This window comes from Pyrus communis, chromosome 15 (assembly GCF_041283825.1).
Source record: "Pyrus communis isolate YQ-2024b chromosome 15, ASM4128382v1, whole genome shotgun sequence".
NCBI classification, from domain to species: domain Eukaryota; kingdom Viridiplantae; phylum Streptophyta; class Magnoliopsida; order Rosales; family Rosaceae; genus Pyrus; species Pyrus communis.
Genome location: NC_142579.1, coordinates 41,984,031 through 42,121,251, shown reverse-complemented (window position 1 = coordinate 42,121,251; position 137,221 = coordinate 41,984,031). Strand labels below are relative to the sequence as shown.

At 37.4% G+C, this 137,221-nt stretch overlaps 20 protein-coding genes and 2 pseudogenes across 30 annotated transcripts; 13 read left to right on the top strand and 9 right to left on the bottom strand.

Moving 5' to 3' along the window:
- Positions 1–3,768: 3,768 nt before the first annotated feature.
- LOC137742273 (putative GTP-binding protein OBGC2) lies at positions 3,769–8,226 on the bottom strand. Its single transcript, XM_068482101.2, has 10 exons — positions 7,981–8,226; positions 7,381–7,865; positions 7,151–7,242; positions 6,929–7,012; positions 6,719–6,796; positions 5,569–5,769; positions 5,386–5,493; positions 5,186–5,260; positions 4,809–5,029; positions 3,769–4,483 (listed from the first exon to the last, which is right to left on the bottom strand). Exons 1-10 carry the CDS (start codon positions 8,064–8,066, stop codon positions 4,405–4,407), a joined length of 1,509 nt encoding a protein of 502 aa, XP_068338202.1. The 5' UTR covers positions 8,067–8,226; the 3' UTR covers positions 3,769–4,404.
- A 315-nt stretch (positions 8,227–8,541) lies between these two features.
- Positions 8,542–11,292, bottom strand: LOC137746042 (uncharacterized). 4 transcript variants are annotated; one of them, XM_068486096.2, is made up of 7 exons: positions 10,955–11,292; positions 10,617–10,761; positions 9,935–10,082; positions 9,787–9,865; positions 9,574–9,685; positions 9,322–9,413; positions 8,542–9,000 (listed from the first exon to the last, which is right to left on the bottom strand). In XM_068486096.2, the coding sequence occupies exons 1-7, from the start codon at positions 10,985–10,987 to the stop codon at positions 8,956–8,958; spliced, it is 654 nt and encodes a 217-aa protein (XP_068342197.1). In that variant the 5' UTR covers positions 10,988–11,292; the 3' UTR covers positions 8,542–8,955. The 4 variants fall into 4 exon arrangements, with proteins under 4 accessions (XP_068342197.1, XP_068342211.1, XP_068342220.1 ...); XM_068486110.2 differs by having other exon boundaries at positions 10,617–10,758; positions 10,955–11,232; XM_068486119.2 differs by having other exon boundaries at positions 9,787–9,862; positions 10,617–10,758; positions 10,955–11,232.
- A 1,680-nt stretch (positions 11,293–12,972) lies between these two features.
- LOC137748247 (uncharacterized) lies at positions 12,973–14,136 on the bottom strand. Its single transcript, XM_068488371.2, has one exon. It carries the CDS (start codon positions 13,967–13,969, stop codon positions 13,124–13,126), a length of 846 nt encoding a protein of 281 aa, XP_068344472.1. The 5' UTR covers positions 13,970–14,136; the 3' UTR covers positions 12,973–13,123.
- A 1,375-nt stretch (positions 14,137–15,511) lies between these two features.
- On the top strand, positions 15,512–16,716 carry LOC137743869 (thioredoxin H1). The gene is made up of 2 exons (XM_068483804.2): positions 15,512–15,677; positions 16,203–16,716. The coding sequence occupies exons 1-2, from the start codon at positions 15,594–15,596 to the stop codon at positions 16,482–16,484; spliced, it is 366 nt and encodes a 121-aa protein (XP_068339905.1). The 5' UTR covers positions 15,512–15,593; the 3' UTR covers positions 16,485–16,716.
- Positions 16,717–18,321: 1,605 nt separating this feature from the next.
- LOC137732431 (thioredoxin H1-like) lies at positions 18,322–19,794 on the top strand (annotated as a pseudogene). Its single transcript, XR_015956913.1, has 2 exons — positions 18,322–18,512; positions 19,332–19,794. The product of XR_015956913.1 is annotated as a thioredoxin H1-like (transcript).
- Positions 19,793–24,964, bottom strand: LOC137732420 (beta-galactosidase 5). The gene is made up of 18 exons (XM_068471733.2): positions 24,618–24,964; positions 24,240–24,335; positions 24,040–24,152; positions 23,751–23,817; positions 23,427–23,519; positions 23,167–23,310; positions 22,961–23,049; positions 22,774–22,879; positions 22,596–22,683; positions 22,372–22,490; positions 22,112–22,273; positions 21,836–22,014; positions 21,649–21,752; positions 21,455–21,564; positions 21,228–21,338; positions 21,015–21,128; positions 20,393–20,932; positions 19,793–20,306 (listed from the first exon to the last, which is right to left on the bottom strand). The coding sequence occupies exons 1-18, from the start codon at positions 24,792–24,794 to the stop codon at positions 20,142–20,144; spliced, it is 2,577 nt and encodes an 858-aa protein (XP_068327834.1). The 5' UTR covers positions 24,795–24,964; the 3' UTR covers positions 19,793–20,141.
- An 8,878-nt stretch (positions 24,965–33,842) lies between these two features.
- Positions 33,843–39,621, top strand: LOC137745034 (uncharacterized; annotated as a pseudogene).
- A 607-nt stretch (positions 39,622–40,228) lies between these two features.
- LOC137713614 (pentatricopeptide repeat-containing protein At1g19720) lies at positions 40,229–43,660 on the top strand. Its single transcript, XM_068452938.2, has one exon. The coding sequence runs from the start codon at positions 40,380–40,382 to the stop codon at positions 43,047–43,049; it is 2,670 nt and encodes an 889-aa protein (XP_068309039.1). The 5' UTR covers positions 40,229–40,379; the 3' UTR covers positions 43,050–43,660.
- An 11,301-nt stretch (positions 43,661–54,961) lies between these two features.
- LOC137740410 (cytokinin dehydrogenase 5) lies at positions 54,962–61,014 on the top strand. Its single transcript, XM_068480289.2, has 5 exons — positions 54,962–56,393; positions 57,206–57,333; positions 57,725–58,000; positions 59,149–59,411; positions 60,564–61,014. Exons 1-5 carry the CDS (start codon positions 55,802–55,804, stop codon positions 60,919–60,921), a joined length of 1,617 nt encoding a protein of 538 aa, XP_068336390.1. The 5' UTR covers positions 54,962–55,801; the 3' UTR covers positions 60,922–61,014.
- A 448-nt stretch (positions 61,015–61,462) lies between these two features.
- Positions 61,463–64,256, bottom strand: LOC137740417 (uncharacterized). Of its 2 annotated transcripts, none has more exons than XM_088685949.1 (9): positions 63,951–64,256; positions 63,768–63,835; positions 63,576–63,672; positions 63,358–63,486; positions 63,037–63,145; positions 62,791–62,935; positions 62,559–62,601; positions 61,993–62,166; positions 61,463–61,867 (listed from the first exon to the last, which is right to left on the bottom strand). In XM_088685949.1, the coding sequence occupies exons 1-9, from the start codon at positions 64,167–64,169 to the stop codon at positions 61,862–61,864; spliced, it is 990 nt and encodes a 329-aa protein (XP_088542075.1). In that variant the 5' UTR covers positions 64,170–64,256; the 3' UTR covers positions 61,463–61,861. The 2 variants fall into 2 exon arrangements, with proteins under 2 accessions (XP_088542075.1, XP_068336395.1); XM_068480294.2 differs by having other exon boundaries at positions 61,463–61,784; positions 63,951–64,253.
- A 1,107-nt stretch (positions 64,257–65,363) lies between these two features.
- Positions 65,364–67,763, bottom strand: LOC137747444 (putative ubiquitin-conjugating enzyme E2 18). Its single transcript, XM_068487556.2, has 6 exons — positions 67,594–67,763; positions 67,407–67,510; positions 67,203–67,305; positions 66,919–66,982; positions 65,641–65,729; positions 65,364–65,552 (listed from the first exon to the last, which is right to left on the bottom strand). The coding sequence occupies exons 1-6, from the start codon at positions 67,621–67,623 to the stop codon at positions 65,457–65,459; spliced, it is 486 nt and encodes a 161-aa protein (XP_068343657.1). The 5' UTR covers positions 67,624–67,763; the 3' UTR covers positions 65,364–65,456.
- Positions 67,764–70,201: 2,438 nt separating this feature from the next.
- LOC137737634 (BEL1-like homeodomain protein 3) lies at positions 70,202–73,976 on the top strand. Of its 2 annotated transcripts, XM_068477178.2 has the most exons (5): positions 70,202–70,920; positions 71,253–72,250; positions 72,356–72,732; positions 72,836–72,896; positions 73,171–73,976. In XM_068477178.2, exons 2-5 carry the CDS (start codon positions 71,396–71,398, stop codon positions 73,633–73,635), a joined length of 1,758 nt encoding a protein of 585 aa, XP_068333279.1. In that variant the 5' UTR covers positions 70,202–70,920; positions 71,253–71,395; the 3' UTR covers positions 73,636–73,976. The 2 variants fall into 2 exon arrangements, with proteins under 2 accessions (XP_068333279.1, XP_088542463.1); XM_088686337.1 differs by lacking the exon at positions 70,202–70,920 and having other exon boundaries at positions 71,134–72,250.
- A 1,511-nt stretch (positions 73,977–75,487) lies between these two features.
- LOC137737645 (BEL1-like homeodomain protein 11) lies at positions 75,488–78,293 on the top strand. 2 transcript variants are annotated; one of them, XM_088685527.1, is made up of 5 exons: positions 75,488–75,739; positions 76,353–77,146; positions 77,318–77,697; positions 77,777–77,837; positions 77,927–78,293. In XM_088685527.1, the coding sequence occupies exons 2-5, from the start codon at positions 76,424–76,426 to the stop codon at positions 78,080–78,082; spliced, it is 1,320 nt and encodes a 439-aa protein (XP_088541653.1). In that variant the 5' UTR covers positions 75,488–75,739; positions 76,353–76,423; the 3' UTR covers positions 78,083–78,293. The 2 variants fall into 2 exon arrangements, with proteins under 2 accessions (XP_088541653.1, XP_068333290.1); XM_068477189.2 differs by having other exon boundaries at positions 75,567–75,794.
- LOC137737655 (uncharacterized) lies at positions 78,259–81,331 on the bottom strand. Of its 2 annotated transcripts, none has more exons than XM_068477200.2 (10): positions 80,706–81,331; positions 80,427–80,585; positions 80,237–80,314; positions 79,794–79,889; positions 79,503–79,595; positions 79,278–79,421; positions 79,031–79,138; positions 78,859–78,910; positions 78,691–78,756; positions 78,259–78,619 (listed from the first exon to the last, which is right to left on the bottom strand). In XM_068477200.2, exons 1-9 carry the CDS (start codon positions 81,060–81,062, stop codon positions 78,725–78,727), a joined length of 1,119 nt encoding a protein of 372 aa, XP_068333301.1. In that variant the 5' UTR covers positions 81,063–81,331; the 3' UTR covers positions 78,259–78,619; positions 78,691–78,724. The 2 variants fall into 2 exon arrangements, with proteins under 2 accessions (XP_068333301.1, XP_088541654.1); XM_088685528.1 differs by having other exon boundaries at positions 78,859–78,955; positions 80,706–81,284.
- A 125-nt stretch (positions 81,332–81,456) lies between these two features.
- On the top strand, positions 81,457–86,190 carry LOC137741741 (GTP-binding protein, HflX). 2 transcript variants are annotated; one of them, XR_015956584.1, is made up of 13 exons: positions 81,457–81,950; positions 82,183–82,325; positions 82,458–82,574; positions 83,295–83,409; positions 83,577–83,714; positions 83,923–84,018; positions 84,116–84,229; positions 84,642–84,710; positions 84,876–84,946; positions 85,028–85,237; positions 85,471–85,599; positions 85,688–85,777; positions 85,870–86,190. XR_015956584.1 is itself a non-coding variant. In XM_068481465.2 (13 exons), exons 1-13 carry the CDS (start codon positions 81,561–81,563, stop codon positions 85,960–85,962), a joined length of 1,659 nt encoding a protein of 552 aa, XP_068337566.1. In that variant the 5' UTR covers positions 81,457–81,560; the 3' UTR covers positions 85,963–86,190. The 2 variants fall into 2 exon arrangements, 1 of the variants encoding a protein (XP_068337566.1); XM_068481465.2 differs by having other exon boundaries at positions 85,028–85,121.
- Positions 86,191–86,952: 762 nt separating this feature from the next.
- On the top strand, positions 86,953–88,984 carry LOC137710914 (Peroxidase superfamily protein). Its single transcript, XM_068450078.2, has 4 exons — positions 86,953–87,394; positions 87,478–87,669; positions 87,804–87,969; positions 88,412–88,984. The coding sequence occupies exons 1-4, from the start codon at positions 87,083–87,085 to the stop codon at positions 88,822–88,824; spliced, it is 1,083 nt and encodes a 360-aa protein (XP_068306179.1). The 5' UTR covers positions 86,953–87,082; the 3' UTR covers positions 88,825–88,984.
- Positions 88,985–90,421: 1,437 nt separating this feature from the next.
- LOC137744470 (uncharacterized) lies at positions 90,422–93,569 on the top strand. Its single transcript, XM_068484278.2, has 7 exons — positions 90,422–90,930; positions 91,060–91,202; positions 91,935–92,206; positions 92,325–92,479; positions 92,593–92,855; positions 92,936–92,998; positions 93,133–93,569. The coding sequence occupies exons 1-7, from the start codon at positions 90,648–90,650 to the stop codon at positions 93,388–93,390; spliced, it is 1,437 nt and encodes a 478-aa protein (XP_068340379.1). The 5' UTR covers positions 90,422–90,647; the 3' UTR covers positions 93,391–93,569.
- Positions 93,570–94,311: 742 nt separating this feature from the next.
- Positions 94,312–95,509, top strand: LOC137742537 (protein TIC 20-I, chloroplastic). Its single transcript, XM_068482436.2, has 2 exons — positions 94,312–94,488; positions 94,663–95,509. Exons 1-2 carry the CDS (start codon positions 94,359–94,361, stop codon positions 95,298–95,300), a joined length of 768 nt encoding a protein of 255 aa, XP_068338537.1. The 5' UTR covers positions 94,312–94,358; the 3' UTR covers positions 95,301–95,509.
- A 6,128-nt stretch (positions 95,510–101,637) lies between these two features.
- LOC137732559 (bZIP transcription factor 44) lies at positions 101,638–103,171 on the bottom strand. The gene has a single exon (XM_068471878.2). It carries the CDS (start codon positions 102,508–102,510, stop codon positions 102,037–102,039), a length of 474 nt encoding a protein of 157 aa, XP_068327979.1. The 5' UTR covers positions 102,511–103,171; the 3' UTR covers positions 101,638–102,036.
- Positions 103,172–111,251: 8,080 nt separating this feature from the next.
- LOC137742291 (mitogen-activated protein kinase homolog NTF3) lies at positions 111,252–113,831 on the bottom strand. Its single transcript, XM_068482124.2, has 3 exons — positions 113,287–113,831; positions 112,773–113,200; positions 111,252–112,200 (listed from the first exon to the last, which is right to left on the bottom strand). The coding sequence occupies exons 2-3, from the start codon at positions 113,193–113,195 to the stop codon at positions 111,505–111,507; spliced, it is 1,119 nt and encodes a 372-aa protein (XP_068338225.1). The 5' UTR covers positions 113,196–113,200; positions 113,287–113,831; the 3' UTR covers positions 111,252–111,504.
- A 1,376-nt stretch (positions 113,832–115,207) lies between these two features.
- Positions 115,208–118,947, top strand: LOC137737352 (AP-4 complex subunit mu). 2 transcript variants are annotated; one of them, XM_068476807.2, is made up of 13 exons: positions 115,208–115,377; positions 115,482–115,576; positions 115,687–115,890; positions 115,967–116,083; positions 116,186–116,308; positions 116,420–116,546; positions 116,709–116,806; positions 116,922–117,026; positions 117,107–117,201; positions 117,759–117,846; positions 117,982–118,042; positions 118,169–118,242; positions 118,707–118,947. In XM_068476807.2, the coding sequence occupies exons 1-13, from the start codon at positions 115,320–115,322 to the stop codon at positions 118,803–118,805; spliced, it is 1,344 nt and encodes a 447-aa protein (XP_068332908.1). In that variant the 5' UTR covers positions 115,208–115,319; the 3' UTR covers positions 118,806–118,947. The 2 variants fall into 2 exon arrangements, with proteins under 2 accessions (XP_068332908.1, XP_068332912.1); XM_068476811.2 differs by lacking the exon at positions 115,687–115,890 and having other exon boundaries at positions 115,213–115,377.
- A 3,219-nt stretch (positions 118,948–122,166) lies between these two features.
- LOC137719670 (alcohol acyltransferase 9) lies at positions 122,167–125,135 on the top strand. Its single transcript, XM_068458713.2, has 2 exons — positions 122,167–122,682; positions 123,959–125,135. The coding sequence occupies exons 1-2, from the start codon at positions 122,251–122,253 to the stop codon at positions 124,886–124,888; spliced, it is 1,362 nt and encodes a 453-aa protein (XP_068314814.1). The 5' UTR covers positions 122,167–122,250; the 3' UTR covers positions 124,889–125,135.
- The last annotated feature ends 12,086 nt before the right edge of the window (positions 125,136–137,221 follow it).

Below are 137,221 nucleotides of genomic sequence, written 5' to 3'. Positions count from 1 at the left end.
GGCAAATGCAGCAAGCCCTAATTACAAAGAAAATTCACGTCTGATCTCTAACTCAGAGACGAATCGTAATGGATGAACAATAGTAAGATGAAAAATTCTTATACTGTACAGAAAAGTGACTGAGAATAAAAGAAAGTCTTTTGAGGTTTATGGAGGTATTTTCCTCCTCTCTTTTTTTTTCTCTCTCTAGGAGGTGTTTGGACGATGGTAGTTTTTTTAAAGGGTTGTTCGTATATCAAGTTATAAAATTATTTTGGATATAAAAGTTATAAAATTATAACCAAGAGTAATAGAAATGTACAAATGGTCTAAAGATAGACTAGATATCTCAAAAGTACTCGAGAAATTTGCAGAAACATGAGTTATAGTAATCACTTGTATTGGTGTTTCAAAGCAATATTAGTGTAGCAAAACCATTTGTATTGACGTTTGACTCATAATGAAAGTCTTGAGATACTTGAAGAATTTACTAACAAAGACACAAGTCAGATTTCTTTTTGGTTCTCTCTTTTCCTTTATTTATAAACCAGAGAAGAAGAATATCTGTTTTTCACCTTTCTATATTTTGGCAAAGGAACGGTGTTTTGGGTTTACAAGGTAGTGAGGGATTTGGATGTATAGTGATTTAGTCATGAAGGCGGTGCGGAACGGTTCGAGAAAAGAACTTACGTTAATTAGTTCCCAAAACCAGGGCTTGCCAATTAGCAATTTAGTATGCAAACGCTTAGACACACCTCAGAGAAGATTCATGTCGGATCTTTAACTCAAAAGACGAATTGTAATAGATGAATAATAGTCAGAAGGAAAATTTTAAGTTGTACAGAAACAAACTGAGTATGTCTTATTGAAATTTACTGACACGTTAGATGCTGAAACTTACTAACATGTAAGATAAGTGAGAAACTTGCTGATAGTTAAAAATTTGGATAAGAAAGTGTTTGGGATTTATGAAGTTTTTTCTTATCTATAGAGGTATTTGGATGATGTGTTATTTTTTAAAGGTTATAAAAATTGTTTCGGATATTAAATTTATACAATTATAACCCAAGAATAACAGAAAGGAATAAAAAGTGTAGATACAACAAGATTGATTAATAAGTTTTAGTATATCAGAACCATTTCTTGTGATAGTAGAGAGTCAAATTATATAACTAAGAAATACTTAAAGAATTTACTGATGCAGACACAACTTGAATTTTCATTTTTGTATTCTCTTTTTCTTTATTGATAAACAGATAAGAACTCTATTTTTTTTTTCTTCAATATTTTGCTAAAAAGAAAAGTGTTTTGGGTTTACTTGGAGATAAGACCATCTCCAACACATGAAATAAAACTTAAAATATAAGCTTTAAAATCCCCTCGAACTATCTTCAACCATTGGACTAAAATAAGCCCCGGGAAGAAAATATATCTCTAGGCTAGATTCCCCCAGGATTTAAATCTGACTTAAATTATTCTAGACCCACCAAACAGTCATATTTCAAACTTTTTTTTTTTGTTTTCTACATATAATCTAACGGATGTAATCAAATGAAATCAAATCTAATGGTAAAAAAAAGATTTGACGGCCCAAAATTAAATCTAACGTCTAAAATAATTTAAGAAAATTATTTAAATCAAATTTAACTTAAAACTTTATAAATACCTATATACTTGTATGATTTTTAATTACTTATCGGAATTTAAATATTAAAATGTTCATAAAAATAAATTAGGATAATCTACATAAATTTTATTTTCAAAAAAGTACCAAAAAAGAAAAAATAAATTAAAATCATTATTTAATAATCTCGGACTAAATTTTAAGTCATAAGGGTTGGAGAAAAAAAAAAACAATTTCTAGGTTATAATTTAAAATTTTCTAATTTAAATTTTTAAACTTTATCCTCAAGAGTTGGAGATAGTTTAAAAGAGATAGTTGGATGAACGTTGATTTACGAACGAAGGAACTGTTGGATTTAAGAAGCTACGTTAGTTCCCAAACCAGGGCTTGACAATTAGCATAGCATGCAAACCGCTTGATACGTGCTGCGTTTTGCTAAATCCCCATGACAGCAGAACAGATTCAATGGATGGATCAAATGAGTTTATGATCTGTGGGTCCCCTGCTGCGAGATTTCCGAAAAGGATAGGAAGCCCAGAGAGTGCAATGGATCGTACCAGCATATTGAATCACATTCATAGGGACTGATTCTCATTTCCGCAGTTCCATGTTCACACCGTGTCATTGTTGTTGTCCCGCAGTAAATCAAGACAACATGACATACACACGTATTCGCTTGTGGTTATCCAATATTTTCAAAACCTTGAAATTGTAAAATTAGAAAAATAAATAAATGATAAATTTTATTTGTCATAGGACTCTACGTAGAGTATATTGAAATCACTAATTAAACAACTTAAATCAGATTATCAAAAAATAATAGGAAAATAATAAAGAATAAACTCTGTCAGGATTCTACATACTGAACGTACACTAACATATCTGTCATTAACAAACCTTTAAAATCACAACAATTAAAATACAACTTAAATCAGATTACAAAAAATAATAGGAAAATAACAAAGAATAAACTCTGTCAGAATTCTAAGTACTGAACGTACACTGATATATCTGTCTTTAACAAGACCTTTAAAATTACAACAATTAAAATACACGTAACTAACAACTATCTCGAATCATTACATACACGCATGTTCATGTTATTGTCATGCAGTAAACTTCTGCATATACACATACTTTCTACTAATCTAATCATTTTAAATAACTTAAAATCACGAAAATTGAAATCGAAGTAAAAAAAAAAAAAAAACATATCAATTATAGGATAAACAAAAAACCAAATAATACATTGTATAAATCATAGAATTCTTCTTATGAATCATACATTAGCATCCGCTTTTAATAATTCTCAAAAGATAATTGTCACGACTCACATATAACATACATATAAACCTTCAAACATCACATGTTCTAGCACAAAAATACATATAAAATGTATGCATTTATCACCCTCTCATATCTCAATCATTACTCTTCATTTGGTATTACTAAAAGAAATTGAACCCTAATCTAACTCCTTTATCTATTTCAAATTTCGTCACTCTCACCACTTGTACTAATACACAAAACACTGGATTGAAGAATCAAAGGAAAAAAAGATTGCAATCGTGCCCTCATTATCGTGTGTTAATACATCTTCCGCATACATACACACTCAACTTCTTATGCTCAATGCAAACGTTTACTTTGATGCCTTTTCCTGCAAAAACCGATGGGAACATAGTGAAACTTTTGTTTAGCCTGTTGCCATTGTTACTACATATAACTAGGCAGGGGTTGCGGTGAATACACGAAATAATTTGTACAGCAAAAACTTAATATTTTATAGCTCAATCCTCCCGACCAAAAAAAATAAAAAATAAAAACACAACAACGTGGTACTCCATTTGATCGACCAAATCATAGTATAAGCAAGATTTTTTTTTTCACATGATCACAATTGAAAACAAATTTCATCTCTTTTTTGAAGGCTTAACCTACTAAAATAAGTAACTGGCCTCCATAAAAACTTGAATTACATCCAGAAACTTAAAATAACTTTCATCAGCATTATTATGATAACTTTCGTCAGTATTATTATAGTCTCATGATTATATTATTATTGCAGATTTGCAGTCTTACGACAACACACTCTTTCTTGTACTTATCTAAACATTTTTTAAATCATAAAAGTTGAAGGAATTTAAAGAAAATACGAAAAAAAATTAATAACAGAATGAATTTCAAAATATCACATCACTTTGAACAAACATACATCTAGTTGCATCAACTTTCCAAATACTGTCAGAACCCATTTGTCATGGCTCATATTACAGAAAGAAACAACACTGAGCATCAGGTTTTTAACAACTCTCAAAACTCACATATCATGACTAGTATAGAGATACAGACAAAATGATATCAATTCGTCATTCTTTGAGATCTCAATCATGAATCTTCATTTGTATTGAAAGAAACTAGACCCTAATATAGTTTTTTTTTTAGTCTGACTTCCGTCCTCTCTCACTACTTGAAACAAATCGAAGAACATTATCTCATTTAGGGAAGAACATTATCTCGTTTAGGGATTTAGGCATAAACGCAAAGCGAAAAAAAAAATAGATGTGTATTACACGAACTAATCAATGCACCTTCAGTACAGATCCTCTTGAAACTCATGGTCTCACTCTCACCGCTCGATTACAATGCTTTGTTTCAACCTCGACACTTGCACAGACCGGCTCCTTACCGCCTTCGGCATTTTGTTTAGGCTGCTGCTGTTGTTAATACACGGAACTAAGCATGATTAGTTTATGGAGTAACAGTGTCTCTCATTAAGAAGAGACTCTCACACTCAATTCCTATGCTTCGTTTATGCCTCGGCACTTTCGCAGACCTGCCCTTATCGCCTTCAACATTTCGTTTACTCTGATGCCTTTCCTGCAAAAACCAATGGCAAGACAGTGAAACTTTTGTTTACGCTGCCGCTGTTACTGCATAAACTAAGCAGGGACTGTTGTTACTACATAGAACTAGGCAGGGGTAGCTCCAATTAACTATAACGAGCTTTATAGATTTATGCAAAATAATCTGTCAAGCAATAACTTGATACTTCATGGCTCAACCCTCCCAACAAAAAAAGAAAGAATTCTACCAGATCGACGAAACCAGTGGAGAAAAAGTTAACACTAAAGAAACAGCAAAGAAGTTTATGCATAGAATTCAAGATAATAGAAAGAATGAAAAGAAATAGTGATGAACTTACAATACACTAACTCCTACAATAGCAAGGGGTCGTGGATAGTCCTCAATATCTTTATCCTTTCTGTCTTTGGTCGGAGCTTTTGATGAACTTACATCGGCATTCTCACCTTCAGGGACCGGCCGTTTAACTGCACCTGCAGTGCTCGTTTCTGGCTCAGAGGATGCTGTATCACAACCAAGCCTCATTATTTCTTCCGTCAAAGATGGAAGCCTGTCCTTTGCCTGAAATGAATATATATCTTAACATTAATAAAAAATGAAATTTAGGAGGATATGACAGTATCTTACAGAACCATGGTATTAGTGACAAACAAAGGATAGTGATCAGAATCAGGAAGCATTTTCACGCCAGAAAAGGAAATAAAAAGAGACACAAACCTGGGGAAGGTCAATTTTATTCAACACCACTATATATGGTCGTTCAAGGTAATCAGGATTATACATTCGCAATTCCTGAAAATTATAAAACTGGTAGTTAGCATCAGCTCAAACAACAGTCAGCTAGAACGACAGTGAGGTATCTGTTATGCACACTAACTTGTCAATCAAATACAGCACATGGATAAGGGGGCACATACTTCCTTGACAGTTCTGTAGTCATTCACAGGATCCTCAGCTGCTGCATCAACAACATGGACCAATAGCCGAGTCCGCCTCAGATGCCTCAAGAAATTGCGACCAAGACCCTAAGGGAGGATAGAGTTTGAATTAAGAGAGTTGGAGCTTTAGAATAAGTGAAGAAACATGATATCAAGCATTACCTTCCCAAGATGAGCACCTTCAATAAGACCAGGCAAATCTGCCAAAGTTGCTTCAGAAGAATACATCCCTGGCCCTAAACTTGGGTCACCATCAAGGCGTCCAAGGTTTGGCATTAAGGTTGTGAAAGGATAATCAGCAATATCAGGTCTTGCAAGTGTAGTGGCGGCCAAAAGGGTTGATTTTCCAGCATTTGGAAGGCCCTGCAACAAAAGCAGGAAACATTAGGAGTCTAAAGACCATACTAGCACCTTATATAAGTAGTCTTACTCCGTTTCTTTCTCGTTGAACCATGTAACACCAAAATTATAATCAAGAAAAAATTAAAACCTAACAAGGGATATTTGTTACATTTAGCCATTAACAACATCTACTGAAGGAGTCAGCAAGGTTTTCTCTTTGATTCTATTCAAAATTAATTTAATCAAAATATTTATTACTCGTTTTCTTGTGCATATAACTAAAAAGTTTTGAGATGTAACTTGCAAAAGTCTCTATTTAGATTTCCCTTCTCTCCAAAATTTGCTAACCAGTGTAAGGAACTGCTGAAGAAGCATTACCATAATACCAATAGTTAGGCATCAGCTAAACTGTGTCAAATTTTTTACAGTACAGCAAATCAAAACTGGAAACCAAATCCAATAAAGTACAATCTGGTCTGACAGATTTTGTGCTTAACATGGTGAGGTGGTGTTTCATTTTCGGAAAGCTAGGTACCAAGAATATCAGGTACCACCAGTTCCATTAACACCATGGCAATATGATAATTGAACTTCTAAGAGCAGAAGTTCAACCAGAAAAGCAACCCAATAGAGAAAAATACTTAAAAAATATAGAGCATGGGAAATCAATACTTACAACCAACCCATCAGCTCAACTGTGTCAAATTTTTCAGTAAATCAAAACTGAAACTAAATCCGATAAAGTACAATCTGGTCTGACAGATTTTGTGCTCAACATGGTGAGATGGTGTTTCTTTTTCGGCAAGCAAGGTAACAAGAACATCAGGTACCACCAGTTCCATTAACACCACGGCGATATGATAATTGAATATGATAAATGAACTTCTAAGAGCAGAACTTTGACCAGAAAAAGCAACCCCATAGAGAGAGATACTTTAAAAAATATAGAGCATGGGAAATCAATACTTACAACCAAACCAACGTCAGCAACAACTCGTAAGATCAACTCCAAACTAACCTCCTCTCCTGGTTGACCAACAGCTAAAACCTGAAACAATTCAAAAATTACTTACAAGCTGTTTTAAACGAAACACATATGACTGATTATTTTCGTTATTGGAAAATTTGTATTTTTCTACTCCATAGAAAAGTATACACTACAGTATTAGCACAATTTTACCTTATCACTATCATCTCTCATCACATTTGTGGTCAAAGCCATCACCTTTTTCTTGCTACGCTCCGGCGTTTCTACCAAGCTAATCTGCCACAAAAGTGGAAAAAATTAAAATGTGAACTGCAGATTAGCACTGACATAATCTGCTGCACAACAGCCTTGACAAGTTAGATGATACGAAATTTTGGGGCTATCACTCAATCTGTAAGAAGCAGGTTGTCTCACCCCTCCTTGTCCGCCCCTCGCTACAAGAATTTTGTCCCCTGGCCGTGCTAGATCAGCCAACAAGGTTCCTCGCTTACGCTTCACTACCGTACCTATAGCACAAATACATAAATTATAATAAGCATCCTACCACATTATCATCAGCGGTTACGCCATTGAGGGAAAAACTCCCAATTCATCACATCCACTGCAATAAATCATAACAAAAGAACACAAAACAATCTACAAACCCGGCGGCACAGGAATACGCAGAGCCGGAGCAGAAAGTCCATCGTGCAACTGGGATGTCAAGACCCCCATTGCAGCCACATTTCCACCGCGTTTTGCATTGAACCGGCTTTTCGCGTGAAATTCCAACAACGAATCTTTACCCTCATCAGCATAAATCACAACATCACCTCCATGGCCACCCACAGGAAGAACAAGGGCCCCACCAAAATCCCTTTTCAGCAAGCTCTTCCTCCTCAGCTTCTCCTTCTCATGCTTCCCCTGCGGCGGCTTGCTGGGAGGTCTCTGGTTCGGCATGGCGAGGACCGCGCCGTGGCCTCCGTCGCCGGAACGAACGGTGATGATCACCTGATCAAAGTACTTGTGAGGTTCCTTGATTAAAGTATTGGGTTTTTGAGCAGAAGATAACTCCTTGGCTCTGGTGCTAATTCGGCAGCTTACTGATAAGAATCTGACATTTTTGGACTTGTTCGAGTCCTGCTCACACCTACATGTAAAACACCATCGAAATTACTGTCTGCTTAGTTGCTGCATTTAAGCGTTTAGTACCGGGGGAGAAGATTTTACAGATTTGTCGGGAAACCCTAATGTTCAGAGGTTACCTTTGGGGGAAAACGGTGCCGTAGAAGGAGGATTTGTGGCGGAAGAGGTAGGAAGTTGACGGTGGCGGGGAGATGAGAGACGCCATATCCGAATGGAGAAGCAGCTCGAGTGAGGGAGGGAGCGAGGGAGACAAACGGTCCAACGGACGAAGCCGAGGGCTGGCGGGACTTATAGTTTCTAACCCCAGTCCATTACTGCTTTATGGTATTTCAAAGCCCAAATAAATGGCGCGACTATTCTTTTGCAACTTTTTAACTTTTAAGCCCAAATAGATGCATTCCACTTTCAATTGGTTATGAGTTTCCCAATTTTCGACACGTGTTTGTTACTCTATAGTACGATTTAGTGACTTTTTCTTTTACTTATATATAAGAGATCTGAGATTAAAATCTTTTGACGTTTTCTACACGTATTAAATTTTCATTTAGCATTGTGGTCTGAAGACATTTTCTTCACTTATAAGATCTTAAATTTGAATTCCTAAAATGACGAGTTCGATAATAATGATATATATCATCATCGCTAACGGAAAAATGTGACAAATTTGACGAAGAAAGCAATCGAAATAAGAACATTAATTCATGTGGCTTTAGGGTTAAACCTCGAATCAATTTGAACCCAATAATCAAACAACTTCACTCGAGGAAGAGCTAACTGGATTTTACAAGTGCTCTACTCAAAATCTGACATTGTAATTTACAGATAGATTACACAAGTTTGCAAGTCTTAAAATAAGCACCATAACATATGCAAGCCTTGCATTAATGCCTAAGCGAAAACCAATTGGCACATACCCCATCCGAGTTTTCTACGTTCATCCCCTTCGATTACTACTTTCTATACATGAAATAATGTATGACACCAAACCCACATGTGCCGACGTGGTCGGAAGCAAACTAGGCAAACTGTAGTATATGAGAATTCAACAACCGCCAATCATCCCCATCCGGTGCTGCTCCAAAAGTTTCATCCATTTAGCTTCTAAGAAAATCATTCAGAGAAAATGGGGGGTTCCCATTCTGCAAAACCAAGTAGTAAGAGAGTGAGTAACGCAATCTTGCAACGCGCTACACATTTCACTTATCCTAGCAACTAATTAGTTGTTCATCCTTAGTATGTGCATATTGCTTTAACACGGATGTTTTTAGACCTCTGCAATCCCAACAAGAATATAGCACTTGGATATAGACCAAATAATCTAGTCAGTTTTTAAAATTTTGGGATAAGCATGAAATTCTGCAAACCTAATGAAATTCCGATAGTGAAAATCGGGATTGAATTTACCCAAATTCAGCCTCGAGAACTGACACAAAAATAAAAATTAACTAACTGCATGTTACCTTGGCATTATCTTCACTCATGCATTGTCTAACTACAGTGGTCTGTTGTATTAGCCTTTCCATTGCAGAATAATTGGGCAGGTTCGAATGCTCTGAGCCATGCAACACAATGAAACAAGACATTAATGACTGTTTCAAAGACATTTATAATCAAAGAAAATAAGTATATGAGATAGGCACGGTACAGTTATCTCTGCAAAGGATCGAAACATATATGATACACAGAAGTAAGGAGAAATTTGGGAAACAAACCAAGAACTGCTCGATTCAAACTATCTGCAACTTGCTGCCGATACTCAAAGCTAAGCAAATGAAACATAGGAGACTTCTCCGGTTCTTTATAAGCAAGCAGAGCCATGAAGTCCTGAAGCAATACCAAACTTTGAGTTTCATACCAACAGGAATAAACATACACAAAACATAAGCATATACTTATAAAGGAATATTTAGGAGTTTGAAGCATACTTCAAGCTTTGTGACGTATTTTTCCACCTTCCCAAAGGGGGTCAACTTGTTCTGGGCAAATTCCAAAGCTTCTGTGCTGCTAAAGAAATAAAGAATTAAAATAGCACGACAGGCACAACTAACAAGGTGTCATTGTAATTTTGCTCACCATTTTTTAGCGCAAACAAGTTCAACAAAGTGCAGGCTCAGAAGGTCAAAATGCAAGTCTTTGTTTTTCTCCACTAAGTCAGGTGCCAACTCTTCCGTCAGTTCAATCGCCTTAAGAGCTTCCCCTTCCACTGCACATTGAAAAATCCCTGAAGACAACAAAACATACATTTGGCATCGTCACTGATCAACCACTCCAATATTATCCCCAATAGCAATACAACAGCTTTCAATATGAAGGGTCCCTTTGGAAAAAAATCTTGGTTCTCCGGATTCCCGGGTGGTTTGGGTGTTTTAACCTTTAGATCTTGATTTTTGTATTTTCAAACAAAGATCTTACGAATAAAACACCCGGAGCACCGGATAAGCCAGAGTACCTTAGAAAGTCCCTCCATTTGGAGCTGCTTCTGTAAGAATCACTCCTGCTCATAGTACTTTTGCTGTACTTTCATGTATTATAAACACGTTCAAACTTCTATGCTTCTTAAAGAAGCTTCTCTAGAAAACGCTTTTGTAACCCAAAATCACTTTTTAAGTTCTTCTAACAACAATAATCAAAAGCGCTTTTAGTTGGTAGTACATGCTTTTGGAATCCTAAAAACCAATCCCCAACAGCCCGAACCATTCGATACAATGTGTTCAATCATTATATGATAGTAAAGTCGACATCATTGCAAACCTACTATTTCTTTTCTCCATATCCTCAACGCAGTCGGCAGGCTGCTTCGTCCCCGTCGAAGCAACAAACGACTCCACAGTTTCTTTATAGCAGTTATGCACAAGGTATGACAAAACAATATTGTGGATATCATTGTCATTGATAGCCTGCTAATAAAACATCAAATTAAAATCAACGAAATGCAGCAAGCCCTAATTACAAAATCAACGAGTCAATGGCTAAAATCAATGAAATTGAGCACTAATTAGATAATTATTGTACAATCCCAGGGATTTGAAGTGAAATAAGGTTGTGGAAATTGCAGTAATTGGAGAAAATAAGAACAGAAAACTGGAAACTTACAACATGATTGAAGTGACGAGGATCGACGTCCATGATTCGCCGCGTTCTGAAATCCTACAGTGCGGAATGAGGCTGAGGAACTGAGGCGGGTGCGGCTGAGGAACAGAGACGGTCCGACACAACGAACGATTGTACGTATCGGCTGGCGAATCCGAGTCAGTTCGAATCACTGGAGATAGTGATCCGATCTCTATCTGTAGTATTCACCGTGTCGTTAGGTTCTTGTACAGGTGCCTTTACGTGTCTTCTTTAAAATGTGGGGAAAACTTGTGTCGATCAGCCAATAATTGATGCCACGTCGTCGTTTAATTGCACTCACAAATAGAGAGAATGGTTCTAATTAAGCAAGAGGAATGCTATTCAGTATTCATACCATGTTTTTATACTTTATTTTCAGCTACATTAGGTGGTATTTGATGTGGATATCCATAACATTTGAATTAATCAGATTTTAAAATTTAATACATTATTTAATAAACTAATAATTAAGAAAAACTAATTAATTAAATGATGATTATAGTACACGATGAGTTTTTCTCCTTCCTCTCCTTGGGTTTTGCAAATTTTTCAAATGATGTGGTTGTCCACATCAGATGCCACCTAAGGTGGTATAGAAATGTGATATAAAAACTTGGTATGAATAACATTACTCACTAAGTAATAAAAAAGAGTAATGTTTGAGAGACTAAAGTTGTAGATTAAATTTTGAAAACTAAAGAACATAGAAGTTGATGATTGATTTGTTACTTAAGTGTTACCCAATCGAAAAATATCATTATTATGAACTATAAAAAGTATAAACAATATTTTTATCATCAATAACATGTGATTTATTTTATTGTGGGTTCAGAACTCTATACTTAAATGTTAAGGTGAGTGCTCTTAATAAATACAAGCATAAGCATTTGTCCATATTAAATGGTCTAATATAAGTCTACACAATAACAACAAAATCTTGTACCACTAAGAATTCAACTATATGAATACTAAAACACCATTACGCTCGATTTTGGGCAATTTTCTCTTAGCTCCAAGTAATCAAAAAATATCAATACTATGAACTATAAAGTATAAACAATATTTCCATCATCAATAACATGTGATTTGTTTTGTTGGTAATAGCTTTTTTTATTTTTTATTGTGGGATCGGAACTCGATACCTAAGCAAAAAAATGAGTATTGTTGGTCGACCGAGATACTAGCATTATGCATTTTCTCTTCAACAACAAAAATATTTTACTCCCCTCTAAGTGGGTTAGCTGTGTGAATCTTTAAACGTCATTACGCTCGATTTTGCGCAAAGTATTATATTAACTTTAAGTACTCCATGTTTTTTTCTTAAAAGCCACTTTTCAAGTTTTCTGAGGTCTCTCTCTACTCATTTTGCATTGAGTCATCTATCCCATAATCGTATTTTCTAATCAAAATATATGTAGATGTTCAGTTCACATATTGAAACCAAACTTAGCCGATTTTCTCTCACCTTTAACCGATTTTTTCTATCTGTAAATAAGAGTCGAGGCCCTCCTGATCGTCGACAAAGTTCGTTGTATGCAAAAGGTGGGATAACAGTTGGTTTCATCGTTAATGCTTCGTATCCGACAATGACCGGGCAAAACCCTCCTCTTCCCCCCACCTCCGACCCCGGGCCCGACCAAATGTGACCTCTTTACGCACAGCGCAGCAGGGCAAACGTGCTGTTGTGCCAAGAGGTTTCTCGGAATATGGTTTGCTTGGAGATGCTGTGAGTTGAACTCCGCTGTTCGTTGCAAGGACGACAGCCACTGCTGCCCCCATGATCACCCCATCTGTGATGCAGAAAGGGCGCTCTGCCTCGAGGTTTGTATGAATCTTTCCCCGTAAAACATGGGAAAATGATTTCCTCACAATCATTACCATCATTGCTTAATTTTTCTGATTATTAATACGTGATTGTCAAATTGGGCACTCGTCAAATTAGGCACTCGTTTGATAACCATTTCGTTTTAGAATTTCAAATTTGTCAACTGAGAAATGAATTTGGAGATCAACACATATGGATCCCATATAAAGTTATGCCGTATTTGCAAATTGAACTTCTAAATTAAGAATATATCTAAAAAATCTACAAAATGGGAAAATGCAACAGTGGTATATTCCGATACCTCAATCCGAATTTCCGTTCAATTTTCACACCGACGGGAAGACGTCTTTGACGGCGGAGGCTGCCGTCAAGTAATTAAGTGTGTTCCTCAGCGTCTCCTTCTCTCTCTTCAACCGCGCCGCCGTGTCCTCCAATTCCAGCAACGCCTGCTGCTCTCTCGGCGCCCCTTCAAAAGTGCTCCCAACAAAAAACGAAAATAGCGTCGGAAATAGGTTCCGCCGCAGGTCCTGCACATCCTTCTCCGGCTTCCCGCCCAACCGATTCGACAACCGAATCACATCCTTCATATGCGACTCGACCTCGTTCGCCAGCGCTTCCAGGTCGTCCTCGCCGTCGCTCGACGGCCGGTCTTCAAGCCACTTGACCTCCGCCACCAGGTAGGGTTTGGTACGGACTAGGTCGGTGATGCGAAACCGCTCCTGGCCCTTGCAGATGAGGAAGAACCGGTCGTCGACAAGGCGCTCGTGCTTGACGACCTCGCCGATGCAGCCGACGTCGGCGGTACCGGAGACGGTGTCGCTGTAAATTACGCCGAAGCGGAGATCGGACTGGAGGAGGGAGTGCATCATCATGCGGTAGCGGAACTCGAATATCTGGAGGGGGAGGATGGCGCCCGGGAAGAGGACGAGGGGCAAGGGGAAAATGGGGAGCTCGACGACGTCCCCTGATTTGGGCTGATTGGTGGGGTGGCGCTCAGAGAATGAGGATGCTGTGCATTGGAGGGATCCGGGTAGTTGGCGGCGGCGGTGGAGGCGGGGGGAGAGGATATTAGGGTTAGGGTTTAAGCGGGAGGGGAGGGGATTGGGGTTGAAGGTGGGTTTATGGGGGAGGGAGGAGGAGGAAGAGGAGGGGATGAGCTGAGGGAGAGCCATTGGAGCGGCGTTGGGATGAGGAGGAGAGGGAAAGCGAGTTAGAATGCCATGTTGGTGGAGGGAAGAGAGCGAGAGTAAGAGTGACCAGTTCTTTCTGTTTTTCTGTTTCTCTCCCTCTAAATTTTGAGAAAATGTGGCAAAATCTGGTGGTTTTAAGGAGGCGAGAGGAGATGTGGATAATATGGAGATAGAAAGGGCAAAATGTCAGTCAACTTAGCAAATACCCATTTGGTCTATTTGGTAAGAAGGAAATACATGTAACAAGTTTATAGTTATGATTCGTTATCCTTTTTAAATGATTGAAAAGGTTTTTGTAGAAAATAATATTGAATTTTAAAAGCATTCTGTATTTTTGTAGGAAATACTTTAAATGTTATTTTAAGATCACTTGCATTTTACAAAAAATTAGATTAAAAAACATATTCATAAAAAACACTTTAAATCATTTTAAAAATATTTCAAATGAGTCTTATATTCTTTTCGTCACATAATAATGTTATTAAAGTAAAACATCTTGGTGATAATAAACTCATGTAATGTAATTTGTTCTTATCGTTTGGTAGGTGGCAAAGGATTTGGAAATATGGGGAGTGTTTGGATGTGGTTTTAGATTTTCCCACGTGGAAGTTGGGCTGATGATTTCTGTGGTTTGGGTTGGTCTATCATTTTCATTCAACGCAAAAAAATCTTCAAAAACCATTTTTATTTGTCTTCATTTTCATCCAATAGTGTGGATATTGTTAGGATAATGATTTTGCCAACTCTCATTTTCCAATCTTCTTTTGTTGTTGTTTCTTAATTCTTTATTAATTTCTTCTCTCACCGGTTTAAAAAAAAAAATACAAAAAGAACTAAAAAGAAGAAAATGAAGGGCATTAACTCTATTAATATTCAAAATAAACAAAATGCCGCTGTTGTTTAATTCTATTTATTTATGTTGAAGTTTATCGACGTTTAAGAATTTAATTTACAAAATATAATTATAAATTTAGTTTTTCTAACCGTTATCTATCAACATGGTTGGCTTGGGCCCATTGCCTAAATGGCAAAAACGACGTTTTTCTAACAATTATCTATCAACATGGTTGGCTTGGGCCCATTGCCTAAATGGCAAAAACGACGTATTTCGTGAAAGGTAGAAGAAAAGAAGATCACTAGTTTGAAATGTGAATTTGAAGATAATAAATTAGTAAAGTATTTTTTTCAACAAACAATAAAATAATCACTAACACTAAATTCATCTAAATTAGAAAGAGAAGAGATTCAGAGCTACAAATTACTTGCTGTTAATGAAAAAAGATTGAGAAATGCCTCGTTTAAATCACTCAAGGCGGCGAGCCCCATCTACAACCGCGTGGAGGAGATTCCTATTTGGGCCTGTGTCCAGGTTCATTTGGACCACATAATACATTACGTCACTGCGTATGCGTACAGAGACCACCACGTACGCTGTTCCCATTATGGCATTTCCGCAATTAAATCGAAAAATTAACCCTTTTGCTTAAGATCGGCAGCCTCTATATATATGCGGAGCCCCCACACCATATTCCCAAATATCGCAAAGAAAATCGTGCTCTGAAAATCCAAGATTTATTGAAAGAAAGCGAAGAAGAAGAAGAAGAAAATGGCGGAAGAAAAAGTGATCGCCTGCCACTCTGTCGCCGCCTGGACCGAGCACCTCGAGAAGAGCAATGTCGACAAGAAACTGGTTTTTTTCTTTCTTCTCACAGACTTCATTTTTTTTTCAATTTGCATTCTTTCTTGAATAAGTTAAATTAAAATTTTAATTTTGTGTTGTATTTTGCGATCAGATTTTTTGTATTTTCTTGTTGGCCGTATTGAATTTTTGGGTAGAATTTTAGGGCAATTTTTTTGAAGAAAATGCTAGCTTTTGTCCCTGAACTTTTGTCTGATTGGAGATTTAATCTGAATTTCATATGGCTTGTATATTGCTTAACCAATTTGATATGTAAATTTGGTGCGTGCTGTAAAAGCTGGGGGTTGGTTTGGTCGATTTTGGGTCCCGTATTGACCTGTTTGCAGGAAAATATATGATAAAAACTTCTCGTCTTGTCGCCAAGTTTTTAGCCATGTTGGGTTCGAATGTATGCAATTATTTTCTCAGCTTTTCATGATTGATTGCTTTAAGCGACCGCGTATGAGGTTGATTTCATGTTTTCTGTATACAATGTTTAGCGAATTAAGATCACTAATTTGGGCTATGTTTCAATAGATTGTGGTCGACTTCACGGCTACATGGTGTGGACCTTGCCGGTTCATTGCACCCATCTTCGCGGAGTTGGCTAGGAAGAACCCGGAAGTGACATTCCTAAAGGTGGACGTGGATGAGCTGAAGACTGTTACCGAGGAGTGGGGCGTGGAGGCAATGCCGACCTTCTTGTTCCTCAAGGAAGGCAAGGTTGTTGACAAGGTTGTGGGTGCTAAGAAAGAAGAGTTACAGCTCAAAGTTGTGAAGCATGCCGCTCCAGCTGATGTCGCAACTGCTTCTGCTTAGCTTTTCGCACTCACTTTCGAGAATATGAACCTCCTACTGTGTTTTACTAGTTGTTTATAACTTTTATGGGTTCCTGAAGACATGAATGTTTTATATATATATATATATATATATGATTACATGTACCCATATGATGCCTTGAATCTACTATCTACGAATAAGAATTTCAATGATAAGATGTTATGATATATTTCAGGGTAAATTGCACAGAACTACCTTAACTATTGGATCATTAACAGTTTCATACCTCGTCTTTAAAAAGTTTCAATGTCATACCATATCTTCGAATTTGTTGCAATCTCATACCTTTTGTCTGTCAATTCCTCTGTTAATTGTTGACGAGACACACTTTCTATTAAAAAACTAATAAAATATTATTAAAAACTAAAAAAAATCATTTAGTATTTTTTAAATATTAAAATAATAATTAATTAAAGAAAAGTTATTTATTTATTTTTTTTAAAAACCCCAAGTTCGTCTTCCCACCCCCTGCAACCTAGAAAGAAAGAAGAAGAAGAAAACAAAAAAAAACTCGTCTTCATCTTCCCAGACCCCCTCTTCCCTGCAACCCACCCCTTTCTTCCTCCTCCTTTCTTCCCATTCCCTCCTCCTCTGCATCCACTACTTGCAACCCTGAAGAAGAAAAAAATAATAAAATTTAAAAAAAAAAAAAAAAAACCATCTTCATCTTCCTCGACCTCCCTTTCCTTGCAACCCAGATCCCGTCTTCCGCCGATTCCACGGGTGGAGAAATTGGGCACAGAGAAAATGGGAGGAATGGGTGTGGATTTAAAGAGTGGGGTGGGGTAGAGGAGGGAAGAGGGTGGGTGCGGAGGAGGAGGGAAGGGGAAGACAGGAGGGGGAAGAAAGAGGTGGGTTGTAGGGAATGGGGGATCAGGGAAGATGAAGATGGATTTTTTTTTTTTCCCTTTTTCTTTCTGGGTTGCAAGGGGGGGGGGGAGGGGAAGACAAACTTGGGTTTTTTTTTTCCAAATAACTTTTTTAAAATTAATTATTATTTTAATATTTAAAAAATATTAAATGATTTTTTTTTTAGTTTTTAATAATATTTTATTATTTCTTAAATAGAAAGTGTGTCACGTCAACATTTAACAGAGGAATTGACAAACAACTGACAGAAGGTATGACATTGCAACAAATTCGAAGATACGGTATGACATTAAAATTTTTTAAATACGAGGTATGAAACTGTTAATGATCCAATAGTTTAGGTAGTTTTGTGGAATTTACCCTATATTTCATGCCAATTGGAATTGAGTTCTCGCGATACGTGAAATATTAAGTAATGTTGTATATCTTTATTCTTTTGATATTAGTTTTTAATGATATTTGAAGTAAAAATAGCAAATTCTTTATTCAAAATATCAATTTACAAAGAGTCGAGGTCAGAGAACCTTAGGGTCCCATTTTGAAGGCTCACCTAAGGCCCCCAAATTCTCAAGACTGGTCATGTCTTACCATTTATTCATACCATCTCTCTTATGAAAATAAGATCCACATGGTGTACTCTATTCTTATTAAAGCGTTGACACAAATAGTGTAAAACTACCTTCAAGGAAATATTTGTTGGGCTTTAATCAATTTATGGAGGTGAGCCCCCATCTACAACCGCGAGGAATGTATCCCATTTGGGCCTCGTCCAGATTCATTCGGCCAGACCTGCCCTCACTACGTGACAAAATACATTACGTCACTGCGGATGGTATGCGCGCGCGCACACCGTTACCAGCACAAACGTTATTCAAACATAATGGCATTACTGCAATTAAATCAATTATTAAGCCCTTTTAGTTAAGATCGGCATCCCGCCATATATATATATATACACACGCGGAGGCCCGATCTCGTTCCCAAATCATCGCAAAATAAAAATGGAGCTCGGAACGACTTTAGATTTATGGAAAGAAAGCGGAGAAGAAGAAAATGGCGGAGGGAAAAGTGATCGCCTGCCACTCAGTCGCCGCCTGGACCGAGCACCTCGAGAAGAGCCACGTCGACAAGAAACTGGTATTTTTTTTCTTCTCACGCACTTCAATTTTTTCCCTTTTGCATTTTTTGTCGAATAAAGTTTAATTTTAGTATTCTGCTGTTTTGTGATGTATTATTGAATGATTGTAATTTGTGATCAAATTTTTTTACTTTCTTGTTCGCCGTATTGGATTTGTGGCTAGAATTTTAGTGCAAAATTTTAAAAGAGAAAATTGTAGCTTTGGGGCCTAAACTTTGGTCTAATTGAAGATTTGGTCCTTGGATGATAGAGGTGGCAAATCAATTTATTGGATTGTTAACGGGCACCGATAAGAATCATTAACAACCCAATGGGTTGATTCGCCACTTCTACAGTTCTATTGGATGGTACTGGTCCTTAAAGTTTAGTCTAACCAAAGCACCATTGCTCCAATTCGACTAAAGATGATGGACCAATTCTCCTATTTTCTCTTTTCCAATTCATGCACAAGAATCATGAATGGGGTGTATGGCAGATTACCGTTGGAATTTTGTTACGTATGGCTTGTACATTGCTTAGCCGATTAGATATGTAAATTTGGTGCCTTTTGTAATAGCTGGTGGTTGATGTGGTCGATTTTGTGTCCTGGATTGCCCTGTTTGCAAGGAAATATATGATGCAAACTTCTCGTATTGTCGACGAGTTTTAACCATGTTGGGTTCGAATGTATACGATTATTTTCTCAGTGATTCCTCTGTGGAGAATGAAAATGTCGTCTTTTCGTGATTGATTGCTTTAAGCGACCGTGGTTGATTTCATGTAATCTTTATTTAATGTTTAGCGAAGTAAGTTCACTAATTTGGTCTATATTTCAATAGATCGTGGTCGACTTCACAGCTCCATGGTGTGGACCTTGCCGGTTCATTGCACCCATATTCGCGGAGTTGGCTAGGAAGAGCCCGGAAGTGACATTCCTAAAGGTGGGACGTGGATGAGCTGAAGACTGTTACGGAGGAGTGGGGCGTGGAGGCAATGCCGACCTTCTTGTTCCTCAAGGAAGGCAAGATAGTTGACAAGGTTGTGGGTGCTAAGAAAGAAGAGTTACAGCTCAAAGTTGTGAAGCATGCCGCTCCAGCTGATGTCGCAACTGCTTCTGCCTAACTTTCGCACTCTCTTTCGAGAATATGAACCTCCTACTGTGCTTTACTAGTTGTTTATAACTTTTATGGGTTTCTGAAGACATGAATGTTTTATATATATGACCGCTTGTACCCATATGATGCCTCTTGGCTGCTATCTATGAATGCTTTTATTTCAATTGAATTGAGATTTCGCGACGAATTGGAAACTTTCGTATTTGCATTGACATAATTTCGAATTCTTGTTAAGTGTCGGGATTGCCCATATACTGGGGAATGGGGGAGCCATAAACCAAACTAAAGGCAAAAGCACTTGCCTGTACCTAACAAACTACTTAAAGGCAAAAGCACTTGTCTGTACCTAACAAACTACTTAAAGGCAAAAGCACTTGCCCGTACTTGAACAACAACCTACTTAAGGCAAAAGCAAAAGCACTTCGCCTGTACTAGCAAACTACTGTGCCCTATCAACTTGTGAAACCAAACACTTTAATGCCTTTATCTGTCTTGATTCTTTTGCTTCATAGCTTGCATGGTGTTCATATTCTGTTATCTGTGTTTTGAAGTTTTTCTCCTCGAATTGGGTTGATTGGTTGTAATTTCCGTCGAACAAACAGCTTCAACTGATAGCCGTTTGAGTACATTCGGACATGGATCTGTCTTGAAAATGCTATTGGTTACAGCAACCGAGCAACTCTCGCGGCTGATACAATTCTGCAAGATATGTTAAGTTGTTAACAGATTATGTGGAAGGACAAGAAAATATAAGAACAGGAAAGATTATGGAGAGGGGGTAATGCCTTCTCCACCACGGCGTGTGAGTTTGTCGCGTGACACGTTCCTTGCTGGAAACTCCCACAAGTTCCAGTAGGAGTTCCGAAACTTGCAAACTTAATGCTCGAGATAGACTGCCCCGGTGCACACTGCAGATGAACCTGTGCTTGGTGAAGCGTTTTAGAATTTTCATTGCCCTCAACATCAAAATTTTCGACATTTGGGTGGTTCTCATGTAAGTCACCACAAACACCGGTCACTGATCTTTTCACAAGGGTAATCTTCGATGGATCTCCGCCTAGTTCCTCAAACACTACCACCAAATTTTGCGTCGGCTTTAACCATGAACGAGGAACATGATACCATTGTTGAGTTGGTTGGCCACAGCCAAGTTGACATTCCGTGGGACGGAATGTCCCAATGTAACTGCACGAACTGCAGTCACCTTTGGCATAAGCCATCCAGTATCTACCGATGCTCTGCCCATTGATCCATACTTGTCCCTTTCCCATGCTACTCATGTCCAACGCCAATGGCTCATTTCCTCCGGGTGCATTGAAATAAGCCTGCACAATCCAAGACAACGTTTAATTTAGCCTCCAAAGCTTACTGCCTGACTAGTTTTCATCACTATCTCGAAATCCTTACCTTGTACCATTTCAACATCTGCTTGGCTTGGGTAGCTAGTGACCCCCGGATCCAATCAACTGATGAGGCTCCGTTTGGAGAGACTAAATTCATTTCTTCTCCCTTAAGGCCGACCTGTTTGAAAGATTTTACTATGAGATTCAAACCTCAGCGAAAAGTAGAGAGGGTGAGAGTAACAAGTAACAGAGATGTATTTTTGGGAGGTTGTCTGACCTTGTAGAACCACTTCTGCGACGTTAAGTCTTTCTTTCCGTGGCCAAGACCATCCAGAAAAACCGGACCTTGGATTCCTGTTTTCCATGACTCATAATGCAACCCAACATTCTTCAACACCGAAACAAAAAGTTTATCAGTAACCAAGTTCATTAACGGGCATCATCGTTGAGTTTACGTGCACAATTTTACATTCGGAGTCAATGAGCTATGAGTAAGACACTAACTGGTAATCCAACAGCTATGCTGAGCAGTGCAATTCTGTTTATTCCAGCACGGAGGTTGACTGGTTCAGCAAATGTGAATTGCCTCTGCTCCCTAGTTCCAAACGCCGAACCTATAAAAAATTATGATAATGTTTTTGTTCTAGTCAAGAGTAAATTCCTGCTCGCTGTCAGAAAACAAAAATTTCACAGCATACCTGAATACTGTCCGTTGACGAAGACATGGAGGGCATGACCAGCTGACTGCACAGTAAGAGTAGGCTTTTTTCCTCCGCCGAGGTCTGATGAACTGATGTCAACACTGAATAGCATGCAAACCGAGATGTCAAGTATGACGTAGATTAAGAAACAATTTTTGAAAGAAAGGATTGTAAGGCTGCTCACTTCGTCATGTACCACAGATAGTCACTAGTATCTCTAGTAACATTTATCTGCTCTAGAAGTCCAACAGCCGGTATGCTTGACCCATCGTTTAGAGAAGAGATATCTTCATCGTAAGTCTGCCATGAAAACAACGGACTGTTCGTCGGGATCATCTGCACGTGTGACGTTTGAACTCCCACCTTGATGAAAAGCCAGTTGTATCAATAACTTGAGATACAGAGATACAAATTTATGGATAAAAGGACTTGCAATACAAGCGCCAACATCTTTACTTACCTTTGCGGTGTTGAATACTTCATTCCTGCAATCAGGAAGGATGCTAACAGACCAAGGAGGCAAATCATAGTGCAAGTTATTGAAATTCACTCTTGCTCCTGTTGAATGGAAGTTTGAGAGAAACGCTGCGCATCTTTTTGGTCCTGAATTGAATACATAAGCCTGGAAGATAACCGAGACATGAACAGATTTTTCCGTAAGGTTGATAATGTAGTAGAGATCGTCCAATTGAAGAAATATGTGCATTCAAGAAGCCAAACCTGATGATAGGCTCCTAGTGAAGTGACGGTAGGCTCTGAAGAGAGTAAAGAATGTTCACATAGCTTGATAGCCTTGTGAAGCTCCTTCAGATGACCATATTTAGGTTCTCGGATCAAACCTAAAAACAGTTGAGGGGTGATGTAAGAGCTCAAGACAGAAATCGAAATTCACTGTATTTTGAATTTTCATCGAAAATGTTTAGACTTTCATGCTAAATTTGTACCATATTCATCAATGGGAGCATCATAGTCGTAACTGGTTGTAATGAAGGGGCCTCCAGCTGTTCGTCCGAAGTTTGTTCCTCCATGATACTGTCATAAACCACAAATGGCGAAACTCAAATTTTGAGCCGGCACATATTAGTCTTTTAAAACTTGGAACTGACGGACAAGGAAACTAACCATGTAGTAATTCACATATGAGCCACCCTTCTGTATGAATCGACCAACTGCGAATGCTAAATCTTGGACAGGTCGATGGTGAATTGTGCCACCAAATTCTGTAAACCTAATAACATTTTGTTGCATTGAATTAGAAGAATGAACATGAATACATCCAAATTCCGACCATGGGTTAAGATCGACTTACCAGCCGCTCCAAGCTTCCGTCCACATGGCAGGCTTGTAAGGTTTGTTGGGAGTGAATCCATCACAGTAAAAACCGTTGCATGCATTTATCTGTAACCAAGACATAATCAGTACAATAACATTGAGCGAGGACTATAGGTATCAGGGTTATCCAATCCAATCCAATCCTAGCACACCAAGAAAACCAAAGAGAACAAGATGGCTAACCATAGGGTCTGGGGCATCGTCTTCCTTGCACATTACCCATGGGACTCCGGTATCCAATCCAACCGCCATTTGAGCAGCCCAGTTAATGTAGTTATGGCCAGCAGCTCCCAATGCCTTGCTCTCCGGTCCATACTCATTCTCAATCTGCACCACACAAAGTTCAAACATTGAATCGAACAAGTTCATCAATGAATTCAAACATTTCGATAAAATGTACTCGAATTCCAGCAGATCAAATTGACCAAAACTGAATACATTACCTGGGAAAGGATGATAGGACCACCTTGTGATGCAAATAGCTTCTCATCTTTCATCATCTGGACAATCTTCTGGGTGAACCCTTGCATTGCCATCTTCAACCAAAAAGCAAAACAAAGAATGAAGTTTCAAAGTTTTTTCATTTTACAAAGCAATATTCTAAACTACTGTAGAATCTACAAGAAGGGGACGACGAGCACATTGCTTTAACCAACTGACCTAACCCGCGTCTACTAGATCCATGAGCTCTACAGTTAACCCTCTAATTTCATCACATTCCAACAAAATCTAGAGCTTTCAGTAGAAATTTTCAGGAAGAAAAATACCTTAAATGGCCCATTATCTGTCCTGAAACTGATGCCGGGTACATATTTCAGCCAAACAGGAAATCCTCTGCACAAAATGGAGTCAAACTTTAAGCACCCAAGTTTCAGATAACAAAATAAATGAATAAATAAATAAATATCAGAAAAACTAAAATAAATAAATACTTCTGAAATTTGAAGCATTTACTCCTCACTGTATCAGACAGAACGCAGATATAAGTATAACTATAGCAAAAAAAATATAACAAAATAAATAAATAAATAAATAATGAATGGGAAAGTACGGTACCCAAAATTCCACTCTGCACAAACATAAGGCCCAATGCGCAGATGAAGAAGGAGCCCTGCTTTCTCTACTGTCTTTATGAACCCTACTAGATCGTATCTCCCCTCAAAATAATACTGAGATACAAAAAAAATAAAAATTCAAGAAACTTAAATAATTTTGAGTGAAAAATTAACAGGACTAGTAGTAAAATTAAATAGTACATTGCCAGGAGAAGGTTCATGTCCGTTCCAGAAAACGTAGGTGTCGATAACATCCAAGCCTCCATCTTTTGCCTTCTGTATGAGGCCTTCCCACATCTGCAGCAAAACCCAATTCATGATTTGTCAAACATGCACAAAAAATATCACAAAAATCACGTTTTTATGATTTTGGGATGGTGAAACAACGGCAAGTGATTTCCGCATACGATATTTTTTGTCCATGCACAGTACTATATTCTTGAATTTTAATGAAATATTAAAAGAGAATCGAGCGAAAAATAAACAGTAGCGTGCATAATGAGAAAAAAAAAACATGCGGAAATCATTTTTCAGACAAAAAAATGAGAGAGAGAGAGAGAGAGAGAGAGAGAGAGATACTTCAGGGGTGCTTCTGGGATAATGAATGGATCCAGAAATGAGTAATCTTCTCTGGCCATCGATGAGAATGGCCTTCTTGTCGTAGGTGACGGTGGTGCAGTGGATGAGCTCAGAACCCAAGAACAATGCCATCGACATGAACAAGACTAAGAGCTTGGAAACCGAGTGAGTTCCCATCTCTGAGAAGTGAGAATGTTGGAGGGAAATCTAGAAAATGTGTATATGTGTGTGTGGAAACTGGAAAGGTGAGAGAGAAGGTCTGAGTTTAAATTCTGAATTCTGGTCCATAAAACTCTGCAGTGACAGGATGACATTGACAGCAACACTGAGGTTTTGGTTTCGATTGTACTTAAATAAGCTGTGTGATTGTTACTTTTAACCACATTGTTAAATATTTGGTGGGTTCAGCTGGGAGGTGGAAAGTTTAGTTTAATTAAGCAATTATTGAGTTTTAGCTTTTGGATTGTTAGGTAATTGGGATTAATATATTTTTTTATATTTTGTTTGGAAAAATGATACTAATATATTATCGATAGCGTACTAACACTTTGTACTGGTTAAATTTGATTTAGATGTATGAGTGCGACGTGGGTGTTTTTTTTATTGGGAGCTTAATTCTTTTCAATTGCTTTGATGGCGAACAATATATTTGCTTGAAATAATAACCACCGATGATCTGAACTTTGTTCGTCTAATCCATTAGTGATCTTACCAGTTATCCTTTACTTCGTGATTGTATAACGTTCCTTTATCAATGGCACTTTATATCAATCTTTGCTGAAAAAGATGAACGACTTCCATTTCATAGTCGGACTAATTAATTAATTAGTTACTAGAAATGATTTTATTTTGAATATGACAAAACACAAACATATATTATTAGTCTTTAAATCTCAGTAGTTGAGGTGGATTAGGCTCATGATGAAGCCACATACTTTTAAAATCATGTAAAAACAAAATCTCATGCTTTCTTTCCCATGCCCATATAATGCATTGTAACATTTGATTCAAAAAAATGTGGTGCCCCTCTATAATCTCTTTTTAATTTTCGATCATCAAATTGAATGAATTGTAAAAAGATAAAAATGTGTGGGTAGATACCACCGCCTTATGAACAGTCTTGTCTGTGCAGTTGTTTGCTTTGCTAGCACCTACCCTGCCCTACCAAAGCCACATCTCATCAATTATTTAACATATTATGTATGCTTGTGACTCCATGAGTAAGCAAAAGCCTTGTCTTCTATTCTATATGTCCCATGGGTTTACTTACTGCACCATGTGATCTATCTTTGTTTTCTTCTATATTTAATATGACATTATACAATACACTTCTCCTTCTACATTTTAAAACCCAAACCCAAACCTTTTTAAATCCAACTATGGTGGGTTGGTTGGATGGTCATGAACTCAAAAACAACTTATATAAAACGAGTTTTTTGTTACTGTTGTTTCTTAATTTAATAATTAATGTTTTACAAAAAGAAACTTAAACACAATAATGCAATAAAAATGGCTCATGTAAGTCTTTGCTCGTGAGCTAGAGAAGTCATGGCGTTTCACTAAACAAATCATGCGTCCTTTCTATTTCTTATTACGTAAAATTAAATTAATTATAACACACAAATATATACATCCAATGACACTCAAAATCCACCGATTACCAACTATAGCTCGCGCACGTGCATATATGCACCGTCGCATTTGAGATTCTAATAATACTGTTTAGGTTGATATAAACTCTGCACCATCTTACTTTCTACCTGTCTCCCACAGATATTAAAGGAGTATGATTCTCTCTTCTTTTTTTCCTTCTCTTTCTTTCTCCTCATATTTGAACGGTCATGGTTAAGCCACGTCAACATCTTATATTAATTTTTTATAATAAGAAAGGGAAAAAAAAAAGAAAAAAAAAAAGAATGTGAGAGGAGAGGATGAAAGGGGATGAAAAGAAGAGGGGAGATAATCCTAGTCCGATATTAAAAGGGACCTGGCTTCTCTGCCCTTCCAGTTCCCATACACTGTCATCTTCTCCTATTTGTGCGGTCACGGTTAAGACACGTCAACATTTTATATCACTATTGTTTTTTGTCTTATTATTTTTATAAAAAAATTAATATAAAATATTAACGTGATTTAACCGTGATCGCATAAAATATGAAAAGATAGAAGTGTACGAGAAGCAGGAGGATAGAGAAGCCGGATCCTATTAAAAGGGGAAAGAAAGGAGGTTGGATGAAGAAGAAGAAGACTGAGACAGCGGGCGGGGGCCACCAGTGCTGATCGAATTTTACGAATTCTTTCCTTCTTTCTGCGACACTGGTCCACGCCTTTGACTCCTCACTCGCTTTTTTAAACCCTACCATCATTTTATTTTTATTTATTTATTTTTTGTAATTTTAGGCAAACCTACTTAACTTCGGTTTCACTCTTTTGGGTTTCATTTAATATGGTCGTGATTATTGTTGGAATTTGGAAATTCCTAAATAAAAAAAAAATGTATAAAATGCTTTTCATATTTTAAATAGTAAAAACAATGATTCTCTCTTAGTTAGGTTATGAAAGGTGTAGAAAAATGTATGTAGGCTAAAAAATATATTTGTTATTGATACGTGAATGTGGAAAAATGGAAGAGAATGTTTTTTTCTCATTATGTTTCTCTACAAGATTACAAGGATATATATACATGATACAAATGTGTAGGTAGGACAAGGTAGCCGTCCTAGTGTGTAGGTAGGACAAGGTAGGACGGCTGTAGAGGACAAGGTAGCCGTCCTAGTGTGTAGGTAGGACAAGGTAGGACGGCTGTAGGACGGCTTGACGGCTGTAGGACGGCTAGTGTGTAGGTAGGACAAGGTAGGACGGCTGTAGGACGGCTTGACGGCTGTAGGACGGCTTATTCTTCCAATAATAATATTATATACAATTACACAAGGACTCCAACCATATTCCTTATTTGTCTAACACTCCCCCTCAAGTTGGAGAGTAGATGTCAAGAACTCCCAACTTGCGTAACATACCCGAAAACTTTTCTTTCCCAAGAGGTTTGGTAAACAAGTCTGCCAACTGTTGTGCCGTACCCACATGCTTGGTCTCTATTGTGCCATCTACAATCTTATCTCGTATAAAGTGACAATCCATCTCAATGTGACGAGTTCGTTCATGAAAAACAGGATTGGCAGCTATATGTAACGCTGCTTGATTATCACAAAATAAAATGGAAGGACCATCCAAAGGAATGTTCAAATCCTTCAACAAAAAACGAAGCCAAACTATCTCGCAACAAGCACCTGTCATGGCCCTATATTCCGCCTCTGCTGAAGAGAGCGAAACGGTTTTCTGTCGTTTCGTCCGCCAAGAAATCAAAGAACCGCCCAAGAATACACAATACCCAGTAGTCGAACGGCGAGTGATAGGGCAACCTGCCCAATCAGAATCACAAAACGCAGTTAACTTGGTCTGGTTGTCAGAACGAAATAATAAACCTTGACCTGGAGTAGCCTTCAAATAACGAACAATACGAAGCGCAGCATCCATATGAGATATTCTTGGCTCGTGCATAAAACGGCTTAGAACATGCACAGAATAGGTGATATCCGGCCGAGTGATAGTGAGATATATTAACCGACCTACTAATCGTCGATACTTTTCAGGATCCTTGAGAAGTTCTCCTTTATCAGATAATTTTGTGTCATCCATAGGAAAAGCAATGGGTCGTGCTCCCAAAAAACCATAGTCCTTGAGAATCTCTAATGCATACTTGCGTTGAGAAATATAAATCCCTTGTTTGGAACGAGAAACCTCAATACCCAAAAAATATTTTAAATCACCAAGGTCTTTTATCCGAAAATGATCATGGAGAAAAGACTTCAGAGAATTAATGGCACTAGCATCATTGCCTGTAATCACAATATCATCCACATAAATGAGCAAAGCTGTGAAAGAAATACCAGACTTTTTAGTGAACAATGAATAGTCAGCTTTGGATTGTTGAAAACCGGCAGAAATGATGGCACTAGTGAATTTGGCAAACCATTGGCGAGAAGCCTGCTTAAGACCATAAAGTGACTTGTGAAGGCGACACTCAAGATTCTCCCCCTGTCGCCGAAGACCAGGAGGATGAGACATATAGATTTCTTCATGTAAGTCACCATGTAAGAAAGCATTATTAACATCAAGCTGATGAAGAGACCAAGACTGACTAGCAGCAAGAGCAAGAAGACAACGCACCGTAATCATCTTAACAGTGTGAGAAAAAGTGTCATGATAATCAATACCTTCAGCCTGAGTGAAGCCTTTAGCAACCAAACGAGCTTTGTAGCGGTCAATAGAGCCGTCGGAATTGTGCTTGAATTTGTACACCCACTTACAACCAATGAGAATTTTGCCAGGGGGCAAGGAAGTTAAAGTCCAAGTACCATTAGCATGTAAAGCTTGAAGCTCCTCAGTCATAGCACGTTGCCAATTGGGGTCAGTGGCAGCCTCGGCAAAGGAGGAAGGCTCCACAGTCCGACTGACAAAGTTAATGTAAGAAAAATGCCTGGGAGAGTAACGGTGATAAGAGAGAAAATTACAAAATGGATATCGCGTACCTTGTGTAGAACCGGGTTGCGAAGTCGAAGATGGGTGGGATGACAGAATCACCTGCGAGCAAACTTAGTCTTTTAAATAGGATGGAGGTTTATGGGCACGGGAAGAGGTGCGGGGAAGGGGAGGATTGGTAGGGATGTCCGTGGGTAAAAGGGTGAAAGGTAAGGAAGTAGCGCGGGGGGGGGGGGGGAATGAGGGGATGCCGAGAGGGCAGGGGCATGGGGAGGAACGGGTAATGGGGCAGCAAGGGAATATGTGGGAGGCGTGGAAGGGGAGGAAGGTGGAGGAGGGTGAGGCGTCGGGGCAGGAAGGGGTGGGTTATATGTAAAGTCCAGAGAGGGTGGGATGGGTAGGGTAGGCGAAGAGGATGGGATAGGAAGGTGAGAAACGGCATAAGGGAAAGTAGTTTCGTGAAAGATGACGTCTCGACTAGTGAAAATGCGGTGATTGTCGAGATCGTAAAGGGTATAGGCCTTTTGTCCATGAGGATAACCGAGAAAAATGCAACGATGAGCCCGAGGGGAAAATTTGGTGGTGGGAGTGACAGAGGTGGCATATGCCAGACAACCAAAGACGCAGAAGTGGTCATAAGATGGGGTTTTCGAAAAGAGAACCTCAAATGGGGATTTATGATGGAGAAGACGGGTAGGGAGACGATTGATGAGATAAGTAGCGGTAAGAACACATTCCCCCCAAAACTTGATAGGAAGATGGGATTGAAAACGAAGGGCGCGAGCGGTTTCAAGAAGATGACGATGTTTTCTTTCAACAACGCCATTTTGTTGGGGGGTATAAACACAAGAAGTTTGTAAAAGCACCCCATGATCAGAGAAAAAACTACGAAGAGATAAAAATTCACCACCATTGTCAGTACGAATACATTGGATGGTAGTGCGGAATTGGGTAGTGACATAAGCAAAAAAATCCTTAATTAATTGTTGAGTGTCGGATTTATGTTTCATGAGGAAGACCCACGTAAAGCGAGAAAAATCATCCACAATGGTTAAGAAATAATGAGCACCAGAAAGAGAAGATTGACGATTCGGGCCCCAAATATCACAATGAATTAAAGCAAAAGGGACAGTTGAGGAAATTGAACTCAAAAGAAAAGGTTGACGAGTTTGTTTTGCCAACGGACAAACATCACAAATATGACTAGAATCAAAAGTACAATTAAGAGAGCTAGATGCTAAAGCTTGCAAACGAGTGGAGGAGGGGTGACCAAGACGCCTATGCCAGAAGGAGGAGGGGATGGTAATGATGTTGCAGAGAGGTTGACGGGTGGGGAGAGAAGAGGTAAGGGCCACAAGGTAATACAGATCGCCACGTCGCTTACCCACACCAATCATCGCCTTCGAAACCAAGTCCTGCAAAACACACCAAGAAGGAAAGAAGGTTATGGAACACGATAATCCATCTGTAAGTTTACCAACCGATAAAAGGTCTACTCGGAAATTAGGGACACATAAAACATCCTTCAAAGTAACTGATGAATTTAAAGGAAGAGTGCCGGTAAAAGTAATGGGAGCGGAAGCACCACTAGGCAAAGAAACAGGCGGCAAATGTGAAGGAGAACGATTAACCAAACATGAAGCGGAAGAAGTAATATGATCCGTAGCACCACTGTCAAGAATCCATTGACCATGACGAGAGGTGACAGGTAACAAACCTTGGGCAAAATCAGTAGTGAGCACGGCATTGGCCTGATGAGGGGTGGTGGTGTCACGTAGAGCAGCTAGAACACGGGAGTGCTGCGCGGCAGAGAGGTCAGGCATGGCAAGTTGCAACTTCTTGGATACAAGGACAAGATTCGGGTGGTCGGAATGATGAAGGGAAAAAACACCATCGAAAGAAGAAGAGTCAGCCATGGGAACGGCAGAGAAAGCTGCCGAAAAAAAAAATTAGGGCTAGGGTTATAAACCTGCTCTGTATACCATGTAGAAAAAGGTATGTAGACTAAAAAATATATTTGTTATTGATACGTGAATGTGGAATAATGGAAGAGAATGTTTTTTTCTCATTATGTTTCTCTACAAGATTACAAGGATATATATACATGATACAAATGTGTAGGTAGGACAAGGTAGCCGTCCTAGTGTGTAGGTAGGACAAGGTAGGACGGCTGTAGAGGACAAGGTAGCCGTCCTAGTGTGTAGGTAGGACAAGGTAGGACGGCTGTAGGACGGCTTATTCTTCCAATAATAATATTATATACAATTACACAAGGACTCCAACCATATTCCTTATTTGTCTAACAAAAGGCATGTGGTGAATGTATATTTTTACTTGAATTACAAGTATTTTTTTTTTAAATTATTATTATTAAGGAAATGGGAGTTTGAAATTATGACAATAACTTAGAGAAGAGGAAGTTCAAAGCCGAACATATGGATGGAAACCCAACATTCTATAGGATATTGAACTATATACATTGAATTACAATCATGAAATGTAAACATTTAGAGAAAATATTAAGGAGATTCTCTCAAAGTGAAATTCTCTATGGACTCTTTGTCACCTCACTTTTTAACGTCAATTCTCATACCAATATTTGTGCAAAAACATGAGTTGAGAAGGATCCATGAACTTTTAAGAGTCTATTTAGCATTTTCAAACATTTATGAAAATGATGTGTGAACGGTGTGGACTATACTATTTGATACAAGCGATACTAAAGAGAGCATACATACACAAAACCTATAATGTGTGAATAAACATTTATAATTAACCACTTGAGTTATAAATCTTTATCTTCTATGTGGTAATCCATACTTTAGTCAACACGTTAATATAACCTTTTTGGCATGCGATTGTGATTTAAGTTTGATGATTAATGATTTTAAACCCAATTATTAAGCACGGTGTTGAGACCTTCTAATCAAACTAAACCATCATCATCATCATCATTTCATATCTTAAATAAAAAAAGTAGCACTTTGAAATTAACGTAGAACCAGCTGTCTACTCTAAGTCCAAAAAAGGACGAAAGAGCAGAAAATCAATGATTTATTAAAAAAAAGAAGAAGAATAATGATAGAAATTAACTTAGAGAGTGGTGGGTCGCAATTTTTTTCATTGGAAATTAATGTTTTTTAAGAAACGTGTAACGGGGCACCATTGACGGCCGTTTGTTTCCGGCCTGCACGTGAGTTGGTCCTGCGCGCTAGATCTCCGTTCCGTTTACGTCGGTGCGAATCGTTCAGCTGTACAAACAGGATCAAATCCCACTTCCATCGGCAGTCTAATTATTTTTCCCTTACACATTTCTTTTTTTATTTAGTTCTCTTTTTTCAATATAGTTTAGTTAAAAAAAATTAAAAGGACTTTAATCTAAGAAAACACAGAGTGATCATGTCAGAGTCACGATCACATAATGTTACTAATACTATATAAGTGATATCTCATAATTTTTTTTTATATAAATAGATATTATAGCATGAGCGAATCGGTAAAATCATGTCACATTACTTTTACGGAATACTCCTACCAATTTTCTCACTAAAAAGGTTACTATGGAAAGCCTGGGCCTCTGCGCACAAACTTTTTCCTGGGTTGTAATTTTGTGACAATTGAAAAAATAAAAAAGAGATCGCTGCTAGAGCACCTCTCACAAAACATGAAAGGTCGTGTATTTTGGTCATATTTAGAATCGTGTTAGTGGTATTTGGCGTGAGAACTACCATAGTTAGGCAATTGTATCAAAATTTCTCTACTCACGCATATCTTTTCATGAGAGTGCCCACTGAAAGAATAGAAAAGAGATCCTTAGTTTCCCGCAAAAGAATGAGACATCATGTATTTTAGTTCCCCTCGACTCATACTGAAAGAATGGGAAAGGAACCATTGGGCTACAATCGCCTCTCATGTTGAGGCTTGAAGCCCGAATTGGATATGGGCCGGAATAAATTATGATGGACTCCAAAATCAAGAATTAGGCCGGATTCATATACTTGTTCATTCGGGCTCAAATTTCTATGTCTGTTCAGTCATATGGGCCGGCCCATATTTCAATAATTTGATCTCAAGGATATAAATGTAATTACAACACCCTACCCACCACCTTTGACCTTCCCCGTCGCTTTCGCCCGCCGTGCTGTGGGTAGAGGACTCCGTCGTCGTTGTGGCAGTGTCTCATCTCTCATGCAGTGCCTTTTCCACCCTCCCCGTCGAACCCGATCCGATATCTACCACTTTCTGCTCTCTTTTTTTTTTTTTTTCCTTCTCAGAAGGACAAAAGTTGACCAGACGAATTGTCCCGGGTCAAAAACAGAAACGAACGTGATGAAGAAGAGGATTCTGGGTATCTTCCTGTACCAGAAATCATAATCACCAGAAAAGAAGAACATTTCTGTCTGAATTCTGACGAAATAACTAATGATTGAGAAATGTCCCATCACGTTCACATAGTACGTGTCCCATCGACCACGTACGATGCGCCATGCATACAATGCTTTCCATATATTCCAAGAAATCGGAATAAAGCACTCTTTTGCGTCACGGCGTAATCCTTTCCTCCAATGCTCAGTGAGAAATTTACGTATGTTTTTTTCTTGACACGTTTTGTAATATGTAGACATAAGGTATTGTCTTGATTCATTTACCCACGCACGCTTTGTTTTTGTATAAATACGTAGCTCAGCCATATCATTCTTCAGAGTGCAGCATTCAAGTATTCAACTGCATCCATACACTCACAAGCTCTCACCTTCTCAATCTCCTTCATTTGATCACTAATCCAAAATGGTAAGTCGGTAACCATTTATTTTGAAAATATTTTACGTGTAGGAAGTTTGGTTTTTATCAAAAACGAACGCGTATTGATAGATGTGTCGATAACATGTAGGTAAGTTTTGTTGGGGTCAATAATATTGATGACATATTGGCAATCCGTTCCACAACTGGACTAATTTGTTTTGTGTGATTTATTGTATTTTGATTAGAACTTAAATTGCTGTTGTTTATGTATAACTGACTGGTTAGAGATGGACGTTAATTGTGGCAGAGTACTGAGGGATCTGACAAGAAATCCATATCAGTTGGGCCGTGGGGAGGTCACAACGGGCTCATTTGGGATGACAGAGTTCGCTCAACTGTGAAGCAGCTGGTGATAGCTCATGGAGCTGCCATTGACTCTATCCAGATTGAATATGATGAGAGAGGAAGCTCAGTTTGGTCAGACAAGCATGGTGGAAATGGAGGCTGGAAAACTGACAAGGTTAGTTAATTAGTCCACATTTCTCCCACCCCGCAATTCCACTCGGTATGACATGCCCTAGTCAGACAGCCCCTAACAAATTTATTCTCCTGCTGCAGGTGAAGCTTGCTTCTCCAGAAGAATTTTTAACTTCAATCGAGGGATATTACGGTAAGATAAGCGAATGGGGACCGATCACAGTTCGATCTCTCACTTTCAAGAGCAACAAAAGAACTTATGGACCGTTTGGGGTCGAACAAGGAACCTATTTTTCACTCCAGGAGACAGCTTCGAATATTAAGATTGTTGGGTTCCATGGCATGTCTGGCCGGTATCTTGATTCAATAGGCGCTTACGTAAAGCCTATTGATCAGAATGAACAAAACCAACACGCGAAAACTCTGCTTCGGACACCGTTCAATTATCCGACTATTGGTACTGATCAGTGTTAGACCAAGTCATAGTCCGTGTGTGGTTTCAAGAGTTTGTGATCAAGTCAAACTGTTATCCCACAAGAGTTAGTTTAGGTTAAGACTCTTTCAGATATTCCTTTCCGTGTAAATCCAAGTTTGATCTTTCTGTTGTATCTTTGATTTTCAAATCTCCTTGTAAATAGGGATTTCAGTTTCCTGATGTAATCTGGAATGCATTATAAATACATGCAACCAATCACTGATTGGCAATGCAATTGAAGTGAGACTGTGAGTGTTTGTAAGTTTTACATGGTATACGAGCCCTAGCAGTCTAACGACACAGATCAGTTTTTTTTTTCTTCCATGGCCGATTCTAGCAACGGTGCTGCAACCCAAACCTCCAACCTCACAAATTCCACTATGAACCCCTTCTCGTCTTTGACCACAGTTGTGAATATTAAGCTCGATCGTACCAATTACCCTCTATGGTTGGCTCAGATCTTACCTGTTCTCAAAAGTCGGGACCTGTTGGGTTATGTTGATGGGACGGTTGTTTGCCCTCCCAAACAACTTTCTGGCAGTACAACTACCAATCCTGAGTACACAACATGGGTGCAGTACGATCAAATGATACTCAGCTGGATTAATGGTTCGCTCACGCCGTCTGTGCTCTCGGTCGTGGCCAGCAAGAGGACCTGTCGTGCTACCTGGGAGGCTCTTGAGCAACGGTATGCCTCTACATCCCAGAATCGCATTTTGTTTCTGCGGAATGAACTACTACAAACAAAAAAAGGTGATTTGTCGATTGCTGATTATCTTGATAAGATGAATGCTATTTCTGATAACCTTGCCCTAGCTGGCAAACCTGTGGATGATGATGAACTTGTCCAGATTATCTTGAACAATCTTGGGCCTGCTTATGAGATGACCGTGAACGCTGCTCAGGCACGTGATACTCCCATCACGTATCCTACGCTTGAGGCGCTCTTATTGACAACTGAGAGGAGGATGAATGAGCAAGCTGCTCCACTCTTGGAGGCTGCTCCTGTTAATGCCTTTGTCACTGCCCGAGGTCGTGGTGGAAGATTTCGTGGCAATGGACGAGGAATGGCTCTGGCTGGACGCGGTGGTGCTGCTGGAAACCAGCGCGGTGCCAATCCCCGCAACAATTATTTTCCTAACAGTATGCGCCCTAACTTTGCGTGCAATGGTGAAAAATTCAATAGTGCAGGAGAACGGATTATCTGCCAGATTTGTGGAAAACAAGGGCATCCTGCCCTAGATTGTTACCAACGAATGAATGATGCGTATGAAGGAAGGATCCCAGCCAAGAAACTCACTGCCATGGCCACCTCTTCAATCCCTGTTAACCGCCAAAACAATAATCAGTGGCTGCTTGATACTGGAGCCAATGCCCATGTCACTCCAGATCTTCAGAATTTGGCTAATCCAAAAGAGTATAACGGTAATGAGCATGTGGGTGGCGTAGGTACTGATTCTGGAATTTCTATTTCTCATCTTGGTTCAAATACTTTACAAACTAAATCTTGCTCATTTGAATTGAAAAATATCTTAAGATGTCCCACTGCCTCCACACATATTATTTCTGCTCACAGATTTACCCTAGACAATCATTGCTATATACTTATTTTCCCTCATTTTTTCCTTGTCAAGGACCTCAAGACCCGGAAGACGCTTTTCCACGGGAGATGTGAGAATGGCTTATACCCATTTTCAGGTGGCGGTGGACAGTTTAATTATCCTATTTCAGTGTGTGTAGGCATTCGAGTCTCGGCTCAGAAATGGCATTCACGCCTTGGGCATCCTGCCTCGTCTATTGTCCAATTTTTAATTTCAAATAAGAAAGTACCAATTCTTGGTGCTTCCAGTGTCAAGTTTTGTCAGTCATGTCCCTTAGGCAAGAGTACTAAATTACCTTTCAGTAGCTCCGAGTCTGTTTCCCAGTTCCCTTTACAACTTTTGCATTCAGATGTTTGGTGTTCTCCTGTTAATTCAGTTGAAGGTTTTCGCTATTATGTGTTATTTGTGGATGATTATTCTCGCTATTCTTGGATTTTTCCAATGAAAACTAAATCTGAGGTATTTGACATTTTTGTGAAGTTTAAAGCCCAGGTTGAAAATATGTTTAATAGTTCTATTAAAGCTCTTCAATGTGATGAAGGTGGTGAGTATAAAAGTCATGTATTTCAAACATATCTTGCCACTCATGGCATTTCCCAAAGATTTTCGTGTCCAAAACATCCTGAACAAAATGGTATTGCCGAAAGAAAACATCGTCACATTGTTGAGACCAGTATTGTCATGCTTTCTCATGCACATATTCCAAATAAATATTGGGTCGATGCTTGTTTAACAGCTACTTATCTAATTAATAGGTTGCCAACTCGTGCCTTGTCTCACAAATCTCCCTATGAACGATTGTATGCCAAAATTCCCAAATATGAAACTCTTAAAGTGTTTGGTTGTCAATGTTATCCCTGGTTAGTGCCTTACGCACAAAATAAACTCCAACAAAAGTCAAAACCATGTGTGTTTTTAGGTTACTCACTGAATCATCAAGGGTACAAATGCTTAGACTTGTCCACAAGACGAATATATTTGTCTGGCCGGTATCTTGATTCAATAGGCGCTTACGTAAAGCCTATTGATCAGAATGAACAAAACCAACACGCGAAAACTCTGCTTCGGACACCGTTCAATTATCCGACTATTGGTACTGATCAGAACCTTGCTGGCTACTCACTAATCCAAAACTGTAATGTGCTTTTTGCTATAACGCCAAAGGATGACTCCACTACTAAACCAGCTGCAGTACCAGTACCCAAAAAGCTCTCAGGGCAGTTTCTGATTCCGAAACAAGTGATGATGTAGGAACCAAACATAAGCTGGTAAGGAAAATTTCACCTTTTTCGTTAGGCTGTTGCCTTTTCGGGTTCAATTTGAAAATATGCCATCTTAACAAGTAGTTGTTTATTTCAGACGACGAATATTGAGAAGTTTCCCTCAAAAGTTGAAGGGGTGGTAGCGTATGGCCCCTTCGGAGGGACGGGTGGTGCTGCATTTGATGATAGAATTTATTCGGGGATTAGACAAATCAAGTTATCAAGAAACATCGGTGTTGTATACATAAAGGTTCAGTATGACCACAATGGTGAAGCTGTTTGGGGAGGCAGACATGGCGGGACTGGAGGATTTAAAAGTGACAAGGAGAAGAATTAGTACTTAATTAAGCTAGTCTTACAAATTGAGTACAATTTACTTTACACAATATATTATGCTGATGCTGATCCTATTTGCGTTGTACATGTATCTGCAGATAGTTTTTGATTACCCGAACGAGATCTTGACGCATATAACAGGAACATTTGCACCTACAAAGGTCATGGGGACTAGTGTTATCAAGTCCCTCACTTTCCACACCACGAAGAAGCAGCATGGGCCGTATGGAGAAGAACAAGGAGCCTGTTTCACAACCAAGCTTAAAGAAGGGAAAATCGTCGGAATTCATGGGAGGAGTGGTCTGTTCTTAGATGCTCTTGGGGTCCATGCCATAGAAGGAAAGGTCCATATTGTAGAGACAAAGACACCAACTCTCACAAATACTCCTAATATTCCCGACGGTCACACGGACCACAAAAATAAGACACCGTCACAAATACTCCTAATACTTTCACTGCAATGATCCCAAAGGAGCATGCAGGGGCAATTACTGAGATAGATAATCCTCACTGGACAAATAAACTACTAATGACAAACAGAGGAAAAGTCGACGAGCTGGTTAAGTTTAATCCGATTCCGTTAGTTGACAATTCGATATTGAGCATGTACTAACTATATTAGTAATTCTGTGTATGGCCAGGTTGCTTATGGGGTGATAAAAGACCAGCTCCGTGTGGACCGGGACCTTTGGGCGGAGATGGAGGTAGAGCATGGGATGATGGAGTGTTTTCCGGGATTAGTCAGATTCATTTGACAAGAGAAGCAGAAGGCATTTGCTCAGTGCAGATTGAGTATGATCGAAATGGTCAATTCATTTGGTCTGCTAAGCATGGAGGCAATGGAGGAACTTCCCCACATAGAGTACGAATGCTTTATCAACATCTTCATCAATTTGATTGGTTTTTTTTTTTTCTTTTTTTTTTTTCGCGATATCATAAACAACTATAATCTTAGAATCTACAGAAACGAGATTTGAACTTTGGTGCAAGTGGGCGAACATACTGACTGACTGGCTTTCTACTTATCGTTTGCATTTGTATATTTTGCAGATAAAATTGGAGTACCCTCATGAAGTGATCACCTGCATATCTGGATATTATGGTTGCATAAGCAAAGGTCAGGGACCTAAAATCATAAAGTCGCTGACTTTTTTCACGAGCAGAGGCAAGTATGGTCCGTTTGGAGAACAAGTTGGGACATTCTTCACTTCGACCGCGACGGAGGGCAAGGTGGTGGGATTCCATGGGAGGAGCGGCCTGTATTTGGACGCCATCGGAGTTCACATGCAGCATTGGCTTGGAAGTGATCAGAAAACAAGCCACAAGCCATCCCTCTTCAAGAAGTACTGATCAGATGTCTCAAGCAATAATTGGAGTTCATAGAGCAGGGAAAATAAAACAGTTTTTGACTCGTGGTAACATTTGCTTATGTGGTTTAGTAGGTCTTGATTTTTATTTTATTTTATTGTTATATTTAAGTGAGTCCAACTTTGAACTATTTTAGTCGACTTATGGTTGTGTTATTTGGTGGGATTCTGGACTCATCTCCCATCCTCTTAATTAAAAATAAGAATGTGATCAATACATGGTGATTATTTTGTTGTTATTGACATGTAATATACTCAATTTTTATTATCTAATTAATTGATGTGGTATATTGTTTTTTAAGTTGCTCTTTCCTATTTTTCTATATTTTGATTTTGTACGCATTGACACCGTTGCAAATGAAGAAAACTTGAATCAGAGCCCATAACGATTTTATTAATTTAATCTATTAAAAAAAAAAAAGAATTTCGTTGATGAGATATCACGTCATCAATTACTTTTTAAATAAAATTGTGTTGACAAATAATATCGGTAGTTATATGTTGATAATATCAACGACATGTCCATAGCTGATGGCCTTATACATAGAGTGAATTTTTGTTCACCATTATTTAATGTGGTATATACTCATCATTTTATTTATCACCGTTAGATGAGTTTGAATTTTGAAATTTGTGCTTATCCACGATACGAATCTCGAAATTCAAATTCATTTAACGATGATAAATATGATAGTAAGCATACACCACACTAAATTATGGTAAGCAAAAATGCTCCCCTTATACATAAACTTGTTGGACAAGGTATGTTTCCACGTGGCGCAATGACAATATTGTAGAAGGGGAAGTATCCATTGCAATTTGCACTGCGCGCGGGATCCACTTCCAACGGACACAACAACTCTGCAATCTTCTATCCACGCTTTTCACCTCATCTTCCAGACATGAACTGAAACAAATAGCGCCCGAAAAAACCAAGTGCTTCAAGTTTCGAGCTTTCAGCAATGGAGAATTTTACAATCCCCTGCAAATCAAGCTCTCCAATACCCATGGTACCCTCCAAATTCAGCAACCCATCTAAATTCTTGCCACGACAAACCAAACCCACAATGTCCTTTTCCAGAAAAACCCTCCCGAAATTCACAGACTCTCACTTGAATTACCTCCGCAAGAATGGCGAGTTCACGGAGGCCGTCACCGTTCTTGACTCCATTGCCAAAAGTGGGTCGAAGGTAACTTCCACTACTTACATGAATTTACTTCAATCCTGCATTGACACCAATTCTATTCAACTGGGTCGGAAGATCCATGAGCGTATTGATGTAGTTGAGGAATTGAACCCGTTTGTTGAGACGAAGTTGGTGAGCATGTATGCGAAATGCGGGTTTTTGGATGATGCGCGCAAGGTGTTCTACGCAATGCGTGAGAGAAATTTGTACTCTTGGTCGGCCATGATCGGTGCGTGTCTTAGAGATCAGAGGTGGAAAGAGGTGGTGGAGCTTTTTTACTCGATGATGAGAGATGGGGTTTTGCCGGATTACTTTCTGTTCCCTAAGATATTGCAGGCTTGTGGGAATTGTAGCAATTTCGAGGCCACGAAATTGATACACTCCATTGTGGTTCGGTGTAATTTGGCTAGTTCTATTCATGTGAACAATTCGATACTGGCGGTGTACGCAAAGTGTGGAAAATTAAAGAGGGCAAGGAGGTTCTTTGACAACATGGATGAGAGGGATGGGGTGAGTTGGAATGCAGTTATATCTGGTTACTGTCACAAGGGTGAGACTGAAGAGGCTCGGAGACTGTTTGATGCGATGAGCAAGGAAGGGATTGAACCAGGGTTGGTAACTTGGAATACATTGATTGCTAGTCATAACCAGTTAGGGCATTGTGATGTCGCAATGGAACTGATGAGGAGGATGGAGAGCTGTGGCATAACTCCTGATGTATATACTTGGACTTCTTTGATTTCGGGATTTGCTCAAAACGACAGGAAAAATCAGTCTTTGGATTTGTTCAAGAAGATGCTTCTGGCAGGGGTACAACCAAATGGGATTACAATCACTAGTGCAATCTCAGCATGCACATCTTTAAAATTACTCAACAAAGGGTTGGAAATCTATTCTATTGCTATAAAGATGGGTTTCATTGATGACGTACTGGTTGGAAATGCACTTGTTGATATGTTTTCAAAATGTGGGGAACTGGAAGCTGCTCAGAAGGTCTTTGTTATGATCCCAGAGAAAGATGTCTATACCTGGAACTCAATGATAGGAGGATATTGCCAAGCTAGATACTGTGGTAAGGCCTATGAACTGCTCATGAAGATGCAGGAATCAGATGTGCATCCCAATGCTGTGACCTGGAATGTGATGATCACAGGATACATGCAGAATGGAGATGCGGATCAAGCAATGGACCTCTTCCAAAGGATGGAAAAAGATGGGAAAGTTAAACGAAATACGGCATCATGGAACTCTCTTGTCTCTGGCTACCTGCAACTTGGGGAGAAAAACAAGGCACTTGGGGTATTCAGGCAGATGCAGGCCTACTGTGTTAATCCTAATTCTGTTACTATATTGAGTGTCCTGCCTGCTTGTGCAAATCTAGTTGCCACGAAAAAGGTGAAAGAGATCCACGGTAGTGTATTACGTAGAAATTTGGAGTCCGAAGTCCCTGTTGCAAATTCCCTGATAGACACCTATGCCAAATCGGGAAATATAGCATATTCAAGAATCATATTTGCTAGAATGCCATCCAAAGATATCATCACTTGGAACTCGGCAATTTCTAGTTGTGTCTTACATGGTCTTTCAGACATTGCACTTGACCTTTTTGATCAGCTGAAGAAGTCGGGGTTTAAACCAAATAGAGGTACCTTTACAAGTATCATATATGCATACAGTCTTGCTGGAATGATAGATGAGGGAAGACAAGCTTTTTACAGCATCAGTGAAAACTACCAAATCATAGCAGGTCTAGAACATTATTCAGCCATGGTAGATCTTTTTGGGCGTTCTGGAAGGCTTCAAGAAGCAATGCAGTTTATTGAAGATATGCCCATAGAACCAGACTCCTCTATTTGGGCTGCCTTATTTACCGCATGTAGGATTCATGGGAATCTTGCCTTGGCAGTTCGTGCAGGGGAGCATTTAATCGACTTGGAACCAGGAAATATTTTGGTTCAACAGTTACTTCTACAGTCATATTCTTTATGTGGTAAGTCTGAGGACACTTCAAAATTGAAAAAGTTTGGTAGAGATGCTGCAATAAAGAAATTTATTGGGCAGTGCTGGATTGAGGTAAAGAACTCGGTGCATACGTATGTTGCAGGTGATAGGTTGGAACTATGCTCAAACTTTCTAAATTCATGGTTACAAAACATAGAAGAAAAAGCAAAGAGACATGATTTTGGTAATGAGCTTTGTGTTGAGGAAGAAGAGGGGGGTATCAGCTGGGTCCATAGCGAAAACCTGGCATTTGCTTTTGCCCTCATTGGCTCCCCAAGTGTACCTAAGAGTATTAGGATGGTGAAGAATCTGAGAATGTGTGGAGACTGCCACAGGATGGCGAAGTATATATCTATGGCTTTCGGGTGTGAGATATATTTGAGCGACTCAAAGTCCTTTCACCATTTTAGTAATGGCCGTTGTTCATGTGGTGACTATTGGTAGAGGATCCTCGGGGAAAAGCATGAAAGGGGAAAGTTGAAAGATCAATTTCAGTGAACAGGGCGTCTTCGAGGTACAACTCCAGTCACAAGCTAACATTATTTTGCCGTTATTGACAAAGCTGAAGAGGGGGTGGTTGATCTTTATGGGATTTGTAACCATGAGGACAGCAGCGCTAGAGTCACATTCAACTCCAATACATTTTCTCTTAGCGAAGCATAGGCTTCGATGTACCTCCGTAACTCTTCCTCAATAACAGATCCAAAGCCATGGCTCAGAGAGAAGCGCCTTCGGCTCCCTTCCATTTCCATTGCGCAGAACTCCACCTGCTCCGGCGTGGCCTTGCTATCCTCTGCAACCACCATATATTTAAGCTTAAACCAACATTTAGGAGGGGGAAGCCAACGAAGGACTTCGATCTGCCTAGAGGATTTAGAAGACAATGGCTTGGGTGGGACCTGATTTCAACGCATTCCAAATCCCTCTTCATTTGTTAATAATAAGAAGAAAAGTCGCTAAACGTCCTCATTGCATGTAACAGCTCGTTCATTCTTAAAAACCAATCACAGTGTGATGCGTGTCCATAAATTTATGCTCGTATATTGCCCTCGAAAGCAGGGTATGGGCCCTTGTTACCCTCCTATTTCAAGCCCAAATTGCTCATTGACAGGTTTGGATCTGTTGTGTTGTGCTACTGGCCCAATTTCTCATGAAGTCCCTTACAAACTACGTAAGGAACAAACTTGGAGCTTGGAATCAAATTAGGTTCTCTCTCCTTCTTGGGTCAATATTGGAGCTTGGAATCGGTTTTGATATACAAAACCCTCCCAATGTTATGGCATATATGCATTGTTATTCTGCGATGGTTTATCGAATCCAAACCTTTGCTTATGAGTGAAGAGTTTTAGGTTCAAATCTCGTCAATTATGAGTGAAAAATCTTAGATGCGAATCTCATGAATGGTGAGCTCGATGTTAATTTGTTTCCCTTACTTCCTTAGGATATGTATGTCAATGGATTAAAAAAAAAAAAGGAAAACTAATGAAAATAGCTTGAAAACTTTGAATTTTAACGATAAGGACAAAATAAAGGGTAAAGTGAATAGTACCAGGATTGATTTTTTAGTGTAAAAATGTGGTTTTTGGTTAAAGTGAACAGTACCGTAGACTTTCCGTTAAAACTTCCTTAAAAAAAACAGAAAAGATGAAGAACATGGGCTCTTATTAGGGCCACCTACAACAGCCCGAATTATCGGGCAGGCTAAGGAAAGCAAAGTGATGGGTTTTTGAACCATAGGCCAGTTGTCTTAATGGGCCAACTTCTCATAAAGTCCGTACAACATGAAGAGGTGCAAACGGTTGAACCCGGTCCAGACGTTCAGATTTCCCAGGTTTGTTATTAGTCACAATCGCGTTGTTGGTGTTTGAAAAAATATGATAGGATTTAGCCTAACATTTCAAGAAAAAGTAGTGTTGCTGTTGAGAAATTCACGTAAAGTTATTTAGAGAATGATATATTAGTGAAAGTTTCCTACATGATGTGGCCGTAAATAGGGGCGAAGCTATAAATAAAGTTCATGGATGGCACAATTAATCAATGGTGGGTGCATCTTCTCGTGGAATTCAAAAAAAGAGTGCGAGTATCATCAATTTTCTTTTCAATTTTAAATGAGGTATTTTATCGAGCATTTGGCCAACCTATACTCATTGTGTGCTTAGTATACATTCCCATCCTTTGTGCCATTTTAGTTGTTTCTTTAGGGTCAATATTGCTATACTTAACAAATAGATAAATTGTATATGCATAGGGCTGGAAGGTCAAATTTATTAAACACGTGAGAGGAGGGAATTCTTTTTCGTGTGTTGTCAGAATCAACTCTACAACTAAACAATTTTGTGTTATATCCGCCTCCTGATAGTTTTGGATAAGAAATGAATGATAGAGTTGACGGTGATGGTGAGTTGCTTCTTATAAGTCGTAGTTCGATTGACGTCTTATCGAGCGACAAAAGACAGCTACTATTTAACTAGGTTCCTAGTTCCTGCTCAGAGCAACTTTTTCCAACCAAGATTCGCCCCTTTGCTGTAAATTACCCAACTCAAAGCGATACACGGTTGTAAAGACAAACTTTAATCAGAACCCGTGCATGCATGTATATAATGTCAAACTGCATCACCGGCCAACGACTAAGACAATGCAATTGTGAGACTCTCACTAATACAAGTACAAAGAAACGAATTTAAGTATCACCAAATGCTTTTGATTAGCCATTTATAATTCATTAAACATTTCTATATAAGTAAGTACTTGAAGTAATTATTTTTCAAAATATATTTTTGTTTTTTTTCTTTAGCAAGTTTTTTTCTTTGTCAACCCATTTTTACTTCTCACACAACTCTCTCAATTTCAGACTGTTGGATTTAATGAATTGAAGAAGATCAAAAGACATAATTTAACAAGGGATATGAAATAGGTAAAAATGGGTGTGGGATTGCAGCATCCAAAATGTATATATGAGTACACTATTCAACTGGCTTGAACAATAAACTTCCCTTTTAAGTTTTAAACAAAGCCATTAGCTTCTAGCACCCAAAGAAACAAATAATTTTAATTAATTAATTATTTAGACACGCGGGGTTGATATACTTAGGGGTGGAAAAAATTCCCAAAAGTCCCGAACCGAACCGAAAAAATCCCGATCCCAAACCAAAAATTTCTCAAACCGAAATTCCCGAAATTTTCGGGATGCTATCCCAAACCGATCCTAAAATTTCGGTATGGGATTCGGGATTGGCTTCTCGATATTTCGGGAATCCCATAACGAACCAAAAATATATAATATTAATTATTATATATATATATTATTCTTTTATAATTGATGTTAGTAGTTTCTAATTCATGCTCTGCAACCTGGAATGCCCTACACCTTGCATATTTTTCATGTTTTGTTTGATATTCATGTGGATTTTATTATTGTTGCTGTCATGGCTGATGATTTTAGAAGGCTTGATTCATTTGTCTCTCAACATATTGCAAAAAAGGTTTAATTAATTTGAATTTTGACTATGATAAAAATAGTCAGGCATGCCAGTGTTCAATTAAATGGTAGTGTGAATGAAATGAAATTCCTAGTTCATGAATGTGTTATTGAATTATATATTTGAAGAACAATTCATAATTTCATATTTCAATTTGGGATTCTCGATTTGTCCCAAAATCCCGAAAATATTTCGGGATTCCCGAAATTTGGGATTCTCGAAAACTTGGTTTGGGATTGGTCTTCAAATTCCCGTCCCGAAAAATTTTGGTTTGGAATTCGAGATACTAGTTTCGGTATGGTATCCCATACCGAACCACCCCTAGATATACTTGTTAATACAGGCGAGTCTCACATAAAATGGTAACGTTCATATGATTATGTATCAGCGAGTATGCTAACTTTGTGTGTCTAATGGACCTTATTTTTACTGTAATTAACTTCCAACATGAAAACTCCAAGCGAGAGACCTCCCCAGAAATTTAGTGATTCTAAATTTTTGCAACAAGAGAAGACGCAGCCTGTTAATTTGCAGCAATGTTCATGTTCATTATTTCAGTGAGAGGCTGCGACCTTCAGTCATGATACTGAAAGCTTGATATATATATTTTTTTTTTCGTGACCTTCGACATTAAATTTATTAGGGTAAAGTACAAAAAATACTTTAACTATTGGGGTCACGACAGTTTCATACCTTATCTTTTAAAATTGACAATGTCATACCGCATCTTACGAATTTGTGACAATGTCATACCTCCGTCAATTTTTCTGTTAGTTTTTCTGTTAAATACTGACGTGGCAAGAGACGGGGACCACTTTCTATTAAAAAAATTAATAAAATAGTATTAAAAACTAAAAAAAATATTTAATATTTTTTAAATATTAAAATAATAAATAAAAGTAAAATTAAAAAAAAAGAGGGTAAAGTACAAAAAACTACCTCAACTATTGGGGTCACGACAGTTTCATACTTCATCTTTTAAAATTGACAATGTCATACCGCATCTTATGAATTTGTGACAATGTTATACCTCAACCAAATTTTCTGTTAATTTTTCTGTTAAGTGCTGACGTGACTTAATTTGAGACCTACTTTCTATTAAAAAATTATTAAAAACTAAAAAATAATTTTTTAATATTTTTTAAATATTAAAATAATAAAAAAATAAGAAGGAAAAAAAAAAAAACCCCTCATTTCTTCCCTCCCCTCCCCCCCCTCCTCCCTCCTCCCTCCTCCCTCCTCCCTCCTCTCCCCATCTTCATCTTCTTCCCCCACCTACAAATCCCAACAAAAAAAAAAAAACCCCCAGATCCCGTCGGTGGGAAGATGGGTGCGCAGAGAAGATGGAGGATGTGAAGAATGGATGAAAGTGGTGGATTTGGAGTTTGATGGGTTTTCAAATTTTTTTTTTCCTTCTTTTTTTCCTCCTCTTCTTCTTCCTCCTTCTTCTTCTTCTTCCGCAGGAGAGTTGATGGTTTAAAAAAAAAAAAAAAAAAAAAAAATTCCTTCCTCCTTTTTTTCCTCTTCTTCTTCCTCCTTCTCCTTCTTCTTCTTCTGCAGGGGGTGTTGATGGGTTTTCAATTTTTTTTTCATTTTTTCTTCCTCTTCTTCTTCTTCCTCCTCCTTTTCTTCCTCTTCTTCTTCCTCCTCATTCTCCTTCTCCCTTCTTCTTCTTCCGCGCCAACAGGGGGGAATTTTATTTTTTTTTCCTTCCTCCTTTTTTTCCTCTTCTTCTTCTTCCTCCTCCTCCTCCTCCTTCTCCTTCTTGTTCTTCCGCAGGGGGGTTGTTGGGTTTTCAAAATTTTTTTATTTTTTTATTTTTTTGGGTTTGCTGGTAGGGGGAAGAAAATGAAGATGGGGAGAAGAGAGATGAGGGGGGGGGGAGAGGGAGGGGAGGGACAAACTGATGGTTTTTTTTTTTTTTTTTTCTCTCTGCTTTTTATTATTATTTTAATATTTAAAAAATATTAAATAATTATCTTTTAGTTTTTAATTATTTCTTAATAGAAAGTATGTTTTGAATCAAACCGCGTCAGTACTTAACAGAAAAATTGATAGAGCTGTGACATTGTCACAAATTCGTAAGATGCGGTATGACATTGTCAATTTTAAAAGATGAGGTATGAAACTGTTATGATCCCAATAGTTGAGGTAGTTTTTTGTACTTTACCCTTTTTTTTTTTTTAATTTTACTTTTATTTATTATTTTAATATTTTAAAAATATTAAATATTTTTTTTAGTTTTTAATAATTTTTTAATAGAAAGTGGTCCCTGTCTCTTACCACGTCAACATTTAACAGAAAAACTAACAGAAAAATTGACGGAGGTATGACATTGTCACAAATTAATAAGATGCGGTATGAAATTGTCAATTTTAAAAGATGAGGTATGAAACTGTCGTGATCCGAATAGTTGAGGTAGTTTTTTGTACTTTACCCAAATTATTAATAAATGAAAGTAGTATGGCTATGTCGACGTCACAATTTGCATAAATGTGCTTAATTGCATTCCCCCATGCAAAAGCTAAGCTACAAGATTAAAATCTAGCACAGAATCTTGGTGTCCATCATTCGATCGGGGATTATAGTAGCAGATTGCCAGATCCAATTTAATTATTAATTTGCTATCTGACATCATATTTGTTCTGGAATTTCCCACAGCAAGTTGCCCATGCATCGATCTCCAATTCTCCGTAAATCCATTTCTTCCTCTTTGGCATCATCCTATATTTTTCTTTATATTTATTGGCAAATTTACTAATTATGCCATGTAGAATCCAATACCTAACCCTAATTATTCACTTAGGTCTACTAAATTAAGTGACACTTCATCTTTCATATTAGCTATAAGCTCATGCACACAACCACTCAAATTAGTACTGCATTACCACATTTTACATCTATCTTTCACATGTAGCTCACTCTTAGATTCTGACATTAATTGCATATATATACCTTATTTCTTTCAGCTATTTGGATGCACAAATTTGACACAAAATTCTTTAACACATGTGGATCTTACTATTGAATGTGAGTTTTGCCTATATTAGAGATTATTTTAGCAAGTGTCAATTTTGTGTGTTCAAATACTATAACACGTACGTTCTAATTTCTTACACATTTTTCATGTGCATTGAGTTACATGCACGACTTTCATTTCATGCGTAAATTTTGGGGTATTATTCGTGATGTTTGATGCCATGCATGCATTGATTCGAAAACCATTTACTTCATTTCAATATATTAATGTGTTTAGTGTAGTTGCATCTAATAAATATATATATATATATATATATATATATATATAATCAAAAGGCAAAAAGGGTGCATCATTCATAAATTTAATTAGGATTTCAAAATAAAACAATTTAATCTAAAAAAAATCCAAACCAACAGAATAATATTACCCACTGTAAGGGGTATTTTTACCCCTTTATTTCTTTAATTTAAAAAAATATATATATTTCAAACAAAAATTACAAATAAAAAATAACATGTACAAGAGTAAATTGCCACATGCTCACATATGCGACAAGAGGCTACTGTATATTATAGGCATATACTATTATGCATAAAAGCCAATAATCCATATGCATGCATGATATCCCTGTTCGATATGCGACTTTAAGCTCCCTATAGCTAGTATTGTATTACACAAAGGTGACCCACGTAATGAGCAATCAGCTGCGATGGACGCTTAACAATATCTTACCAGTATTTGTTTACATTTTGTGCCCTCCTCAGTCATCACTGATGTGAAATGTTAATTATTATGTTATCACTACTGTTCAATTCAGATGCTCATTCATGAATCTGGATCCTCTTTATGAGCATCTAAAGATTCGTTAATTATGTTCATTCATCGTATATTGTACGGTCAAAAATTATTTTAAATATTTTTATTTAAAATTAAACATAAACAATACTTGATAAAAACTGACTGCGCGATGTACGATGAACGAATACAATTTATAAATCTTCAAGATCCTCACCAAAATGAACCAGAAAGGATCATGTTGGCTCATTCATGTCTTTAAACCCATTCCTTGCATGATTCTAGGAGAAATTACAAATATTTAATTTAATTTAATTTAATACTATAGGGTTTTAAAAAGGACTAATTAAACTAGTTTGCATGCACTGCATGGTGCTTGGCAGCTTGCTCCCGTTCTATAATATAGTAAAGAGAAATTCGGGGACCAATAATGATAATGAAAACAATGGGGAATGAGCTGTTCTTCATGTAATTAAAATCATCAAGACCCAAGGAAAGCAAAACTTTTCTCACTTCTGGCATGCATCTTTACACTGTCTAATTCACTTTTTAATTTAAACCCCAGCTAACTAATTAGCTATTGATATTCTTCACGGCAAGTCATAATTAGGGTTTCAATGCGCAATATAATCTGTGATTTAGCTCCCCTTTAATTACAATTTTTTGAAGTAAAAAGAAGAAAAAAGTTTAAGAATCTAAGCTAGGGAACAATTGGTGTCGGGAAGGAAAAGAGGCTGCTATGTTATACACTAACACAAAAGTGATTGTGTTTGCTTTCATGAGCAGCTTTGCCTGTAAAGTGACACTTGTGCAGGACCTTTGTAGACCCATTGCTTTGCACTTTGAGGAAGAAAAAACCACACATTTTGTTGTAAAAGTTGAGTTTAAACTCAAAAGCAAAGACAGCATGAACGAATCATAAAGCAGATCGACAAAACGACTTTCTCCTTCTTTTACAGACGCACAGAAGATATAAGAAGAAGAGAGAGAGAGAGAGCCCCCAATTCCACTTATTTGCCAAACTTTTATTGAAAAGAGCAATTACAGCTTAAAAACGACCTCATATCGATTATTTTATTAATTATATCATTATCACTTTTGTTGGTGCTTAAAATCGCACTAATTAATCTTTCTCATAATTTAATCCCAACTAATCATATTGAAGGAGTGAGGAGGGGAATGACCAAATTGGTAAACCAAATGTCATTGCCGTACTTAATCTCATGGAGGATTTTAGATTTCTTTTTCCTTTTCGTAAAGTGCGATTAAGTGTTAACTAAAAAATAAAATGGATTTTTTACACAATAATGTTTAAGAATGTTAACTACATTGAAATATTCGAGACTGATAAAGAAACTGAGGAAGGAGTAAAAGAGAGAAAAATGAACTAGAGAGTTTAGAGAGAGAAATATGAGACTTGTATTCAAGTTATACAATGATTATACAACTTTGTTTTTATAACAGAAATCCTAGTAACTCTAACCAAATACTAACAAACCTACTAACTAATTGATGACTTGTACAATCATTTTAACTAATCATCTAATTAATTGTGTGAAACCCTTAATAAAGAAAAGAGTATAAGTTCATATTTTATCTATTTTTATTTAGAATGTTAATAAAATCACAATGCGAGCAGCTGAATTTAGTATTTGATGCATGATCGTTGAGAGTTAGAGAAAAAAGATTATGTGCATGCTTTGGATCATAAGAAAATGAGAGGATGGTTATCAATTTGTGCACGTTGCATGTTTATCCATTATTTCGAAGGAACTTTATCGAAAAGCTTTCGGTACTGTTAACTTTAACAAAAAATCACATTTTTACACTAAAAAGTTAATCATAATACTATTCACTTTAACCTTTATTTTGTCATTTTTGTTAAATTTCAAAATTTTCAAATCATTTTTATTAATTTTCCTTTATTTCAATTATAATCTTAACCGACCGTAGTTGTGCATGATAGAAAAATGCATGTATACAAAGTAGACAAAAACGAATTTTTGTTTTGTGGTTTTCAGTTGCTTGATAATTTATGTTCCTTATAAAATATTGACGATTATATTTATAAATTGGGCTTTATTTCTAATGTGTTAAGATAATGGATCATAGTTAACTCATTACTATAAGTTAATGGGGTCCTAAGCATGCATATTTATCTACGTAAAGTCCAAATTGGATGCTGATTAAAACAGTTGGCCATTAAAATTATTGGTACACAAGTTGATTGGTGTTGGTCTTTGGACCGGACTCGTGTTGCAATCCCAAGTCTGAAGGTCATTAGGCACTGTCAACTCACCTCTTCTTGTCGACAGATTAAACAAGGATTAATTCATTAAGCTAAATTATTTAATATAATTGTACAACCAAACTTCTCACATCTAATCCAGTTGGCTTTGGCTACCCGACAGAGACAGGGCTTTAATGTCAAGACTCAATCTTTTGAACAGAAAAAGGCGAGTGTTGATATGGATTTAACAGTTGGAATAATTTGGAAGTATTTTCCTCGTTTACAACATTGATCTGACAAATGGTCATCAAATTCAAATCTAGGTCAAATTTCATTTACAAGTTATTTAATAGGAAAACGAATGAAAAGGACTATAAAATTTTGAATTTTAATGATAAGGATAAAATAAACGATAAAGTGAATAGTATTAATATTAATTTTTTAGTATAAAAATATGATTTTTCGTTAAAATAAACAGTACTCTAGATTTTTCATTAAAACTCTATTCTTTAATTTATATAGAAATGTTATACAACCAAGCAAGCAAGCTAGCTAGGTCCAACTATTCACACCAAGAAAGAAAATATATGCATGCGTCCCCAGTTCATGTGGACTTGTTTAATGGAAGAAAATGAGATTACATGCACGACTTAACTTTTATATTGTCAATGTCATTCTCAACAAAACCCCAATTTCCTAACACATACAGAAAAATGATTTTTAAGTACCATTTTTCTTTCATGTATATCATGTTAATTTATATGTTTTTTAGTTATTTGCTATTTAATTCAAAATTTAGAAATAGAGAAAGGTATCAAGGTAGAAAATGAGGGTGTGAGAGAGATTTCCCTTTACGTAGTGGACCTTGACCCACACGTTACTTCCAACACCCTTCTTTCTACGTGTTCGGGTTAACCTATATTTTCACCATTACCTAGTTTAATTATTAAAAAAAAGTAAAAAAACAAAGATCAAGGTTAACACACTGCAATATATGAAGAGTAATGTTGGACAGACCAATTTTTTAGACCACATTTACAAGCATATGACGTGTCCGAAATAGAAAATAAGCATGTTAATCAATACTTAAATAATAGTAAGGGAGTTTTAACGAAAAGTCCACGGTGTTATTTACTTTAATGAAAAACCATATTTTTACACTAAAAAGTCAATCCTGGTACTATTCACTTTACCCTTTATTTTGTCCTTATCGTTAAAACTCAAAGTTTTCAAGCCATTTTCATTAGTTTTCCTTAATATTAATTCAATCATCAATAAACATGTCATATGATTTACAAAATATAGTTTAAATGAATAATCTTCTAGCATTACCCGTATATTAATCCTAATTATCCCTTACTTCATGTCTGTGGTGGAAGACAAGTGAATTAGACAAGCTACTTTTAGGTGGTCCAACAAGTGTCCACATGTATGAAAGCTTAAAATAGAGAGAGGATCCTCGCCGGATCCTCTTTTCGAGGATCTGAGGATTCTTCAATCGCGTCTGTTCATCGTTCATTGTACATCATGCAGCCAGTTTTCATCAAGTACTGTTTATATTCAATTTTAAATTAAAAAAATTTACATTGATTTCTGACTACATGATGTACGATGAACGGATGTGACTTGAGAATCCTCACTCCTTAAAATATGCACTCACCCGATTGGATAATCATTTTCATTGCTAGGCAAGGTGGAAGAGTGGTCAATTTGAAGAGAGCCCTCCTAAATAATGACTTCTTTAACCAAAAACTGTTTTACAATGTAACTATTACCTTTCTTAATTTGTTTTTTTTTTTGCTCACTCACATAAACAATAGAATTTTTAGGCCTTTGAATGTATTCTCCATGGAGGTTTTTAGGTTGTTATTGGTGTAACTTGAACCTATATATCTTAATTTTAGCATATTTGGGATTCGTCAAATTGACTAGAATAGTATGCTCCTCTGCTCTATATTCAAGTTTGAAACTCTCTACACATAATTAACATTTGGATTAGTATTAGATTAGAGAGAGAGGGAGGGAAACTATGAATTGATCTTGGCCATGTTTTTGCAAGTTGATGACTTATAAATCTGCAATGGTGAGCTTTTTGCAGATATCATGTTTTCAACTTAAGTTTGAGTCTCCCTTCACATAAGTTGCTTTTTAGTATAGAATATTACTAGTATAAAATATAAAAACAATTATAAAAACCTATAAAATCTTGGTACGAGACATTGATCAGAATCCTCTTTTTATTAACAAGCTGGGTGACTTGACTAAACTATGGCCACGTCAATTAAAATTGTTAAGTTTATAACCAACTAAGTCTGATTCGTAGCAAAACTTGACCAATCCAAGGAAAATCCAAAAGTGGGTGCCAAAAATACCAATTGAGAAATTGACATCGATCTATCATCACTTAAAAAGACCGACTAATTTCCAAACGCCCACTTGATGTTTTATGAATGTTTTTAGTTTGGAAAGCACCATAATTAAGTCCATAAATAGTCGTTTGTAACCTAACCTTAGATTCTGCGATTTTCTTTAGGGCTTAAAAGTTAATATTGATTAATTTAATTAATTACACATCTGGTTGTGTTGTGTTGTGTGGTGTTGGTTTGATGAGGATTGAGAGGGAGTGAGGGAGGGAGGCTTTCGTAAAAGACTAAAGAAACCCTAGCAGCTAAAAAGAAAGAAAGGGAAGGGAGAGAGAATCTTCAAATCTTTATTGGTTGCTGCATTAAGCTGAATGAACATCGTCGCAGTGGTGCTGCACCCACGTGAATGTTCCCTCGCTCGTGTCCCCACAAAGATCCTCCGTATCCACGTGTGGGCCCCATTATTTCCTCATCCCCTCATCCCTTCCCTTCCCTTCTTCCTCCTCAAAGCAGGGTCTCTGGGCAGTGCAGTGGGTAATGCATCGTAATATGGTAATGGGTCATAAGAGGGAAAAAATAGAGCTCTTCCGTGCACGTGTCCCTCAACCCTTCCACGTGAACAGCCACATGTCCTCGACCCCACACCGGGCCCATTCTCTCAAAGAGTCCCTTGTCCTTTAAATTGAGGACCTGCATGTTATATCCTAAGACACAAAAGAGAGGGGCACACAGTCAGAATCTCAGAATCTCTGTATGATTTGTTGTTTGTTGCCTCGGAAAATTGTAGAGTGAGAGAGAAAATATTTACATATATACATATATTCCTCGTTACCTTATCTGCTAAAATATTATATAGTATATCTAGATAGATATTATTCACACAGTATATATATGTATGTGAGTGTACTTGCAGTCTTGGAACGTGAAGAAATCTTGTTATGGAAAAGAAAGGAAGAAAGAGGAGCTGAGCGAATCTGTGCATGTTGCGTACAAAATCTTTAAAGCGAAATCAGCCTTACGTTATCTCCGCGACCACACGTCCCTCCCTCCCTCCCTCTGCCACAAAGATTTTGTTCCTTCTCATGTTTCTCTTATTTATTTCGTTAATTTCTTCCTCTCACGGTCTCACTCACTATACTCTATATATAGCTAGAGTATAGCTGGATACCACCACCGCCACCTACTTATCTCCGCCGTTGTCCACAGTTCTCTAATCCTTCATCCTTCTAGCCGCCGCCGCCTCCTCCTCCTCCTCCAGTATGTAATCCTATACCTAATTCATCATTTTAAACCAAACAAAGAAAATCAAGATCAAGAACAAGAACAAGAATAGTAACGTACTTAAACACATGGCAACTACCAAGCTTGTTTTAATTACATTCGCAATCTGTCGACTTATTCTCACGGTTGGTTTAACCGTGGATCCAACGGAGCTTCTTCGCCTCGTCGTCGACGGACAGCTCAGTGTAGACCCATCTGACGTGGATACCGCTTCGAAAGATTTCGGCCTGATGAGCAGAGCGGCGCCCTTGGCCGTTTTACACCCGGCCTCCGCCCAAGACGTGGCGGGACTGGTGCGGGCAGCCTACTCTTCGCCGCACGGGTTCACGGTCTCGGCCAGAGGCCACGGGCACTCCATCAACGGGCAGGCGCAGACCAACAACGGTGTCGTGATTCAGATGAGCGGGGGATCGTTGAGATCGGGGAGGCCGGGTCAGGCGGCTCGAGTGTCGGAGAAGGGGATGTATATTGATACGTGGGGTGGGGAGTTGTGGATAGATGTGCTCAGGAGCACGCTGGAGTATGGACTCGCACCGAAGTCGTGGACTGATTATTTGTACTTAACAGTCGGAGGAACCCTTTCCAACGCCGGAATCAGCGGCCAAGCTTTCAATTATGGACCTCAGATTAGTAATGTTCATGAGCTCGACGTTGTTACAGGTTCGGGTTACATATTTCATTCATTTCTGTTATTTTATTTATTTTCATGGTGTGTTTAATTTCCCATCTTATTACCAATATTCACTATTAAGGTTTATTAGTAGAATAATGTTATTTCTACCACATTTATTGATTCTAAAGTAGGTTGATCTATCTATATATATGAAACTCGACTGCCTCGTATTAGAAAAATTGTTAACAATAAATGTGGTTAAAATATCATTGCTGGTTCGTCTTAGTATAATTTGTTTATATGAACAGTTGAGCAGAACATTGTTTTAGTAATAATATAGGTATGCTCAATATTTAGTAATAATTCTTATTCATTTTCCTAATTGGTGTTTGCAGATTTTATTGGATTCTAAGATTTGCCCATTTTATACTTTTAGTCACCTTCTTATGTCATGAAGGATGTTTTCAGTTGCAGTTTAAACTGTACACATGACCACATGAATATCTCTTTAACATGGTTGTTTTTATATTGTTTCATCAGCGTCACGTAGAAATTGTAGTATTTTAATTTATTCATTAATTATTTTCATCAAAGAGATTATATCACTATTTCATCAAATCTTTGTTTTACTAATTATTTAAGGCTCGAAATAGCTACAATGGTAGTTTAATTAGTTATAAGTTAATATCCTTGTCTAGCATATTAATTAATTATATTATCTAATTATAGGTTGTTGTCGTTGCTGCCAATTAAACTGATTGCCTTGTATGATCTCATCATGCATAATCAACATATGGTAAATCTTCGAGTACATATACAATTGATGTATTGAAGTGACCTAATTCTTGTTTAACAACAGGCAAAGGCCAGCTATTGACATGTTCAGAAGAGCAAAACTCAGAGCTGTTCCACGCTGTTCTTGGTGGGCTAGGCCAGTTTGGAATCATCACTAGGGCTAGGATTGCGCTCGAACCATCCCCCCAAAGGGTATATCTCTCTTTCATATCAAGTCGGTGATATTTAGACACCATGTATTAAAGAGTTTTATGTGTCTAAATAGCATTAATTGTTATTAAATATATTAGTTTTGAGCGTCTAAATAACATTACTCCGAAGGTTTTGGTTGGTTACATCTTCCAAGGTGGTAGTGGGCCACATCCGTACTTTTGCAAAACTTTCCTAATATATGTTAATTAGTGACAAAAACCTAAAAAGCTAGCAAGGTATCATGCATGACCTACTTAGGGGTGATAAGGGAATGGATGATGGGTCCATTAGCTGGCAATGTTGTTGACGTGTGACGTGGTCTCTTTTCTAAATCTTTTTGTTGCAGCTTTATTAAAAAAAAATTTGTTTTTATTGTCTTTGTTGTCAATAGGTGAGGTGGATCCGAGTACTGTATTCCAATTTTTCGGCTTTTACCAAAGACCAGGAATTCCTCATCTCTCTGCATGGGCAACCTTCCAGCCAGAAATTCGACTATGTCGAGGGTTTCGTTATTGTCGATGAAGGCCTCATCAACAATTGGAGGTCATCTTTCTTCTCCCCTAGCAACCCTGTCAAAATCACCTCCATTGATTCTGAAGGTGGTGTTTTATATTGCTTGGAGATTACGAAAAATTACGACGAATCGACTGCCGATACAATTGACAAGGTATGATTATACTCGCATTTACACTCTAATATAGTTTTATTAGGCGGTTGGTGATGTATTAGACTTGGGTATTAAAAATTTGTAAGTCTACTGCAAGCTACCGGTAACAGTTGAAATAGAGAGAGAAAGAAAAGAAAAATACTATAGAATACGTAACTTAAGAGTGTCGTAGAATATAACAAATATGAAATATTTAAAAAGTAATGAGCGAGGACATGGTGTCATGCATGGAGTGTGTAATGCTAGAGAGATTTTTATTGTGTGGGAATATGGCTTAGCACGCTAAATGTTATAATACAAGTGGTTTAATACTTAAAAAAATAAAATTTTAAACCATTTGTATTATGATATATAATATATCAGACCGTGTTTCTGACATACTGAATTTTTTTTAGTAATACTAAAGCAACACCAACTTCTAGAAAGTATACATTAGAATAAACAGTAAGAGCGCTAATTGGTTGGCACTCTCAGGCTTTTGAGACTAATTTAAAATCGTTTCAGTGATTGTTTAAAGTGCTTTCTTAGAGCAGCTTCCAACCCTATCATATGTATTAAAATTTAAAAACAATTAGAGCTATGCTTTGCTAGATTCGTTAATTTAGAAGGATGTCCCACTAAACCCTAGATTATCTGATTGAGATGATTAGAGTCTTAGAGTATATAATAATTAAAGGTACTATGTATACAAGACATTAGCAATAAAACATGGAAGATCTGTGATCTATTATCCTATTCGAACCTAAGATCGAATAAACATTTTTTTTCTAATTGTTACTAATTATACATTTACTAAATCTAAGCCGCCCACCCACCAAATTATTCCTCTTAATTTGAAATTTAAACAGAATAATGAAACTTATCCTGACAAAAGTAGCTTTCTTTTAAACATACTGTGATTGTAATTGTTTTAAATAAGGGTAATGCTAGAGAAATCAAATTTTTTTAAACCAAATGATGTGGTTGTAGATAATTGGATTATTAATTAAGTGTCGATTAATGTGTTTGTTTCTTATTGGTGACACATCATTTAGTCTGTAATTTATTTTAAAAAAATTGATATTCCTAGCATTATCCTTTAAATAATACGTGCATTTAAAACAACAAACAATTAAAAACTGTGCTTTGGGAATTTGTTTTTCTCGCAGGAAATAGAGGATTTGTTGGAAAAACTGGATTTTGTACCGACGTCAGTCTTCACAACTGATCTTCCATACGTGGATTTTCTGGACCGCGTTCACAAGGCCGAGTTGAAGCTCCGATCCAAGGGTTTGTGGGACGTCCCCCATCCATGGCTTAACCTTTTTGTCCCCAAATCAAGGATTTCTGACTTCAACGAAGGAGTGTTCAAGGGCATTTTGGGAAATAAGACAAGCGGACCCATTCTGATTTACCCCATGAACAAAGACAAGTGAGTTCCACAGCCTCATGCGCATATATATATATATATATATGTTCTTTTCACTGCATGCATGCATGTGCCTGCAAATATAACGACATAGCTGTTGCATGCAGCATGTGCACTATAGTTAATAGAAAAATACATGATTTTAATCATCTTCATTAACAAAAATAAAGTGTGAATCTAGGTTATTGCATTTGTTGAGCCTAGCTCTAAACACTCTGGTAATTATACTATTAACTATATAGGCAAATAGAATCTCTTGTGACAGAAGCTGCGTACATCCTCAATAATTGAGAAAGAATGATTGGAGATTAAGTAGATGATCCCATAATCTTGAGGATAAAATCCTCAATATTATAAAGGCTATTAGGGTTGGTGCTTAGGGAGGTTGGTAGAGATGCCATTGTTCATGTGGAGAAACTTTTAGGTAGGACAATTTGGCTGGGTCGTCGTGTACTTGTCAAAAGGAACATGTCTCGTTGTATTTGGATAATATTTGCCTTACGTAAGTGCTACTACCAATGCATACTGTCAGACTATTGTGAGAGTAATGTGACAAAGTAGTTCATCGTGGGTTGCTCTACTGACTCTTTTCTCGTACAAGATTTGAATAGTATAGCACTTGACGGAAAAAGATCGTCGTCAGAACCTTTTCTATGAGATTTTAAGGATTCCGTGACCGTTCACCGTATATTGTGATGTTAGAAATTATTTTAAAATTTAAATTTTAAAATTAAATATAAATAGCACCTAACGAAAATTGATCGTACGATGTACGATGAATGGTCACGATCCGACGAGGATCATTTTCCACACTTAACGTCCATGGCTTTTCTCCTGAGTTGAGTGTAATTTGGACATGACAGCGTATATATAATTACCTATAGTTGGACTTGGTCCAGGATCCACACGAACAAACACAGTGCTGGGTTTTTTGGCTTCGAGTAGAAACAGCCAATGAAGTCGACGGGATCGTCCAAACGTAAGGATTCTCATGTCAGTAGATCCACTGGTGGGATGTCACTCATGTCGTTTCGCGAGCTTAGTTCCAGAAACATTGCCGTTAGCTATCACAGTACAATATTATTATTAACACAGCCTTTAATTCCAAAAACATGTTTTGCTCATTGTCGTTTGTTTTGTTTTGATTCTGTGTAGGTGGGACCAGAGTAACTCTGTGGTGACGCCCGACGAGGACATATTTTACCTTGTGGCGCTGCTAAGAACTGCCTTGGATACCGGGGACGAGACCCACACCCTGGAGCACCTGACCAATCAGAACCGTCGGATCCTCAGATTCTGCGGTGATGCGGGGATCGAGGTGAAACAGTACCTCCCGCACTATACTACGCAGGAGGAGTGGATGGACCACTTTGGAGATAAGTGGGCCCGGTTTTACAAGAGGAAGATGGAGTTCGACCCTCGGCGCATTTTAGCCACCGGCCAACGTATTTTCAGCCCTTCATCGGTTTCTTCTAGTCTTGGTGTTGGTGGTGATAAATTGTCGGTTTCTTAGATGACCAAAACATACAGTTTTTAGGGTTAGTCTTGTACATATACCGTTAGATGAAATCTTTTTTATTACCAAATGGGTACTGGTTATGAGAAAGAGGAGGCCTTTTTTTTAAGAGTTTTTCGGTCTGAATGCTCATATCACGTGACTGTCCAGCCAAGGCCGGAGACTCATTGTGCGGAACTAGGATAGTGTCGATGGGGCCGGAAAATAGTAATGGAATGAGATACAATGTTTTTGTGCTCTTGGTTGTAGAGGTGAGGTGGCATGACCATCCGTACCCAAGAATTTCTCGTTTCTTAGGGTTTGTTAGGTGAGAGTGAGAAGCGATGGACCCGAATGGGGCCCACGATCACAATCCAGCGCCCGTGATCCGGACAGCCCAGTCTGGTTTTGTTCTGGGACTCGACGTCTTTATCCGCAACCTCATCCAACACAAGCTGGACTCTGATCATCACTCCATCATCCTTCATGGTTTGTCAATTTACTGTTATACCCTTCTTAGATTGGTCACCGGGTAGAAGTAGAACGCATGAACTACAGCTTTGTAATTAGACAAAATCAAACTTAATATAAATTAAATTTTAGTCTACCCTGAGCTCTTTGTTCTCTAAAATTTAGCCCCTGACAGACATACAAATTGGAGTAGATAATGTGATTGCAGTACAAAAATATCAAAGATAAACCTACTCGCGTAATATCTGGTCCGGCGGTCTGCCAATAACATCTAAGGTTTATTCATCTAGCTGTGGCTTGCATGGATGTGCATCACTCTGTGAACCGAGTTGCTTCCCGAATTTTTTCAATGCGATTGAATATATCGTTTTCCTTCGCACTGATGTCCCGTCAGCCACTAATTTGACAGCCTATATGAACATAAAGAGTTGTCAAACCACTCAACGGTTCATAATAACAGAAGAAAAGATCATTCCTAATGATTTTGTTAAACCTGGTAAATGCATTTCGGTCACTAGTAAGTGAGGCGCCGAGTAAAATGAATATGCAACAAGTCATTAGAAATACAAACATATGTCAGAAAAAGTGGCGTTCAATATGATAAACAGAAGTCATTACCGTGGAAAGACTATGCCCGCTGGAGATCAAATCTCTTAACTCATCCTCAAGCTGAGACTCTGAAGGAGCTACAACCGGAGAATCTTCCTTTCCTTCAATTAATACTGTAATTTCACCTTTTGGCTGGTGAGTAGAGTACGCTTCTTCAGCTTCCCCCAATGTACCCCGCCAGAACTGATAAGACGTTAAATTTAGGGGCATGCCATTTATTAAGTCTGAGATCACAACATAATAGCAATTCTATTTGTGGAAGAACATGCTAGCATTTGAAAAATTCAAAAAAATATCAACAGAATTAGCAATTTTATCAGTTGTTTTTTTGTTTTTTTTTTGTTTTGTTTTTTTTTTTTTGTTTTGAGAAAGAAACGACAATGTTAGCACATCATATTAATTACATTCATACAATGTGCGCAGCTGATCTATTCAGTTATTCCCCAATGGGATCTGGGTTCTAAGAATTTTGAATCACATCGCGAAGCACTAGCTAAGTTCCTAGATCGTGTGAAATAAGAGTGTTACCAGAGATAAATAAGAGACATCAAGAGACATCGCCACAAACCACCTACCTCTTCATGAATTTTTGTAATTTCACGAGCTATGACACATTTTCTGCAACACAATTATACAAAAAAGGTCATCATTTTGTACAACCACTCAACCAGTAATAGCGCATAGATCCAACCATGGAATTTCAATTGGTGACTCATACAACAACAACAACAACAACAAAGCCTTTTCCCACTAAGTGGGGACTCATCATAACGAAAAACTAATAAAACAATTAGATAAAGTATTTACCTTGAAAAACCAAAAAGTGAAGAAGTCTCTTCAAGAAACTGATGAAGCTTATGGGGAGGTACATAAAATATTTGAGTCGCTGCCTCATTTGCTGAAACCATCAGCCTCTCTCTTCTAGATCCAGCATGTTTAGAGAGAAATCCAACTGCAGAAGTACAATCGGTATACAAAACTATGTATCTTGATCCATCCAAGCCACATCCACCAAGAAGAATATCAGCAACATCAATTCCTTGAAAAACTTACCAAATGTAAACTCCTCTGTGGACAGGCCAGAGGCAGAGAGAGCAGCCACAAATGCGGACGGCCCAGGTATAGGAATGACAGGGATGTTTTCATCCACGCATAGCTTTGCCTGCACCAAAACCTTGATATCAATTGCACTGCTACGTGATACATCTATAAGACTATATATAAATACCATATCTGCAATAATACACACTACATTACTCCGAAGTCATGTTGTCACGAATGACTAAACAATTTACAAAATCAATTCAAGCTGATACATGATGAATTACTTGCTGTAAAAGCAAAGGAAACTAGAGAAAAGGGGTAGACCCTCACCAAGTCCGTACCAGGATCACTGATGCCCGGCATCCCAGCATCGCTTATGAGCGCCACAATTTCACCTTCCTTCAACCGCTTCAACACTGTTTGCCCCCTTTGAGCTTCATTGAATTTGTGATAGCTCAGCTGTAATCTAAAAGCATAAATCAAAATGACTAAAACTAAAAACTAACCAACTCAGAATCCCAAAAATATAATAACCCCTATTCACTTACAAGGGGAGTTTTGATGCTATAATGGTGGAGCAACTTCCCCGAATGCCGAGTGTCTTCGGAAAGTATTACATGAGCTGATTTTAACACTCGGAGAGCCCTGCATTGGCAAAATTCGGTCCGATATCATATTAAAAAATGAAAAGAAAACAAATACATGGTTTGCAACTTTGTATGTAGAGATTGAGAAAGCACCGTAGAGTGATATCTTCGAGGTTTCCGATCGGAGTTCCGACCAGATACAGTCCGGGTTCAATAGGACCCTGCAACCGAAACAAACATTCAAAATACAATCTTCTGTTGAAAAAACGATAAATTTGGTTTGATTATGCAAAAACAACGAGATTGAAAATAAAATTAGAGGGAAATTAGGGTTACTTGTTTCGACGGCGGTTGGGGGATTGAGTCGGTGAGTTCGGCGGAGATTTGAGGACTGGAAGAACAGAAGGGGATTATGCTAGCTTTATTAGGGCAAACGGAGAGTGAGTGGAGAGACGGCTGCACCGTCTGAATCGTCTGGGAGGGGAGCAAGTTCGATAGGCCGGACCGCCCCCATGAGAAAGAAACCGCCGTGAAAGGAAGCCGTCGCGATAGCATTTGTTCCGCTAACTAAACCTCTCGCACTTGCTTCTTGGCGGAGGGAAACACAGCTGAAGTTAACCGTTGTGGATATTTTATGACGGTTAAGGCAAGAGATGCTAAATTTTGTAAATTAAATGATATAAAAGTTGATGATTGTATTACTTTGTGTCTAATTAACATGCTTATTTCTTATTGGTGATACATGACATACCCCGAATCGAGCTATGTTGGCCAACACCTTGGAAGATGATGAAACCATAAAAGTATGGTGATGTGGAAAATATGAATAAATTTAAACTTAAACCTTTATTTTTGCCCACTCAAACTTTTTCTTTTTTGCTCCTCCTGGACTTAGTTAGCTGAATCTTCTGTGGTGAACAAGGGATCACTAGCAATTATGAGATCCACCCAAGTAAATGTAAGAGTTTGTTTCTTGTTGCGTAATAATTATCTCATCTAGGTTTGAGTGTTATACTTATGTTGCATTGTTATCTATACTCTGACTATTTGTGTAATATGGATTCTTCCCACTACTGCGCATTCTCTTTATTAGCTTAAATAAATTCTAGCTTCGGAATTAGTTGATAAACTATCCTTTCCGTTGAAATTTCTTGTTCTAATTGATAGAGCAAACTGAGTAGCAAGTCGAAAACGTAAAAGGCTTTCTAAGTTGCAAGGAACTTGTAACTCATTTGCTGATCAAGAGGAGTCCAATATCCCCACCCCGATATCAGTTGTATCCAAAAACAGTTAAATCCGTGCAATTAGGCGGCAAATCAATCTATTAGGTTTTTAATGAGTACCCATTAAGATCCATTTAGTTTGATCTCACCTTACACTATTATCACTACGACCAATCTCACATTTATAATGATATCAAATTAAATAGATCTTAACGAGTGTCCATTAACAACCATTGTTAGTTGATTTACCACCTCCGGAAGCAATTGCCGCCACCCCGCTATCAGTTGTATGAAAAAACAGTTAACTCGAGACTGTTTTTAGAATAGCCAAAAACGCTTCTAACCGAAACGGCACAAGTCTCATCGATCAACCAACGAGCTTACTGTTTGTAAAAGCAAGGATGCAGACATGATATCTGACCGTATTCACAGTTGTTGCAGCTACGCAATCTGATTCGCATCCACCTCACTCGACTCGACACATGCATTCCAACTTCCAAGCAATGGCAACCAATATGTTGCGGGGTGGGGGGACATGTCCGTTAACATTGATTAAATAGTTGATTCCAAAACAATCTTTTTTTATACATAATTAATTAATATTCGTTAGGTCATTGCATTACACTTTGTCATCATGGAACCACCATCTCGTCTCCTTGGGAGATCTGCCGTTCCTGCAGTTCTTCACGTAACGATCGTTATCCGCTGGGCGTTGCTGCACAAATGAGGGTCGTGTTATAACGAAGTCACGTAGGGTGAAGTGGAATAATCCAAAGCTATAAATTCATCAAACTGAACCATACCTTCACCGTGGAACTCGATAACATGGAGAGAATGCTGATACAGATGGAACTAACCGTCATGGCTGGGGACCATGAATCATATAGAATATCTGCAAATGAAAACAAAAACCGTTAACTGGAAAATCAATTGGCTGTTGCTCATTATCAGGTACATGACAGCTATCTATTCCATTGCAGAAGCGAGAATATGTAAACGACAACAATAAATTAAACATTACATGATCAAACAGCTCGGGCTACCTTAGGCACACAATCCATAGGGAATCAAGGATAACAAAAAGAAGATGATAGTTTCCCCTTTATTGTTATCTCATCATTTCTGGCAACAAAAATAAGATATCTTGTGCTTGAAAGACGAAAGTTTGCAACTTTAAAAGCTCAAAAGAGCAATAACAAGTATAGATGCAAACGTAAGGGATACCGAATGACTCCCAGCACCTAGAAGATTCTATCCAATGACCTCATGCAGCTGATTATGGACGCAAACGTAAGGGACACTGTGAGCTTGGGTGTACCTCATGCAGCCATGCCTCTGGAACTTAAATTTGACCTTCAACTAAGAGCTATTGTCAAAGTTTCTTAGGTATCCCTGGTCCTTTCTTTTTAAATTCACCATATGGCTATAACACTCAATGAGATTTAATAATAAAAGCTATCGGCCTGATTTTCATAGTTCACAACTAAACCTGATCGTATGCTGGGCACCACACTAACTTCTAGTTTATTTTCTTGCCAATCTTCATATCAAGCCAATTCAGAATATCACAAAATCCAACTAGACATGTCCCGCGATTATGTGTACTCGCTACAGTAAGCACCAGAGGGTTGTATTTGCTTGACATGAGACATTAGATTTCTACCACAGAACGATAAAATGAAACATTCTAAATTGCTAGTGCTAAGATCCAAACATTAGGTAACGTTTTCGTCAAGCTTAGTTGCAAATAATAGAAGGATATTCTCCAAGGCAAGGTTAAACTCTAATGGTCAGCAAATTCAATAGAATCCAATTAAACTTATTATAAGGTTGCCTAACTTGCAAGCAAATATTGCGATGTAACAGTTGACCAACTTAACAACTAGTCATCATTTTGATAGAATGAAACTAACGATCACATACAATGACTCGAATAATATAATAGCCATCTAATTTTTGATCTTCCATATGAAGAAAGCAGGAATTCACACCGAGACATTAGTTCCATACTAACCCAATTACTGAAAACAACTAAAGATAGCGGAAAATACTAAAACAAAGTTAAAAGACAAGATCGGTACCTAAACAGATATGGCCATTGCTGTAAATGTGAGGATGCAGTGGAGCCGGAGGGACAAAAATCACCTGAATACATCAGTAATTTAAGCGAAAACTTCAAATTACTTATCGTTCTGTTTTCGTCAAGTTTTCGAAACCCTAACAACTACAACTCTAGAACCAAACAGTAGGTTTGATTACTTAAATGGTTTGAACCCAATAATCAATTCTTCGGTTTCGAAACAATTTCTCGGCAACCAAACAGAATCAAGAGGAAACCAAAAGTTAAATTCAGAATCTTATGGACCTGTGGTGCCTCCATGGGATAATGCTCGGGGAAATCGACTTGGAGCTGATAAATTTCGTTAGCGTATAGAGTTCCCGGGGCTCCGGTGACTTCGATGACCCATCTTCACACCAAAATTCAAAGAAATTAACATTTATCACAAAATTAATCGCAAACAAAAGAGATATTAAAATTAAATTAAATATAAAGAAATTGGAATGGAACCTCTGAAGATTATCGGTGACTTTGTGCTTGAAACCTGCCGGAGGATTCACCTGCCACTCCACCAGCTCTTTCTGCAGCCGATTGCAGGCGATCTTGCTCAAAGCCTACGCACCCAAAAAATTCCATTAAAAACGATTAAACAAAAAGGAAAAACAATTTAAAATTGTATATACAGAGAGAAGTAAACCTTGCGTGAAGTGGCGGAGGAGCTCGTCATCGCTTCCTAAGCAAGTGAGAGAGAGAAAGAGGCGGACGTCAGCAACGGCGGATTCGAGTGCTCCTTCCTACTCTCCTTCCTCGGCTATCTTTTACTCTCAATTTTCTCTGAAATTTCCAGAAATTATTTTAATTTTCTAGACAATAAAAAATAAATAAAAAATATACATTTTAGCAAAAAGGTATCCACGAGCGTGATAGTAATCGGCAATCTCATCAGAAATATCTCCGGGGGCCCCACTGCCGCACTAGAAGCTTTTGGAGGTTTCCTGATTTGCCACGTTGATAATATTTGATCACGGAATCCGCGTGTTCGTTCGCTCCCTCTCTTTTTTTTTTTTTTTTTTTTTTTTTTAAGTATTGGTGCAGGTCGTTGCCGTCGTTTTTTATTTTTAATTACTACGAACAAAAAATTATTCTCCTACCAAAAAAATAATAATGTCAATTTGGAAAAAGTCACACCAAATTGAACACGGGGGTCGTCTAATTAATCTTATAAATTTACAATTAGTAGCTTAATTAGTTTGTTGTTTTAAGAAATATAATGATTGGTTTTGCAATGTTTGGATCTGAACAATTGGGTCATTAATCTAAATTATATATAATTAGGTAGATTTGGTGGAGTAATATAGTTGGATTATACATCTGGTGCAAACTGTTTGGCAATTGAGGAAATTGGCAATTTAAAAGGTTTTAACATGAACTTGTGAATTTGTGAGAATTTTTTATTTTATGCGTTTAAGTTTTTATTGATGTGTCATATTAGCAAACTTAGAAATTATACGTTATAAGATTCTAGTGTCAAGGTCAAAACCTTTTGTTTGAATAGAAACATTCAATTTCAACCAAGTTCTGTCAGCAATTAATTTCGTTAAGTACTTAGTAGGCATATCAAGCGTCCCCTGTCGAATCATGCCAATATATGTCGAGCGTTGCCTATCGGAGAATGATAAATCTCATACCACTAAAAACCCTTTTAAGAAGATTTTTTTTTTCGCGTTCTGTATGTTTTCAAAGTTAGTGTTTAATTAAATTCATCATCGGTTGGTGAACATATATCTTTCCTAGAGTTGAATTTATTTTAAATTTGTCATCGGTTGGTGAACATATATCTTTCCTAGAGTTGAATTTATTCAAACTTTTTTATTAGTAAAGTTTACTTAAATTTTAGAAGGCATTTTATGAACGAATTAATTGCTCAACTCAGTTCAAATTGATTTTCTCATTTCTTAAATATAAGGCCCAAAATTTCTTAAAAAAGAAGAAGAAAAAGGTCCCAAATTTCTGTTAATTATGGCATTTGTAATGTTAAATGATGATGGATCTTCATACCAAAAAAGGAAAGTTATTGATGGACCTTATCATCTAATTTAAGCTTTTTAATTACAAAAATCATAAATGGTTACCAAAACAAGTAAAAGCTAAAACTGTAATTTCATAAGTGCGTAATGGCGGGACCACAATTCAGAGTTAACGGACCGTAATACCGTCGTTACTCGTTAGCGTGTACCAAAACGCACCGTATGGCCCTCCGACAAGACAACCAAGCTACCGACCACGAGCCTACATGGGTTCGAGTAAACTACACACGTGAGTTCGCCACTTCACGTTTTCCACCTACAACCTTTTATTATCCGAATTTAAAAAATGAATGGGGAAATATTGCATAATACCCCCTATATTCTATATTTTCATGCAAATAACATCTACTCTAAAATATATTCACAATCAACCACTTGTACTTCATGCCTTTTGACAATTTGGCACCTTCGTCTGGTATTCATATTTTTATCAAATAATGATCATGTCACGTTCAAGAGAGTCCTTTTTCAAAAACATCCATGACATTTATCGTGCGTGTAAAAGTATGAGAATTACTAAGGCTATCTTCAAGGGAGTTCAAAAACTCGAAAGTTAAAATCTTGCCCCAACACTTTCTCTAATACATGAATTTTAGGGGCTAAAAAGTTCGATTTTAATGTTAAGGGTAGGTGTTAGAGTCTGGGACTGATCGATATGTGAAGAGTGTGAAGCAAACCTCCCACATGTCAAAAAAAGACGTAAACATAAAAAGTCACATGGTTGGAGTTGAAAGATAAAAAAGGGCCACAACCAGCCTTGAGTTGGATCATTACATCATCGACTCACTACTCGTATTGATATTGTTTGTGACTTGCATTTAACTACCTGTATGTACAACATGTGTGATGTTTTATTATTAAAAAAAAAAAAAACACCTCTATACAGTTACTAGTGTAACCATCTCATTATTTACTCAAGCGTTATGAGTTCGAAACTTCACCTTCCTAAGTTTATGTAACAATTTTAAGCTCTCATTATTCTCATAATGATATTTAAATTAAATATCCGACAAGTTTCCGACATCGAATACACTAGATTGTTACACAACCTAAGTTTAGGTGATTAATGTAAAATAAAAATATATATATACTCAGGTGAAATTTTCACAAAAAAAAAGAAAAAAAAAAAAAAAGAGGTCCTATGCTTGCAATTTTAAAAAAGTGAAGAAAGAAAATTCAAGAGAGAATAGAATCGACTCACTTGACTCACCAAACGGTGGTTACCAGTTAACCATTAGCGTAACAACGTTTGATTGAATCCTCTTAAGCAAACCACCACCAGCCGCCACCCCTCACCCAGTCACCACCACCCACATTCCACTCCCCAACTCTCTCTCTCTCTCCCCCCTTTCTCTCTCTACTCTGTCTTCTTCAAGAACTTTCTTCCTCTGTTTTTTTTTCCTGTGCTAGCGTATACATATCGCCAAACCAATATTTCCATTTTTTTTTAAAATACTGTTACAAATTTTTTAAATTTCACATTTATAAATTATGTGACGTGTCATGAAAAAATACGTTATTTATTAATTTAATTATCAACGATTACAAAATGTCAAAAACACTTGCGAACGCTCTCTCTCGTTTAAGAAGGAATATAGTAATGGTTAAAATTAATGGTTTTTCTGTCGTAATACAAAAAAAACAGAGTATTTGAATTTTTAAATTCGTTCGGGGAATAAAAAACTCGAGTTGGTGTTGATATTCAATTGGGCATTAATAAAATATATTTAAACTGGGTCGAAGTAGGTGCCGTTGTTCCAATCATAAGGAGGTTGTTCTTGTTCGGGAATTCTCATTTTTCTCTCTCGGGATTCGTGTCTGTCTCCGATTCTGGAGAGCCGAAGAAGATAGCTACAGTTTTCTTGTTCTTGTTGTTCTCCTTCTTCCACTCCTTCAACTCCAATTCTTCAAAGTTTCTCCATTTTTTTTTCCTTCAGGTATTTCGATTTTTCACCTCCCCTGCTGCTTCAGTTCTTACCCTTTTCTCTGTTTTCCATTTTTTGATTAATTATGCTGATTATGTTAGTATTTTGGTTATGAAATCAGTATTAATATTGATTATTAGCACTAATCTCCACTGGTGTAGTTCACCTTGGATTATTTCAAATTTGGGTTAGCAGTTTTTGCTTGTCTTCTAGTTTGATAACCCTGTCTGCATATCTTCTGAATTAGGTTTTTGCTTTTGGTAATTTTGGTGGGTTCTTAAGTTTGGTAAATTTGATGAATTTCTTTTTTTTTTTTTTTTTTTTTTTTTTATTTTTTTTTGTAGGAATCAGTAATTTGATTAAATGGGTATCGCCAATTCGATTGGTTATCGTTTAATTTGTGAGAAAGATCGGTAATTTGGATTGGATCCCCGAATTTTACTCAAAGAGTTGGAGACAGAGGAAGAAGATACTAGGCTATTGAGTTATGGCTACCTATTTCCAGAATTTGGGTAACCAGAACTTACTGAACCCTTATCAAGGGGACCCCGAACCGCCCGGAAACATGATGATGTATCTGAATCAGGCTTCTTATGCCGCCGGATCCTACTCCGAGGTCTTGTCTGGCGGCAATTTGCCCCCTCAGAAGTATCCTGACTCTGAGGGGGTTAGGAATGAAATGATGTTTATTCCGCCAACGAGTGATCAAGTCAGGGATTGTGACATTGGCGGCGATTCCTTGATTGGGAAACATGGTATTCAGGATCATGGATTGTCTCTCAGCCTTTCCACCCAAATTCCGCAAACAGTATCTCTGCCGTCGTTTCAGTACCAGTATCCGAATTCAAGTCTGTCTTCGGTTTTGAGCAATGCTCCGGTGCTAGGGAAGGGCGACGAGTACAATCAAAGCGAGGAGTTTAGAAACTTCGAAAGCTTGGCATCGGGGTTATATGGAGGTGGCCATGAGGCTGTCAAGACACAGGCTTTCTACAATCCTTTGTGTTCATCGGGATCCAAAGAAATGCGCTCTGAAGCATACTTGGATGAATCATTAGGTTCTGCAAACACTATGTTAAGCTCCAAGTACCTCAAGGCAGCACAACAGTTACTTGATGAAGTGGTAAATGTCCGAAAGGCTCTGAAGCAGTCTCGATTGAACAAGAACCAGAGCTTTAAGCGGAGTGGAATAGACGTTACCAAAGAGACTGATGGGAGTGATCAACATTTACGGAGATCAACAGATCCTAGCAAATCAAGCGCTGTCTCTTCTATCGAGTTATCACCATCAGAACGGCAGGATTTGCAGAACAAGAAGACTAAACTTTTGTCCATGTTGAATGAGGTAAATAACCACAATTCGTAAGAATTTTTTGTTTCATATTGGGTCTTTAAATCTTGTTTATGTTACTTATTTTGCAAGGTCATTAAGTGATATGCCGTATTGCAGGTAGATCAAAGATACAAACAATATTACCATCAAATGCAAGCCGTGGTGTCATATTTTGACAAGGTGGCTGGGAACGGGGCTGCTGGACCATACACTGCCCTTGCTCTCCAAGCAATTTCACGTCACTTTCGCAGTTTGCGTGATGCAATCAAGGGCCAAATTCAAGTGACGAGGAAAAGCCTGGGAGAGCAAGATAATTCATCTGATGGTCAAGGATCAGTAATACCCCGCCTCCGCTATGTGGACCAACAGCTCAGACAGCAGAGGGCATTTCAGCAGCTTGGTGGATTGCAGCATGCTTGGAGGCCTCAGAGAGGACTCCCGGAAAGCTCTGTTACAATCCTTCGTGCCTGGCTGTTCGAACATTTCCTTCTTCCGTATGTACTTGAGCACCTTTTTCGCCTTAACTGAAAATGATACATGGCAATCTCTTAAGAACTTTGGTCACTGATTCTTTTGTGGTTTTTGGTGTCCCTCCAGTTACCCGAAGGATTCAGAAAAGATTATGCTTGCAAGGCAGACTGGATTAACCAGAAACCAGGTAAGATGACTTCTAGGTTTCTTCCTATGGGATCACTATTTATTTTTTACGTTATGGTTTCTTAAATGTGCACGGTTTTGAATTGGGATTCAACTATCAGTCGGTTGAAAATGTGAACTTTAATCCTTGCTCTTTCCTTTTCAACGCCATCGAAATGTTTGACTCAATGTTGTAATTTCTTCGTATCACTTGAATATCGTAGCTTACCTTGAAACATTTCATCACACCCCTGTTTTGTTTGCATAGTGTCATAACTAGCATTGTCCGTTATCAGGTTGCCAACTGGTTTATCAATGCAAGGGTACGCCTTTGGAAACCCATGATTGAGGATATATACAAAGAAGAATTCGGTGATCTGGACATGGATTCGAAATCTTCACCTGAAAACGCACTTAAGGAAGAAGCAAGAGTTGATTTCTCAGCATCTGAGGACAGGAAAGAGGAGTTGCACGAAAGCCTGATATCCGCAACTGCTGATAGTATTGAACCAGGGAAATTGCATGACTCGAAGTCGGGTCACAATTCCACATATGACATGCCAAGGTTGGATCATTTCACAGTTGGCAGCGATGTGTCACTTGCGTTGGAGTTACGGCATGGCGAAGAACACAATGCATTTCCTCCATCTACCGGATCCCATGTAAGAGCTAATGATGCGGTAACTTCTTTGGATTGCCACTATGAGGATCCGGAGCAACAACATTTAATACAGGTTTGGCAATACCCACCCGTTACTTGATTTTGTAGTCCGAGAGGATTATCGCCTCCAAATATTGGGCGGTAAGCGGCCTCAGGCAATGATCTTCGAGAAACAGAATGCTTGTTTCGCTGCTCTAGCAAGCGGGTGTAGATGTAGATGTGTGCATGATACTGGTACCAACGTGTAATATAACAGAGCTTGGTGGAAGAAGAAGAAGCCTTAGGCATATTTGTAAACTAGTTTGTAAAGATATAAGGTGAAGGCATATCTTGTGCATTCATTGAATAAGGAACTTGGAAACTGTACAAGTGTGACCTCAAAATGTGTAATCTCATCTGGAAATAAGCCTGATACAAGAATTGCCTGATTTTTGTTTACAATTTTGGTTTGCATTATTTGGAAATTTACATGAAATCGAGGGTAATAAGAAGTAATTCTTTTTATTCTCATGTGACATGTCGGGAGAAAGATGTACCTCTTTATGAGATGAAAATATGATGTACTAAGCCTTGGATCACGTGTCTGTGCAACTACAAATACAAAATTGCAACTCTTTGTAGTTTTATATCACCCATGTCTATCCCTAAGAGGAATGTTGCACGCGTTCGGTTGTACACAAGAATGTCTTCTTAACGAGGGCCGTGAAATCTGTTGTGTACTCTTAGTATCTGTTTCTCTCAATACGTAATAATTTAAAAGAGAGTAAGATATAAAAAGATTTATGCAATTACATGTGAGTCTTCTTCTTTTACGAAATTTTGTAAAATCGAATGTGTTTTTTTTATGTCAATCGATGTCAGGACAGAAACAAATACAACGAGGAATACACACGATTGCATGTTAGTCTGTCTCATGGGACTATGCAGAAGCATGCATATCCAAGCATCGATTTTTCTGATGGATTTGGAAGGAGATCGGATAGGAGGGCTGATATCCCAAAGAAATATGATCACGGGAACAATTTTTTCTGGCGGAAGAGTGTTGGCATTTGAAATTTAATGGGAGGGGTGTACAGGTTTTGCAGATAAGGCAGAGACACCTTTAATCTATAGGGTGGTGGGGCCTAGAGTTTAGGGGGAGTTGGGGGGGGGGGGGGGGTCCTATTACTTTTATAAGGAACAAAGTTGGAAAGAATAAGAGAGTGACAAGTGGAGGAGGCCAAAGGAACAAAGATGGCAATCATTACTAAAGCATCCGATCAGACCACCTAAAAATAGTAACACACACTCAGAAAAACTAGAATTAGTCTCATCAGCACACCTACCTCACCCTCAATTAATAATGCCTACCCCCCCCCCCCCCTTCTCTCTCTCTCTCTCTCTCTAGAAAACCTTGTGTAGAAGGGCAGGTCATGCCAATTTATCTGTATTTTAATTTATTTGACTTCATGTTGATTAGATTAGACGAGAAAATTAACCTTTATTAGTTAGTTTTACGTAAGTTTTGCTAATCTTTCTATAGGAGCATCCAAATCACTTCATTTGAAGACAATCTATCAAAAACCATGAGACTCGATGCATTTTGACTCTATCACTACAAGTTTCTTATCATGTTTAATGAGAGTTATGTTTTAGTTAGTTAATTCTGCATAAGTTTTGCTATTCTTAACACAATGAAAAGTTTATTTACAACAAAAATGCTACTAACTCGAATGAGACTTTGTGATTAGTTTTGTTATCGTTGCAATGACATATAGAATTCCGCTTAATATAAGCAAAAGAACCCTTCTTTATTATCTATTCATTGATTTGAAAGATTGTGAAATCAGTGTCATTTCAATATCTCTCTCTCTATGTAATATGTATGAAGCATGAATACGACGCTTAACAGGAAAAAGTAGATATTCCATGTGTTTAGAGGCTCAGAAGCTGACAATCCTAGAACTGGGAGTGTGCAAAAGACACCCCACTTTTTCTCACCTCCTCTCCTCGCCTCTCCCTCCTTTTATTACAGTCCTCCACAGCATACCCAGCACTGTATATGAACAGAACAATTTAACATGCTGATCTAGCTGAGAGCAGCTCTTGTCCTTCTGGCTTTCACAAGGGAGAGAAAGTGAGGAGAGAGAAAGAGAAAGAGACAGAGACATACACTGCTTAGAGAGAGAAATGAAGGAGAGTAGATTTGAGGCTCCCAAGGAAATGTGAGTGCAGACACTAAAGCTGGAGGCTTTGATGCTTTTTGGTTGTTGATTTTTTGTAAGTCAGGGAAATTGGGACCATCTTCTTTTCTCTTGTCATTTTCTCTGTTTTTACTTGCCCAATTAACCTGCCTTCTTTAAGGATCTAGCACAAGTCTATGTTTCTAGCTTTCTGCTGCTGCTGCTTACATTTAGATTAGGCCTGTTGTCTCTTGACACACACACAGAGACACACAGAGGGGGGAGAGAGAGAGAGAGAGAGAATCATTTCTTCATTAAAACCCAAATCACAGATTGGTTCTTGCTGTTTGTTTTGCTTTCTTTCTGTCTTCTGTATTGATCATGAATTAAAATTTCAAAGGGTCATAATTTCTCTGCTCTCACAGCTCAAATTCTCAGATTTACATTCACCAAATTGGCGTTTTCTTCCTTTTGTCAAAAGTGCTTTTCTTTTAAGCCTTTTTATAACAACAAATTCACCAAAGATTTTGAGATGGCCTTCTACCTTATGAGCCAAGTACTATTTATTTCTGGGCTGATCAATCTATGCTTGCATTGCTTTCTTCCTTGACATACACATCTCTCTCTCTCTCTCTCTCTCTCTCTCTCTCTCTAGATCATGAATTAAAACTTTCAATTGGGTTTTCTCCCCTTTGAAAGTTTTGAGCTTTCAACTTCTGGTTTGCAATGGTGTCACAAGACTCACCCCCAAATCCCTCCTCAAGCATTTTCCACCAGTTCATAATCTCAGACTCCATTTCTGCTCAAAACCATCATCTCGAAAGCCAGCACCTTGATGCTTATCCGCCTGCGTTTCAAACTAGTACCACATTTCCACAAGCTCTCGGAGTTCTCCCCAGCATTCACTCCCTTGGCGAAAGAATGTCCCGATCAGTAGGACTTGTTCAAGCTCCTACCGGCGCAGCAATGGAGAACCAAGCGCAGCGGCTTTCGCTCTCCCTCGGTTCCCATATGCTTGTTCCTTCTGGCCAGTACCGGCACCACAACTTCCACATTGGGGAAGAATCCGGGGAGGCTTGCGACCGGGGAGTTGAGCACGTAGGCGATGAGTACCGCTTCACGGGAGGCACGCTTGCTTTGCATTCAAGTGCGCTGAATCGATCTTGCTCCACTTCTTATGGAGCAGAATCTCTAGCTGCTGTCATTGCGAATTCGAAATATCTTAAACCAGCTCAGTCCCTCTTGGAAGAGATTGTCAATGTTGGCGGGCAATTGGTTGACATTAGCAATGAGAAACATGTGGGGAAATTGTATGGAGAAGGGCGGGGAGGCGGTATGGGGCTCTCCTCTGAACTGAGAGCAGAGCTTTCTTGCAATGGTGGGCTCATGAATGCCGACAAACACGAAATGCAGGCTAGGTTTGCAAACCTTATCACATTGTTGGAACAGGTACAATCTTGATGCTTAGTATAAGTTTTTGACAAGACGATATTCCAAACTAGTGTAATTTATGGAAATGGGGATTATGACCTTAGGTGTAAGAGGTCAGACACACTGCCTAGCATTTTGATCTCATGGAACATTTGTGCTCGGAGAATTAATTTGTTTAATGTTTTCAAGGTTGAGGACAGATGTGAGAAGTACTACCATCAAATGGAACAAGTGATGTCATCATTTGAGATGGTGGTAGGGGAAGGGGCAGCCAAGTCCTACACAGCTCTGGCTCTCAAGGCCATGTCCAGGCATTTTTGCAGCTTGAGAGATGGCATAGTTTCTCATATCTATGCCGAGAAGCGAAAGCTGCTGCTAGATGTTCCGAAAATCAGTGGCGGGTTATCGCAACTGAACTTGTTTGACAGAGAGTGCAGGCACAAGAGAATGTCCCTTCAACAGCTCGGCATTTTTCAGAGCCAGCGCCAAGCTTTCAGACCGATTCGTGGATTGCCAGAGACCTCTGTTGCGATTCTTCGCACTTGGCTTTTCGAACACTTCCTCCACCCGTAAACAATCCAAAAACTAATCAACCATTCATTGGAATTTATCCGAATTATTGTAATTAACTTGGTTTTGATCGTGCAGTTACCCCAATGACAACGAAAAGCTGCTGTTGGCATCACAAACAGGGCTGTCCAAGAACCAAGTAAGTTCCAACAACTTGGTTATTTCCTAATAAGTTTCATATGAAACTTTGGTCGGATTTTGTGATGATCAATGTTGTCTCTGTTTCAGGTCTCCAATTGGTTCATAAACGCGCGCGTCCGGCTGTGGAAACCTATGATTGAAGAGATGTACAAGGAAGAGTTTGGGGAGTCTTCAGAGGACTCTAACTCTTTAGCCGGCGGTTCCCTGACCGGCGAAGGCAACACGGATCCGACAGAGAATTAATGGGGTAGAAATCTGATATGTTTGATGGTAAAAATTACCAGTAGAAGTTTAATGACTGAAGTTGTAATGATTTTCAATTTCTCAAGTCTAACCATAAGCAACTGTTGATTTTGGTTTTGTGAGAGTAACTGGAAATCAGGTCTTAAAATTTCTCTTTGTAATGGTGAAAGCAGAAATTTTGATATTCGAAAACTCACCTTTGATTCTGGAACATATAGCGTCGAGAAATACAGAAACCTGGAAAGAAAATTCAGGCAAAACAAAGCAATTCAGTATTAATGCTAGTAAGAAATTTTCATATTCTGCTCGCATCTCCTCTCTCGGCTGTGGTTTGTCAAACTGAATCTCCATCCTTTGTATTGCATGTTATTTGATCCGAGGCTTGAATTTCAGAAATAATCCGTCTCCAAAATTGCATGTAAACAGAAGCTTCAGTTTTGCGGCCGAAATCATGCTTTACATTGTAAACTGTTACACAGAGCTGGAAGCCTGAACACCCTCGTTTCATCAGGGTCTAATCTTCGAAAAATAGGTCACCTGCATCAAGGTTGAACTTTAATCCAAAGAGCAAAGAAATTTTCATGATATCTTATAGTTTTGATACAAACCTAAAACATAACCAGCAGTAGACTATCGTATAAACTACTTCCCGCACTCCTCCTGGACTTGACCATCTGCAAAAGCAAACATGAAGACATAAAAAAAAAAAATAGCTCAATTGACCATACGCATAATCCACTGAAAGCATAAATGAAAAAACAGATCTGAAGTCTCACCAGCGAGAGTGATTGCCAAGTTTGCTTGAGCATCTGCCTCAGAGTTTCTTTCCTTTGAAGGTATACACGAACATGTTAGAACATCATAAGCCGCCAGCTGACGTGGTATTAGTATACAAACCCACAAAAGTATCATATATCACAATAGACAAATAAAGTCGGCTTGGCTCACCCTTAGGACATGGCTGATTTTGAAGGAGAGAAATTTATCCTTCAGTTTCTTCACCTCTTCGTACAAATCAGACAAGTTCTGGTTTTTCACCTTCCATAAACCCTGAACCTGTCCAGTTATCATTCTCAGTTAACACAGAACAAGGAATAAAAGGAAAAGGAAAACCGCAAAACTGCTGAAGTATCAAACAAACAGAGATAACGTAAACCACCTTAAGCAGGAGAATGTAAACACAATACTAACCAACCTGCATACACACGAGTTTGGAGTCGCCTTGGATAGTAATCCTTGTAAAACCTTTTTTAAGAGCACATTTTAACCCTAAAATAACAGCTCGGTACTCGGCAACATTATTGGTTACAACACCCAGACCTTCACGTATTTTACAGATCTACATGAGGAAAAGCATGGTTAGAGTCTTCAAAAGACGAATAATTATAAGAAAAGATAATCCTAAAAGTAAAATGTAAACCAATCTTCCATCTTCTGCTCGCAGCACAGCTCCGGCACCAGCTATTCCAGGGTTTCCTCTTGATGCACCATCAAAATGAAGAGTACATGCACCCTACCAATTCGAAAAAGCATTATGACAATTAACACACAGAAATTTAAGAAAATGGTTAACTGAGAACTCCACATTTGGTCAAGGTTATTCATTAACAAGAAAGTAAGATAAATTCAGCCTGCGTCTTCTGCCATATATTGCTGCATCTGCTTCATAATGTGATATAATGAAAGCAAAGAAAGACAAAGGGCAACTTACACGGTCCAAAGGGGGTAATTCAGCCAGAGCAGACTCATCTATCTTGGCAAGCTTTCTAGACGGATCATCTGATATGGAAGTTGAACCATTTCTTTCCTACAAAGCATTGAACAAAGTTGTAAACTAAAAACAGCTAAAACAAAGTTCATCTAAAATAGGACCTCCAGGGCAAAGATTATAATCGACCTACAACAGTTTGCTTAACAATTGAATAGGGATTGTAGGGTTGTAAACAATATATTCATATATAATAGAGACACAACATATACATGGCAGAAAAATGTGCACGAAACTACTAAAATTCTATCTTTATCACAGATATAAATAAACACGATAAAGTTTGTGACGAAAGCTTGCTATATACAAAGAAACTCTAGTAACAGAACCTCAAAGGTAACCAGAGTTCTTTATTGCTCAAAGATTGCTGTGATTCCAAAATTTACCACATTTTCCGTTCCAGACACTTGACGGGGTCTCTTTTTCGATTCATCCATAACAGATGTTCCACCTTCTGTTGGACCCTAGAATGTAACACAACACAAAATCGTAATCACAAAAGAGCACAACTTTACAACGAGAAAGAACAAGAAACAAAATTGAACTAGCCGAAAAGCGAAAAACTTTAAATCTTACTTGAAGTGGGCAAAGCACAAGCTTGCCAAAAAGATCATCTTTCAAATCTGCAGCTCTTACAGTGTAAAGGGCATTCCTAAGTCCACGGGAAGCAAGATATTCTTGAGTGCTCTTAGGCATTGAGTCCCCTTTGTAAACACTAACAGGAGGATCACGTATCTAATTAAATAAAAAAAAAACGGCGAATTAACACTCTTTATTATGTTTTAAATTCAATGCAATCACATTTAACGAATTAAACAAAAAAAATAAGGGAAATTAAATTAAATTAAATTTTACCGAAGAACCCAGCTGAGCCTGACAATCACTGAAACTACGATAAACGCCGACGACATCTCCTTTCCGTACTACATAGAATCCCTCCTTTTCCGGTTCCATAACCGGTTCGGAATCGGCCTTCCTCCGCCGAGACCGGGAAGGCGTCGTTTTACTTCCGCCGCTGCTTCGAGCCGACGAGTACGGCTGAATACGAAATGTCGTTAGCGCTGATTCTATGCTGATCGGCTTAATCCCGGCGTAAAGGTCGAGTCTTCTCTTCCAGGAAGAAGGTCCGCAGAGAGAGCTCGTTCCTACGGCACGACCTGTCGCTCGGAAAATGGCCGCTGCGTACGACGAGACCTGCGACACGCAGTTCATCACACGGCGTTGCACGACGGGGCTTCTGGAAGAAAACGGCGGAAATGCGGAGGTCTTCAGCCTCGGTCTTCACATCGCAGGGAGAGGAGAACGAGCGAAAGTGGTGTGGGCTTTTGGGTGGGTTTTCCGGCGGGCTAAACCCTTGCGGTACAATCTGTGGCAGGCCTGTGCAACGACGTTACGACGTCGTCTCTGTTTGGAAAGCGAGATTAAAAACTTTTCAATTGGCCACATAAAATTTTACTACAATTACAGTTTACCACCTCAAAGGAGATTTCATCATGAACTTAACAAAAAACAATGTCCCTCAAATCGCAAATTCGCGAAAAATTTGGCAATTCGAAAAATATTCCAAAGTTGAAAAGAACGACACGTCGTATATACAATTTGCGGCCTGTAGGAAAGAACGCGCGAGAGAACACCCTGCAAGCCAACGATAGCCAGAGACTCTTCGGAAGTGGAAAGCTGAAACCTCTCTCTCCGACCAAATTTCCGATCATGAGCGCATGCTTCTGCTGCTCTCTGATTCGTTCCTCCCCTCTCAGCCACGATAATCTCATTTCCCGCCCTTTCGCGAAACTCAGTCGTCCGATTTTCTCTCTCGCGCTCAGAAAACAATATTCCGATGCTACTGCTCCTAGATTCGTCGTCGTAAGAGCCGTCCAGCCCGGCCTCGGCGTTGTGGAACCGGGAGACGTGTCAGTGGGGGACCCGCCGTCGATTGATGTTGTAGAGGCCGGAAATGGAGAGGTTCTCGGAGTCGTTGGTGGAGTGGCGGACGCCAAATTGGAGGATGATAAACCCCTAGCTCCGGCGACTAGGGTTAGGAAGAAGAAGGAGGAGGAGGGCGGCGATGATAATCGGTTCAAGCTTAGGAACGGAAGGGAGGTCGGTCGGACTCCATTTTGCTTTTTTACTGTTTTGTTTTGAGATTGTGTTTGTTTCTCGAGAAGAAGATATAAATTTTGATTTGGGAAGAGTTACATTATGGCGAAATTGAAAGGGAGTAGTTTGGGGGAAAATTATTTTTGATAAATTGGGATAAAATTCCTTGTTTTGATAGGTGTTGGGGAGGCTGAGCTATCTCTTTTGTGTTTCTTCATTGCCATTTTTTCTGCAGGTTTTCGAAGAAAAAGCTTACATTGTGGGTGTTGAGCACAAACGCGGTACATCGGATTCATTTGGTGTGGAGGAATCACTCAAGGAATTGACCCAGCTAGCTGATACTGCTGGACTTATGGTTGTTGGTTCCACGTATCAAAAGTAGGTAGTTTTCGACGTGCTTCTTTGCTAGTATAGTTGATTTTTAACCTAGTGGCTACTTGCTAGTACATATGTTAAATTGTTTCTTCTTGGTCACCTGTGTTCAATCCCTAATGCCTATATGTAATGCAGACTCGTTTCTCCAAACTCCAGGACGTATATTGGGTCTGGCAAGGTTGCAGAAATCAAGAGTGCAATTAACGCATTGGGTGTGGAGACTGTGATATTCGATGATGAGCTATCAGCAGGGTATGAAACATAATGATATTATAGTTATTTCATGCATGTTTATGCTTCTATAGAGAATAGGATCCTTTGTGTATAATCCTGCATAATCTCGAATGTTATCAGTTCCGGTACGTAGACCAAATGATACAATGCAAGCAAAAGTTCCTAGATTCATGGAGATATGGAACAACATATAAGTTATCATGGTTGCACGTCCACCATTTGAGTCTCCAACAATTATTCCAATAATTACATATCCAATTTGACCCATGGACGAATACGCAAGCATACGTGTCGTGCTTGTTCGAGTAATAGCAACGAGATTCCCCAATATCATGCTAAGAATAGCTAGGATTTCCTGATTTCTATGAGTTGGACAGTTTTATTTTTTCCAATACTTACTCCCTATCTTGGGTATCTACCAATTTGCTATGCCTACCAGATGATTTGGACCAGAATTCAATTGTCTTCGCTTTAGCATTGATTTGAGAAATATGGAGATTTTCTCTGCTTAAATCTCAGTAAAACCTTACAAATATGACTGTTTATCGTATGCATGTCTCCACACACTTTCAGCATGGTGTTATTCTGAAAGCTATATGAGTCTTTTGTTCATCAGCGTTGTTTAACTTCGAAAACACACTATTCTTGGTGAAGATACCTATTGATGCAATTTTTGAATGTTAGGGTTTTTTTTTTTTTTTTTTTTTTTGTCTTTTTATTCGAATGCTACTATTTTAGGCAATTGCGCAATTTGGAAAAGGCGTTTGGTGGAGAGGTTAGAGTTTGTGACCGCACTGCCCTCATTCTGGATATTTTTAACCAGCGGGCTGCAACACATGAAGCAGCTTTACAGGCAATTAATCATTGTGCTTTTAGTTATTAGTAATTATGTGTTTTGTTATATTTTAAAATACGCCAAAATCTTACTTGGTACAGTTGTGTTAACTAGTAATAACTTAATAACAAAATAATATTTTCCACAATTTTCATGCTGACAATTTTCGATTGTGATGTTTCTAGGTTGCATTGGCACAAATGGAATACCAGTTACCTCGGCTAACAAAAATGTGGACCCATCTTGAGCGTCAAGCCGGTGGACAGGTTAAGGGGATGGGTGAGAAACAAATTGAAGTGGATAAGCGTATCTTACGTACTCAAGTAAGCCTGTTGAATAAATCGTCAATATTTCAGTAATTCGTTGCATGATAGAGATGGAAGTTCATCGAAATGTGGTTCGTTCTTTAGCAATTGTAGATTACAAACTACAGATTCCAGTTGAGGCTAATTGTTTCTTCTTTTTCTTTTTGGTAAAATAAGATTTGTATCTGGGAATTAATTTACTTGTAAACATGTCTGTGATGCTTAGATTGGTGTTCTCAAGAAGGAGCTAGAATCTGTTCGAAAGCATAGAAAGCAGTACCGGAATCAGCGGCTTTCTGTACCTGTCCCTGTAGTATCTTTGGTAAGTAAATAGCATAAATATTGTTGAATTCACAATTATAAGGATGATTCTTTCTTTCTGTTATTGAGGTTGTGCCTGTACTGCTTTGGGCAACTAGGTTGGGTACACCAATGCTGGAAAGAGTACTCTTTTAAATCAATTGACCGGAGCCAATGTCCTTGCTGAGGATCGATTATTTGCAACCCTAGATCCAACCACAAGAAGGGTTCAGGTAGCTTGATTGTACTCAGCGAATTTCTTATTTCATGATTATGAGTTATCTATGGTATAAACAATTGAATAGTCAGAGAAGCAGACATTATATTTTCGCAAACTTTTTTTGTTGATGTAGTACCAAACAGGCTTCAGGTTGCATGAAAGTTTGATTGACATGCTATACCATCTTTGATTCTTCCACTGACAATGAGCGACTTTAGGTCCTATAATTCAGAATTTGGACTTCATGTAATCTGTTAGTTATTAACGAATCTGTTCGTCGGTACTTGTGCATCAGGTCTATGTAGCATGATTTAGTCTTTTTCTAGTAGATGTGCTCGTCTTATGCTGGAAATTTTATAGTTCATGTACTATAATTTTGTGCTACTTTACTTCCATTTGGTTGTAAGACTTTCATTTTCTTCCAGACGAAGAATGGGAAAGAGTTTCTTCTCACAGATACTGTTGGTTTCATTCAGAAGTTACCAACTACAGTGGTAAGATGCTTGCACAATATTCATGAATGTGCTACCATTTCTCTCTCTCTCTTCCATTGTTCATTTTCAACTTTACTGCAAGAAAAATGTTTTTATGGATGAAAATTTAATATCAGTCCAGCTGATAATGTCTTTCACTACTTTATTCTAAACTGCATCATACAGGTTGCTGCCTTCAGAGCAACACTGGAGGAGATATCAGAGTCATCATTGTTGGTGCATGTGGTGGATATCAGGTACAAGTTGGGAAACCTTTAAAATGATGCATTTGTGATGGCGGACATTGTTATCTTATTAGATGTTGATATCAACTTCAGTCATCCACTGGCTGAGCAACAGATAGAAGCTGTGGAGAAAGTTTTGTCAGAACTAGACGTGGCCGCAATTCCAAAGTTGATGGTGTGGAACAAGGTACGGTGAAATTTTTTTTTTTTTTTTTAATTAATTAATTATTTTTTTGTGTCTCAGTTAACAATGCAATGTGGGGAGATAAGAAACTCTGATTCATCATATCTGGGAATTTTGTGGTTAGAGTTTTTCGTTTTCTTGTCTCCTGTTAAATTCTTTGTAAAGCACAGGATCCCCATCACCTTAGGGAATTCCTTTTTCACATGTGTGGTGTTTGTTCTGTTTGTGTGCTGTGTGCATGGGTCTTCTTAGATTAATACTGATGTTTTATTATGGGATATTTTGGCATGTCCTAGGTTTCGTTCTAGTAATGTATACTCACGAGTGATGATGCACGGCTGCTTTTGTGCAGGTTGATAAGGTTAGCAATCCTGAAAGCATAAAGTTGGAAGCAGAAAAGAGAGATGATGTGATTTGCATATCTGCTCTGAGTGGTGAGGGCATAAATGAATTCTGCAGTGCAGTTCAGGAAAAATTGAAGGTACGAGTGCTTGTTTCACTGTTTCCTTTTGATAATCAAGAGTGGAGTTTGTACATCTATAAAGTGAAAGCAATCTTTTGCTTAACAGGACTCCATGGTATGGGTGGAAGCCTTGATCCCGTTCGAGAAAGGGGAGCTCCTCAGTACCATACATAAGGTTGGAATGGTGGAGAGAACGGTAAGTATGCAGTGGATGTTGATTTTTATTTAAACATTTTGGTATGTGTGTCTCGGTTTCATAATCGTTCTCAACATTTTGTATATTTACAGGAATATACGGACAAAGGAACGCTGATAAAGGCACACGTACCACTGCGGTATGCAAGGCTACTAACACCAATGAGGCAACTATGCATATCATGATCGCAATTTTCTTCATCGACGATCCACTGTTATGTGGGAGCTCGTTGCTCATCATACGAGTCCCCTCATTAATTTGACGGGTAAAAATCAGAGAAATTTGTAATTATTATGTACATATGTATCGTATCATGTTTTCTGTCAGTGTAAAATCCTTCTAAACTAGACAGACCACAGATGTAACTGACTTCATATCCATCTTATTGTTTTAAGTTCTTCGAATTCACACGAGCTACCGCGTGGGTTGTTAGATGTACCTGCAAATCGTAGCTGGCAGAAGACACTGTCAAAACATAGGTTTTCTGCATATAGAAGTCGAATCTAATCATCGCAATTGAATCAGTCACACTGCAACTGAAATCAGAAACGTGAAATCAATGTACGTGCCAACCTTATACGCCATTTTCAAGTTGTTGTGGTGTCATCTCGTCAAGTTGTTCGTGTTCTGCAAAATTGAAGCTCCAGTGGTATCCGGTTCAAAGTTGAAACTTTTTCCAGTTTTAGCATGTTTAGCTGCAATGGCATTCTCACAAAGAAATTAATACATCACCTTCATCTATACCCTACACCCAATATTTAAACCGCGTTGGGATTTTTGCCCAGTCATTGGTATTTTAAGCCTATCATGCATTATTAAGTGTTCAAACTTTCTCATAGTAGTGCATGGTGCATGATTGATTTGGATTACTGCTATTGTAGGTCTCATACCGTGTAAAAAATCGTGAGGTTTGATGGAATCAAAATTCAACAATCACATGCTTTTGTAAGCGAGGCCTACAAATGACGTAGTGCAGCACTCCTGCCCCAATTTTTTCCCATTTTGAGAGAATAATACATATTGGTTGATTAAAGTGGTGCATACTCTTTAGCCAAAAGGAGAGAAAAATAAAAAGTACGTGGAAATATTCTTCCTTGGAGCAGGTGACACCAGAAGCACTGTCGAGCACGTAGAGATATCAAATTTGACTATGTCAATAGCTCGTTATCTAGAGTGGTAGGTGGTCCAGTGAGGATTTGGTAGGGGAGTGGTTCCATTTCTTCCATTAATTCACCTCTATAAATTAACTAGTCACCATGCAGTGAGAGTAAGCCATACACTCAGAGCCTTGGACTCGAATTATCAATGGCAGTCTTCAGAGGAACTTTCTTAGGTATTGTCGTTGTGACATTGGTGGTCTCAGCCACGCTCTCCGCCGCTCACCCGGAAGGGTTCAACTTCGGATGGGGATCCCGATGGGGAAGTAAACCTAGTACTGATCATCATGGTGGCGGGCATGCGGCGGGTGGCTCTCACGGTCTTTTCCCACAATTCTACCACTCGTCGTGCCCTCAGGTTAACGACATTGTCATCTCCGTGCTACAGCGGGCCATCGGGAAGGACCCCCGGGTGGCAGCCTCTTTGCTGAGGCTTCACTTCCATGACTGCTTTGCTCAGGTTCATTTTGATCAAAATTACTTTAATATGTACAATAAAATATGCATGGCTAAGGCTGAAAATACGATATGATTGGACGACAGGGTTGTGACGCCTCGGTGCTACTAGACAACAGCACGACAATATTAAGCGAAAAGGGGGCAGCTCCAAACGTGAATTCTCTGAGAGGGTTTGCAGTGATCGATGAGATCAAAGCCGAGCTAGAAGAAGCATGTCCCTTGACTGTGTCATGTGCTGACATTGTCGCTCTCGCTGCTAGGGGATCCACTGTACTAGTAAGCAAACTAATTTCACCCCCACACGTCGGTTTATAAATAAAGAACGAACGTATATTACATAGCTGGACTATTACTTAATTTACTATTAAGTGATCAACTTGGTTGGTTTATGCGGTGGAATGGAATTACAGAGCGATGGACCTAATTGGGTGTTGCCACTAGGAAGAAGGGACTCCAAAACTGCTAGTGTAAAAAGCTCAAACAGCAACATTCCATCATCAAGATCCAATCTCTCAACCCTAATAACCGCCTTCAAGCGTCAAGGTCTTGATGAAACTGACTTAGTTGCCCTCTCAGGTACCCAATCAATTTTCTCTTTTGTAATCATATTATTTAAGGGGTTCTCTCAACTTGGGACATATTCCAATTTTCCCTTCAACTTTCAAGTTAGTTTTGAGCTTTCTATTCTTATTTTAACCGTATTAATTTGTCCCATGTCGTCAAATATGTTGATTTCCCATGAAATTGAGGGTTATTTTTATCCAATTAATAGAAAATTTGATGAATTTGACGATTAGGCACAAATTCAAGCCTAAAGGAGCTCGGAAACAAACTGAAAGTTGAGGGGCAAATTGATAGATGGTTATGAGAAAGTGAAACATTTTGGTTTTTTGTTACGATGTGACACTATCATTCGTACAGTAAAACTAACTTGTTTCACAAATCACAATAGTCTAAATGCGGCATAACTTTAAGTTGAACACATAGGTATTATTATTATTCTTTTATATCAATGCAGGAGGGCATACAATTGGGGTTGCAAAGTGTTCCACGTTCAAGAGGAGGCTGTACAACCAAAACGGGAACGACCAACCGGACTCGACTTTAGAAAGAAGTTACTACTTTGGTCTGAAATCAGTTTGCCCTAGTAGAGGTGGCGATAACAACATCACTCCCTTGGACTTTGCTTCCCCTGCAAGGTTCGACAACACCTACTTCCAGCTTCTACTTATGGGAAAAGGACTTCTCACGTCAGACCAAGTGCTTCTAACTGGGAATGGAAGGAAGGCAGCTGAGCTGGTGAAAACCTATGCAGACAATGAGCGCTTATTCTTTCAGCAGTTTGCTCAGTCCATGGTTAAGATGGGGAACATTAATCTTCTCACTGGATTAAAGGGCGAAGTCCGAAAGAACTGTCGTCACGTTAATTAAGTAATTAACTAGCTAATTAAAGTTGATTTCGGTGTGTTTGAACTAATTAATTAAGGACTGTTTTGTTTGCAAGTTGTAACCTTCAATTCTTGTAAACTAAACTTGTGTGGTACCTTTTAAATAAGCATGATGAAGCAAGGGCCAAGTATCTAGTATTAAACATTTTCTTTTTCCAAAAAGCATACATAATTAAATGGATGAAACCCTAATCACGAACTAAACCCTAAACACGTAGGGTTCTTAGAAAAAATCAGGATCATATATCACGTAAACATGGTGCATAGAAACAACGAGCTCAGTAGAAAGAACTGCCGCGCATTAATCAAGTAATTAACTAGCTAAGTCGATTTCTGTGTGCTTAAACTAATTAAAGACTTTTTGGTTTGTAGCTTTTTAATGTTTTTGGAAACAAATTATGAAGAATTTCCTAGTATTAAGCACTTTCTTAACTTCCCTTTTTAATTTCTCAAGGGCTTTTTTAGCTTTAATGCCGCAAATTTTCCAGAAAAACGCAAAGTAAAACACATATCTTGATCATTTGTACTTTTCTTTCTTGATGGTTGATGCCTTTCCCAGGAACATACATATTCTTTTTTAAACAAAAACCAAAGTATGATTCCTTGTCCATTCACAATGGACAACTTTTCACGTGGCTTTGCACGCTTGATGGTGAAATGTGCTAAAGTTCTTTTTGCTAATTACCTTTGCTTCCTCTTTCTTCTTTTCTTTTGTTCCTACTCTTTCTCTAATTCCTCTTAAACATATTAAATTAAGAAAAAAAACTTATCCATCAAGTTCTAAAACTTTGAAAATATGCATTAATCGTCTCTAATTTGCGATACGACTTTTGTAAAAAAATTGTTATTGATATTTTAAAAATATCGTTGTTGATAACAACCGCTTAAAATCCTAAAGTTTCAAAGCGAAGTTCTTAAAATTAGCTTAAGTGATGAGGAAAGGTGGCAGTACATGATGTAGAACAACGAGTGATCCAAATCATGGAGCAGTTAAACAAGCGTAAAATCAACAGAAAAAGGTTTTTAGAAATATGAAGAAACCATGTGTGATGCGTTATTTTGAAGAAATGGTCAAATATGATATTTTTTTAGACTTCTGAAAATATTTTATAACTTCGTATTTTATTCTTGTTTTAGAAATAGAGTTTCGAAAGAGCATTCAACTTAAATCATTATGCCACTTTGAACCCTTTGATTCAATTTTAACAGCGGACAATATTCACCGCTTCATAGTATTGTAGCCTCAATTCATTTTAGAGCTCGTTTGGAAGTACTTTCAAAATGACTAAATTTAGGTGAAATTGATTTTGTGTTCTAAAACTCTTTTCCAAGACGTAATTAGATTTTTACTAAAGATTGATCTAAAAATTATTTTCAAAAACCTTTTTTTATTTATTTTAAAAGCACTTTCAAACAAGTTATACTATCAAATAACATTCAAGAGTTTGATCTTAACAGATTAAACCCTATTATTTGGGCCCCACCCCCCAAAAAAAAAATGGAAAAAAACATGAGCGTGAACGGGAAGCCCAAGAAATGGTTAGCCCAAAAGAAGCAATAAAGATGCGGGCGTAACTTTTAAGTCCAAAAGCCCTGTGGGGCTCTGTCGCCGTGTCGAGCCCACAGACCCACCCGCTGCTAAATTATTAACAAAATTCAACTACTACTGCAATTAAAAATTTCTCAGATTTAATCTTCTTCGATTCTTCGCCATTGTTGTTCTTGCCGTTCCAGATCGGAGCATGCAAATCCCCGAATCCGAAACTCACAGCATATGAAATTCATTCATGCAATCGTAAGAGACTGATGGGGAAGCCGGCGAATCCATGGATGGGAGTGCAGAAGAAGAAATGGTCGTTGCTGGTTCTGGCACTGTTTTCACTCTCCACCGCCATGGTTTTCTTTATGAGAACTGCGTTCGATTCGTGCAGCGCGAACACTGGTGGTCGTTTCGGTGATGGAGGTGATAGAACCGCCGAGGTGGTCCACTCCGCCGCCGGTCGAGCCGCGGGGACCGGCGGACCGAACCCTCTGGATTTTATGAAGTCCAAGCTGGTTCTCTTGGTCTCCCACGAGCTCTCCCTTTCCGGTAAAAATCTTTAATTTTCTCGGAAAATCGTAAAGCAAAAGTAAAAATGGGAAATTGAAAAAGCTTCTTATCTTTTCGATTTTATTTTATTTTCCCTCTTTTTTTAACTGTAAAAAAAAAATGGAACAGGAGGTCCATTGTTGCTGATGGAGCTGGCGTTCTTGCTGAGAGGAGTGGGGGCGGAGGTTGTTTGGATAACGAACCAGAAGGCGGAGGAGGACGGCGAGGTGGTTTACAGTTTGGAGAACAAAATGCTGGACCGGGGAGTACAGGTGACATCTCTTTCTCTACATTACTTCAATTTCTAATCAATTTTTGTTCGAACATTACATTGCGAATATATGCTCACTTGTGCTTTATGCTCTGGCATTGCTTGGCTGCTCAAAATTGGTCTACGGATACGATACGAAAAATATGTATTAGGTTTCATAGGAGTTTTGCAATTTGGAATTAAAAATATATATTGCATTTATATTACGGTTTTTTGTTGGCATTCGAGTTGGAGTGACCGAAATTTTTCAAACAATAAACTTTTATCTTATGTTTTTGTTTTGGGTGGGGGATGTTGTTACTCGTAAACGATTGAGTACAAGTTGTGCATACTGGATTGTGGAGCTGTAGTTCTGCTGTCACTAAGATGGTAGTTTTTCGATTGATCATAACAAATGTGGCTGGAAAATTGGACCGTCAGGTGTAAAAGTTTTGCTAACGGATCAAGTTGCTCAAAAGTCATGTCCTTTGCCCTCTGATGTGCAATGGAGCCGGTATGTCAATGAAAAAGAGTTGATGCCTCCATCTGGGGTTGAACGTTTGGAATCAAAATTTCCTATATGAGTCTGCTTGCAAAATCTTAACTGCCCACTCCTCTTGATCTCGTTTTCTGTTTTTTCTACTATTGTTGTGTAATCAGGGAGAAGCATCCGTTACTATGAATATAGTTCTTTGTTTCTTGGGTGTCCCTGTACTGGTGCCTTTCTAATTTTGTGTTTTCCAATGCTTGTTAGGTCTTCCCCGCAAAGGGTCAAAAAGCTATAGATACAGCTCTTAAGGCTGATTTGGTTGTTTTAAATACTGCTGTTGCTGGAAAATGGTTGGATGCTGTTCTGAAGGAAAATGTTCCTCGTGTTCTTCCAAAGGTGTTGTGGTGGATTCATGAAATGCGAGGGCATTATTTCAAAGTGGAGTATGTTAAGCACCTCCCTTTCGTTGCAGGTGCCATGATTGATTCACATACAACGGCAGAATATTGGCAGAATAGGACTCGGGAACGTTTAGGGTAAGAAGAATGATACGATGCATAAAATCGCATGCATCATATTCTATCATTCATTCATACTTATTCTGGAAAGCTGTGTTATCATTTGTGGATGATATGTTTCGTTTGCCCTCTGTAGGATCAAAATGCCTGAAACCTATGTTGTTCACCTTGGAAATAGCAAGGAGCTAATGGAAATCGCTGAAGATAGTGTATCCAGGAGGGTTCTTCGTGAGCATGTCCGAGAGTCTCTTGGAGTTCGAAATGAAGATCTACTCTTTGCCATCGTTAATAGTATGCTTTCTTTGTTATTTGAATTCCTGCAACTAAACCTCTGTAATAAGTTTCCAGTATTGTTCTTTGTTTATCTTTGCAAATCTAAAGGACCATGTGTGGTAAACCTGCAGGTGTTTCGCGTGGAAAAGGTCAGGATCTATTTCTTCGTTCCTTTTATGAAAGTCTGCAAATTATCAAGGAGAAGAAATTGCAGGTGCCATCTATGCATGCAGTAGTAGTGGGAAGTGATATGAGTAAGCAGACAAAATATGAATCAGAACTGCGCAACTATGTGATAGAGAAAAAGATTCAGGATCATGTTCACTTCGTGAATAAAACCCTTACTGTAGCTCCGTATCTGGCATCCATTGATGTTCTTGTTCAGAATTCTCAGGTACAATGGAATAAGTGTTCTATTCAGGTTTTGGTTCGTGCATCATCACATAAGAAGCTTAACTCTGTAATCATGTGCAGGCCCGAGGAGAGTGCTTTGGAAGGATAACTATTGAAGCAATGGCTTTTCAGCTGCCTGTGCTGGTATTTCCTTTACTACACAACTGTACTTCGTTTTCCGATGCATCATCTACTAGTCATTTAGATCTCTTTATCTTAATTTCTCGGATCTTACTTTCCAATTAATCGTGTTCTCGAATTCATTTGAGCGGCTCCAGGGCACAGCAGCTGGGGGCACCATGGAGATTGTCGTGAATGGCACGACAGGGCTGCTGCATCCTGTGGGTAAAGAAGGTACGGCATCACTGACAAGTAACATTGTGAAATTGGCGACGCATGTAGAGAGGAGGTTGACAATGGGCAAGAAAGGTTACGAGAGAGTGAAGGAAAGATTTTTGGAACCGCACATGGCACAGAGGATGGCTTCGGTTCTAAGGGAGGTGTTGCAGAAAGCAAAGAGCCGCTCCGATTCTTAACTTGCAGGACACTTTTGCGATTCGTTTTGTATCATATGTGGTAGATTAGGTCAATTTAATAGAAAGTGATATGGATACCAGGAAATCAAAATCTAGAGAAGATCTTTGACATTGAATTCGAATTCATCAATGGTGTATACATATAATTTTGTATAATGTAAATTTGTTTGCGTATGAAATGTTATGAAAGTGATGACGGAGTCATTTTTCAGTGTGTTTCGAACATTAGACGTAAAAAAAAAAAAAAAAAAAAAAAAGAGTTTTAACGAAATACTTCCAGCATTGTTCATTTTTAGTTAGTTTTCCTATGACCTAAAAAGAGTCTTACTGTGCATGTGCTCTCGCATCACCTAATGAGAAGTGTCCACGTGCTGTTACGCACAATATCCACGTGCTAAGGTTTACGCACAAAAGTCGTCACAGAGCGTTTGGGCTACACTGAGCCCAACTGACCCAAGTAAAAATACGGCTTTATGAATAACCCGCATCATCACCAAACGGGCCGGGTTTGTCCTGATCCACAGCCCGGGCCGTCAGCCTCAGTGTTTGTTTCTCTATCCGGCTCGTTGCTTTCTCTCTCTCATCAATCTTCACCCTTGAGAACAAGATACAGTGTCTCATCTCTAACAACAGCAACAAGAAATTAATCGGAAAACCCTAAAAAATTCGATTGAAGTTGCGCAATCTTAAGCGGGTGCTGCGGCTCTGGTAATCTCTTTTCCTCATTTATCATATGAAATTAGGGCTTTGGGTTAGCACATAATTTCATTTCTCTGTTTTTTCCTGGAACTAAATTTAGGGTTCATATCTTATTCCTTATTCCAAGCTGATAGATTTCTGCATGTTTTGCGTTTACTAGGCTGCATTGTAAATTAGTAATTGTAGAAATTGGAGAAAAATCATATCCCTTTATCTGGATTACGTTTTCCACTTGTGAAATTGGGTTTTATGTAATCAGGTACTTGGCAATGATTCCGAATGGATGCCCCATGCCCGCCGGGTGCAGTTCTGTGAATTTCGGGGTGTCATGTGCTCCATGTTTTCGAACTAAGGCGGCTGCTTTTCCATGCGTCAGTTCGTTGAGAGCTCGGCAGGAAGGTAAGTTGCGGTTGTATATTGCATTGTGAATGTCCTGATTGTTTAATTCCGGTATGCGATTATGTAGTTCTCAATCCTATCTGTTTATCTGCTCAATTGGAATTTGACGGACCATTTGCCAATCCATATGATGAGTCGAGTCATGGTTTTGATTCGACATTGTTTTTGTTGTAGTTATGCCACCTCTGAACCCTTGTGCTGCATCAAGCCCATTTTTAAGTGGGGATCACGGTAGCTTGTTACGTACAATCCCCGCATTGCAAAGAGGATGCAAATCTCGTATGGCCCCTCAAGCATCTAAGGATGTTCCGTACAGTTTTCGGTTCCCTCCCATGACTAAGAAGCCAAAGTGGTGGTGGAGGACGTTAGCCTGTCTCCCCTATTTGATGCCCCTACACGAGACATGGATGTATGCTGAGACAGCGTATCATCTACACCCTTTCCTGGAGGACTTTGAATTCTTAACATACCCTTTCCTCGGAGCCATTGGGAGGTTGCCCAGCTGGTTCTTGATGGCATACTTCTTCGTTGCATATCTGGGAGTTGTGAGGAGAAAGGAATGGCCTCATTTCTTCAGATTTCATGTGGTGATGGGCATGCTGTTGGAAATTGCCTTGCAGGTGATAGGGACTGTGAGCCGTTGGATGCCGCTTGCTGTGTACTGGGGTAAGGTTGGGATGCACTTTTGGACGGCCATTGCATTTGCTTACCTTTTCACCGTGTTGGAAGCGATACGTTGTGCTCTTGCTGGCATGTACGCTGATATCCCCTTCGTCTGCGATGCTGCGTATATTCAAATTCCATATGACTAATAGAGCGAACGAAAGCAGAAGAGAAACTCTTAAAGAATGTTGTCGTTGCATTGTTTGGAATTTGTTGTACGAGGTGAAAACTTGTTAGCCGAAGTATTTATTTTCGAAAATCCGAAATTAGTTTTTGTTAAAGCAGCATTTGTGTAAGTGTTGTAATTGAATCAGCTGGCTTTGTGCCCATTTGGATTATAATTTTATGCCCATTTGGATTTCCTTTTCTTTTTCATTTCTGTGGGAGGGTGGGTTTGGGCTGATTTGCATTCTGATATTATGTATGGTTGGTTGGGGCAGAGAAATTCATTTGCACCTGGGATGCAATGGCAAGGGTACAACTTCGGGTTGAGACAACTTGAATTCGTCCATACTCAATCTGATTTTTAAATTGATCGGGTGAGTTAGAATGAACTTAAAACCCGCATGAACCCAACTTGACCTTAATTTTATTTTTTTAATTAGGATAGGGTTGGGTTGACCTAGCTAGCTTTACCTCCCCATTTCATTCAAATACAACTCAATTTCTATCTTGTCGTAACTCCTCACTTTGCTTTATAAGTATTAAAATCAATAGATATGATCTCTAAGATTATCGACTGTCAATCGTTTTGACCATTTTGTGAAAAAAATAAAAAGGTTAATTTGACGAAACCACTAGTTCAACTGGAGGGTTTGATTTGACAAAAATGCTCTCAATTCAACGGAGTTTTTTCACGGAATGATCAAATGATTAACGGTGGACAATTTCAGTGACCACTTCTATCGATTTTTAAATCTCAGCGACCAATGCGATGAGTTATGCCAGTCTTATGATCATTTTGGCTAAAGAGAACCATTACATGACCCACCTCATATTATATAAGTCATGTATCTCAACCCGATCATTCATTACTATGTGCTTTTAACTTTCACGTATAGAAATTATGAATCCGCTTGAGATAACATATCCGTAACATCTTGTGTGCATAGAATTTCTTGTCATGGTTAGGGCGCGATCGCCCGGGAATTAAGACAGTTAAATTTCACTAAAATAGTTTCATTAGCACTTGGAGTATTATAGGGGAATATCTTAATATAGTATTTGAATGAAATTCATTAAATTTATTTAATTAATTAGCAAATGGATGATGAAGGCTCCATTGTCGTCCTCTCCCCAACGGGAAAACAAAGTATCATGCGCGATATTCCAACCTAAAACGATGTTTCTACTTTGTAGATAAGAAAACCCTACACACTTACATAGAATAGTGTCGATGACTTCAAAGATGTAAACATCAACCTATTAAAATTTTGTTGAATTAACATTGTCCCCGACTCCCTAAGATAAGATGCATGTCGTTATTAATCTCACATCACAGCACCGTTTTTTTTGTGTTGCCCTTCATGCTTGCTAGTTGCAATCCATTTTCAACATACTGCATTTTTTATTCACTACTCTCTGTTGGTAGTAATACTCATTGTCTTATTTATCACCGCTATATAAATTTAAAATTTAAAATTTGTGTTGTTAAACTCATCTAACAGTAATGGTGAGCATGATGAGTAGAAATATTGCCTTTCCAAAAAGCATATAAACCGAAGAAAAAAAAAACAATAAAACCAAATCTTACGTTGGAGAGGTGGCCCCTACTTCATTGTCATCAAATTAGTTTGAATAGTGTTATTCACACATCTTTTTTTACTTCTCACGCACTCTTGTTGATTCTTATCTATTGATATTTTTCAATCTATTCGATCCAATGATCAAAATTTTCTAGACACCGCCATTAATTTAATGGGTTAAAAATAAAGAAAACTAACGAAAAGTCTAAAAAAAAAACTTTAGTTTAATGAAAAATGACAAATAAATATGTAGTAAATAGTACCAGGAAAAGGTAAAAATGTGATTTTTTTCGTTAAAGTGAACAATACCGAGAGTGTTTCGTTAAAACTTCCTTAAAAATATCAAATGGAATGGAAGTTCGTAAGGGTTGGTTTGGAAAGGTATGGGTGGATTTTATATCACATATTGTAAAACCTAACTTCGATAAACTCAATTTACATCAACCACTCCAGTTATTTAAAAAAGAAAAAAAATCAAAAGGGGGACAACAGGTGACAAGTCACGGTTATCTATCATTTTTCGAGGCCATGAAGACTTATAGAGGCATTTCAACCTCCTCTTGGTCACAAGTCTAGCTTCCACACCAGCAGTGAGTTTCAAACCCGAGACCTCCAGTTTTTAGTTTAAAGGAAGCATCGCAATCCGTCATTTACTACTGGGCCACCAGCTCGTGGTTCCACTCAAGTTATTGACTACGATCGTTTGAATATTGGCTACACTAGAGAAATCTTAAAACATGTATATGTTTTTTCTTTTACATTTACGATCATCTCATTACGTGAGCAACACGTTTTTATTTATGAAATATAATAAGTTTAGTTGTTCACGTTTTCTCTCAATACAGAAAGTGAAGGTTGACTGTTTTCGAATGTTAAAAACGGCTCATTATATTTGTCATACCCAACTAAGGATTTCTTTTTTCTGGAGGAAATCTATGTAACGTAGATTAGTCATTATAATCTGCCCTAGCTTGTTTCTTGTTGTAATTAACTATTTACTTTAAAATGTAAACAACGACCCAAAACCCTTTGCTTACAATTAGATGATCACTAACCTCTGTTCAAAAACAATAAGCCATTTATTTATATAAATAACTGGCTTCCCACTACACCAAAAGTCATCAAATATGATGGAGAAAATGATAATCACCAGTGGCTTTTAATTAATGGCTGCTAATAAAAAGATGCTTTCATCGTCTTCTTGTTTAAACTTAATTAATTACAACATTATACAGCGAAGGCGTGACAAATGATTTCATCATCCTTTTCTACTTCCTCTTTTTCTAAGATAATATTCCACCATTGTTAAATATATTGTCCACCTAATTGACCAACTTCCTTCAATGACCCTACGTAATTTCGTTACTATTTACTAATATGATTTTTTTTTCTTCTTTTCAATACTACGATATTTACATTAAATGAGAACTTTGATTCAGTTATACTATGATCAGTTACAAAATTTAGTATCGAACTCGTTATCTACGATATTCAAACTAATTCTCCTAATTAAGTGAAAAAAATATATCATTAAATTGTAGTTATATGCTTGTGAAATTACAATACTATATACATATATAGAGCTTAAAATTAAAGTTAATTACTACTGGTTTTATCTTGGTTAAATCGAAAGGAAGAAAGCTCCTTCCCTCTCGTCGTCTTACTTTTCTTGTTATCTTTTTCTATAAAATTAATTAATGGAAGGACCAAGGAAAAGAAGTTCCATCGCACACGCTATTTAGATATTTTGATATATGTAGAAATTACGTGGATAATCAAGTGTCTAATAAATTAAAATAAAACAAGAGGGACATTCCACGTCAACCCCATCTGAATCGAGCAGAAAGAAAAGAATCTGGGTTTTCCTTCTTGATTCTGAAAAATCTAGCATATGCTAGAGTTTGAAGTTCTTACTTTGCCTACCTCCAATTCCGATGTTGTCCCTCCATTTTATATTTTGCTCCAATCACACTTTGTTGAGGTTATAGGAGCACCATGATTACGAGGAATTTTTTAGTGGAAAAGTATAGGTAAATTACGTGGGTGTTATCCGTTCAAAATTTATAGTATATACGGATGAACATCAAAGTTAAAATGTTATACAGCTAGAATATAACATTGATTAATAATCTAATATTCTAGGTAATACCCTCATCAATATGATCTAATTACCTAGATAGTAAAGAAATAGTTCATTCATGCTTTGTATCATTAGTAGCAAGATCACACTCTTATCTTGTGTTATTAATCTACCAATTATACGTCGTTTACTTTTTCTTTTTTTAACACGTAAAAATTATATAATTTTTTATCTGATAATTTCATTTATTCAAACCTAGATTCCTGATTGGGTGGAAGCAATATCGACGTGCAAGTGTCTAGATCTTTTAGCAGAAATCTAAATCACAAAATACAATGAACCAAGGCAAAATCATTAGTCAAATGAGAAGAGATCCTCTTCGGATTTCTTCTACCAAGATTACCGGATTAAATGATCCGGGTTTTTAAAATTTCATCAAACGGTTCATCTGTTTTGACCATTTAAAGCTATAATAATTTTTAACCGTTTGATGAAATTTCAAAAATTTAAATTACTTGATCCGATGACCTTGATGAAAGAGATACGAAGAGGATCACTTCGATCAAATAATCAAATTGGAGCTAATAGCCAGCACCGATTGGCGCAACATCCAAACATGGAAAAGAGGACATTTTGTCTCCTATGATATATTATTAACATATACATACATACATACATACATACATACATACATACATATATATATATATATCACCGAGAACAGAGCAGTAAAATACATATGAGAAAGGATTTGGATCCTCTCCGGATGCCTTCCGTGGGAATCCTGGGGATCACGATACAAGAATCGTTCATTAAAGATCGTGCGGTCATAATTAAATGTTTTTTACGCAAAACGAGATTGCTTTACTTTTAAAAATATAAAAAGCATTTAATTGTGACCGCACGATCTTTGATGAACGGTCATTGTGCCTTGATCCCCGGGATCCCCAAAGAGGGGATCCGGAAAGGATCCAAATCATATGAGAAATTCATAAAAATATTAATCTACCAATTATATGTCGTTTACATATTTTTTTAACATGTAAAATTTATATAATTTTTTATCTTATAATTTCATTTATTCAAATCTAGATTCCTTGGTGGAAGCAATATCGACATGCAAGTGTTTAGATCTTTTAGAAGAAATCTAAATCACAAAATACAATGAACCAAGGCAAAATCATTGGTCAAATGAGAAGAGATCCTCTTCATACCTCTTTCATTAAGATCACCGAATCAAGTGATCTGGACATTTGAAATTTTATCTAACGGTTCACCTGTTTTGATCTTTTAAAGTTATAATAAATTTTAGCCGTTGAATGAAATTTTAAAAATCTAAATTACTTGATCCGATGACCTTGATGAAAGAGGTATGAAGATGATCTCTTCTCTTCAAATAATCAAATTGGAGCTAATAACCATCACCGATTGGCACAACATCCAAACATGGAAAAGAGGACATTTTGTCTCCTATGATATATTATTTGTCATATTATTAACACACACATATATATATATATATATAAAATCGAGAAGCGCAGTAAAATAAATATGAGAAATTCATAAAAATATTTAGAAATACCAAATAAATAATTCAAAACAAGCCAAAAGAAAACATTTATTTGAATCTCCACCGCAAGTATTTGAACGTTGGAGGAATTTGATGTTTTATAAAATGATGGACCCAATGAGGGACCAAATAAATATGAAAATTCATTTAATACGAAGCAAAGCATATCTTTCTTGTCTTAAGGAAGATAACATGGCGACAACCACAAGTTCTCCATTTATTTTCCCTTTTGGAATCTTTTATACGTATACTTGCAATTTAAGAAATACTATAAAAAAAAAAAACTCAAGTTTTGTATGAACAGTTTGAAACGTTAATACGAAAATGTATCAAATCTCACTCTTATACTTATATACATGCATTTATGCAGGAGTGCTCACATGTGCACAATTAGTAACTTAACACGATTCTAATCAATTATTTGGGACCATCTCACAATTAATTGAAAAACGTTTCCTATGAAATTCACTCAGAATAATTTAAAAAAAAAAGTTTAATTTGAATGAATTTTTATAAAAGCTACCGTATAAATAAGGCTTTTAAAAAAGCCTTATTTTATGGTATTAGTCTTAACCAAAATGTGGAGAAAGGTACTACTTTAGATAGTAAAGATGGTCAAATATTATTCACATTAACATTATCAATTGTTGGAGGACTAACCTAATTGAGTTATTATTATTTTTATTTCCTAATTGAGTTATTTTGTGTCAAAGAAAACTAATCAAAGAAATTTATTGAAATTCAAGTAATTAAATTTTCTTACACAAACGATAGCGTTATTAGTTTAAATTATTAATTATTAAAGGAAAAAGAAAACTGATAAGGATCAAACTTCCATTTTAATGCCTAAACGTAATTACATTTCGCCATTACAACAACTGTCATAAAGCGTTATCTACTCTTATTGGACGAACCAAATAACTTGTGGAAGTGTAATAATTACTTGTTTCAACTTGCAACCAACTCTCTGAAAGCAACCAACACTCGGGCGTGATCTTTCAATTTAGATATTGTCAGACATTTTGAGTGTTGATTAACAAGTCAAAAGTACCACAAATATTCAAACAAAAACAAGAAAAATAAAATAAAAATAGTACACAAACAGTCGGCAACTCATTTAATATTAATATAGAAATTTACATCGATAATTTTAGCCTTCACACCATAATACACATTACAAATTCCAGAACCCACTTCTCCGTGGGCCTCTCACTTTTGCCCTTCTCCATCACAGTGATCATATTTTGGCTTCTAATATTAATATCTGATTACAAAAACAAAAACGAGTTGTTCTCTTCCTCTCCACTCTTTTGAGACTTTGACCAACCACTAATAACCGACGTCACTGTGACGGTATTCAAAACCAATTACATCTTACTGAATAAAATAACTAAAACACATAACTATACGTTAATGGTTTCAGAATACCGCTGAAGTGACATTTCCGGTGGGTATAAATTTTTTTTGTTGTCATCATGGCCTTTGATTAATTAATAGTATTGGTGAAGCATGTCAGCAGTGGCCATGATTGGTTGGTTCACATGAAGCATATTCCAAGGGTTTATTAAACTGTTGTGATCGGCAACAGGGGTGGTTTCAAAGCCTCCGCCGTGGCCGACGCCGCCGTTGATGTAACCGAGGATCTCGTCGAGGGACTCCAGTCTCTGGCTGAGCTCCCCCATCTGCGCTTTCAAGACCGAGTTTTCCGACTCGACATTCATGAAGTGCTGGGTGGTGATGTTTATGCTGGTCAGGATTTGGTTGTTCTCCTTACGCAGCTGGGCGACCTGCGCCATCAGATCGTCCAGGTGCTGCTGCTTCCGCATCCGCGACCGCCGCGCCGATTCGCGGTTCGATTGCATCCGTTTTCTCTTTCTTTGATCCACCGGACGATGCAGATCCCCTTCAGAGGCAGAGTTCTGAAGCTGAGCGGAACCAGAGGAATTTCCGCTTGAAGAAGCCATAGAAATATATGAAGACTTATATAAAAACTTAGATTAAATACTAAATTATTCAGATAATTATACACGAATAGATATAATCTAGGTATATCTTAGGGAGCTAATTTCTGAGAAAACATAAAACCAGTAGAGGAAGATGACGGAGAAAGATTGGACAAGGTGGGTTCTGCGCCGGAGGGAGGAATCTACCATAAACCCGGAACGGAGGATTTCACTGAGAACTGGCGACATTAATCTCAAACATCAAGATCCAGATTTTCAGCATTTATATTTCCAGATTTTCAGCGGAAACACAAAGACCCAAGATATAACGGCAAAAACCCAGAAATCAACACCCAAAATAAAGCAAAAAACACCCAGTAATTGCTGGAAAAAAAAAAAAAAAAACAAAACCAACAGAGCCCTTGAGAAAAACAAAGAACACAGAAGGAGAATTTAATCTCAGAGCCTCAGACTACGATACGTAAAATAAAGAGGAGGGAGAGAAGGAAAGAGGAAGAGGTTAGTGAAGGAATGGTGGGGTCAATTTATAGAAGGAAAATGCAATAAAAAATCCCAAAAGAAAACCGAAAGAAATTGGAAATTAGATTAAAAAAATGAAGAAAATTAGGAAAAAAAAAAGGTTGAAAAAGTAAAGGGCCTTGGAATCTCCTCCAACCATTCTTCTACAAATCGAGGGGTTGGTGGGGAGACTGATAAGGCATGTGAAGTGTGTAAGAAATTTCCACAACTGTCCAATTCCAGCTGGTGGGCAGTGACACCATAAATTATTTTTTTATAAATTTTACTGACCGGTTTTCCTTTCTTCTTTTTTTTTTTAAATTTTTTTTTCAATGTGGATTAGACCAACTCCAATGGTAGGCTAAAAGCCAAATTAGCCCCAAAATTTTCTCCCAAACCCACTCCAACCCAAGGGGAAAATTAGGGCTAAATGCTAAATGTTAAACCAATGCCAAATTCCCCCCAATATTTAGCCCAGAAATCAGAGTGGATTCCACCCAATATTTATCGGAATTTAAATTTTTTTAGATTAAAATGTTTATAAAATTAATTTACGATAGTCCACATATTTATTTATTTTTTAAATTTAATTTAACAAAAAAAAATAGTCTAAGTTCATTCTTTAATAATCCTAGGTTAAAATTTTAGGTTAGAACGGTTGGAGCAGAAAAGTTGTTTCTGGGCTAAAAGCTAAATTTTTCGGGCTAAAATATTTGGCTTTTAGCTCAACCATTGGAGATGGTCTTAGAGAGAGAAGTTTTTTTTTTTTTCCCTTCAAAATTAGAGGATGATAGAACCACCTTTGGGTGAGGTTTTGAAAAAAAACTGTAAAATTTAGTTTGTGTAAATTTACTATACTGATTTTGTTTTGTGATAGAAGACAAAATTATTTTTTTACTCTTTTTTGGTGGACAAAGAAAATTTTATCAATGTAGTTAAGATTTTAAAGATTAGTTTATAAAATATTATTTAATTTAAAGATTTTTTTTGCATCGAACAAAGAGACAGTTATAATAACAAGTAATCTTATGATGAATCCTTAATAAATTAATTTTATAAAATATTATTTAATTCATTTTTATGTTGAACAGAAAGAAAGCAAGCAATGATCTTATGATAAAATCGTCAATTTTATTTCATTCATTATTAACGAGAAGGTTTTCAACTTGTATAATTTATTCTTGGAGATTACGCTTATTGATATAAGAAAATAAACGATGATTTTTACCCTCTCTTTCACCGTTAAGTACCACCAGATTTAACCGTTTCGCTAACAGTTCGTAAGCATGAGAAGTTATGCCCTTTTTATTGATATAAAATGGAACGTGACGCCTGAATGCAGCAGACGGAATCCCAGGGATGAAGGTGGTATAAAAGTAGTAGAGTAAGGACAATATCGTCATTTAAATTATTTTATGTTGGACGCAAATCTGATATTTTTTTTTTTTTTTTTTTGAAGAAATTTATTAAACTTAAAACCTTTAAGAACATTTCTAAAAGAGATATCAAAAATTCTAGTGGAATGTTACTGTGCATATTTGATATCAAAAGTCTATTCAACCGAAGTGTTATTTGCTAACTGAATTTGAAGACTTTGTGATTTAGAGTCAAGTTTAACATCAATATTAAATTTATTTTTAATTCATTTTAATAGTGGATCCCTTATTCCACTAACATTTCAACCACAGAAAATTTTGTTTCAACATTTTTTAACAAATACAACCATTTAAAACTCTATTTAAATAATAAAATAACATTTAACAATTCGGTTGGAAAAATACAAAATTTGACATAAAACTTCAAATTATCACATCAACTATCAATTGTAATTTGACTCTTATAATTTGAAATTTCCTTTGAAGATGGTCTAATACAACCGTTTCCAATACACTCAAAATTTATGGTCTCCATAGCTGAAAATGAAAGACAATAATCTCAAAAATGAGGGTTGGCAACAATGAGGCCTATATGAGCTAATGTGTTCGTCATGAAATTTGCTTCCCTGTAAATATGCTTTCAATTGATATGCTAAAATCCAGAAGCCAACCATTTAACATCCTCTATGATAAGTTTAAGATGCCAAGGGAGCATCCAAATATGTTGCACCACCTAAACTCAAATCTGAAATTTACTAGGCATACCATCGATTCACTATTCCATTCTTAATGTCTTTCCGAATTTTTCTGCTAGTGCATCGTTTCTACCATTGGAGCCGCCTATTTTATTAGAAAATAGAAGTCGGCTCAGATGTTAATATATATTCCTATATTAGTGCTTTTCGTAGAGTATACTTATGTGTGTTTAACTACTAATTAATCATTATTTGACGAACAAACACAGTAATCTCAATGCTTCCTCTACAATATTCGACAATAATCTCCTTTGACTTTGTTTATTAATTCCTAGACTGGGGTCCCCAAAATCTTGAATGTAATGTAATAATGTTTACAAGATCGATCTAGTGCAGTCTGCAGTGCCTCTAGGTATTGATCAAAGGGCAATTTCTTGGATGTAATCCGAAAATAGTTTTTTGTTCTTTTCTCTATCTTAAGATTATGAGTGATATTATGAGTGAATTATTTGTCACTAGCTAGGACAAGGCTTAATGAATGTATGCATGGGATCAAACTATATTTGTTTGGGTTAAGGTTTTGGATTATAATAAATTTAATTTGTTTCGGGTTCCAAACATCAGAAAATTCGTCGGTGAGAGACTAACCCTACCAAATTAGTGGGTTTTCTGCATAAATATTAGGTGTTTTGTGCACACAGGCAAAGAACCTTTATCTTTCTACCCACAGGAAGATGCAAAAACAACTAATATGATAAAATATTACAGATGCATGGTGAGGTTGATATTCGAGAGCTTGCAGTTGCAGACAATAATGGTGTACTGCATCTCGTGGGCACCAAATGATAGTAACAATAATAGTGCGGGAGACGAGAGAGAGTACAGCGCCTATGAGTTTGAGGCACGGAAAAGGATAAAAAGGAACAAAGTGGGGTGCATGGTGGGGGGAGAGCTGGGTTCCACTCTCCACGAGTTTGCACCAGAGAGGGGAACATAAATTAGGGTTTCAGGAAAAATTTATCCTGCTCGTTGTGGCCTTTGGGAGCAAAGAGATCGAGCACCAAATAGTCTTATTGGCTTATGTAGTTGACGTCTCTCACGCTTTATTCTGATTCAGAGTGAAGACCTAACTTTTTAATTTATTACAAATTAATCGACACATTTCTTTCTTCACTTGTAACGTAAGAAAAGTGTGATAGTAATCCACACTGAAAGATATAAAAAGGAACAAAAAGGAAAAGTGAGAAGGACAAGAATCCCATGGAAAATTTTCTTCTGATCTTACAATGATCCCTCTTTGCAGTCTACGGTAATGATAAGGTTATCTTTCTATTTGTAACCCTTCAACTTGTATATCTTTTGCTATTTTATTACATTTCTGTGAAGCTGGCAATTGTTCCGGACAGTGACAAATTGAACCGAAAGTGATGCCACGGTCCACACATAATCCAGTTTAAGATAATGCGATACACAGATTAAAATCTTGCAGGTGAGAATAAATCATACTTGTTGAAGCTTATAAAGCTTTGTGAGTGTTGGTAGGATCTCTATGTTCATTGCGATTCTGAAATGACATCGGGGCCCCTCTGGCTATAAGACATGACCATGAACAAAGATGAAAGTATAATAATTTCCACTGTTTGAAAACTTGTAAAAGTTGAAATATTGTAGCCAGATAGAGACACACAATTACAACTTGAACATTTCGTTGTATTCTCTCTCCTTTTAAAAATAAAAAATAAAATAAATAATTGAACTAATGAATTGCTACAGTAGAGTTTTATGCTAATAATACAATATACATAAAAAAATTTCATAGAACATTGTATCATTAGTACTCAAGACAACGCACTCGTACTATGGAATTCTTTCTCGTGAAAATGCCAGAGCATTCATGAGGAAAAGAAAAATGATCAGAAGTAAAAAGAAAAGAGAGATTTTGGATACGTCAAGAACATTTTACAGAGAGGGAGGGAGAAAGTAAGAGAGGGAAATTATTAACAAAGCGTTTTCTCGAGGAAGACATGTCAAGACTCTTCTGGTGCAAATAAAAGTTTATTCTTCGATTACTTTCGACAGTTGTACCGCTCAAATTGAGCCACATAGAAAGAAGTTTGTTAAGCGTGACATCTTTGGATAATTACAAAACATAAAAATCGAGTTCGAGGACGAAAGCAAGTGAATCACGATTCATGAGAACAAAATCATAGACCAGACCATTGTCGCGGTGAATCTTACAAAGTTTCCGCGTACACAAAAAAAAACAAGTTGGTATAGCTAGATTCGCTAGCTAGTGTAGTCTGTGTACAAATAGTTGGTGGCATTGTAGTTTTGTTGATTACGAGTATTCATCTTCGAACTCGACCTCTGGTGTTCGTTTTTTACCTTAACACTGTCCTTTTCATAAAAGAAAGTTAATCAGTATAAAGCAAATATGCAATTAAATTCCTTGTTTACTTTTGTTTGCCTTCTGTTTTCCATCATTTTCTTCTGTCGTATGCTATCTCATCAAATGGACCTAACTTTTCGGGTTTCGTTGCCAGAAATCCAAACAATGCAAATAATAATAATACAGACTATCGTTCATCCAAAAACAATTACGTGATGGAGCAAATTGAAGAAAAGGTTTGGTAGGGATGCCAATACAAATTTAAAAAGGCCAATCAGAGCATCGTTTGAGCCGTGATTCTCCAAACAGCATTAGTACTCCAGGTACCATATTTGGTTCTTTTTTTGTTTTTATTGTTAGGTATCGATCAAGATATCTCGAGAGAGATCGAGATAGAGAGATCAAGATAGAGAGATCAAGTTGGTTCGTAGGGTCCAGTAATTCACCCTTTTGCAAAGGGGTCCCCAAAACTGATTTTATTTGGTTTTGGTTTTTTTTTTTTTTTTTCCTTCTGTAGCCATGATTTTCATATTCTTTTTTCTTTTCTTCTGCTTAAACTGTTTTTAAAAAAAATGGAAATAAAATAATTAACATGGAATTCGTGCATCTTTTCTATTTGTGGTGTTTTTCTGACTTTCTTTAGCTTTTGAGGTTGTAGGTGCTTGTGCTTTTTTCATTATAAGTCTCTATGGAAAAAGTTGGGACTTATCAATCATCTAGTACTTGACCATGACTTCCTTTCTATGCGTTACTCCTGCTTTAAAGAAAATACGGACATGCGGATGCGGTCGATATATCATTCAAATGTCGTTGTAATTATTGATATATTGTTGATAACTTGATATGGTGAAGTTACATTTGTTAGAATGTACTTGACATGGTTGTTGGTTTATTGTCTTTCGTGTCCACAAATGCAGTTAACTGCAACGTATAATTGATAATCTTGCGCAAAATCATTAGTAGTGATTATAAATCATTTGGAAGACGTACCAAATTAATATGTATTCGTGAAGCTACAACTTTATGCTCTTCAAGGCTCTTTCCTTTAATTTTGCATATCATTAGAAGCTTCTAGCTAGGGTTTCCTACACTTGAATATCATGTATCCATGATCAAGCACGGAAGATCAATTGTGTACGTTAAAGTAGTGATTTTTTTAAAGTAAAATGTAAGCTAATGTATATGTAGTGCTGTCGTCTCACCTTTCTCAATTCTCACTCCTCTTACCGACCTTAAACTAGGGTTACTTACTTGTCCTTAAAATATTCTTGCATCTGCCTTCGTCGTGAAGGCAATTAAATCATTTAGGTATATGCTCTTGCTTGCAAGTAATCACGTCTCCAGATGTTGAGTTTATTATTTGCAGAATAAGATTTTTTTTGTTCATCAATTAGTAGAACCTATTCGATCATAGTTTTTAATGAGAAATAATAACCGCACACCGTTATTCTCATCTATTACTCTCTTAATTTTTAGTCATCTAACTGAATAAATCAAGTCACTTAGTATTACAGTCTAGTGGTATTCCTCTTCACTTGTAAGTGAGAGATATTAGGTTCGATTCTCGTCAAAGGCGAATTTGAATCACATTATTGCTAGCGTAGTGTGAGGCTAAACCCAACCCCCCTTAATGTAGATAATATCGTTTGTTTGAAAAAAAAATGAATAAATCAAAAGAAAACAGCGAACATAATTGAATATGTGTTGTTATCATTTCTATTTTTTAATCAAGTAATTAAGATTGTCTAATATTCTGGTTCTGCAACTATCTAGGGTTCGACACAAAATCCCTAGTTGATATGCTGAGAAGTGGAAGGAGCTAGTTGATATGCTGTGTGTAAGTCAAGCAGATAAAATCATCCAATGCACCTCAGATATAATATCCTATTTATGTATATAATTATAATATATGCATGCATGCTTGAAAACGCTTACTGATCAAGTCATGCATGTGCAAGGAACCTTCCCGTGCAGCCTTTCAATGTCAGCCAAACTGATCTAGTCATGCATGCGCAAGAACCTTCCCGTTCAGTCTTCCAAAGTTTGCCAATAACAAGTGGGTTTTTCCAAAATCTGTATAAACAATGAAATTCAAAGCCCACATTATATTGACCAAAAACGTTATCAAATCATGAATAAAAGGTGATTTTATTTTAAAACTTGCGTCTACGTATCTCTCTTTATTCTCTACAGATGCACACATTATATTGACCAACATGTCCAGCGCGCATGTCTATAACAAAATCTCTAATGTAATTATTTTGTTTATCTATCTCTTTTATTACATGACTGATCATGTTACGAAAATGGTAGAACGTGTTAAAATTGTAAATTCTATGTTAGTGAATTAAAGGACGGACCTTGCGTGTTTTTACAAAAGGTTAAGAAAATTTCTATATTGTCAATTGATTTTGCGTTGAAACCTTAACTGTTTTCTTGGTGTCAAAATAGCTGGCAACTATTTATGTAATCTCTATACATATGAGCACGATACTTTAGTGAGCTAGGTTAGTTTGGTGCTTCAAACTTGAAGGGTGCCCAATAAGTTGGTTGGTTGGTTGGTTGGGTGGTTGGGTGGTTGGACGTACGTCAAGAGCCGAAAAGAAGTGGCCCAAAATTTTTGGTGGGAGACGGAGACAGATCAAAGGGTATAATGTCGGTGCTGCCTAATTTTGCATGGATGTTTTGAGATTAATAACTCAAAGAAATTGTGTCATAGAAGGACGACACCCACTCTCATCCAGTTACAACACTCAGTTATCTGAAAAGGGCAAAAGGAGAAAAGAGTTCCACAAAAAATTCAAAAGAAAGAAAAAAAAAAAAAAAAAATCTCGTAGATCTTCTTTCTTTGATCGTCCCTTTCTCATATATTGTAATTTTTTCAGTTTAGGGGACACACCGCCACGTGAAAAACGACGACTTTGCATGCATTTAATTAGGGGGGATGCAAAACTGATATGGGTACCAAAAACACAAGTCAAGAGATGAATTGATACAAGTGAATTGACACATTTGATATGGCTAACTATTAAAATAAATTAATAAAAAATAAATTTATGTGAGGAGCATGCATGTAGTTGTAGACCATAAGTTTTAATTTTTAAAACGCATTGGACCTTGTTACTTTATATTACGGTCTAAAAATATTCCTTTTTACTTGTAAATGAGAGATTTTAAATAAATTTAGCTCACTCACTCACTCTCTAAATATAGACAATAACATTGTTTGTTCAGAGAGAGAAAAAAACGCACTGGACCTTTTCTTGGACATTGGCCCAAGCCTTCTCGAAGAAGAAGGGGACACTCCAACCCAAACCCAGCTCGGGCCTTTAAAAGAGCAAAAATAAAACCCAACGTCATTACGGTGTAATCCCACATCGACCGTGCTTGCGCCATGGTTACTTCCTTCATATAATTGACGTCTTCGGATGTTAATTGCCGAGCTCAGTAACGCAGGCTTGTGACCCAAATGCGGGGGCATTAAGGATGGTGCCGAAGTTAAGTGCATTAAGTCGATCTCATTCTTCAGAAGGAGAAATGATGCCGAAAGTGCCGAGTACTTGAGGTATACGCATCACCCCACCCCACACACAAACACCCCCCCCCCCCCCCCCCCCAAAAAAAAGGCTCGTCACCATGACTAGTCTTCTCTCTAGGTGTCTTCCTGTGTATACAGTTTTTAAACTGCGAAACTCATCGAACAGAGAAAGAAGAAGTATCACTTCATCAATGTCTCCGTAGCATGTCTCATGGTAAAATTTCAGTCGATCATACGAAATTACGTGGACATAAAATAGTATCTTCATTAACTACAAAAGGAAACCGGTTCCAGACTCCATAGACGTACAAAGACAAACATATATACAAACTTAAAACGCCACCTATCATATGCAGGGCTCAGGCTCATAGCTGATCATAACTTAAAATTAACGAAGTTATTGAAGGCGAGAGAGACCTGCTGACGCATGCTGCATCAAGATTATTGGAATGGAGACGTATTTCAAAGTCTACATAGAAGAAGCTAGAAAGAAGATGATCAGGAAAACACTGCGGCATTGCCTGTAGCAGCTTCGGGATGGTAAAGAAGCATTTCCCTCCACATCATCTCCCTTATCGTCTCTTCTCCTAAATCCTCGTCAATGTCAAGATCAATAGATACCTCGGCTGGAGGGTTATTATTGGGATCATACAATGGGGACATGTAAGGGTGTTGGAGTGCTTCAGCGACGCTAATCCTCTTTGATGGATCAAAAACAAGCATCTTTTGCAGTAGATCAATTGCCAGAGGATGAGCATCAGGGTAAAGGCGGGTAAAGGGGGTCCCCATAGAATATGGCAACGATTTTATGTATTTCTTAGCCTTCTGATTGTCTATAAACTGGAGATCCTCCTCCCTCTGGCTTCCAAGGATGTTAATTATGAGTTTGAGCTGGTTGAGGCATTCTGTACCAGGGAAGATAGGTTTCCGGCCAAGAAGCTCAGCAAAGATGCACCCAACAGACCACACATCAATCGACGTTCCATAGTTGTCACAGCAGAGCAGTAGCTCAGGGGCACGGTACCAACGAGTGACAACATACTCGGTCATAAACTGCCCCTTTCCTGTGCTGGTACGAGCTAGCCCAAAATCACATATTTTTAAGTCACAGTTTGCATTGACAAGAAGGTTCCCAGGCTTCAAATCACGATGGAGAATGTTTGCAGAATGAAGATACTTTAGGCCTCGAAGCAGCTGCATGGACATTCTATTTTCTTTAGAATAAGTAAAAACAAGACAACTGTGCATAACCCTTTTCAAGAAGAAGTACAAAAAAGGATCTTTTCCGAAAAAAGAAAAAGGATGAAAGGCATAAGGAAGCACAGTAAAAGCAAATCTAGCGGTTCAATCAATCCATCATACTCTTCTCTTAAAAGCCCTACTCCAAACCAAATCAATGATTGACATTCAAATTGATGAAAGAAATGTTAGCACCACTCATCAGTCTAGCACGGCTATGTAAATTCTACAATGCAACAATTTAGTGCAGCGGTCTAGTCTCTGAATTTTCATAAAACCGAACGAGAATTGTTAAAGTATTCTGCAGTATCAGTATCTATGAAGCATTCTAAAATGTAAAGATGTCTCATTTAAAATGTACGATGTTTCATTTTCCAAGTAGCCAACAATGGACAAGATAGCGAAGTAAATTCGACAATATAGGGACGAGAGTACGAGTTCACACCGGATTAAATCACCAAAATTAGTAACAATTTCACCAACAAAACAAAGTGAAAGACAATCCGAAAACATTCAATTTATGTTACCTGAAAGAGGAAATACTGGCAGTGATCATTCGAAAGCGGCTGCGAAGACTTAATAATCTGGTGGAGATCCGTATCCATGAGCTCATACACCAAGTAAACATCTTTAAAGCTCTTCCTCTGAATCGGCATCATCACATCCTTCAAAGCAATCACATTCTCGTGCCGGAGGTGCTGCAGCAGCTTCAGCTCCCGCAGCGTCCGCAGTGCGTCGATTCGGTTCTCGAACGCATTGTTGATCTTCTTGATCGCCACCTTCTCGTTCGTCTCCCTGTTCACCGACGAGCAAACGATGCCGTACGCTCCCCGCCCGATCGGCTTGATCGGCACGTACTTGGTGTCGATCTCGAACAGCGTCTGCCACATCGAGTAGTAATGCTTCCCTTTCGACCCGATCCCGTTCGGAGGCTCCACTTGCGTCGCCATTGTTCCTTCACATTAATAAATTCGATTATTTTCTGCTTCTTTTTCAGCAAAAAGCCATGGAATTTTCGCATCAAACAAACAAAGATTTTACCTTTTTAGTCCAGTCCCATCCAATCCGCCAACCCACGTCCGAATTAGTCCCAATTCTCATCCAATCCACCGCAAACCCCGACCATTTCGCAATTATCCGCAAATTAGCCCCAATTTCATCGGCACAAACCCTAGTTTCCAATTTCGCGCCAGAATTTAGCGAATCAAGTAATCGGGAATTGGGAATTCGATTTCCGATCTGGGTGTGTAGATATAGGGGCGATTGAAGAGCTGTAGATTCGTTATCTCGACGCGATCAGAGCAGAGAGGGGAATAAGCATGTGACAATTATGCGGATTTTATTTATTTGGACTATTATTTTAATTTTATTATTTATTATTTTCTTGTTTTTGTCTAATGGATGATGGATCGCAGCATCTCTTACCGGATTTCGCTCTTGTAACGCTAGCGAGAAGAGCAACGGATATTTTAATGGGCGGGACCCATTTTTTGCAGGGTGGGCATTCAACGGCCTTGCTACGTCGTCGTTCAATTCGATCACGACGAAAATTGCACACAAGGAAAAGTTTTGTCAAACTTCAGCTCAATCAGGAATCTTGTCAAAACACCTTAAAATTTGGAACTTCTTGTTCTATATGTATTTACTTCGTATACTTGTTATTTAACGGTCAGATACGCAATTAGAAAAAAAGGACTATCACATTTGATTGTTACATAATGAATGTATACGAAAATGCATGTACCGTAGTCAAATTACAAAAATGACCTTACTCAAGAAATGTCATGTGCATCGTTCGTGCTTCATTGTTGGTGGAAAAATTAGTTGGTCGAATTTTAATTGTCTTTTAATTGAAGTGACACGTTACTTCATTTTTCTTCTCATATCGACAATGCAATTATGATAAAGGTTCGTACAACCATTTAGGATCTTCTAAACAAAAGTAAGCCTTATGATCATAGTCACTTTAGTTAGATTGACAGCCTCTCCTTTAGAGCAGCTCTAGCATGTGTTGGAGTCCGAGCAAGCAAGCCCAGTGTGTGCTGGCGAGGGAGCCTAAGCAAGCTTGAGGGAGAGGTCCGGCACGAGTTGCCAACTCAAGAGCCCGAAGGCAACATGACGCAAGGCTGACGTCTGGGCGACGTCAACCATCATCTCTTCTGCATTTCTGGGCCTCAACCTGACAGCTACTCAACCTTCGTCGTCCTTTGAAGCAACGGAGATGATTCTCTCTGGACCAAACCCACCAGAGCCTCTGGATCCGTCTTCTTTAAAGGCCAAGTCGGCATTGTGGGCTTTCCCGGAGTCGGTGTCATGCTTTCCCGAAGCCGGCGTCGTGACTTCCTCAAAGAAGAAGTTTTCCTTTTACCAAAAAAAAGAAGAAGTTTTTCGATAAACAAACAAAGAACGAAGAAGGAAGTGAAGAAGAAGATGAATAATTGAAGAAGAAGCAGAACCAAATATATAGAGAAGGAAGAATGAGGAGGATACTGAGATAAATTAATAATATAATATTAATTATAAATTAAAAAAATACTAATATTTTATTACCTATTGTCATGACTATTCAATGTAAATATGAAGATGCAAAAAACAGTTACGGTTTATTAAAGATAATTACTGTTCAATAAATGGATTAAACAGTGAATAACCCGAAGGACATTTGCAACGGTGAAGTTGCTCTTATGCAATCGACTGCAAATACCACCCAATACAATCATAAATATTTGGTATTTGATATATGAGAAAAATTGAGAGACGAAGAGAGGTGACGACGAGAGGGTAAGTGGAAGAGGAAATAAAACAAAAATTATGAAAGCGAAACAAATTTAAATAATTTTTATTTTTATTCAGAGTCACGTGATTGACTCGTGACTTTTAACACGTGGCGCAAAATCGATAGTCGCGGCCCCAAACGTTGGTTTCCGTTACGACTCGGCACCCGTAAAGGTCCAACCGCTTTCCACGCGGACGCTCAGAGACGCAGAGGGGACTGAGCGAGTGCTCTGCATTCGTGTAATCAAAGCGATCAAATTTCACGAGTCCGAAAAGGAGAGCTTCGAGCTTTCACAGCGATGATCTCTCAGTTCTTCGTTCTCTCGCAGAGAGGCGACAACATCGTCTTCCGCGACTGTAAGTCTCACTCTGGCTCGCTCGCATTTCATCCGATTCTTCAAAGTTTTGCATTTCTAGGGTTTCAGGCTTCAAATTTTCAAAATTTTCAAAATTTGATGCAGATCGCGGCGAAGTGCCGAAGGGAAGCGCAGAGATTTTCTTCCGGAAAGTGAAATTCTGGAAGGACGACGGCGACGGCGACGCGCCACCTGTCTTTGTAGGTATTTTCAATTTTTTTTTTCTTTATTTAGAATAATTTATATTAATGCATTTGTGAGATGTTAATCAATTTTGCATGATTAACTTTCTTTAATTAATTCGTTCTAGAATGTGGACGGTGTAAATTACTTTCATGTGAAAGATGCTGGGTTGTTATTTGTTGCGACGACGAGAGTGAATCTGTCGCCTTCTCTTGTTTTGGAACTTTTGAGAAGGATTTCTAGAGTCGTTAAAGATTACCTCGGGGTCCTTAGCGAAGAATCGCTGCGAAAAAATTTCGTGCTTGTGTACGAGTTGCTGGACCAAATCATTGTGAGTGTCTTCAAAGTCCTGCATTTTGTGACTCTATGTGTATGTAATCTGGCTTACCTGTTGTCAACTATGGCAGGATTTCGGTTATGTGCAAACTACTTCGACTGAGCTTTTGAAGTCATATGTGTTCAATGAGCCGGTTGTGGTTGATCCTGCGCAGTTTCTGCCTCTGGGTTCTGCTGGAATTTTTACGGTATTATTTATATGATAATTTGCTTTCTGGTGGTGGTATTTCGTTGTTTCTGATTGATCTGTATGGTTTGATTGACTTGCTAAACTTGCATGTTGGTATCAGGCTAAAAGAATGCCAGTAACTACAATCGCAAAATCTGTTGTTGCAAATGAGCGGGGAGGTAGAAAGAGAGAGGAAATTTTTGTGGACATAATTGAAAAAATGAGTGTTACATTCAATTCCAGTGTAAGTACCTCTTGTGTTTGGGTCGCCATATTTAATTTCTTGTTAGTGTCACAGCTCCCAGGTGGTAATCAATTTGGAGCTGTTTTGATTACTATTATGTTGTTCTTGCAGGGATATATACTTACTTCTGAGATTGATGGTACCATCCAATTGAAGAGTTATCTCACAGGCAATCCAGAAATTCGACTGGCTCTTAATGAGGAAGTGAGTATTGGAAGAGGTGGAGGGTCAGCCTATGGTAATCTTTCCACTATAGAAAATGCTTTTAAGATGTCGGTAGTCTTTGTTAACTGTCTTTCTTTTATAGTTTGCTGGGTTTGAGTGAGATATGTGAGATTAGGATATTGGTACTATTAGTAGCATTGTCCTCTTAATCTGATTATGCTGCCTTTTCCATCAGATTATGGTTTAGGAACAGGGGCTGTTATACTGGACGATTGTAATTTCCATGAATCTGTACATCTCGATAGTTTTGATGTTGACCGAACACTTTCATTGGTGAGTCTGATTGAGACTTTGTACTTTATAATCGTGTGCAGTACTTCTTGAGGATGGAGATATAACTACTGTTCTGTTAGAGCTAAAGTTAATAGATTGCGCTACTGTTTAATAGGTACCAACAGATGGTGAGTTTCCAGTCATGAATTACCGCATCACTCAGGAGTTCAAGCCTCCCTTTCGTATTAATTCGTTAATTGAAGAAGCAGGACCGCTTAAGGTGAGAAAAAAGTTAAAAAATTCCTCCTATCTTAAAATAGTAACATATGATTCCATCTAAATCATGTTATGTTTTGTTAGGCTGGAGTGATTATTAAAGTGCGTGCTGATTTCCCTTCAAGCATTATTGCAGATAAAATCCTTGTGCAGATTCCACTGCCACCATATACCACTAGGTAATTTGTTTAATCTTGTAACTTTCTGTTGGTGAAAACGTGGTGCATTTGCATACCTTAGAGCAAAATTAATGTTAGACTTCTGGTCAGCTGTCGTATATTTTTTTTTGGTTGACTGAAGAGCATAGACTTAGTTGTTATTTGGTTAACTTTTGTTTGTAGATATTTGACCTATAGTATACTCAACTGGTAAACATTGATACTTTTTCAAGTAGGGTTCATTATTATACACAGGATCAACAACGGTTGAGCAATTGCAGTTAGGCAGACAATCCATTTCCTGAATTATTCCTTTTTTCTTTTCTCCGCCTTAATATAATATATTGCGGGGAATTGGCCCTTATATATTACACACTAGTTATTACGTTTCAGTTCATAGTTGTGACGGCTTTTAGAAAATTTGGATGAACTTCTTTGAAACTAGCCTCGATGTCGTGTATTTTTGTGTGTTATGTTACTCAGCAGGTAACCACATACATGATGGGGGAAAAACTTAATTTCAATTCCGGTTCCATGTCTGCATTACTAATCATCTTTACTGATCTGGGATACATTAGGGTTAGTTTTGAGTTGGAACCTGGAGCAGTTGGAAACACAACTGATTTTAAGGAAGCAAACAAAAGAATTGAATGGGGTTTAAAGAAGGCAAGGATTTCCTTTTCTCTCAATAAACTTCTTTCTCATTCTTCTACTTTGAAAGATTTGTTAAGAGTTGCATATTATTTTTGCTATTAGTTTGCTTCAATGTTTGAAATTAGTAACAGGTGCCCTGCATTGTAGATTGTTGGTGGATCTGAACATACATTACACGCAAAGCTGACATTTTCACAAGAATCGCATGGTAATACATTGTTTTATACTTGGGAGTCTGTAATGCTATATAATCTTTGTTGTTGTTTATGTGTCAGAGAGAAACAAAGAAACCGATGTGTGAATGCTACTTTATTGTGTATGTGTACTAATGCAGGAAATATTACCAAAGATGCTGGACCTGTTAGCATGACCTTCACAATACCCATGTTCAATTCTTCAAGGCTTCAGGTAAGATTTTCTCTTGACCTTGTAAGGACCTAATCGGATGCGGCCATTGCTGTGGACCTATGGTACAAACTCAGAGCTCTAAGTTCCATTAATGCCATGAGATTGTGTAGACATTACACTGCTGGGAGTCTACATAAGCAGTCGTATCTTCATTTCATACTTAGGAAGGCCCTGATTCCCTTGCATTGGTTGATGCCTCTCACGGCAGCAGTCAGCTGGGAACATGTTTATTATACGTGCTACCCAAAGAAAAAAACTAACTGGAATCCTACTAGTGAATGCTGTGTAAAATAAAATGAGCTTCCAAATTAGCTACCTAGTTGAGTTGGCTGACCTAAATTTGTGAATCTGTATTGTAAAACATGAGCTTTAATGTTTTTTTTCTTTTTCTGCTTTTCATACATCTATAATCATGTGTTCTAAGTTATTCTAAGATACCCGTTTCCTCATCTGTCTTGATGCAGGTAAAATACTTGCATATAACAAAGAAGTCGAAGAGCTACAACCCATATCGATGGGTGAGATATGTTACACACTCAAATTCCTATGTCGCCCGGTTGTAATGTCTCATCGCCCTAGTTTGTTGTTCTGTTTTTCCTTCTCTATCACGGTGCTTTTGCTTACTTGTACCAAGTCAGATTTTATTTTGTTCTGTGTACTATCATGATTGACTCAATAAAGCACACTATCTGAAATTTGGTAGAACTCGAACATCCTTGAACACCCAAAGTTCCCATCCATATCTGATTTCCTTTTTAGACTATAACTCAGAAATCACAAGGTCTAGAGAGAGTCTAGTCATCTCTTCTTAGGAGTTCTTTGGTGACAATGTTCCGTACGAACTGCCATATACAGGAGCACTCACACAAAAGTTTCCCGGGGTGGGACCCGCATGCATGAGGCCCACCTTTTGTGCGAGTGCTGCCGTATACAGAAGTCTGTACGGAGGAATTCGTCCTCTTCTTTGAGGGATGTTTTCTGCTTAGTTGATTTAAATTATAATGACATGATGGCAATTTGGTGTGGACTTTGGTACATCAGCAAGTGATGCAGAGAGTGGAATACGTTGAAAGCCCATCGATATGATGCATGAGTCATAATCAGGCTAGTAAGCCGACAGCTGATTGTTGCTTCCAGTTTTGGTATAGAATGTTTCGATCGACTCGCGTCAAGAAAAGAAAAATGTTGAAGTTAAATTCCTTTTGATAGTTGTGTGCCTTGAGATTTGTAGAATTTTTCAGATCGACGGGCCAATGGTCCACTCCAACAATACCGATACTGTCCCTATTTTACCACCTACCCAATCCGTCAGGTGTGAGGTTTTATCATAAAAGACCTCGATGTTAGTTAGAGGGGTATTTTTATTTAAACTGCTTTCTCGTTGGCCCTCAGGCCAATTTGGGACAATGGGTTCCAACAAGATTATTATTATGGGATATATACTGCCAAGTTTTGATGGCTTTTAGGGGGAACTGGATTCCATTTCACCATCTCTGAAACCTCTGAACAGAAGTGGTGAAAAGAAGGAAACTTGGAAGACGGGTCTTATGTTTAGTAATAGCCGATAGCGATGGCGAAATGCCGTCCGGATCGAGTGCTAATTCGAAATTCAGCTAATCTAGGGCTAAAGTTACCGGTAAAAGGTACATGCCGCCCTCGAATTTTAAATCCTTGATTATCTTTGACATGAACAATTTTCTACTGATACATTTGCTTTCGGAATTTGATGCTTGGTGTCGTTGCTTTTTCTGTCGGGAGAAATCAATTAATCTTTAGCCTAAAGCAGGATTGTACGTTGGATTTAGTAACAGTATAAGCGCGTAATCTGGAATGAATTCTCATTCAACGCAGTGGAAGAAAGAGGAAACTTTATGAGCATGACGATATTCTTAGAGCATAAAGGTGGTCGAGTCTGAAATTGGATGGATTATAACATGTTTTGTTCGTCCATCCCTTGAAGTAATAAACATTCATGCGACCTGGGAATCGAACATCTCATAATTTCTTAATTTGATGTGTAATTACTTATTATGGCTTCAGAATATAACGACGTTAACGGAAATAAAATACTAGTTTGTAACTCAGTTGATTAAGAGAATTCACCTCGCATTCAAGGTCCTATAGTCCCGAGTTTATGATACTCTACGTATTGAGTATAAGAAAAGGGTAATACTAGGGAGCCTAAATCATCCTCAAGATTTTGTGTCAATTGGGACTATTGAGATTTCTCTGCCACAAATTATGGAGTGCTTTTACAATTGACCATATGTGAGGCGGATCCAGATTTTCTCTCCTCCCATTTTTCCTCTCCTTTAGTCCCCTCTTATAGCCACATTAACATCTTGTGCTGACTTTTTTATAGAGAGAAAGGCAAAGAGGAAAGTGAGAATAGGGTGAGGATTTGGAGGGGAGAAATCCTACTCCTCTAAGACAGCAACCATTACTGGTAAATAATGCAACAAGCTCCGACTTGTCTCTTTCAGACTTAGGTTTTCTCTTGTTCATAAGAAATCAAGAATTCTATAGAGAATTAACCGGCAAACACTTGCTCATTTGAAAATGATAAGGATTAATAATTAGAATGAGAATTTTATTTTGATTCGGTATATTTTACATAATGAGGATTTTGACCGTAAATTTTGATTATTGAATCTTTCACCAAAAATCTAACAGCTAAAACTTCTATACGTTATATATTTCATGATGTACTAAAAAAAAAAAATTCCTAATTAGGAATCCTCTTTAAGAAATGTAACTCCCCGTTAACATGGAAATGGATGAAAATGGAGGAGGTCTACTCACTTACTTACAAGATGAGTTCCAACTTATCATGATTCAACTCGGTGTGAAAAAGGTACCGTAATCATGCAGTCTTACCGAGGTTTCTCTACAAATTCGTGGCTCTGATCAGTTGTCGTTTTACTTTTACCTCAGTCATATAATAAAATGGAAGTGAAAGGTAAAAAGTTAAAACATTATCCTTTCCATCTTGGCATCTTCAAGGGTGGGCGTCTTTGTTTCCTTTAAAAGGAAAGATATGCCTTTGGTTTGGGACGAATATGGAATGGAGATGTGTGGCCAACCCATTGTCTTGTCTTTTTCCCTGTTCCCTTTCCCTTTTGCGCAGTCCCATCAATCTAATGCTAATTAATCTTGTTTAACTAATCTCGAAGCATCAAATATTAATCTAAGCTTGGCTTAATTATTAGAGTCCAATGGAGGAATATTATGTGTAATAATTTCATGGACACTAGCGCGTTTGTTGCCACCATTTCAAAGGAATATACTGATTTTGAGTAAAATAAAATTTCTTATTGGGTATATAATAGTGAAAATCATCATGTTATAATTTGAATGAATTTGTAACACTAGTATTGAATCCGTGTTTGGTATTTCGGTCAAAAGCAATAATCATAATAAATTTTATATCTTATGCTAAATAAAGCATAGGTGAAAATTAAGAAAGACTTATAGAGCATAATTGACTAGTAATTAGACTGAAAGAAGCTTTGAGTGTGGTACTGATGAAGTATGACTTTAATCCCATGATTAGCGCTAGTAAATTTCTAAAGATGTTGTGTGGGACCTCAAATTGCTTATCGAGAGATACAGAAAAATTAAGATATATTTCTGGTTACGCTTAAGATTTTGTTTATCACTGGGCGGTAAATTTTGCAAATAACAACTTTGCTAATGACTTTTTGATTAGATTTGAGATGTGGGGGTATACTGTACGCCCTAATACACATCCCCTCTTGCTAGCTTTACCCCAAAGGAATCTCATTGTACCATACGCCCTAATACACATCCCCTCTTGCTAGCTTTACCCCAAAGGAATCTCATCGTACCATCCCTCATATCCAACCGTAGAAATTGTTTCTCCACTCTACTACTTAGCTAGCGACCTCCCCTGTCACTTACCTTGTCTTGGATCATCTCTCTCTCTCTCTCTCTCTCTCTCTCTCTCTCTCTCTCTTCAGCCATTAGCAACTACTGCAAATAAACAAGATGTTAAAATCTCAAGAAGAACTTCCAAATTGTTACTACCCAACTCAGCCAATATTAATCCGCCCAAACTCCCCAACCCCAAAGCATTGCCTCCACCTCTCAAATCTCGACGACCAGAAGTTTCTCAGATTCTCCATCAAATATCTCTACCTTTTCAAAAAATCTGTCAGCTTAGAAACCCTAAAGCATGCCCTCTCTAAAGTCCTCGTTGGCTACTACCCATTGGCTGGGAGGTTGAGGACGAGCGCTGACCATGATCAGAAGCTCGAGGTTGACTGCAATGGAGAAGGTGCTGTATTTGCCGAGGCTTTCATGGACATCACTACTCAGGATTTTCTTGAACTTTCCAACAAGCCGAACAGGTCTTGGAGGAAACTCTTATACAGGGTGGAAGCCCTCAGTTTCTTGGATATCCCTCCTCTTGTTATTCAGGTTAGTCCGATTTTGTATTTTTTTTTTTTTTTTCATTTCTCCTTTCTTTTTCTTAATTAAACAAGTAAACTTTCCCGTGAAAATTGGAAAAAAAAAAAAAAAAAAAAGAAGCTACACCATTGTTCTAATAAGAATAATTAATTTTGTTAGTATATTGTCTTGGTGAGTAGATCTTCCTTTTTAACCCATTACGTTTTAAGTTTACAGTTTTTATATTTTTTAGTTTTATATATAATACATAATATCGCTTGAAATTAAAATTTTGAAAATACTTTTGATATTAAATATGGGAAGTTCGGTATTTTCTCAATTGGCTTTGGTGCTCCAATATCTTGTGGTATTACCACTAACATACCAATATATGGACTTTCCCTTTCAATCATTATCTGAGGAAATAGAGGAAACAAAGTTCCACTGCATAATCCTAGGTTCGGGACAAACAAGTCGCATTTCACCCAACCGAACAAAAAAATTGGGAAAATGAAATGTGGCCAATATGTACCCTTTGTCCACCAGAAACAGGGTTACTTTTGTCTTACGCCAACATTTTCAAATTTTCAAACTAAATCTTTGGTAGAAATTCTAGTCCTAATCAAGTGAAAAGAAATTAATAGTTTAAGAATCTTGTGAGTATAATAAGTTTATTGTTCGATTCGCTTCCAAGTAAGAAGAGAAACGGTCAACCCTCCTTTATAAAATAAAATTAAAAAAAAAGAAAAGAAAAGTGTGAGCGACTATTCATATCTCATTGTACTATCTAGTTCAAGACGATAGATTTTACTTTTAGGGTTAGGTGATTTTCATTCCATGCTTCGTTTTATTTTTTTTTATTAGTGCTTTCATTACATCTAATGTCTTCTTTATGCTTTTTTTCTTCTTTCAGTTTTTGCATGTTTCTTATTTTGCACCCTCACTCCTTTGACACTTTAAAACTTGTTTCTTACTTTTTTTATGAAACTATTATAAAATTACTCTAAATTATCATGACTAACCAACCTAATTTACCCCTAAAAAACTTGTTTATTACTTAAAAGAAAGATAATCATGGGGGTTGTGATAAACAAAATTGGATGGAATGGAATCCAACAAATTGGGGTAAATTGGTGATTGTTGGAAATTTAGGTCCTTAATTTACCAAACAAATAATTAAGGAGGTGAATTTTAAATAGTATGATAGTTCATGAGGTAAAAAGTTCTCTAAATTTTTTATTTTATTTTTTATATATACACAAAATTGTCTGTATTTTTCATATAAAATGAAATTCCACTTTTACAGGTTACAAATCTCCGTTGTGGGGGAATGATCATGTGTACAGCAATCAATCACTGTTTAAGCGACGGCATAGGCACATCTCAGTTCTTACACGCGTGGGCCCACCTAACAGGCAAGCCAGATCTCGATCCACCAATCCAACCGATTCACTCTCGCCACGTGTTAAAATCACGTAGTCCCCCAAAGGCAACCTTCCCTCATCCTCAATTTACCCTAACAAGCAACAACGGCCACGTGGATATCATGAGCCTGCTCCAATCGCAGCCGCTCATCCCCACATCCTTAACCTTCACCCACTCGGACATCCTTCACCTCAAGAGACAATGCGCACCCTCGCTAAAATGCAGCACCTTCGAAACCCTAGCATCTCACACATGGCGCTCCTGGATTAAATCATTGAATCTGCCACCCTCTCTCAACATCAAGCTCCTCTTCTCGGTGAACATACGCAAAACGTTAAACCCTCAAATCCCACAGGGCTACTACGGCAACGGGTTCGTGCTAGCATGCGCCGAAACCACCGTGAAGGATCTAGTCGGTGCTAACTTGCGCCACGGTGTTAAGTTGGTTCAACAAGCTAAACAAGATATTAATGATGAGTATGTAAGGTCGATGATTGACTTATTGGAGGAGAAAACATTGAAGACGGATCTGGGCGCGAGTTTGGTTATATCGCAGTGGGCGAAGTTAGGGTTAGAGGAGTTGGATTTTGGAGAAGGGAAGCCATTGCATATGGGGCCTCTCACGAGTGATGTTTACTGCTTGTTTTTACCAGTTGTTGGAGATTTCGACTCTGTGAGAGTTCTTGTGTCCGTGCCCGAAAGCTTGGTTGAGAAATTTGAATATTACATGACAGAAATTTTTACTGCTGAAGAAATAAATGGAGATCATCGTGCTAATGGATTCCATGCAGAAGATCCAATGGAATATTAATTAGATATTTGATTAAGGGAGCAGCTCACTACTGTAACATGAGTATTGATAATTAACTGTAAACGGCCACCTGACAAGTTTTTAATTTGTTTGAAAAGTTAAACCGACTGAGAAATATGTTTTTGGATGGAATTAATATCAAAGAAAATAAAATGTAGTCAGGTGTGTTTTGGTTTTGTGCGACCATATAAATGTTATTGGACCTATATATGATATATCATATGCAGTATGTGCACGATTGAGATGATCGAACTTGCATGTAATGAATTGTATATCTTATTTTTCTTCTCATATGATAAGATTTGACAATTTTTCTCCGTATGGTGACACATCTCAAACACAATTAAGCTTATATTTGGTTTACTTTAAATATCTTAAATCCCACATTAAGCAACAATAAGATATTAATTGGTAGTGGAAAAGTAAACATCATTTAATTGTCAATATTGTTTTACTTTAATTTCCACATAAATGTTGGGAAAGTCATAAGTAGATTCCACTTAAGTTTTCATTACCATCATATCAAAACATCCGAGAGGCAATGATGTTGGAAATTAATCATACTCATATACCATCTCTTTCAATATAAAGTTTTTCAATTTTTAGATAAAAATAAAATGGGACAATGGGACTCGTGTCACTCCTCCAATAGCTCGAGCATTCTATTTCTCATCAATTCATAGGAGAATAACGTTTGAGCATTATGTTACAATCATACATCTCCTTTGTTTTTTGGTCTATGGATCCTCTAGTATTTAGCATGCGTGTTCTAAAGATAACTTAATATAAAGTAGCATATAGTTACATTAAGATGAAGTGACATGTATAAATGCCTATACATAGCCTTTGAGGGAAGAGATTTTTTTTTTTTTTTTTCAAAAAAAAAAAAAAAAAAAGGATTAGTTTTGAAGTTCAAACCACATCAAACTTCAAAGATTTACACCGTTTTATTTTTCAAGTTGCATCTCATAGATAATTTTTTGCAAAATATTATCCATATCAGAAATGCTTAAGGCATCTAATTGAGTTCGAACACTATGTTTTAAGAAACATCAAAATTTTATCGTGACAATTAAATGAGTTTCATAACTAATCGTCATTTAAAAAAAATAGAGATTCCTTCGCTTAAAGAGCTTATATATATATATATATATATATATATATATATATATATATAGTTAGGTAGGAATATATATCGGCTTATATATAATGAGCATCCAAGCCGTCCAAATCATGATTTGCCCTCAATTGTGTCACCTTTATTTCAAACTAAAGCAATTAAAATGTTTGTTTTAGGCACCTCACAGTTGAGAGATCAAATTATATATGACCGATAATTAAGCATTCTGACTTTCTCATGTAAAAAATATGAAAAATGCAGACTGAAAATTGTGAAAATCTGAAAAACTATCCTGCATCGGAAGTTTATATATAAAGTGTGCGTCGCTCCGTAAATAAGATAAGCTAAAGAGTTGATAAACCAAATAAGAATTTAATACTTAACACTTCCCTAGCTAATACTATAAATAGCAACATAATATCAAACAAATAGAACCTTCCCTTCCACTTTAATTTATTCATAAAGTGAATGATGGTGGTGTGATCGATCTCAACTCATCTCATCTACCCTATCCGTTAAATCGGTGCATGTTACCTTTTTGGAGGAATCTGAACTGAAGTGTGCACTTCACCTATTTTGTACAAGTTATATGATTTAAAACAATTGATCAAATATGTCAATTTCCACGTTTACAATCGCACTCTTGGAAGATATAATATAAAATCCACCACCATCCAACACACTTATATATAGTTTTAAATTTGAACAATTTTATGTAGATATAATTTTTAGAAAATACTTAAAAGATCGATGGTTCAGATCTTGAAATACATTACAAATTGAGCTCAACAAAAATATGCAAAAACTTATATAAAAAAAATAATATCACGAAACCGTTTTATATATATATATATATATATATATATATATAATATTGAATAGACAAATGCTTCACTAGTAGCAACATGTAGTGGGTATTTTATTCCATCAAATATGAATACGACACATGGTAAACATATAAGTTAGTAATGATTATTGAAGGCCACTAGGGCACTACTAGGTTAGCAAAGTAATCTTCATAGTCAATCTTGGTACTATTCACTTTACCCTTTATTTTGTCATTATTGTTAAAACTCAAAGTTTTCAAACCCTTTTAATTAATTTTCCTAAAAAAATATGTATATATATATTGTCCATTTAAGTTCAAGTTCTATAGTTGGAATTTAGTTGCTTTCTTTTGTTATTTTAATGATAGAAGTCAATTTTATTATAGGCTTAGCCATGATCGGGTGGCTCAGTGATAGGAGACAAATTTTAAATTCGTATTTCTTACGGCATGTTCCAGGTTAGATTTATGGCACTGGTGAATCACACAATGGTGGTTAAGGGAGGTTAAAATGCCTGTGTAAGTCTTCCCGACCCTTGAAATGATGGAATTCTATGACGAAATCACCAGCTAATCATTCCCTTTAATATATATATATATATATATGTATGTATGTATATTATAGGCTTAATGGATATTGATATCAAAATTCTAAAACCATCATCATGCACACTTATATATAATTTTATTTTATTTTGTATTTTCATAAATTCAAAACACATAACAACAGTGCCAATAGGAGAAATTAGGAACTTCCGTATTTTAAGGAATTTAGGAAAAACATATAATAAATGAATCACAAAAACTAGATAAGAGAACTTAGAAAAAGCACTACGTGAGCATTATAAAGGTTTAAACGGAATTTGTAAATGAATTTTACAAATTCATCTCATATGCCTTTTCTAATAATCATGTTGTGCATTTCTAATCCATTTTATCTTACTTTTTGTAATCTATTTCTTCATCAATATGCTTAATTCCCTAAGAATTTAGAAGTTTCGCACTAAACCTTACCCTAAAGAAATATATACATTTCCCGACTGCCGCCATTAGGTCACTTCAATTCTTCTAGACTTGCACCCCCAAGGATGATGAAATTCAATTCTTCTAGACTTGCACGCCCAAGGATGATGAAATTTGAAGCCATTTTCGGTGCACTTCGTTTGTTATATAATTAAAGGATTATCACCCAATTATGTATAAAGCTCGAATCTAATCAATGCATTAAAAAAAATTAACATTTGATAACTGTCAACCTGTTTGGTATGAACCAAAATTTCAAAGTCTTAATCCAAAACTTTTCTTAAATACTTGGAGGTGAGTGGTAGTTATGAGTGTGCAATGGTTGTGAGGTGACATATATATGTACGTGTGTGTGTGTGTGTGTGTGTGTGTGTGTGTGTGTGTGTGTAGGGAAGTGTTATAGACACTCAAAAAATCTCATTCTACACTCCTCATAAGTATATATTTTTTTTTCTTAATATAGAAAGTTTGGAGGGTAAAATGAGATTTTTGAAGTGCTAATAACAATGCCCTATATATATAACTAACAACAACATGAAATTTCATGACAATGAAAAGTTAGTGATCAACCATATTTGAGCGACTTCATTCGATAAGAAGTTGAAATGCATATGTAAGTCTTTTCAATTTCTAAAAGAGTAAAATATCGTGGCAAAACCATCCACTAATACCCTTTAAAAAAAAAACTTTTATCACTAGACATGTATCTAGTTATTAGAAGTCTATCGAAAATTTCTACAAGTTACATGCTAAAATATTTCTAATAATCGTGTTATTCACCATTATTGTAACTCAAAATTTTTAATATCACATGTCATCGTAATTGTCACACTAAAATTTGTTACTTCTCAATTGCATTTTCATTTCACATAAGTTTTAATCTGAGGCCCAAAGACCCAGAAAAGTTGGAGGCCCAACATTAAGCACTTCGTTGAGGCCTGAGCCCAATCTAGCTTGCGTGTTGACTCTGGTCTCTCGAAGTTTTCTGGTTTGTTTTTTTTTTTTTTCCTGTTCGGCTGCGATGTTTCGAATTTTGGTTTTCGGGTTAGTGTTTGCTTTTTCAAAATTTCGATTTTTTTGAATTTGCATTGTTTCTGAATGCTGTTTTTCCAGTAAAGGTGTAATCTTTGCTGTGATTTAATCACTTTATTGGCATGAAACGGTGGAAAATCCGGGATTGGCTCAGAAGGGTCTGAATTTGCGGCTGAGAAGGACCTGGTTTGAGTGAATGGCGGCCCCCCTCGTACTTTTACGTAATATTTCCCCAAAGTACATTTTAAGGAAACTAATGAAAAAAATTTAAAAATTTTAAGTTTTAATTAAAATGATAAAAATGTGTTGTAAGTAAATAATATCAAAAATAATTTTTTAGAGTAAAAATGTTTTTAACATTAAAAATGAATAGTATTAAAAGCGTTTGATTTAGACTCTCTACATTTTATTGGATCGTTTATGTTGCTTGTATGACACTTCTCAATTCTCACATCATCATAAAATATTATGTCTTTTAATCTCACTTTGAACTTATCATGGATTCATGGTGATGGTTCCATAATGTGTAAGGTACCCTAATTATATGGCTTTACCGAAATTTCTCTGCAAATTCTGACTCTGACCACTTGTCGTTTTACTTTGACCTCATCCTATAATAATGTGCAAGTGGAAGGCAAAAAGGTCAAAAGGTTAAAGGTATGCCTTTGATTTGGGACAAGTATGGAATGGAAATGTGCGGCGAACCCATTGTCATTTTCCTTGAATCCCTTAACTTTTGGTTAGTGTTAATCTTGTTTAATTAAATCTCGTAACATCTAATATTAATCTAAGCTTGGCTTAATTATTACAAAGACTCAAAAAGAGGAATATTATGTTGTAATAATTTCCATGGACACTTGCAATGTTTGTTGCCACCATTCCAATTGGGTATAATTTAAGTGAGTTTACAACACCAGCGCTAAATACGCGTGTTTGTTTGGTATTGCATTCAAAAGCAATAAACATAGCGAATTATAAGCTTTATATGAAATAAAGCATACGTGAAAATTAAGAAAGAGTTATAGCGTATAATGATTAATAACGAGACTAAAAAAGGTTTTGTGTGTAATATCGGTCTGAAGTATAATCCCATGATTAGTGCTAGTATTTTTAGTAATAATTTTGTAATTTTCGAGTAGTTCATTAATAATTTGTTATTCTAGTATATTTTTAATAAGAGCATTTTCGGGATGTAAATTTGAGATCTCATTTATTTTTTGTCTCTTTACAATTAGCGAAGTCCACCTCATAAGTAGTAAAAAAGTATATATACATTTCTATTTACATTTTCTACGATGATGTTTCTCTTGTTCTTCTTGACTCTACATGGTCAATAGTCTTTCTCATGATGGTCATCTATCGAAATAATATCAGTTCGATGAAATTTTATTAGGGTATTTTGAAAAGAAAAGGGACGAGTAAGAGAGGCTAATTAGCGCTTTAATTCAAGGGTATTTTTGAAATTTCAAAGAGACATTTGGTTAGATATGTAAGAATTGTAAAAGGTAGACTAAATTTATTGTGATAAAAAAGTGGCTAGTTATCAAAATTTATCATTGGAATTTCTGTTGTTCTTTATAAAATCAGTGCAGGAGGAGACTACAATGTTCGAGCACCCCCTGGGAGACATCAAATCCACACTACTCATGAAAGATATCGAAAAATATAACTCGAAAGAGGGACTGGAATATTTTGCAATGCAAATGGAGGAGGGACCAAATCTTGTTCAATAGTGCTGCGAAGTTGGCGTGTGGAGAAAATACAAGTATGCCAACAAGCTTCATCAACTGGACCTTAAAAAAACAAAGTCAATTTTAACAAATAAAAATTAAAAGTTGAGACAAACAAAAATAAAATTAATTACGCACTTATACCATGCACTTTGAGCCTCGCATCCCTTATGCCCTGCACTTTGAGCGCATCAAAAACTCTTCGAAGAGATTTGAAGCTCCAGTTGATGAAGCTTGTTGGTGTGTTTGTATTTTCTCCACACGCCAACTTTGCTGCACTATTGAACAAGATTTGCTCCCTCCTTCATTTGTATTGCAAAATATTCCAGTCCCTCTTTCGAGTTATATTTTTCGATGTCTTTGATGGGTGGCTGTAGAGGGTCCAGTGCAGATTTAATGTCTCCGAGGAGGTGCTTGAACATTGTAGTCTCCTCCTGCACTGATTTTACAGCATCAAACAGCATTTCAAATGCCGTTTCCAATGAATTTAGGGAGAGAATGTAAAATCACAGTTTGATGAGAAACTGCGAATGTTCTGTTTGCAACTCTGAGTTTCAGCACACGTATATATAGCTGAAGTTTGGAAGAGACACGGAATTTTCCGGCCACTTGTTTTGGTTACGTGCTTGTGGGGGTGGGGTGGGTTTGGTGAGGGGCTTAAGGCTAGCAGGAAGGGGTGCGTATTAGGGCTTTCAATATACCCCCACTTCTCCAATCCAATTAAAAAGTCATCATAAGCAAAGTAGTTATTCGCAAAATTACCTCCAAAATCTTAACGCGAATAGTAGTTAGCGTGATAGAACTTGGTGTGATGAATGTGCATGGGCATGGTGTGAGTTGTACAAACGTTCGGTTCATTTATTATAGCGTGACATGGTTGTGAATATTTCTCGATTATGCACATTTGCATGTGTTTAAGTTTGACTCGTGGCTTGTATGACGATCGGGCCTTGAAATGACCTTTTATTCTAAAAATTTTAGATTTAAAAAAAAAACGTTTCCAAACGAACCAGTAATTATCAAACTAAAATTTGTCAGTTGACTTCGCAAGACCCAAGTCCGCGGATGGTAGAAACGACGTGCCAGTTAAGCGCGCGAGTGAACACGCAAGGCGTGCTTGCAAAGAAAGAAAGTCGACGTAGACCGAAATAGTTAACGGTAGGGGACACAGCAATTCCTGGGTTTCCGATTTCCTCCTTTGGTAACACGCACCGACGCGGCAGACTGAAGTGAGCTTTCCGCCTTCCCTCTTTTCGCCGTCGCTGTTTCCTCGTTTTCGTCAAAAACCCAGGGAAACCTAGGAATTTCTTGGTACGAGATTGCTTGTTTATCTACTCTGGTCTCTCGAAGTTTTCTGTTCTGCTGCGAGATTTCGAATCGTGGTTTTCGGGTTAGTGTTTGCTCTTTCAAATTTTCGATTTTTTTGAATTTGCATTGTTTCTGAATGCTGTTTTTCCTGTAAAGGTACACTCTTTACTGTGATTTAATCACTTTATAGGCATGAAAATCTTCAATTTTTACTGCTTTGTTTTTGGGTGGAACAGTAAATTGAAATTATAACTGGGTTTAGGTTTGTATTTTTGTTCTTCTTTTGAAAACTAATTGTAAATAATTTTCAAAATTTTGTAGTTTATTATTTCATCGTGCTTATTTCATCTTGCTTATTTCACCTTGCTTATTTCATCGTGTCGTGTCGTGTTACGAGTTTAATTGATTATGGCTGGGGAGAGACTTGTTCTGGCAACAATTGGTTTTGTTCTTGAAATATTCTCCCCGACCTTGCTCAGGTGGCATTGAATTTTGTTAATGACTGGTGAGCATTGTTTAATTTCTTATACTGCGGATTATGGGGCCAGACAGAAAAAAAGCTCTACCGCCAGAGAATGGAAGAGTCATTGCAGCTGAAACACTGCCTAGAAAGCCAAGTAGTATTGACGAGGGAGGTGGGAAAGCAATGGTGCATATGCACCATGGTATGAATTCGACTCCACTGACTCCCGTACTCCCTTATAACTAATTATTTAACCCTCTCACGCTGTCGTTCATAAAAAAAGATGGTTATTCTAGTAATTAATTTTAAATTCAATAATTATTATCTTCTATCTGGTGCTATAATCGTATAGCGGGATCGGATCATCTCTCTTGTAATTAACAAAAATAAGTGAATCAGACGGTTTTATCGAGAAATTAGGCTTCGAAGATGTGGTAATTATTGGGCCTTCGGAGAGAGGAAATAAAAGCCCGATCTCTCCTTTTGAAGTTCGGCCCGTTTTAGTTTGGGAGCAATAACACTACTCATTTCTCTTCGAATCATAATTTTTCTTGTTTCGTCATTTTCGAATTATACTTTCTACTTCTTCTTTTTTTCAGTTACTTTAAGGGCAAATGCCCAAACTAAGTACTTGGCAATCAAATGGGACCAGTGAGGTTATTCTGTGGTCACGAATAATCTAACGACATATCCTTTACTTTTTTGCACACGTATTTTTTTTATGTACACTAATGTTTATTTATATTTTCGTATATAAGTACAGGTGTGATCACTGATCACTTCATGGTCACTGTCTCTTTTGCAGATGTTGAGGTTCATTCATATACACGTGCAACTTTGGAAAAAGCATGGGCACTGATCAACTTGGTATGTTCTTATGTGGCAATTGAATCTAGTAATTGAAAGAACATGTTAAGTACCAAATTAAGTTAAAACCATTTCCAACGTGGTTGATTAGGTATAGTGGATGCAAAAGGGGCCAAAGTCGGAAGAGATTTGTGAGGAATAGTTTGTCTGTATGGAGTTGAAGTCAAGTGGATGAGAGATTCATCATCACTTTCTATTAGCGTTAAACAAAGTATGCTCTAACCTTTCAGATTGATAAGGAAGACCCTTCTCTAATCGTCGTAGCAAAAATAACTTTTAGAGACAGATAGAGATTTTGTGGCAAAAAACAAAACCCTTATTGATGATTTATTAATTGATAAGGAAAACTATTTAGGGTTCAGTGGGGATGGAAAGCAAATGACAAAGAAATTAAAATAAAAGTGATGGCCCCTGAGTGTTGGATTTAAGTTTGACAAGCATATATTCTTCTGTTCCAGTTATTTGTCATCTTTCAAGACACGCCTTTAAAATCCTGCAACTTTAGACCCACTTTTAGGGTTTTTGCCATATATTTGACTTGAAAAGTTCATTTTATAATCGAGTGGAAATAGCATCACCAAATAATGATCAAGTTAAAGAATTGGAGCAAATTAAAGAGAGCGAAAATTATCTTAATTATTACGACTTGTTAATTAATCCCTAGCTGGCTATAAAGTGTGTCTAAACATGCAAGTGTTGTATATTATATATGTGGCAAAATATCAACATGTAAGGCTCGTCAATTGTTACAGTTTCCTTATAGCGAGATACAATGAGTTTTATGGGCATGTAATATTCATAATGTTATACTGGCGGTTAATGTTTTGGGTTAATTTAGAGTGTGGATATTGTGAAATGTATGTAAGATTGGTTTTGAGTTTTATGCATGTAACTTTTATTCGTGATGACAGACTGGCAATTATATATGTTTAAGGTTAATTTATGGTTTGGATATTGTGGATTGTATAAGCTTAATTTTGAGTTATGCTTAAATTTATTAGTACCCTTCATGTCTTGTAGATGTCTCTAATGTACGTTTAAAATTTATCTAATGCATCGTTTCCTACATATAAAAATAAAAAGAAAGTTTCATCATGTATCTTCTTCTTTTATGAAGGGAAAAGAGAAAAAATATACTTGTTCTTCAACTTTATTCACACACATATATTTGATGTTTACCTTCGCGTCAAGAGAGACTTTATTTCCCAATCAAATGTGTTCTTGTTTGGAACTTTGGAGCTACGAAAAGTTCTTTTACCATCTTCACAGCTAGTAAACCAGACTAAGAAAATTCTTGAAAAGATTGCAGATCGAACCCTTTATGGTTTGGCAGTAATTTCAACAATTATAGGTCTAATTAAATGAAATGTAAAGCTGGCGACTTCGATATTAATTAGTGATTAGGATTGAATTAAGAAGGTTCTAATATTCGTCCCATAAAACATTAAACAATACAGTGAAACTAATTAAAAGCAGTGTTATGTGTACGTTCCAATTATACTAAAGTAATTAGACAAAAATTATTGATATTTGGAAAAGCTTACGACAAAGTCGCTAGGGTTGTAATATATAAGGCAACTGGATAAGGTCTGTGGTGTGTGACTCTGTTGACTGGCAAGGACTCCAAAAAGAACTGTTATTTCTGCTTAATTAGTTTAGTTAATGATGGTGATGGTCCTTATGGACCCTAACCCTAAAGTTATTAATCATATAACAACTTTTTTTTAGTAGGCTATGGACATTTTTTTTGTTTATATGATAATTTGGTTTAAATATCAGTACTGCGTAGAGAGAGCATCCAGTTATTGATATAGTTACTTAGAATTATATTTGTAGATAAAATAGGGAAAAAGTTCTAACTCTGTATTTGAAGTACAAAGGATAATGCTCTTGATCAGGTAATCTACAAACCTTTTACGCTGCGAATTATATCTGTGGATGGAACACAATGGATTTTGGATGACTGTAACAAGGAGATGCTTGTTGTCATTTTTAAATTGTAGTCCACATCCTTACCCACTGAGGAAGTCTGTTTCCTTCAATTCTTCTTTTTCAGATGAGGTTATAATTTCCTTCAGTTCTTTTTCAGATGTGGTTATAATTAACTTCACTCCTTTGCACATGCATTAAAGAAAGTAGAGAAGAGACCTTTCAACCGAAGCTAACTTCAATAGTTTGGTTAATTTATTTCACTAGCTCTTGGCGGTGGCTTTTCTTCTCCCACATGTGCATTATCTTCCTCAAGCTAGAGAATGATTACTAGGGTTGATGAGAAAATGATTACTAAGATTATTGAATTTCTAAATATTTATAAAACAACATGTATGGGTATTCATTCTAGAGAGAAACTTTCATGAAAGGACACGATTATAGTAGTATTTTAAACCAATCATGTACTGTTATGTGTTTTAACTTTCACAAATAAAACGTAATTAGTTTGAGATACCTATACCAACAAACTGACTTTTCCATGCATGGAAATCCTCTATGTTATATATATTTTCATACCAAATTGCATTACATGTTATATATCCTCTTTCCCAAAAAAATTAAATAAATTGTTGATTAGTTGGATTCTTATTTGAATGCATGGTTGAAAGATTAACAAGTACTATACCTAATAAGAGCAGAACAAGTTTGAATCACTTTTTTAGGAATTGTGTTTATTATAGTTCTTTGAATGAAAATCCTAATCATAATTAAGATGCACGAATCTCTGCAGAATCATGAAAGTGAAAATAATAATTGAAATTTATATTTTAAACCAGATGCAGAAGCAGCTTTAGCGAAATGAATTTTGGAAGATAGTGAGAGTAGGAAATTGGGGGAAAAAAAAAGGTGACAAGCAAGTGAAAGAAAGAGGGAAAGAAAAAGCTCTTGATAAAGAAGAAAAGCTTTAAAGAAGAAAAAAAATAGTTTGAACTTTGGAGAAATAAATAAATTGAATTAATGTAGTTTGTAAGATGGGTGGGCATGCTTGCTGGAAGGCTAAAAGAAAAGTTAAGCTTGCCCATGCCCTCTGATCTCACATTCGCCTTTTTCATCTGATGTGAACTTTTGTTGGGCTGATCAAAATTGTTAATATTTATCTCTTTTTTTAAATACCACTTAAATTATTAATTAATATATAGCCACTTCTTCGATGGAGAATGACAGCTTAATCATACTTTAATTGTTCTTTAATTCTTCAGCTATATGTCTTTGTCAGCTGCTCAAACAAATATTGTTGGAGAATATAATCCATGTTCACATATATATAGTTAACATTTCCCACCTTTTTCTGGGTTTAATTAGTGAGGCTAATCTAGTGCAACCCTAGCTCCCATTGCAGTACCTGAATAATTAGCTCGACCCAGATACAAGAAGTAGCAGCTAGCTTTCTTTCTTCCCATTGCACATACATGCACCTGCGGATAGTACGGTAACACACACACACACACACACACATCTAATATTGCATCTGTTCAGACTTACATGTACAGAGATATAACCTCAAATTTATTGTTATTTTTGAAAAGTAGCGGACAATTAGTCATGTACATCAAATATTTATATTTTGTCTGGCAAGAGTTTTTGGGTAAGAGAAATTGTTTGCCACTGGCAGCTAGGAGATATGAATGAACATTTAATTAGATTACACTTGTTTTATATGCTGATCTAGATCAACCATCATAAACAAGTATTTTGAATATATAATACACACATATATATTTTGAATTTTGATATTGTTCTACTCTTGAATAAGGAATGAATTGCCCGCCCCTGCCTCCCTCATATTTGTTTCGTCTACCTCAAGATTTGGGCCGGAGAATGGCGAAAAGAATATTTATTCAATTTAGCATCTACCAGTTAGTCTGTGGCATTTAAACGGTATCCAATTAATCTTTTGGCTCATTACATTGACAAGCTTCTGTTGTTCTATTTATACACACACTGAAGTTATATACATATAGATAATCACAAA

Coding starts and splice junctions, on each gene's coding strand:
- LOC137742291 (XM_068482124.2), bottom strand. CDS start 113,195: ATGGCGACGCAAGTGGAGCCTCCGAACGGGATCGGGTCGAAAGGGAAG. Junction 112,201..112,772: donor GCCAGTATTTCCTCTTTCAG/GTAACATAAATT, acceptor ATGTCCATGCAG/CTGCTTCGAGGCCTAAAGTA.
- LOC137744470 (XM_068484278.2), top strand. CDS start 90,648: ATGGGGAAGCCGGCGAATCCATGGATGGGAGTGCAGAAGAAGAAATGG. Junction 90,931..91,059: donor CCACGAGCTCTCCCTTTCCG/GTAAAAATCTTT, acceptor AAAATGGAACAG/GAGGTCCATTGTTGCTGATG. Junction 92,207..92,324: donor AGGACTCGGGAACGTTTAGG/GTAAGAAGAATG, acceptor TGCCCTCTGTAG/GATCAAAATGCCTGAAACCT.
- LOC137710914 (XM_068450078.2), top strand. CDS start 87,083: ATGGCAGTCTTCAGAGGAACTTTCTTAGGTATTGTCGTTGTGACATTG. Junction 87,670..87,803: donor CTAGGGGATCCACTGTACTA/GTAAGCAAACTA, acceptor ATGGAATTACAG/AGCGATGGACCTAATTGGGT. Junction 87,970..88,411: donor TGACTTAGTTGCCCTCTCAG/GTACCCAATCAA, acceptor ATATCAATGCAG/GAGGGCATACAATTGGGGTT.
- LOC137737655 (XM_088685528.1), bottom strand. CDS start 81,062: ATGAACTGCGTGTCGCAGGTCTCGTCGTACGCAGCGGCCATTTTCCGA. Junction 80,315..80,426: donor TTGTGCTTTGCCCACTTCAA/GTAAGATTTAAA, acceptor GTTACATTCTAG/GGTCCAACAGAAGGTGGAAC. Junction 79,596..79,793: donor AATTACCCCCTTTGGACCGT/GTAAGTTGCCCT, acceptor TCGAATTGGTAG/GGTGCATGTACTCTTCATTT.
- LOC137737634 (XM_068477178.2), top strand. CDS start 71,396: ATGGCTACCTATTTCCAGAATTTGGGTAACCAGAACTTACTGAACCCT. Junction 72,251..72,355: donor TTTTGTCCATGTTGAATGAG/GTAAATAACCAC, acceptor GCCGTATTGCAG/GTAGATCAAAGATACAAACA. Junction 72,733..72,835: donor TTCGAACATTTCCTTCTTCC/GTATGTACTTGA, acceptor GTGTCCCTCCAG/TTACCCGAAGGATTCAGAAA.
- LOC137740410 (XM_068480289.2), top strand. CDS start 55,802: ATGGCAACTACCAAGCTTGTTTTAATTACATTCGCAATCTGTCGACTT. Junction 56,394..57,205: donor TGAGCTCGACGTTGTTACAG/GTTCGGGTTACA, acceptor GTTTAACAACAG/GCAAAGGCCAGCTATTGACA. Junction 58,001..59,148: donor CTGCCGATACAATTGACAAG/GTATGATTATAC, acceptor TTTTTCTCGCAG/GAAATAGAGGATTTGTTGGA.
- LOC137737352 (XM_068476807.2), top strand. CDS start 115,320: ATGATCTCTCAGTTCTTCGTTCTCTCGCAGAGAGGCGACAACATCGTC. Junction 116,084..116,185: donor GTTCTGCTGGAATTTTTACG/GTATTATTTATA, acceptor TGTTGGTATCAG/GCTAAAAGAATGCCAGTAAC. Junction 116,309..116,419: donor GTGTTACATTCAATTCCAGT/GTAAGTACCTCT, acceptor TTGTTCTTGCAG/GGATATATACTTACTTCTGA.
- LOC137732420 (XM_068471733.2), bottom strand. CDS start 24,794: ATGGGAACTCACTCGGTTTCCAAGCTCTTAGTCTTGTTCATGTCGATG. Junction 24,336..24,617: donor ATCCCAGAAGCACCCCTGAA/GTATCTCTCTCT, acceptor GTTTTGCTGCAG/ATGTGGGAAGGCCTCATACA. Junction 22,880..22,960: donor ACGGAAGCTTGGAGCGGCTG/GTAAGTCGATCT, acceptor AAATGTTATTAG/GTTTACAGAATTTGGTGGCA.
- LOC137713614 (XM_068452938.2), top strand. CDS start 40,380: ATGGAGAATTTTACAATCCCCTGCAAATCAAGCTCTCCAATACCCATG.
- LOC137742537 (XM_068482436.2), top strand. CDS start 94,359: ATGATTCCGAATGGATGCCCCATGCCCGCCGGGTGCAGTTCTGTGAAT. Junction 94,489..94,662: donor GTTGAGAGCTCGGCAGGAAG/GTAAGTTGCGGT, acceptor TTTTTGTTGTAG/TTATGCCACCTCTGAACCCT.
- LOC137746042 (XM_068486096.2), bottom strand. CDS start 10,987: ATGGACGTCGATCCTCGTCACTTCAATCATGTT. Junction 10,083..10,616: donor GGATATGGAGAAAAGAAATA/GTAGGTTTGCAA, acceptor TGTTGTCTTCAG/GGATTTTTCAATGTGCAGTG. Junction 9,001..9,321: donor TGAGTGAAGATAATGCCAAG/GTAACATGCAGT, acceptor TTGGTTTTGCAG/AATGGGAACCCCCCATTTTC.
- LOC137732559 (XM_068471878.2), bottom strand. CDS start 102,510: ATGGCTTCTTCAAGCGGAAATTCCTCTGGTTCCGCTCAGCTTCAGAAC.
- LOC137740417 (XM_068480294.2), bottom strand. CDS start 64,169: ATGCTATCGCGACGGCTTCCTTTCACGGCGGTTTCTTTCTCATGGGGG. Junction 63,836..63,950: donor CCCAACCGCCGTCGAAACAA/GTAACCCTAATT, acceptor TTTCGGTTGCAG/GGTCCTATTGAACCCGGACT. Junction 63,146..63,357: donor GTGATCCTGGTACGGACTTG/GTGAGGGTCTAC, acceptor GTTTTGGTGCAG/GCAAAGCTATGCGTGGATGA.
- LOC137737645 (XM_088685527.1), top strand. CDS start 76,424: ATGGTGTCACAAGACTCACCCCCAAATCCCTCCTCAAGCATTTTCCAC. Junction 77,147..77,317: donor TTATCACATTGTTGGAACAG/GTACAATCTTGA, acceptor AATGTTTTCAAG/GTTGAGGACAGATGTGAGAA. Junction 77,698..77,776: donor TTCGAACACTTCCTCCACCC/GTAAACAATCCA, acceptor TTGATCGTGCAG/TTACCCCAATGACAACGAAA.
- LOC137743869 (XM_068483804.2), top strand. CDS start 15,594: ATGGCGGAAGAAAAAGTGATCGCCTGCCACTCTGTCGCCGCCTGGACC. Junction 15,678..16,202: donor GCAATGTCGACAAGAAACTG/GTTTTTTTCTTT, acceptor ATGTTTCAATAG/ATTGTGGTCGACTTCACGGC.
- LOC137748247 (XM_068488371.2), bottom strand. CDS start 13,969: ATGGCTCTCCCTCAGCTCATCCCCTCCTCTTCCTCCTCCTCCCTCCCC.
- LOC137747444 (XM_068487556.2), bottom strand. CDS start 67,623: ATGACGAGCTCCTCCGCCACTTCACGCAAG. Junction 67,306..67,406: donor GTCACCGATAATCTTCAGAG/GTTCCATTCCAA, acceptor TTTGGTGTGAAG/ATGGGTCATCGAAGTCACCG. Junction 65,553..65,640: donor TATCGAGTTCCACGGTGAAG/GTATGGTTCAGT, acceptor TCATTTGTGCAG/CAACGCCCAGCGGATAACGA.
- LOC137741741 (XM_068481465.2), top strand. CDS start 81,561: ATGAGCGCATGCTTCTGCTGCTCTCTGATTCGTTCCTCCCCTCTCAGC. Junction 84,019..84,115: donor CTGTCCCTGTAGTATCTTTG/GTAAGTAAATAG, acceptor TTGGGCAACTAG/GTTGGGTACACCAATGCTGG. Junction 84,230..84,641: donor CAACCACAAGAAGGGTTCAG/GTAGCTTGATTG, acceptor ATTTTCTTCCAG/ACGAAGAATGGGAAAGAGTT.
- LOC137719670 (XM_068458713.2), top strand. CDS start 122,251: ATGTTAAAATCTCAAGAAGAACTTCCAAATTGTTACTACCCAACTCAG. Junction 122,683..123,958: donor TCCCTCCTCTTGTTATTCAG/GTTAGTCCGATT, acceptor CCACTTTTACAG/GTTACAAATCTCCGTTGTGG.
- LOC137742273 (XM_068482101.2), bottom strand. CDS start 8,066: ATGGCGTCTCTCATCTCCCCGCCACCGTCAACTTCCTACCTCTTCCGC. Junction 6,797..6,928: donor TGAGAGATGATAGTGATAAG/GTAAAATTGTGC, acceptor GAATTGTTTCAG/GTTTTAGCTGTTGGTCAACC. Junction 5,030..5,185: donor ATAAAATTGACCTTCCCCAG/GTTTGTGTCTCT, acceptor TATTCATTTCAG/GCAAAGGACAGGCTTCCATC.